This window comes from Pristis pectinata, chromosome 11, assembly GCF_009764475.1.
Source record: "Pristis pectinata isolate sPriPec2 chromosome 11, sPriPec2.1.pri, whole genome shotgun sequence".
NCBI lineage: Eukaryota > Metazoa > Chordata > Chondrichthyes > Rhinopristiformes > Pristidae > Pristis > Pristis pectinata.
Genome location: NC_067415.1, coordinates 61,777,154 through 61,921,332, shown reverse-complemented (window position 1 = coordinate 61,921,332; position 144,179 = coordinate 61,777,154). Strand labels below are relative to the sequence as shown.

Below are 144,179 nucleotides of genomic sequence, written 5' to 3'. Positions count from 1 at the left end.
TTTAAAAGACAGGTATGTGGAGAGCAAAAGATTGGAGGTGTATGAACCAAATGTAGGTAAATGGGACTAGCTTCTTGGTTGGCACTGACAAGTTGGGCTGAGGAACCTTTCTCTGTGCTGTATGACTCTGTGAAAATCCCCCAGAGTACAACAACCACTGTTCATAAACAAATACAATTCAAGAATGCAAAGTTTGGAATTTGCCGTAACAATTGGAAATTGATTTATTATTGTCACATGTACTGAGATTCAGTGAAAACCTTTTGTTTGGATGCCATCCAGACAGATTAAACTATACCCAAGTACATTGAGATCCTCCAAAAAGGAAGAAAAAACAGAATGCAGAACATAGTGTTATGGTTACAGAGAAAATGCAGGTAGACAAATAAAGTGCAAGGGCCATGACGAGTTAGATTGTGAGATCAAGAGTTCGTCATACAAGATGTCTATTTAAGAATCTCATAACATTGGGATAGAAGCTGTCCTTGAGCCCGATGGTACATGTTGTCAAGCTTTTGTATCTTCTGCCTGATGGGAGGGAGAAGAAGGAGAATGACCAGGGTGGGAGGGGTTCTTGATGCTTTCCCAAGGCAGCAGGAAGTGTAGACTGAGTCAATGGATGGGAGGCTGGTTTTTGTGATGGACTAGGCTACAATCTGCAATTTCTTGCAGTCTTGGGCAAAGGAGTTGCTATACCAAGCAATGATGCATCCAGATAGGATGCTTTCTGTGGTGCATCTGTAAAAATTGGTGAGAGTCATCAGGGACATGTTGAACTTCCTTAGCCTTCTGAAGAAGCAGAAGTGCTGGTGTGCTTTCTTGGCATTGCATCCATGTGGCTGTACCAGGCCAAATTGTTTGTGATATTTACACTGAGGAACTTGACGTACTCAAAGATCTCCACCTCAGCACCATTGAAGCAGACAGGGGCGTGTACTCCACCCCACTTCCTGAAGTCAATGACCAGTTCTTTTGTTTAACTGACATTGAAGGAAGGGTTGTTGTCTTGATACCTTGCCACTAGGCTCTCTATCTCATTCCTGTACTCCATCCCGTTGTTGTTTGAGATCCGGCCCACCAGGGTGCAAACTTGTAAAATAAATTAAAGCAGAATTTGGTCACACAGTTGTGAATGTATAGGGAATAAAGCAAGGGGCTAATGATACAGCCTTGTGTGGTAATTGTGGAGAAGTCAAGGATCCAGTTGCAGAGGTGGGGGGGGGGTGCCAAGTTTTAGATTCATAAGTTTGGAGGTGAGTTTGTTCAGAATTATGGGATTGAAGGCAGAGCTATAGACAATAAATAGGAGCCTGGTATAGGGGTCTTTGTTATTCAGATGCTCCAGAGATGAGTGCAGGGCCAGGGAGATGGCATGGACCAGGTTCAACAGTAGATGATTTGCAGTGGGTCGAGGTTGTCTGATGTATATCAGAGTCACTGAGCAATAGTCATTAAGGCCCATTACCTTATTTCTGTTTGGCACCAGGATTATAGTGGTCTTAAAGCAGGTGGGAACCTCAGATTAGTGTAGGGAATAGTAAAAGATACTTGCAAATACTCCTGCCAGCTGAACATTTCTGTTGCCAAGATATTATCAAAAGAATAATGCTTACAGATATGTAACATGATTATGACCAGATGGAACATAGAACATAGAACACTACAGCACAGTACAGGCCCTTCGGCCCACAATGTTGTGCTGATGTTTTATCCTGCTCTAAGATCTATCTAACCCTTCCCTCCTACATCGCCCCCTATTTTTCTATCATTCATGTGTCCATCTAAGAGTTTCTTAAATATCCCTAATGTATCTGCCCCCACAACCTCTGTCGGCAGTGCGTTTCACGCACCCACCACTCTCTGTGTAAAAAACTTACCACTGACATCCCCCTTATACCTTCCTCTGATCACCTTAAAATTATGTCCCCTTGTGTTAGCCATTGTCGCACTGGGAAAAAAGTCTCTGACTGTCCACTCGATCTATGCCTCTTATCTTGTACACCTCTATCAAGTCACCTCTGATCCTCCTTCGCTCCAAAGAGAAAAGCCCTAGCTCACTCAACCTATCCTCATAAGACATGCTCTCCAATCCAGGCAACATCCTGGTAAATCTCCTCTGCACCCTCTCTAAAGCTTCCACATCCTTTCTATAATGAGATGACCAGAACTGAACACAATACTCCAAGTGTGGTCTGACCAGATTTCTATGGAGCTGCAACATCACCTTGAGGCTCTTGAACTCAATATCCCGACTAATGAAGGCCAACACTCCATACGTCTTCTTAACAAGCCTATCGACCTGTGTGGCAACCTTGAGGGATCTATGGACGTGGATCTATCAACATCCCTCTGTTCCTCCACACTGCTGAAAGTCCTGCCAGTAACCTTGTATTCTGTCTTCAAATTCGATCTCCCAAATTGCATCACTTCACACTTATCCGGGTTGAACTCCATCTGCCACTTCTCAGCCCAGCTCTGCATTCTATCAATATCCTGTTGTAATCTACTGGAACCTTCTACACTATCCACAATACCACCAACCTTTGTATCATCAGCAAACTTACTAACCCACCCTTCCACATTCTCATCCAAGTCTTTTATAAAAATAACACTGTAGAACACCACTGGTCACTGACCTCCAGGCAAAATACGCTCCATCTGAGGAAGTAAAGGGTTAAAAACTGCAACCATACCTATAGCTGATGGAAAAAGTACCTCGCAAGCAAGAGCATGCAAGCTGCTGACTCAATGGATAAGGTGTTAATTACTGTGTCCAGAACCTTGGTTTCAGACCAGTTATGCTAGAAAATAGTGGTACTGAGTGCAATAAACAACGAGTGGGAAGCTTGTCCTAAACAATGAGGGGTGATACCTGTCTTTGTATCTCTTGATTATAACTCAATTATGCTGGACAATAGGTGCGATGTCTGTCTCGGGATCTCTGTGGCCTGACCGAAACTCGCGATGCCGCATGCATTAAGTGTGCGTGATCTGTATAAATTTCTGTCTGTTCCTTTGTATGGGGAGACCTTGGGAAGCAACTCTTAACGAATGCTGAAGAGATGTCTCCTTAGCGGTGCACTGCTAATAAACGCATTTTATCGAATCAACCTCGTGGCACTGTGTTACTTTACAGCGGACAGAAGTGAGAACTTAATTTCGAAATGAGAATTTGGCGAGCCAGCCAGGGGTACAAGACAAGGTTTCGGAAGCAGTGTGAGCGATCGATGGGGATAACAACTACCTGAGATGGAAGGGCCCACAAGGTACAATTCACCTTGATCCCTCTCAGGGAATCGGACATCTGATCGATCCCTTCGCTTGTCAAATATCCTCTGACGGATTCCTTGCGAACCTGTCCGAATGCCACAGTTAAGAGGGGTTCAAGTCCCCAGTTAAGTTAGTTTCGCGTTTGGGGTTTAAGTCCCCAGGTTTGGGTTTTAAGTTCGTGAATTTTAAGGTTTTGAGCTCTAAGTTTTGAGATCGGTTCTCCGGTACTACCACCCTGCCTTAGACTGGTTCTTAAAAGGGGAAATCCCCCACTTTAAGGTCAGGAACCTGAAGTGGGTGAAGGAATGAGACCAATCTTATAGATAATCACAGCAATTTGTACCGTCCGATCGGGAAAAAAAAATGGGACAAACTCTCGATAAGTCTGGGTCCAATACCCCACTATCTAAGTTATGTAAAGACGATCTGAAAAATGAGAGTAACTTCCATAAATTATCGGCATGCCTCAATAAAACATTGGGAAATTAAATTTGGTCATTGTGGGGGAACTTGGGATGTGGATAAGTGCCTAAAGGCAGAAAGAGCGATTTGGGAACGCAATATAGGGGAAAAATGGAAAATATTAATGTCTACTTGGAGAAAAACGGCTGAAGACCTAACAAATAAATCTAAACAGAATAGTTGGGAACATAATGCGTGCAGAAGGGGAATTAGTGTGTGTGATGAAAGGGGAAATCCTAAGAGCTGGGAAGTCCTGAAGTCTCAGTGTGGAGACCACGATACTGAGAGGAACAGAAGGGAGAGAGAAGGGGTAGATCAGGAGAATAAGAAAAAAAGGTAGGAATAAAAATAAAATAAATAAGGATAAAGTGGAGGTACCTCCCAACATTTCTGGCGTGCCCCTGTTGTTCCAAAATAATGATACGGACGAAAATGAGGAGGATTGGAGGATTGTATGGTCCGACCCACAGCACCTACCTACCCCACCGTTTCACTGTCGCCCCCATAAAATGCGACTAGTCCGCAAACCGTTCCGTTCTCACCACCAACGACTGCTAGCCAAGTCCCGCCCCAAGGACAATTCCATGGCCCTATTGCGTCCCGAACCAGGAATCAGCTTAGATGGAGAGAAAGCCCACATATGAACGGCTCTAAGGCCACAGACAAGCAACAGAACTTTTTGGTAGGGGACAGAGCTTTAGTAGATTCTCAGACAGACACCAATTATGACTCCGATTCTACCCCTGATTATGATGACCCTAAAGATCCCAGCCCACCACCTATGTTGAATAAAGTAAAGGGAGTCAAGGCTAAAAGACAATTCCCCAACAGGAGTATTCTCAATCCCAATCCAACCCAAGCAAGCGCTAATCCTACGATCCAAATCTACACCCCTTGGAAGCCTCAGGAGGTGTGCCTAATCATGACTCAGATGCCCAACCGTAAGACCAACCCAGAGGATTTCATAGATTATGTGATCAGAACAATTCAGATGTACCAGGCCACACCCCAAGACCTTTACAGTCTTTGTTGCATGGCCCTTACAACTAATGAGGCGGAAAGATGGAAAGAACATCTGGGAAACTATGCGGACTGGACAGCCTTTCAGGTGGCCGTCCAGCCTCAGGACCAGGTAACCACCATTAGAACTGCCCTTCGTAAAACTCTCCAACAGCCTATTGACATAACTAAGGTTTTAGAACACCGACTGAAACAGGGTGAGGACGGCCCAGATTTTTGGGACCGTTTCTGTTCACTTTACGGTACCCATGCAGGGGACAGTGCCTACAACAGAGGCAATGCCTTCCCTCAGTTTAACGCGCTCCTATTACAATGTATTCCTGAGGGAGTGGCATCAGCCATCCGCACTAATAACATGAATTGGCCTGACCATACACGACAAGCCATGAGGGCCCTAGTCCACTTCTGGAGTAACGGGTGCAATTCGAAAGCCACAAGGGTAAAACAGGAAATGGTCGAGAGACCCCCTTGGCCTTGACCTCCCTACTCCGACAATACAGGATGTCAAATGGAACGGCAGTTTTGCGCTCCGGGAGGGGTTGACCGGCCTGGTAAAGGGTATCCACTGTACCCCAACGACCCAAGAGCCCCAGCATATGGGCCCCCTTGTGAGCCACCACCGCCCCCTCATAACTACCCAGGACCCAGGGGACGCCAACAACCCACACTGGCGAGCGTCAGGTCGACAGGATGCTACCTTTGCGGGGCACCTGACCATTGATGGCGGGACTGCCCCCACTACCGCCATCGGCAGACTAGACCCCCCGGTAGACGACAACCTTTTTCAACTAGCAACCAGTTTTCTGCCTGACTAGCTGTGGGGAGTAGCCATTCCATGTACCCTACCCTCACCGATAACCCGGATGATGAACGCATCGTCAATTTCTTAGTTGAGGGAAAGCCGATCCCCTTTATGATAGACACGGGGGCAAATACCTCGACCCTCAAAGCTCCTTGTATCACCCAGCATGATTTTAAACTGTCCACTGCCTCAGTTCCATTGAGCGGGCTGGAGGGACAGAAAAGATCCTACCCCTTAACTGAACCTTTACAAGTGGGATTTGGAGATCGGGAATCTCAGATCCAATTCGCAGTAACCCCAGACCTAGGGGTTAAATTGGCCGGGAGGGACCTGCTCTGCTTCCTCCAACTCAAAATACAATGCCTGGATGAAGAAATTACCATTACTGGCCCTCAACACCATAGGATCATCTGGATTCACCAACCTCCTCAGTGGTGGACGGTGGACTTCATGAACGGAGATTTTGACCCACCCTTGAAAACCCTTGGCCCGCATATGATGCTAGCTTATGACCCCACAGGGGTCTCAAGAGAGCTGGAAGGGTTGTATGCTCCCCGCCTTGGTAGCATGGTGACTGTCACTATTTTAGGGGAAGTAGTGGGTAAGGAGGGGCAGCACTTTTAGTTCAAGTACCTAATGAGTTGTGGAATCAGTCAGGCTTGATGTCCCTTCACATTACCCTGTCAGTTAATGAGGGTCATAAACCAAAGGAGCTGGGATTCCTAGCCCACTGACTTGGGGTATAGGCAGACACAGGCCTTTATGGGGTTCCCCAGATACGCCAGAAGGGACCCTGGCTTATTACCTCACCCCTTTCTCGATGACAGGCTGTTTAAATCACCATCAACCCCACCGACTCCCTTTGGATGAGCCAACCCCCGATTTATGGGCTGCGTCGAAAGCTGAGGTCGGATTCACCCCAGTGATCCCAGTCCAAATCCGTGTAAGACCCGGAGCACAACCGCCTTCCGTCCCACAGTACCCCCTTCGGAGAGAGGCAGTTGACGGAATAACTCATTTGATAGATTCATTCTGCAAACAGGGCATTCTGATTCCTTGCCAATCACCTTGCAACACCCCCATTTTACCCGTCCCCAAACCCAGACGGATGGAATAGTGCCTTGTACAAGACCTGCGTAAGGTCAATGATATAGTGGAACCACTGCATCCCGTGGTCCCGAACCCAGCCACCATTCTCAGCAGCATCCCTGCGGACTCCTGTATTTTTACTATTGTGGACCTCCAGCATGCATTTTTTGTAATTTCCCTATCTCCTGACTCACAGTACCTGTTTGCTTTCACCTTCCAAGGTCAGCAATACACCTGGACGCACCTCCCGCAAGGTTTTATACACTCCCCGACTATTTTCTCCCAAGTTTTGCATAAACAACTCCAAGGGTTGCAACTTTCTGACAAATCCACCGTTGTCTAGTATGTCGATGACCTTTTATTGGCAAGCCCCTCGGAGCCCACCAACATCGCAGACACCAATAGACTACTTAACGCACTCCACTCTTGGGGATACGTAATACCTCCACAGAAAGTAAAACGAACCCAGAGTCAGGTGAAATTTCTGGGCACCCTCTTAAGTGCTACTGAGTGGCGGCTCGCTCCTAAACATATTGAACCCATCATTGCTACCTCACTGCCCTCTACCCCGAAGGGTATGAGCGCATTCTTAGGTCTAGTAAATTTCTGTAGATAATGTCTACCTAATGTGGCCCTCCTTACCAAGCACCTCACACTCCTGGCTTCAAGCCAGTCCGTGGGACCTTTTGAACTTACTGAGGAGCAAAAGGAGGCCTTTGAGAAGCTCAAACAGGCCCTTGCCAGCGCCCTGGCCCTGGGACACCCTCTATATGATCGCCCATTTCAGTTTTTTTGTGAATGTTCTGGAGGACTGTGCTACAGTCGTCCTTACTCAAACCCATGGGGATAGAAAAAGACCAGTGGCATATTACTCCACCTGGCTGGACCCATTTGCTAGGGGGCTCCCACTGTGCTCAAAGATGCTTCCAGCGATCTACTTCCTGGTAACAGCAACCTCCAATATAACCCCGCAATAGTCAGTAGTTGTTTATTCCTCCCATACCATAATGTATCCCATACCATAATCCTTAACCTCTCATCAGACGCAACACCTTACCCAGGCCCGCTTAAACAGATATGAGGTAGCGCTTCTGAATAACCCACTCCTCTCCTTTGCCTACTGCACCACCATTAACCTTTTTAGAGGCCCCACCAGTGGATCTTGCAGATCCACCACATGACTGTTTAATGCGTAACCACTTTTTGACTACACCCTGTCTGGACCTTTCAGATAAGTCAGCAGACTTAAACCTAAATGTCGATGGTAGCTCCTCCATTTCTGAAAAGCCTTTGCGGCTTTGCCATAGTAAACCACTCCCATATTGTGGAGTCTGCATCTTTGCAGCCCCCAGTCTCTGCCCAAAAAGCAGAACTCTTTGCCCTGACCAGACCTTGTACTTTAGCCAAGGACAAAGTAGCTAACATACTCACTGATTCCCGCTATGCTTTTGGAGTTGCCCAGGATTTTGGCCAACTCTGGGCGCACAGGGGATTTTCGACCTCTACAGGTAGCCCCATACAGAATGCGGCTTATGTAAAGAACCTCTTCCAGGACATCCTCCTCCCTAACACATTGGCCATCATTAAATGCTCGGCTCACTTTTCAGACGCCTCCCTAGTAACACAGGGCAATAACAGGGCAGACGCAGAGGCTAAATTGGCAGCACATCAGGGGTCTAAAATCGTTTTGAATGTGGAAAAAACAGGCAGTTGCTTGCAAGCCAAAGATAACAACGCAGGGCACCCCAGACATGGTCACTGTGCAGCACTTCCAGGGGGACACCCCTGACTCAGCAAAACAAATGTGGAAGGCGCACGGGTGTAGGCACTCTGCATCACACGGCCTCTGGATTACTCCAGTCAGTCAAGTATATATACCTGATTCTTTGTTACCAATGCCTATTGATTGCCTACATTCTGACACCCACCTTGGCAAGGAGGGAATGAGTAACATTTTACTACGTACCTGGTGGCACCCCAGATTGGAGGAAGCAGCACAAGGCAAAATACGATCGTGTTTGATATGCCAACAAACCAATGTTGGGAAAGGGGTGAGGTGCAACCCAGGCAAAACCCCCTTGCCAGGTGGTCCTTTTGAATGTATACAACTCGACTATATTGAATGTACATTGTTATAAGTACTGTCTAGTTATCATTGATGTATTTAGTAGATGGATTGAAGCTTTCCCAACCACCAACAATAAAGTTATTGCTTACAGAGATTACACCAAGGTTTGGGGTACCCCGACAGATAAGTTCAGACAATGGTCCACACTTCATAGGGTAAATAAATAAGGAATTGTGAGAGGCACTACATATCAAACAGCAGTTCCACTGCACCTATCACCCTCAGGCAGCGGGTATAGTAGAACGAGCTAACAGCACCCTAAAGAATAAACTAACTAAATTAGTATCAGAGACGGGTCTAAATTGGCTGAAGGTTCTCCCCTTAGCATTATACCACATGAGAATTACCCCCCACTCGGCCACTGAGGTGTCAGCTGCCGAAATCGTCTATGGACGTCCGGGAGGAACCCCATGGGACGTTGGCGTCCAGCCCCCCACCCAAGTTGACCTTAATATCATGGGGGATGAACTACAAAGGTATTTCAGATAATTTACATCCTCTCTAAAGTTTCTTCATTCACAGGTAGAGAGTGCCTTTAAACCACTGGAAGGACAGAATGCGGAACAGCCTGACCTGGAAATCGGAGATTCAGTACTGATACGAGATTGGGAGCGCCCTAAACTGGGGCCTCGGTGGAAGGGCCTTTCCAGATACTACTCCAAGCTCCTACAGCCGTGAAAGTACAGGGCCATGAACGCTGGATTCATCTGAGTGACTGTAAACGATGGCTGCCGGAAGAAAGATGATATTTCTTAGATTCAGACTCCTTACCATTACTAGTACTCTTGCGTGGGTATTAGAGGATAATTTGTTTTACAAAGTACATATGCAGCTACATGGGAATCGCACCGTTTGCTACCCCTTGGCAGAATCAGTGGAAGGTCTTTTTGTAGCCACACGAAGCTGGAGCCCCAGGGCCCTCTTAAAGTATGAACACACAAAAACAAAGTGTACTGGGCAGACGGGAACTTATGGGAGGGTGCTGCCGGGTAAATGATTACAAAGAACAGTAACAGGTCCTAGTAACACAACTAACCACCAGTCCTTCAGTGCTTCACCTGTAAAGGATGGGGTTGTGGGTTGTGCCACCACCACTTGTACAGAGAGAAGATGTGGATTGGGGGGGATGGTTTAGGTGTGAGTGCACTGCCACTAGGTGTGTTATGTTACTTGCAGGAGATGGATAGGTTTGTGGGGAAGGGAACGGGACCCATGAGAAATTGTCTAATGTCTCTTTAGAATGGCTAACCAGGGAGAATTACCAAAGAGAGCATGGGAGAAATGTTGTTGGAATCCCTTGGTATTCTCAGATGCCCAGTCCACAGCAATTGGGTAATGTAACCTGTTACCGGGCTAAGGAAGAGTATGTGTTCCTCTTTAATGGTACTTACACTACTGCCACCCCCACACTGCCAGCCTGGTTTGCAATGGGAACGATTGGGCCGGTCACGGTACCCTGCCCCCAGAAGGCTCATGTCTGATGAAGACTTGTGGTGCGGCCAGTTAGTGGGGAGTTCTGTGAGGACTGGAGGAATCCTATTACGTTGGGATCTCTCTTATCGTCGTTAGGCTATGAGTTTCTGAGTACTCTCTCTCTGGAGGGTTCAGCAGGAACTATAGCCGCAAAAACCCGGAACTACCTTATTTGTGGACTGGCCATGTTGGGAAACAGTACTATGAAGGGCCTGGGGGCAGTGAACCAGGAACTGGCGGAGCTTTGACTTTATGCCCAGCACACTGGTATGCTGTGGACTACCAGTTGGTTCAGCAAGGAGGAATATGTGCCATAGTAGGGGACAAATGTGTCACCAATGTGAGAGATGAGTCCTACAACATTTTCCATGCCATTCAGGACACTCAGAAGCAAGTAGATAGCTTTAGGCAGGGACTTACAGGAGGGGCGGGTTAGTTGGGGTGGCTACTAGGAGGATCGTGGGCATCATACCTGCTGCATGGAGAAGTGGGGCTAATCATTATTATAATAGAATGTTGTGTGGTTCTGGCCTGTCTAAATACCTGTTGCAAGGTCCTTATTAATAAACTCTCAGCCCCGTTCTCGGTGCCCCTCTAGGTTATCATGTAATGATAAAAAGGAGGGAATGAGGAAGTAAGGGGTTAGAAACTGTAACCATACCTATAGCTGATGGAAAAAATACCTCGCAAGCAAGAGCACGCAAGCTGCTGACTCAGTGGATAAGGTGTTAATTACTGTGTCTGGAACCTTGGTTTCAGACTAGTTATGCTAGACAATAGGGGTACTGAGTGCAATAAACAATGAGTGGGAAGTTTGTATCTCTTGATTATAACTCAATTATGCCGGACAATAGGTGCGATGTCTGTCTCAGGATCTCTGTGGCCTGACCAAAACTCGCGGCGCCGCATGCATTAAGTGTGTGTGACAATATCTGTGCAAATTTCTGTCTGTTCCTTTGTACGGGGAGACCTCGGTAAGCAACTCTTAACGAGTGCTGAAGAGACCTCTCCTTAGCAGTGCACTGCTAATAAACGTGTTTTATCGAATTGACCTGGTGGTACTGTGTCACTTTACAGCGGACAGAAGTGAGAATTTAATTTCGAGATGACACATCTACCATCACCCTCTGTCTTCTATGGGTGAGCCAATTCTGAATCCACACAGCCAAGTGTCCCTGGATCCCATGCCTCCTGACTTTCCGAATAAGCCTTTGATGAGCAACCTTATCAAACGCCTTGCTAAAATCCATGTACACCACATCCACTGCTCTACCTTCATCAATATGCTTTGTCATATCCTCAAATAATTCAATCAAGCTTGTGAGGCACGACCTGCCCCTCACAAATCCAGGCTGACTGTCCCTAATCAGCCTATTCTTCTCTAAATGCCCATAAATCCTGTCTCTAAGAATCTTCTCCAGTAATTTGCCCACCACTGAAGTAAGACTCACTGGTCTATAATTCCCAGGGTTATCCGTACTTCCTTTCTTAAACAAAGGAACAACATTTGCCACCCTCCAATCATCTGATGCTACTCCTGTGGCCAGTGAGGACACAAAGATCATTGATAAAGGTGCAGCAATCTCTTCCCTAGCTTCCCCTAATAACCTTGGGTATATCCCATCTGGCCCCGTTGACTTATCTATCGGAGAGATAGCCTTATCTCCTGCTATAACTGAGAAAGCTAAGGTGTACATTGCCACTAGGTACCAAATTTAGATCTATTTCAAGATGGCTGGAAAAAAATTTGAAAGAAAGATTAATATCTATTTCGAGTCATGGAGTCATTGAGTTGTACGGCACAGAAATTGTCCCTTTGGCCCAATTCATCTACGCCAACTGTAATGCCAGGATAATTACAATAAATACAGTGACAAGCGCAGAATGGTGCAAAGAATGAAGTGCAATCTGAAGTAGTGCATAAAGAAATGCTGAAGTAACAATAACAGAATTAATAACTGAGGTAGAATTAAGAGTCCCAGAATGTGACAGCACCACCAGGAAGGGGACGTGAAAGAGGTGATTGGTTCAGAAGTCTGGTTATCTGAGCTTTCAAACTCCTGTATCTTCTCTCAAAAGGTAGAAGGGAGAAATGGGAATGGCCAGGGAAGCAGGCATCCTTAACGATATTATCGGCCTTCCTGAAGCAATGCACTGTAAAGATGGTCTGGATGGAAGGGATTGAGCCCATGATGTACTGAGCTCTGCTTACCACTCTCTGGTCCAGAGCAGAGCAGTTGCCATACAAGGTTGTGATGCAACCCATCAGGATCCTTTCTATAGTGCATCTGTAGAAGTTTGAGAGAATCCTCGTTGGCAAGACACATTTTCTTGATGTCTAAGAAAGTACATACACTGATGCTCTTTCTTGATCACCACATCTGTGTGAAGAGAATTGGTGAGGTTCCTGGTGATATGGATGCCAAGGAACTTGAAGCTATCAACCATCTCTACAGCAGCTCCGTTGATGAAGAGAGAGTTGCGTTCATTCTCCTGCTTCCTTTGGTCAACAACCAACTATTTTGATTGCTGACATTAAGAACAAGGTTGTTGTTTTGACACCATGATATAAGGTTCACAATCTCTTTCCTGTACTGTCTCATAATCATTGTTGTTAATCAGGCTGATAACAGTGATATAATCGGTGAACTTTGATCCAGTTGACTGTATCTGGCCACACAGCTACAGGCATACAGGACGTAGAGCTGAGGATTGAGTGCACAACCCTGGGGAGCACCAGTGTTGATGGCCAGGGTGTATGAAATGTTATGACCAATTCTAACCAGCTGATGTCTGCCAGTCAGGAAGTCCAGAAGCTAGTTACAGATGAGGGCACCAAGGCAAAGGTCCAAGAGTTTAGAAATAAGTTTATTTGGTATTATGGTGTTGAAGAATAAGCTGTAGTCAATGAATAACATCCTGCCATAAGTATTCTTATTGTCAAAGTGATCCATAGCTGAAAGCAGTGCAAGGGAGATGGGGTCCTCTGAGGACCTATTGTTCCTGTACACAAATTTCAAGGGGTCTACATTGTCTGGGAGGCTGGTTTTGATGTGGGCCATTACCAATCTCTCAAAGTACTTCATTATGATTGATGTTAGAGACACTGGTGGTAATCATTGAAACAGGACACTATTCTGGGGGGACTGGAATGATGGAGGCTTCCATGATGCAGATTGGGACAGTAGACTGTTGAAATGAAAGGTTGAAGATGTCAGCAAAGACAGTGGCCAGTTGATTTCAGAACCTATCCAGGACCTGCTACATGTCGAGAGTTTACCCTCATGAAAGCTGATCTGACCTGTCACTGAGATGATTGGGACAGAGTCAGTGAGGGATGTGTGGACAACCCTTGGTGGAACTTTGTTTGCCTACTCAAAATGGGTGTAGAAGGCATTGAACTCATCCAGTAGAGATGCATTGTTTAGGCCTGGCGTCCACCTGATTGAATTGAGCCTCTAGTGTGCTCTGTTACTCTCTCTTGGCATTCCTGATAGCTTTATGGAGCTTTCTTGTACAGAGCAAGATCATCCATTCTGAAAGCCTCAGATCTGGACCTTAGAAGAGAGTGTATCTCCCTGTTCATCCAAGGCTTCTGATTAGTTTAGAACCTAACTGTTCATTATTCATATAAATGATTTGGATGTGAATGCACAAGGCATGGTTAGTAAGTTTGTGGATGTTATTAAAATAGTTGGTATTATAGACAGTGAAGAGGGTTATCAAAAATTACCATCAGTTAGGTAAGTGGGCCAAGGGTTAGCAAATTCAGATACAATTTGGATGTCCAAAATGTTGCATTTTGGGAAGTCAAATCTGGGTAGGACCTAGACAGTGAATGGTGAAGTCCTGGGGACCTAGGAGTACAAGCACATAGTTCACTGAAACTGATGGTAGACAGGGTGGTGAAAAAGGCATTCGGCATGCCTTCATCAGTCAGGGCACTGAGAATAGAAGACAGAAGAGACTTCAAGTAGTACAAACTGGACACATATCATCTTCAGCCCTTTGTCACTTCCACTTATCACCTCCCAGCTTCTGATGTTATTCCCACCCATCTGCCTATCAGCCCCCATCCATCACCTGGATCCAACTGTCACTTGCCAGTTCTTACTCCATCCCTTCCCTTCATCTTCTTATACTGGCTATCTCCCTTCCAGCTTTCATTCCAGAAGAAGGGTCTTGACGCAAAACATACACTGTCCATTTCCCTCCCATAGATGCTGCTTGACCCGTAGGGTACCTCCAGCATTTTGTATGTTGCTCATTGAGTATAGGAGTTGGGACGTTATGTTGCAGTTGTACAAGATGTCGGTGAGACCACACTTGAAATACTGTATGCAGTTTTGGTTTCCCTTTTGTAGGAAAGACATCATTAAATTGGGAAGAGTGCAGAGAAGATTTATGAGGATGCTGTCAGGACTCAAGGGCCTGAGTTACAGGGAGAGGTTGAGGAGGCTAAGACTTTATTCCTTGGAATGTAGAGATTAAGGAGTGACCTTATAGATGTGTATAAAATCATGAGGGGCATAAACATACTCTTTTTCTCGGGGAAGGGGAACTAAAAACTAGACAGCATAAGTTTAAGGTGAGTGGTAAAATGATTTAAAAGGGAACTGAGGATCAACTTCTTCATGTGATTGTATGGAGTGAACCGTTGCGAGAGTGGTTGAGGCAGCTCCAATAACAACATTTAAAAGATATCTGGATAACTACATGGAAAGCAGGAGTTTAGAGGGATATGGGCCAAATGTGGGCAAATGGGCAAATGGGACTAGCTTGGAACTAGCAACATGGTCAGCATGGACAAGTTGGGCCAAATGGCCTGCATTACTCTGTGGCTCGATTACTCTATGATTCCAACTGTCTTTGTTGGAATGTAATCCTCAAAAATCTTCTTGATGAATCTAGTGATGACTGAGGTATACTCATTCAGGCTGAGTGAAGTGATCTTGAACATGTTCCAATCCATCCTGAAGTAGACCCTCAACCTCCTCAGACCACTGCTGTTCCTTTTTGGCAGCATGTTTCAAGATAGCAGCCACCTTCTGTGTAAAATCTTGTCCCTCGGATCTCCTTTAAATTTCTCCGCTCTCACTTTAAACCTATGTCCTCTAGCTTTAGACCCTCCTAACCTGGAGAAAGACTGACTATCCACCCTATCCTGCCCCTCATAATTTTATAAACCTTAAGAAGGTCACCTCTCAGCCATACCCCATTCCAGTGAGAATAAACCCACCTATCCAATCTCTCTTCATGCAAAGGAAACATCCAGAATCCATCCCAGGAAACATCCTGGTGAATCTCTTCTGCACTCTTACCAATGCTACCACATCCAGAACTGTGCACAATACTCCAAATAAATTGATTAAATGGTTTATTATTTTCACATGTACCGAGGTAGAGTGAAAAGCTTTGTTTTGCATGCCATCCATACAACTCATTTCATTACAAGTGCATTGAGGTAGCACAAGGGAAAACAATAACAGACTTCAGAATAAAATGTTACGGTTACAGAGAAGGTGCAGTGCAGGCTGACAATAACATGCAAGGCCAGAAAGAAGTCATAGACTCATTGAGTCATAGAGCAATACAGCATGCATACCGGCCCTTCAGCTCAATAAGTCCATGCCAACCATGGTACCCACCCAGCTAGTCCCAATTTCCTGCGTTCAGCCCATGTCCCCCCTCTCCATGTACCTATTCAAGAGCTTTTTCAATGACACTATTGTACCTGCCTCAACCACTTCATTACCCTCAGCATGAAAATGTTGCCCCTTGGCTCGCTTTTAAATCTTTCCCCTCTCACCCTAAATCTATGCCCCTTAGCTCTGGACTCCCCTACCCTGCAGCTAAAATATTGTTATAATGCTGACTCCTCCTAATCAGGTGAGAAGGCTTACAGGAGTGAGGTAGATTGGCTGATTGAGTGGCATTGCTCACACACAATGTCAGCATGACCAAGGAACTGATTATGGACTTCAGGAAGGGGAAGTCGGGAGAACACACACCAGTCCTCATTGGGGGGGTCAGCAGTGGAAAGAGTGAGCAGCTTCAAGTTCTTGGGTGTCAACTTCTCAGGGGATCTATCCTAGGCCCAACACATTGATGTAATCACAAAGAAGGCACACCAGCAGCTCTGCTTCATTTGGAGTTCGAGGAGATTTGGTGTGTCACCAAAGACTCTGATAAATTTCTGTAGATGTATGGTGGAGAGCATCCTGGCAGGTTGCATCACAGTCTGGTATGGACCCTCCAATGCACAGAATCACAAGAGGCTGCAGAGGGTTATAAACTCAACCAGCTCCATCACAGACACAACTCTCCCCACCATCTTCAAGAGGCGTTGCTTCGAGAAAGCATCATCTATCATTATGGACACTTACCATCTGGGTTTCACCATACCCTCTTCTCGTCACCATTCACCATGCCCTCTTCTTGTTACTACCATCAGGGAGGAGGTGCAGGAGCCTGAAAACCCAAGCACAACAATTCAGGAACAGCTTCTTCCCCTCCACTATCACGTTTCTGAATGACCCGTGAATCCATGAACACTACCTCATTATTCCTTTTTTTGCCTATATTTTTGTAACTTATAGGCCTATATGTCTTTGTAATGTACTGCAGCCACAAAACAACAAATTTCATGTCACTGATAATAAATCCGATTCTGATTCTGACTCTGTCTATCCAAATGCTGGTAGATCCTGTCCCTCACAATTCCCTCCAGTAACTTCCCCACTACTGATTCCAGGCTGACTGGCCTCTAGTTCCCTGGCTTGTCCTTGCTACTCTCCTTAAACAACGGAACCAGATTAGCGACCTTCCATTCTTCAGGGACTTCACCAGTGGCTAATGATGACGCAAATATCTCCGCAAGGGCCTCCACAATTAAAAATCCCACCCATGCCCTGCTGCTTGAAACATAGGCAGCCCTGCTGATCTCTAAGGGGACCTACTCTCTCCCGAGACACCCTTTTGCTCTTAATATAGCTAGAGAACCTTGGGATTTTCCTTCACCTTACCTGCTAGATCCATCTCATACCCTATTTTTGCCGTCCTGATTTCCCTCTTGAGAGTATTCTTAATCTTTATCAAGGCATTCACTCGTCCCCGACCTCCTGAACCCAATTCATGCTTCTTTCTTTTTCTTAACCAGAATCCCAATATTTCTCATCAGCCAAGGTTCCCTAAAATTGCTAGGTTTTACCCCTCACCCTAACAGGAACATGCTGCTCCTGGATTCTTGTGAGGCAGTTTGTGAGGTCAGGAGTCCATCTTATTGTACAAGGGGACCATTCAAAGGTCTTATAACAGTGGGATAGAAGCTGTCCTTGAGCCTGGTGGTATGTGCTTTCAGGCTTTTGCATTTTTTGCCTTATGGGAGATGGGAGAAGAGAAAATGTCCAGTCTGATTGGGGTCTTTGATTATGTTGGCTTTACCAAGGCAGCGAGAAGTGTAGACCGAGTGCATGGAGAGGAGACGAGTTTCCATTATGTGCTGAGCTGTTTCCACAACTCTCTGCTCTTTCTTGCAGTCTTGGGCAAAACAGCTACCATATCAAACCATGATGCATCCAGATAGGATGCTTTCTCTGGTGCATCAATAACAATCGATGAGGGTCAAAGGTAACATTCCAAATTTCTTTAGCCTCCAGAGGAAGTAAAGGTGCTGGCGTGCTTTCTTGGTCATTGCATCTATGTGGTTGGACCAGGACAGGCTATTGGTGATGTTCACTCCTAGGAACTTAAAGCTCTCAACCCCATTGCCCTTAGCATCATTAATGTAGACAGGAACATGTGCGCTGCCCCCTTCCTGAAGTCAATGATCAGCTCCTTTGTTGTTTGTCATGACACCATGTCACCAGGCTCTCAGTCACCTTCCTCTACTCTGACTCATTGTTATTTGAGATTCAGCCTGCTATGGTGGTGTCATCTGCAAACTTGTAGATGGAGTTAGAGCAGAATCTGGCCATGCAGTCGTGAATGAATTGGGAGTAAATTAGGGGGCTGAGAACTCAGCTTTGTGGGGCACCAATTCTAGGAATAATCGTGGCAGAGATGTTGCTTCCCACCCTTACTGATTGCAGTCTGTTGGTCAGGAAGTCAAGGATCCAGTTGCAAAGGGAGGTGTTGCGTCCCAGGTCTAAGAGTTTGGAGATGAGTTTGCTTGGTATTATGGTATCGAATGCAGAGCTGTCATCAATGATCAATAGTCTAAAATAGTCTACAAGTTCAATTTTAGACAATACTCTTGACCAATATTTTGCACAGCTGCAACTTGACATCCCAACTCTTTTTCTCAATGCCTTGGCCTATGAAGGCAATCATATGCCAAGGACCTTCTTACCACCCTATCCATCTTGTGTCGCCATTTTCAGGGAGCTGTGAATTGTACTCCAGGGTCCCTCTGTACATCAATGCTCCTGAGGTCCCTAACATTTACTGCATACTATGTCATATTTGATGTCACAAAACGCATTATCTCACACTTGTCTGGATTAGATTCCATCTGCCACTGCTCTGCCTCTTCTTAGTGATCTACTACTCCACTAACATTTGTGTTATCAGCAAACTTACTCATCAGTCTGCATACATTCTCATTCATGTCATTTATATGTCCCAGCACTATCCCTGTTGTACACAGCTGATTGCAGACTTCTTTTCAGAAAATCACCCTTTAACCACTACCTTCTGCCTCTTACCACCAGGTCAATTTTGGATCCAATTTGCCAATACATCTCGGATCCCATTGTTGTGGGAAAAGTCTGGTCTGTTATGGACTCGGTGAAAGTCCCTTTAAGATAGAGAGAGAGAGAGTGTGTGTGTGTGTGTGTGTGTGTGTGTGTGTGTGTGTGTGTGTGTGTGTGTGTGTGTGTGTGTGTGTGTGTGTGTGTGCGTGCGCGCGTGGCGTGCTTACGTCAACAGAAGATAAAGGATGTAATGACATTGTTGAAGAAGGCAGTCGAAGTCGAAGAGAGAGAGAGAGAGAAAAGAGGAGAGAGACACTAGCCTGCTAGTTTCTCTATCGATGGATGAGAAACAATAACTATGTCTGCCATTGAAATCCATGTATGGAAATTGTAAGTAATCCGGTGGAGTTCACTTTGTTGCTGATCTGTAGAAGGAAACAGGTATTTGTGTGGACAACCACGATTCGGATGCTTTTCAGGGTGAGGAAGTCACTACCGAGTAAACACTGAAGTGTCGTTTGGGTTCCATCGTGGAACATTTGGATTTCGTAATTACTCTATGTTCTCTACATCTACGTCTTATCTTCAGACAACGGTGGTTGTTGAAGAAGCCTTTGCTCATGTTTCACCTTATGGCTTGCTGAACTGAACTTTAAGAACCATTCCCGGACTTGGAGTTTGGGACTTTGCCACACACACACACACACGAAGAGTTTAGTTTTTGGGGTTAATGTTCAAGGTTTAACATTTTTAATTCTAACATACTAACATTTTTACTTTTATTTTTCTTACTATCATAAGTAGTGATTAATAAAATAGTTTTTAACACTGAATCATGACTCAGTGTGTTTCTTTTGTTGCTGGTTCGTGACAGGTCTCAAAAGTAGAGGCATCCAGACACAGTCTTTAGATTTTAAAAATAATTTATTTACAAAGACAAACGCAGGAACAGAATGAAGGGAACGGATGCACATTCACACACACGCACTTGGGTAATCGTGAAACGTTAGGGGAGTCGCAAGGGGGGTGAAGTGTATACACACACACACACACACACACACACACACACACACACACACACACACACACACACACACACACACACACACACACACACACACACAGAGTAATCTATTTACATATGGTTAGGGAAAAACGCAATACGGTGCCTGAACCCCTCTCTGCCTCTGAGAGGAGCAAAGGATCTACATTACTGGGAATCTACTTAAAAACGTCCCTAAACCCCTGTGGATGCACACACTCTTACCAGTGGTCCCTCGACATGGTTTTGACCCCGGCAGCAATCAAAGAGAGAGGGTCACACACATGTGGCATCCTTTATTGTGCTGGAGAGCTGGGTGGAGCTAGCTCAGATAATTCAAGAAGTCCAATGGGTCGTGGCCAGGTATGAGAGGTGTGCACAGGGACCAATGTTTAGAGTGTGCTGCTAAATGGCTGGGTGGGGCTAGACCCTGATTGACAATGGTGTTACTTTCAACCAATACTCAGTGGCAGACATGACAGACATGACCTTTCACATTACATTCCACCCCTTGAAAGTTAGACCACTTGTCAATCAGGGGAATAGCTATAACTAAGCTAACAACAACGCGTCAGTATGCGGTACTAATGGAAGGCAGAAGTGGTTCTAATAATCTGACAGGCACTGCACAAAATACAGATAGCTATTACAACTAAAATAAGGGTGGTGGCCCAATGGACGATAGTTGTCCACCATCCCCCCAGGGACCCAAACAGCCACCAGTTTCCCCATGATGTGTCGTGCTGGAGGAGCTGGTCCCTTGCATTCTGAGTTTTAGCCACTGAGTCCTCAATATGAACAGCCAGGTTGGTGATATTGCTGGACTCATCGGGGATAAAGGTTACAGCACTCCTTCCCGACCACTACATAAGTTCCACTTTCTGCAGTGAGTAGGTAGTCCAGGGCCATCCGATTCTGAAGGGCCATCAGCCTGACAGCAGTCAGCTCTGCTGCTGTCTTTGTCAGGGCATACTTGGTATGTTGCAGTGACAGTTTTCTGTCATCAGCCACTGTCTGGAGCACACTGGTCATCTTGATGACTTCTTGGGACAGTTGGGCTGTGCCATACATGGGAAAGGCAATCATCCAGAACCCCTCCGTCTCCGTGATGGCTCTTTTGTTCCGATGGCCGTGACAGCCATGACTTTTCACATTACACCCATATGCCTTATAACGTTCTGGACCAGCCTAACTTGCAGGTTCTTTGTAAAAAGCCTGGCTAAAGTTCATGTAAACCACATCTACCCAGTTGCTTTCAGTAATTTTCTTATTTACCTCCTCAAAAAATTCACTCTGACTTTTTAGACAGGAATTCCACTGCACAAAACCATGACAACTCCTCCTAATCAGTCCCGGTCTTTAGAAGTGATCATAAATCTTTCCCTTAAAATTTTTCCAATAGTCTCCCTTCTATTAATATAAGGTTCAGTGGCTTGCAGTTTCTGAGCTTATCTCTACTACCCTTTTTCAATAAAGGAACAATATTAGCTCTATAGGGTCATAGATTATATATCAGGAAAACTTGTTCCTCATTCATGGAAACCATTGCTGACCGAGGTACCTTTCTGACCTCATCCCATTTGCCTGCATTTGGTTCATATCACTCTCATCCTTTCCTAGACATAAGCCTTTCCAAATGTCTTTTAAACTCTGTAATTGTGCCTGCCTCTACCATTTCTTTGGCAGCTCAATCCACATACCCACCACCCTCAGTGAGGAAAAACTTGCCCCTCAGGTCCCCTTTAAATCTTTCCCATCCCACCTTAAAATTATGCCTTTGATTATGCATCTCTTGCCTCTCTCAATAACCTGGAGTATATCCCATCAGGCCCTGGGGATGCATCCACCTTAACATTCTACAAGAGACCCAACACCACTTCTTTGTTAATCTCAAAATGCCCTAGCATTTTAGCATGCTCCACACTGATTTTACAAGATACCTCCAAGTCCTTTTCCTTGGTGAATATTGAAGCAAAGTATTCATTTAGGACCTCGCCCACATCCTGTGCCTTCAAGCACATGTTCCATCCTTTATCCTTGATTGTGCATATCCTCTCCCTAATTCTCTTGCTCTTGGTGTATGTATAGAATGCTTTCGGATTCTCCTTAAATGGAGTTGACAAGGACTGAGGTGAGTAAATCCCCAGTGTCTAACTGAGTACAACCTCAAACTTTGCAGGAGGCGAGAAAAGAAATTGCAGAGGCCCTTGCAGAGATATTTGCTTCATCGTTAGCCATTGGTGAAGTTCCTGAAGACTGGAAGGTGGCTAATGTTGTTCCGTTGTTTAAGAAGGGTAGCAAGGACAAGCCAGGGAACTACAGGCCACTCAGCTTGCCATCAGTAGTGAGGAAGTTACTTGAGCGAATTCTGAGGGACAGGATCGACTAGCATTTTGGATGGACAAAGTCTGATTAGGAGGAGACACGATGGTTTTGTGCGTGGAAAGTTGTGCTTGATGAATCTTCTGGAGTTCTTTGAAGAGGTAACTAAAAGTTAGATAAGGGTAGAGCAGTGGATGTTGTCCATGTGGACTTTAGCAAGGCCTTCAACAAGGTCCCGCATGGTAGGCTGGTCTGGAAGGTTAGGTGGATTCAAAATTGGCTCGGAGGTAGGAAGCAGAGGGTGGTGGTTGAAGGTTGTTTCTCAGAATGGAGGCCAGTAACGTGTGGTGTGCCATAGGGGTTGGTGTTAGGACCCTTGTTACTTGTTATAAGTTATATAAATGATTTGGATGCAAAAGCACAAGGCTTGATCAGGAGGTTTGCGAATGACACGAAATTAAGAGGAGTCGTTGATAGTAAGGTTACTGTAGATTATAGGGGATCTTGATCAGTTCAGGAAGTGGACTAAGAAGTGGCAAATGGACTTTAATACAGATTAGTGTGAGGTAATGCATTTTGGAAAGTCAATCCAGTGTAGGACTTATATAATGAATGGCAGGGCACTAGGGAGGGTAATGAAACAGAGGGACCTAGAAGTGCATAGTTCGTTGACAGGTTGGTGAAAAAGGCGTTCAGTCAGGGTACTGAGTATAGGAGTTGGGACACTACGTTGCAGTTGTATAAGACATTGGTGAGGCTGCACTTGGAGTACTGAATACAATTTTTGTCACCCTGTTATAGGAAAGACATGATTAAACTGCAAGGAGTGCGGATAAGATTTATGGAGATGTTGCCAGGGTTAGAGGATCTGAATTATTGGGAGAGGTAAGCCAGGCTAGGTCTTGGCACATAATAGAATGAAGGAAACCTTTTAGAAGTGTTTAAAGTTATGAGAGGCATCGATAAGGTGGATGGTAACAGTCCTTTCTGCAGTGTAGAGTGTCTAAAACTATGGGGCATAGACTTAGGGTGAGTAGGGAAAGATTTAAAAGGTACCTGAGTGGCAACTTTCTCAGACGAAGTGGTTCAGGTGGGTACAATAGTATCATTTGGGAAGCACTTGGACAGGTACATGCTGGGACAGGGCTGAGAAGGATATGGGCCAAACACAGGAAATTTTGACTAGTTGGGTGTGCACAGTGGTCGGCATGTACTACTTTGGCCAAGTGGCCTATATCCATGGTGTATTGCTCTTTGACTCTATGACTTTTCATGGCCCCTCCTGGCTCTCCTAATTCCCTTCTTGAGTTCTTTTCTAGCTTCTTCATATCCCTCAAGGATCCTGTTTGATTTTGGCTTCTTAAACCTTGCTTATGCTTCCTTTTCTTCTTGACTGAATTCACAACCTCTCTTGTCATCCAATGTTTTGTTTCCTTTCCATCCTTGTCCTTCCTTCTTACTGGAAAATACCTGTCCTGTACTCTGTGCGGTTGGTCTTTAAAGAACCTCCAATGTCCAATGTGGACTTGCCCCAAAACGCCTGTTCCCAATTAACTCTCCTTAGCTGCTGCCTAATACTTTCATAATTTGCCTTCCCCCAATTTAGTATTTTCCTGCAAGATCCATACATCCTTATTCATAGCTATCTTAAAACTTAAAGACTTATGATCTCTGTTTCCTCAATGTTCCCCCACTGAAAGGTCAGTAACCTGACCAGGCTAATTTCCCAATACAACCTCTTCTGGTTGGACTATGCATATGCTGATTTAAGAAAATCTCTTGGATACACCTTTATAAACCTTACCACTTGATTTCAACCCGGGTTGCTGGCACTGTAAAGCATTATGCTAAGCACTATGCTACCGTCCCTGATTGGAGAGTATAATTTGTATGGAGAAATTGTATGAACTTGGATTGCTTTTGCTGGAGCTTTGGAGGCTGAGGGACGACCTGGTAGAAGTTTATCAAATTATGTGAGGCAGAGATAGTGTAGATGGTCAGATACTTTTCCCCAGGATGAAAATATCAAACACTAGAGGACATGGGTTTCAGGGGAAAGAGAAAGAGTTTAAAGGAGATTTATGAGGCAAGTTTGTTTTTTACAGAGCAGATGGTAGGTGGCCTGAACATGCTGCCACAAGAAGTGCAGAAGCAAATAAAATAGCAACATTTAAGAAACACTTAGATACTCATATGAACAAGAATGGAATAGAGAGATATGGACCTTGTGCAGGCTTGTGGAATTAGTTTAGATTGGCATCGTGGTCGGCACAGACATTGTGCACCAGAGGGCCTATTCCTATGTTGTACTCTTCTATGTTTTCTTTTCTATGTTGAGCTGAAATGTTAACTTTATTTTTCTTTCCAATGATGCTACTTGACAGGCTAAATATTTCCAGCAAATTGTCTTTTTATTTTAGATTTAAATCTTGCATTGTAAAAAAATAAATCTTTAGTCTAATCTTTTATTTCCAAACAAATGTTCAAAAAGACATTTAACATTTAATTAGTTTTACCTCACTTGTGTCCGTGAAAAAATTTCTCTGTTCTATATAAAAAATCAAATTCCTTTGTGAATGTTCTCAGTTTTGATCTTTCAATATAGCTTCAGGGTTTTTCCAGAAGTCCAAAGCGCATGATTGACAATTGGATCAATTTTTACAAAAGGCTGCAGAGCTGCATCTTCATTTAAATGCAGCTTGTTAGTATAGTAAGAGGCAACAGCTCAGCCATACGTGGGACTGTGAATGTAAAAGGATTTTGAACAAAGACATTATGTCATGATCAAGCAACGTGTTTCTATTTAATACGACTGGTCATGCGTAATATGTGATTGGATCATTAAAGCAGAGCACGACCTCTGCTAATCAGGCCACGAACAGCAACGTTATCTTAATCTGCTTGTTTATGGCCCACCACACAATTCTGGGCCTAGGTACTTTTGCTGATGTCAATGGTCAGAAATGTTAAACAATGAAAGATGAAACAATATGAAAACTTGTTGATGCATCATTTTTGCAACACATGCGAGAATTTTATGTCTAAGTATTTATAAATATGACCTATTCTTGAACTCTTCTGGAAAATTTGCTATGCTGTTTTTTTTTTCCCGATTTCAGAATCAAACGGGCTTTGTTTCAAATTTGATTTTCAGACAATCTAAATCTCCAACTATCCTACTTCCTCATATTTACTCTTGGCTCTTTCGCACTCTGAGCAACTTTCAAGCCCTTTTATTTATATTTTTCATTTCTTCAATGCTTTTGTCTATTTCTTGCATGACTTTTCACAATCATGCTGCTTGATTTTTAGATGTTGTTTATTCCTTATTTCCCACATTTTTGCTCCTATTTACAGACTTGTTTATCCCTTGCTTTGCATTTTCAAAATATCAACTTCTTATTCTTTCTACAGCTGTTGTCCTTGCTGCATATTTCTATTATTTTCTGTTTTTGTTTTGATTCCTTGCATATTAATCATTTTTACTCCCCCCCCCCAAGTACCTGGAAGGATGGTGCACTAGATTATATCCACAGATCAATTGTCATTGTCAAAAACCATCTCCATGGATCAGTTAGAAATATATAAGTGATTGTGTTGATAATGAAAAGTCATATTCTCAAGCACCAGACTCTGTCAGACACCACAAATGGTGCTTATGGGAGAATCAGACTGTAGGTCACTTGGTCATGAATACCCTGGACAAGATATTCTTCCATGTTTCTTGTATCTTTAAACATCTAAGCCCTAGAATGATGATACTGGAATTATGGGACTATAGCTTTTAGAACTGTGCATCAAAGTAGTTAATCAGGCAACTGAATACATTAAGGTTGCAAATCTTCCTAGAATTCCTCTTGACCCTACAGGAGGAAGGAAGTTTTCATAAATAGTAGGTGCACTGATAAAAGCTATTCCAAAATGCATTTTTCATCATCAAAAATGTTCAGGAATTTCAGCACCACCCAAGATAAAACACGCTGTTTGATTAATAGCTCAGGCACAGTTTTATTGAGCCATTCTGAATGTACTGCAGCTATTCACCAATGTTTCTTTGACAGAACCACCCAAAGATATGGAGTGCAAAATTTCATCGTGATGCTTGTGTTTCTTTAAATGTTACCTGTGGGAAGCATTTGAATAGAGTTAAAATAGCAAAACAGCATTATCAAATTACATGAAAGTTTCCTGCTGATGCTTGCATGCATATGTCAGTTCAATGGATTAGGCACATAGAATGTGCATAAATGATGTAAGTCCCTGCACAATGCTCATTTGGAAACTTCCCAATGAAATTGTACTTTGTACCTCTGATTATAAAACATAGTGGCCATTCATGAGAAGTGAAATTTTAACAGTATTGTCATACAGAAGACGTGAGTTATTTGAAAGGGTAATCAGCCACTTGTGGCTCTCTTGAGTAGCAAGTTTTATTCAGCTCTGGTCCTAATGCAGGCTTGAACTCCTTTATCAATTCAGCATCTTGAAATAAATACATCTTTAAAAATAATGATACTTCAGCTTTACTTTAAAAATTGGGCCTAATAACAGCCAAGCATATGGCAAAAATCCCTCTTAAATGTGGGGAAAATATCTTAAAATGCTTCACAGAGGCATAAGCGGACAATGCTTGATATGAAGATGCTGGAGTTTATGGTGAAGAATCCCGAAGGTGTCAGATGAAGCAGAAACAGAGGCAGAGCATATTATGGCTGTGAAAGTGATGATGAAGAACATCAGCAGATATTGAAACTACAAATGATATGCTTCATTCTTAGACAGTGGACAGGAAGAGGATAGAAGTGAATGTCATTTTGATTAATTTTGAAAGCAATGGCTACAGCTTTCTGAGAAAGTGAAATGATATCTCCAAGAGCTGGAACTTCATGAAAAAAGTTGCAAATTCAAAGGCAGTGGAGCCGTCAAGGGTTGTGCATGAATAGAACAGAGCATAGAGCCTGATACCATAGATAGAATAAATACTATTTCCCTGTGCATCAGTTGTGGGACATTTGTAGCACTTATTCTTCTGAAATGTTTATTTCCTAACCCAGTGATTGCAGTGCAAATCAAGACTGACATTCCAGTGCAGTTCTGGGGACAAACTTATATTCTTGGAGGGGCTTCTTTCTGATGAGGTGTTAAACCCAGAAAGTTTAAGACTGGCAGGTTGGTAATTAACAGAATAAGTACTTTATTAATGACATGATAATTGCTCAGGGCAATCAATATGGTAAGACTAATCAACTACCTGACCCTAAGGATGAAAACATTTAAACTGTGGAGTCTCATTCTGACAGTAATGTTTTGATAGATTGTAAGAAAATCAAATATAAAATTAATTCATTTTTTCTCTTTTTTGTCTCTTTTTGAAAATAATCTTTTATTCCAGACTTTCTTTGTTTCATTAATGTTTCTTTATTGTATCAATTTGACTCAAATTCATGCTCCTTCTCAGATTTTCCTCTACTTCTTTCTCAGTCTCTAAATCTCATTGATGCCATGCTTGTTAAGATCAATTTTTCTTTGATTGCATTGCTAGACTTGTACCAAAATCTGCAGAAAATCTTTTAAACAATGCCTTATTTCTATAATATTTATCCCAATATTTTGAAAAGCTTAAGGAATCTTTCCTCTGTACATGACAAGAGTTATTTCACACTAACATCACTTAAATAGATTGTCTAGTCGGTACCAGATTGCTATTTGTAATGTTGCAATATTTTCCTATTACACACTTTAAAATTATGTAATTATGTATAGTACCTTTGGACATGTTCTAGTTATGTAATGTGCATAATCTTGATTTTTGGACTTTTTTTCAATGGGGTAGAAATACTATTTGAAAATTCAGTGCAGATTTAGCAGGCAACGATAAACAACCATGGTTTCTGAAGTGAGATTTCCAATGGCATATTTGAGCGTTGGACCTGAGAAGATATTTGCAATGCCAGCCAATCCTGGGATCAGGAAGTTGGCAATTGGTTTGGGCAATGATTGACGGGCATGAATGAGTCAAATTATCTTTTTCCGATGTTATATGTAAATTTACTGCTGTTCTGGTAACTTTGGATGGTCAGCAATTTACCAGGGATAGGGAGACAAGAGAGAAAGTAAAGAAAATCCCAAAGACATGGAGAGAGAAGAATATTAACAAAAGTTTGACTTTGAATTATTTTCAAAATAATGGATGGTGACAATGTTAGAGACAAGGAGGTCCATTGGCCCTTAACATACGAGAGAGTCATACAGCATGGAAGCATTATTGGAGAAGATTCTTGGGGACAGGATTTACTCACACCTGGAAAAACATAGACAATAGGGATAGTCAGCATAGCTTTGCATGGGAGGACAGAGTCATGTCTCAAAACCTTGAAGTCACAGAGCATTACAGCATGGATACAGGCCCTTCTGCCCAACCAGTCCATTCCAACCATGGGGCCCAACCAACCAGTCCCAATTTCCTGCATTTGGTCCATGTCCCTCAAAGCCCCGCCCCTCCAAGTACCTATCCAAGTGCTCCTTAAATGATAGTATTGTACCTGCCTCAACCACTTCCTCTAGCATGAAAAACACTATGGTGCTGGAGGAACTCAACGTCAGACAGCATCCAGGGAAAAAAGCAAGTGGTCAACATTTCGGGTCAGGAAGGGTTAGAATCCAATATCTGCAGTTCTTTGTTTCTCTAGTATTACTACTTCCTCTGGCAGCTCATTCCATATACTCACGACCCTCTGCGTGAAAAGTTTCCCTTCAGGTCCCTTTTAAATCTTTCCCCTATCGCCCTAAATCAATGCCCCCTGGTCTTGGACTCCCCTACCCTGGGGAAGAGACTGTTACTGTCCACCTTATCTATGCCTCTCATAACTTTAGAACCAGCTATAAGTTCACCCCTCATTGTACTATGTTCCAAGACCTAGCCTGGACAACTTCTCCCTATAACTCAGGTCCTCAAGTCCTGGCAATATCCTCGTAAATCTTTTCTGCACTCTTTCCAGTTTAACCATGTCTTTCCTATAACAGGATGACCACAGTATTCCAAGTGTGGCCTCAATAATATCTTATACAACTGCAACATAATGTCCCAACTCCTATACTCAGTACCCTGCCTGATGAAGGTCACCTTTTTCACTACCCTGTCTACCTGTGATGCCACTTTCAATGAACTATGCAAATGTACTCCAAGGTCCCTTTGTTCCATTACACTCCTTAGTGCCCAACCATTCATAGTATAAGTCCTACGCTGGTTTGACTTTGCAAAATGCATCACCTCACACTTATCTGTATTGAAAACCATTTGTCACTCCTCAACCCACTTCCCTAATCACAATCCCCTGTAATCTATGATAACCTTCTTCACTATCAACAACACCTCCTAATTTCATGTCGTCCGCAAACGTACTGATCAAGCCTTGTGCGTTCACATCCAAATCATGTGTATAAATAATGAATAACAAGGGTCCAAACACTGACCTCTGTGACACACCATTAGTCACTAGCCTCCATTCTGAGAAACAACCTTCAACTACCACCCTCTTCCTACCTTTGAGCCAATTTTGATTGCACCTATCTAGCTCTCCCTGGATTTCCTGGGACTTAACTTTCCTGACCAGCCTGCCATGTGGGAACTTGTCAAACGCCTTGCTAAAGTCCAAATAGACAACATCCACTGCCCTACCCTCATCTAGCTTTTTAGTTATCTCTTCAAAAAAACTCTTAAAAAGTTCATCAGACATGACTTTACATGCACAAAGCCAAGCTGATTCCTCGTTGGGAGAAGTTGATTGAATCACTCCCAAGTGATCATACTCCCAAGAATCACTCCTAACCTTGAGTGAAATTTTTGAGGAGGTGACAAGGATGATTGGACAAGGGGTATGGCAGTGGGTGTTGTACACATGGACTTTAGTAAAGCATTTAACAAGATCCCTCAGGTGGACTAATACAGAAAATTAAGATATGTGGGATCCACACAGATTTGGCTTGGCCATAAAAGACAGACGGAAGTGATGAAGGGATGTTACTCTGACTGGATCTCTGTGACCGGTAGTGTTTCGCATGGATCAGTGCAAGGTTCTTTGTTCTTTGAGTTAAATATAATTGACTTGGATGAAAATGTAGGTGGGTTGATTAGTAAATTGCAGACAACGTGAAACTTAGCAGAGTTGTAGATAGTGAGGAAAGTTGTCAAAGGATTTAGCAGGATGCAGATCAGTTTGAAATATGAGTGGACAAATGGCAGATGGAATTTAATCTGGACAAGTGAGAGGTGTTGCATTTTGGGAGGTCAAATGTAAGAGGAAAGCATACAGTAAATGGCAGGACCCTTGGGGGCATTGATGTACAGAGGGATCTTGGGATGCAAGTCATTGCTCCCTGAAAGTAGCAACACAAGTACATTGGTTGGTATAGAGGGTATATGGCATTCTTGCCTTTATCAGTCAGGGCACTGAGTATAATAGTTAGGAAGTCATGTTGCAGCTGTACAAAATTTTGGTTTGGCCACATTTGGAGTATTGTGTATTGTTCTGGTTTGGTCGCCACATTACAGGAAGGTTGTGGAGGCTTCGGAGAAGGTGCAGAAGATGTTCACCAGGATGTTGTCTGGATTAGAAGTATTAGATTTAAGGAGAAATTGGACAAACATGGATTGTTTGCTCTGGAGCACCAGAGGCTAAGGGGCAAACTGATTGAGGTATATAAAATTATGAGAGGCAAAGATAAGATAGATAGTCAGAGCCATGTCCTCAGGTTGGAAATGCCAAATACCAGAGGGCATAGCTTTAAGATGAAAGGGGGAATGTTTAAAGGAGGTGTGTGAGACAAGTTTTTTTACGCAGAGTGGTAGCAGCTAGGAATGCTTTGCCAGGGGAGGTGGTGGAGGCAGATCTGATAGCGATATTTAAGAAGCATTTAGACATGCACATGAACAGGCAGAATGTGATTTAGATTAGCATCATTGTCAGCACAGACATAGGAGGCCAAATGGCCTGTTCCTGTGCTGTATTGTTCTATGTTCTGTGCTCCATGTTAATGGCATTGTTCTTTTTTTTAAATACTTAATCTCTTTTTGAAATACTCTTTCTTCGAAAATAACTGTCAAAATGACCAGGCTGGAAATGAGTCCAGGAAAGAGACAAGAGTGGAGATTGCTGGCACCTTGACGAAGATCTTTGTATCCTCACTAGCAACTGGCAAGGACCTGGACGACCAGAGAGTAGTCAATGCTGTTCCTTTGTTTAAGAAGGGAAATAGGGAGAATTCAGCAAATTATGGACCAGTGAGCTTCTCATTTGTAGTAGGGAAGCAATTGGAGATGATTCTTAGGAATAGGATTTATGCACATCTGGAAAAGCATGACAATCAATGTGGCTTTGTGTGGGGCAGGTCATATCTTACAAACTTGATTGAGTTTTCTGAGGAGGTGACAAGGTGATTGATGAGGGTAGGGCAGTGGATATTGTCTATATGGACTTTAGTAAGGCATTTGACAAAGTTCCTCATGGCAGACTGATCCAGAAGATTAAGATAGTTTGCATTTGGAATTGGATTGCCCATAGAAGACAGAGGGAGTGGCAGAAGAGTGTCATTCTGGCTGTTCTATGAGTCAAAGGTTTCCGGAGGATGGAGGCAATGAGTATGGTATTAATTGAGCAGATTGACAGTTGTAGAGGATTGACAGAGCAGATTGTTAACGGTTCGGGAATTGGCAATTAGAGAGTACAGTACAGGAACAGGTCTTTCAGCCCACGAGGACTGTGCTGAACATGATGCCAAATGAAATTTATTCCATGTACCTGCACATGATCCATATCCCCCAATTGACTTCATGTTCATATGTCTGTCTAAATGCCTCTTAAATGCCACTATCATGTCTGCTTCCAGGACCACCCCTGGCAGTGTGTCCTACCACTCTCTGTGTTAAAAAACACTTGCCCTACACATCTTCCTTAAACATTCCCCTCTCAGCTTAAACCTACGCCATGTGGTATTTGACATTTCCACCCGGGGAAAAGACTCTGAGTACCCTATCTATGCCTCTCATAATTTAATAAACTTCTGTCAGGGAAGCTATTGGAGGGGATTCTGAGGGATAGAATTTGTGCAGTTCTGGAATAGACAGCACAGGAACAGGCCCTTCTGCCCACAATGTTGTGCTGAATTAATTAAATTAGTCATGAAATGCAAAACTAAACTAATCCCTTCTGCCTACACAATGTCCATATCCCTCTATTTCCTGCACATTCATGTACCTATCTAAGAGCCTCTTGAACACCCCTATTTGCCTCCACCACCGACCCTGGCAGCACATTCCAGGCACCCACCACTCCCAGTGTAAAAAAACTTGTTCTGCACATCTCCTTTTAACTTACACCCTCTTTCACCTGAAATGCATGCCCTCTGGTATTGGACATTTCAACACTGGGAAAAAGATACCCACTGTCTACTCTATATATACCTCTCATAACCTTAAAAACCTCTATCAGATCTTCCCTCAGCCTCCACCACCCCAGAGAAAACAACCCAAGTTTGTCCAACCTCTCCTCTAATCCAGGCAGCATCCTGGTAAACATCTTCTGCACCGTCTCCAAAGCTCCCACATCCTTCCTATAATGGGGCGAACAGAACTGAATGCAATACTTCAGATGCGACCAGAGTTTTATAAAGCTGCAGCATAACTTCCTGACTCTTGAACTCAATGCCTTGACTAGTAAAGTCATATGCCTTCTTTACCACCCTGTCAACCTCTGTAGCCACTTTCAGGGAGCTATGAACTTTCTATCCAGGACATCTGAGATATTCAACTTCTTTTCGAACCGTGGCTTCTCCCCGACTGTGGTCAACAGAGCTCTCACCCATATCTCTGCCATTTCCCCCACCTCTGCCCTCACCCCCACCCCTCCCAGACCCAACAGGGAAAGGGTACCCCTTGCCCTCACATTTCATCTTCCCCCCGCCCCACCCATCCTGCTCCCACCCCGGGAACTTTCCACTGCCCCCATTATAGGTGCAATACCTGCCCCTACACCATTTGCATCACCTCCATCCAGGGACCCAAACAGTCTTTTCAGGTGAGACAGAGTTTCACTTGCACCTCCCTTAATATCCATTTGGTGTTCCAAGTGTGGCGTCCTCTACATCGGTGAGAGCAAACGCAGACTAGGTGACCGTTTTGGGGAACACCTGCCCTCCCTCTTTTGTCTACCTATCACTGCTCTGCTTTTCCCTCCTATATATTGGGCTTCCCCTTTTCCTATCTTCAGTCCTGAAGAAAGGTCCTGACCTAAAACATTGACTGCCTGCTTTTCTCCACAAATGCTGCCTGGCCTGCTGAGTTTCAGCAGCTTCATCGTGTTTCTCATCTTGATTCAAGCATCTGCAGTCCTCTGTTTCTCTCACTATGAACTTAGACCCTGAGATCCCTCTGCTCATCAACAAGGGGTCTTGCCATGAACAGTGTCTTTACATTTGATCTCCCAAGGTGCAATAGTTCACATTTGGCCAGGTTAATCTCCATCTGCCATTTCTCTGCCCATACCTGCAACTGATCTATATGCCGCTGTATCCTTTGCCAGTCTTCTACACTATCCACAACACCACCAATCTTCGTATCATCTGAAAACTTACTAACCCACCTATTTACATCTTTATCCAGGTCATTTATACATATGTTACAAACAGCAAAGGTCCCAGTACGGATCCCTGCTGAACACCACTAGTCACAGACCTCCAGCCTGAATAAGTCCCATCAACCAGTACCCTCTGTCTTCTGTGGGCAAGCCAATTTTGAATCCAAGTGGCCAATTCACTGGGGATGCCATGCATCTTAGTCTTCTGAATGAGCCTCCCATGAGAAACCTTGTCAAACACCTTACTAAAATCCATGTAGACAACATCCACAGCTCTACCTTCATCAATCACCTTCATCACCTCAAAAAAATCAAGTTAGCAAGACATGACTTGCCCTGCACAAAGGTCATGTTAACTGTCCCTAATTAGGCCATGGTTTTCCAAATGCTCATGAATCCTATCCCAAAGAATCCTCTCCAGTAACTTCCCTACCACTGATGTGAGATTCACCAGTCTATAGTTTCCAGGATTATCCCTGCTTCCCTTCTTGAATAGTGGAATAACATTAGCAACTCGCCAGTCCTCCAGGACCTCACCTGTGGCTAGAGAGGACACAAAGATATTGGTCAAGGCCCCTGCAATCTCATCTCTTGCCTCTTTAAATAACTTGGGGTATATCCCATCAGGCCCTGGGGACCTGCCCACCATAATGTTCCTTAACAGACCCAACACTACCTTCTTCTTTATCTCAAAATGCCCTCACAAATTACTATGCTCCGCACTGATCTCACTATCCTCCACGTCCTTCTCCTTGGTAAATACTGATGCAAAGTACTCACTTAGGATCTCACCCACATCCTCTGCCTCTAAGCAATTTCCCTCCTTTATCCTTGAGTGGTCCTACTTGCTCCCTAGTTGTACTCTTGCTCTTGATGTATGTATGGAATACCTCAGGATTCTCTTTAATCCTACTTGCCAAGGAATTTTCATGACCCCTCCTGGCTTTCCTAATTCCTTTCTTGAGTTCTTTTCTGGCTTCTTTATAATCCTCATGGGCTCTCTTAGATCTTAGCTTCCTAAGCCTTACATATGTTTCCTTTCATGACATCCAAGGTTCCTTGACCTTCCTTCTTACTGGAACATACCTGTCCTGTACTCTGTGCAGTTGGTCTTTAAACACCTTCCACATGTCAGATGTGGACTTGCCCAAAAACAGCTGTTCCCAATTAACTCTTCCTCATTCCTGCCTAATGCTCTCGTAATTTGCCCTGCTCTAATTTAATACTCCTCCACAAGGTCCATACCTATCTTTATCTAAAGCTATCTTAAAAAGTCAGGAGTTTTGATTAGGGGCAGTCCATGTGGCTTTGTGCAGAGCCTTTCAAATGACTGAGTTTTCTGAGGAGGTGACAAAAGTGTTTGATGACGTTAGGGCAGTGGATATAGTCTACATGGACTTTAGTAAGGCATTTGACAAGGTCCCTCAGCCTCCAACACATCAGAGAAAACAATCCCAATCTGTCCAACCTCTCCTTCTAGCTAATACTCTCCTTTCCATGCAGCATCCTGGTAAACATTCTCTGCATCCTCTCTGAAGCATGCACATCCTTCCTGTAATGGGCCGACCAGAACTGAACACAATACTCTGAGTTCAGCCCAACCAAACTCTTATACAGTAGTTAGCAAAGATGGTAGGGGATATAATTGGAAAAAGGTTGCAAGATGTTATTTCCCTTTTTGTTCATATGCAGGTTGTGGGCATCCCTGTGTTTTCATCTCACACAGGTAATTGGTCCTTGAAAAATTTGCTGCAGTCCTTGTGGTGATGGTATCCATGCAGTACTATTGGACAGGATATTCTGGGATTTTTGCCTTCTCTGCATTATTTAAAGATGATTATGATGAATGTCATATTCCCATGCACTTTCCTTGTCCATCTATCATGTAGACTTGGAATGTGTTGAAGTCTTAGGAGTATCAGCAAAGGCACAAAGGTTGGTACTCAGACTTGGCAGGACACATGGTCAATAATTGGAATTGGGTGGAGGTGGGCAATCAGGCTGGGAAAAGTGATTGGAACTTACATATTCATCAACCTATGTTTATATAAAGCACAAGCAACAGAGCTCAGAGCACTGATCCCTGTTGAACAACACCAGTCACAGACCTCCAGTCAGAATAACACCCCTGCACCATTACTCTGTGTTATCTCTGGATCCAATCTCCCTGCACCATTACTCTGTGTCATCTCTGGATCCAATCTACCAAGTCACCGTGGATCCCATGTACCATAATCTCCTAGATCAGCCTACCATGAGAGACCTTGTCAAATGTTTTATTAAAGTCCATGTGTACAACATCCAAAACCCTACCATCATCAATCATCTGTCACCTCCTCAAAAATTTCTATCAAGTTTGTAAGACATGACCTCTCCCACAAAAGCCATGATGACAATCCCTAATAAATCTATACTTCTCCAGATGTGAGTAAATCCTATCCCTAAGAATCCTCTCCAACAATATCCCTGCCACTGATGTACGGCTCACTGGCCCATAATTTGCTGGATTTTCCTTGTTGCCCTTCTTCTTTTGACAAGAGACTGGATGAGCTGGGACTGTTTTTCCTGAGGAGGCAGCAGGGTGAACTTACAGAGGTTTGTAAAATCATAAGGGGCATAGATAAGATGAATGGTCACAATCTCTTTACCAGGGTAGGGGAGTCTAAAACTGGGGTTAAAGCGAGAGGGGAAAGATTTAAGTGGAACCTGAAGGGCAAGTTTTTCATACAGAGGGTAATAGGTATGTGGAATGAGATGCCAGAGGAAGTGGTAGAAGCAGATCCAGTTATAACATCTAAGACACTTTACGGGCTAATGGATAGTAAGGGTTTAAAGGGATATTGGCCAAATGCAGGCAAATGGGACTACCTCAGGAAAGCATGTTGGTCAGAATGGACGAGTTGGGCTGAACACCCTGGTTCCCTGCTATATCACTCTATGACTCTAAACAAAGGAACAACATTGGCTATTCTCCAGCCCTCTGGGGCATTACCTATAGTAAAAGAGTAATCAACTTCCTCCTTCTCACCTTAAACCTAAGCCCTCCAGTTTTAAAAAAAACACCTTACCATGGGAAACAGGCTCTGGCATTCTCTGCTATCTATGCCTCTCATAATTTTATATGTCTCTATCATGTCAGCTTTCATTGTTCCATTGGAAAACAAACCCAGCCTATCCAATCTCTCCTTGTAACTCAAGCCCTCCAATTCAGGCAACATCCTTGCGAATCTCATTTGCACCCTCTCAAGCTTAATCACATCTTTCTGTAGTGTGGCAACTAGAACTGCACACAATACTCCAACCGTGGCCTAATCAACATTTTGTATAACCATAACATGACATCCCAACTCTTGGACTCAATGCCTTGGCTTTTTCGCCATCTTAACTCCTGTGTTGCTATTTTCAGGGAATCATGTACTTGTACACAAAGTTTTCTCTTTTCAACAACGTTCCTCAGGACTCTACCATTCACTGGGTATGACCTAGCCTGGTTTGCCTTCCCAAAATGCAGCACTTCACACTTGTCTGAGTTAAATTCCATCTGCCATTCCCTTGCCCATTTTAACAGTTCATCTATATCCTTTTGTAACCTTAGACAACTGTCTTCACTGTCCACTATACCAGCAATATTGATGTCATCGTCATGGAATTATACAGCATGGAAACAGGAATTTTATCCCAACACATCCATGCCGACCAGTGGGCATGATTCATTTGCAAACTTACTCGCGAACATTCTCATCCCAATCGTGAATAGGTATGACAAATAACAGGGGACCCAGTACAGATTACTGCACCACACAGCTGGTCACAGGCCTCCAAACTTAAAAACAAGTCTCAAATCCTACCCTCTGCCTCCTACCACCAAACTAATTTTGCATCCAATTGGCTACCTCACACTGGATCCCATGTCCAAACTTTCTGGACCAGCCTACCATGTGAGATCTTGTCAAAGTTCTTAGCAATGTCTACTGTCCAGTCTTCTTGGTCATCTCTTCAAAAAACTTGATCAAATTTGTGAGACATGATTTCCCACGCACAAATCCATGCTGACTCTTTCTAATCAGTCTTTGCCTTTCCAAATGCAAATACATCCTGTGTCTCAGAATCCCCTCCAATAATTTTCCCATCACTGTGGTGATGCTCACTGGCCTGCCCTTCTGAAATAAATGCACAACATTATCTATCCTCCAGTTTTCCAGTACCTCACCTGCAGCTAATGAAGATTCAAAAATCTCTGCCAGGGCCCCAACAATCTCCCCTTTTGCTTCCTACAACATCCTAAGACACACTTGATTAGGCCCTGGTGATTTATCCACCTTAGTACATTTCAAGATTTCCATCACCTTTGTTACCATCATAACATTGATACCACTGTTCCCTCCCCTGAACTCACCAACTTCCATGTCATTATCCACAGTAAATACAGAAGAGAAACATACATTTAAGCTCTTGCCTGTTTCCCACAGCTCCACACATTGATCCTTAAAGGGACTTACTCTCTCCTTAGCTGCCCTTTTACTCTTAATATACTTATAGATACTCATAGGATTCTCCTTTATCTTATCTGCCAGGGATATCTCATGGCCCCTTTTTGCCCTCCTAATTTCCTTCTTTCTTTTTTCCTTTGTTTTCCTTTTCCAAAGGTGGTTTATTCAGTGATTACAGGATCACATTAATATAGCATTACAGTACTTCATGATACACACTATTTACAGTTTCAAATTATAACACAGTCATTGCTATCCAGAATGCACTCAAGCCTTTGTGGCACCTACCAGACCTGGAAATCTCCCATTGTACCTGTGGATACCACGTACTCCTTCTCCAGGGACACATGGGCATGGATGTAACCCAGGAAGAGGACAGGTAATTGGCTTGGGCAGAACTCTTGACTGCCTGGTGCCTAGACCTGTGAATGGCTACCCTGGCCAGGCCCAGGAGCAAACCGACCAGGAGATCTCCCGAGTGACTCGCCCCCTCTGCATTGGGTGACCAAGGGTCAGGATCATGCAGCTGAAGTACAGCCAAAACTTGAGGAACAGCCCCTTCAGATACTCAAATGAAGGCTGCAACCTCTTACACTCCATATATACATGATACACTGTCTTCTCCTGGCTGCAGAAATGACAGGCAGCTGGGGAGTCCACAAACCAACTTAAAAATCTGTTACACGGTACTGCTCTATGCAACACTTTCCACCCAGGTTCCCATTATAAAGGGGGAGGACTATCACATAAAGAGACCTCCACTGGGGACCTCGCTCATTGTCAGATGGCAAAACAGACTGCCATAGCATGTCTGGACAGCAGACAAGGGCAAGGAAGTATACAGTGTGCAGGAGCAGCCCGTACAAGAACCTCTGCACCTCTGTAAAGGTGGCTCATGCTGTGTGGGACCAGCTCTCAAGAGATATTTTGGCCCTTCGGTCTGATGAGTAACTCCAGCTGATCAGGGGTTAGCACTGCCAGGATCTCTCCATATTCACAAGCCTCCTCAACACCTACCACAACAGGATGGGGACCCGTTGCTCCCACAGCTAAAGCACCACTCTCTGCTGGCAGAGGAGCATTCTGACTGGAGGCGACCATGTCCCAGACTCTTAATAGCTCCCGATAAAAGCTGGGCAGCTCCCACAGAGCGGCATGTAATTTCCTTCTTAACTGTGGTCCTATGTCCCTTATACTCTTCAAGAGACTCACTTGCCTGATGTATACCTCCTCCTTTATCCTGCCCAAACCGTCAAGATCCCTTGTCAAACAAGGTTCCCTAATCTTCCCAGCCTTTCCCTTCACTCTAACAGGAATACGCTGGTTCTGAACTCCTCCTCCATCACTTTCAAAAACCTCCCACTTGCCAGATATCCCCTTAACTACAAAAAGACCCTCCCAGTCAACTTTTGACAGTTCCTGTCTGATGCCATCGAAATTAGCCTTCTCCCATTTTATCTTTTTCCATGACTATTTTAAAACTGAGAGATTTACGGTCACTGGTCCCAAAATTTCAAAGTGTTCTCTCACTGACACATCAACCACTTACGCAGCGTCATTTCTGAAGAGAAGGTCGAGTGTGGCCCCTTCTCCAGTAGGGCCTCAGAAAACCTTCCTGCACACACTAAAAAGTTTTGCCCCATCTAGCCCCTTCGCACTGACACAGTCCTAATCAATATTGGGAAAGTTAAAATCACCAACCATTACAACCTACTATGATTTCCCTACATCTATGCTCCTCTAATTCCTGCTAACTATTGGGGGGCGGGGGGTGTCAAGAGTATAATCTGATCAAAATCATATTCTCTGTAGAAGCACTGTCTGGATGATGCCCTAGAATATCCCCTCTCAGAACTGCCAGGATGTTCTCCTTAATCAATAGCGCAACTTCCCCTCTGTCCTTACCTCACCACCTTGGCATGCCAGGAGAATTGGTACCCCGTAACATTAAGCTGCCAATTCTGCACATCCCTCAACCATATTTCTGTAATAGGTATAATATTCACAATCCCAAGTACCGATCCCCACTCTGAGTTTATCTGTCTTACCTGTGAGCTTTCTTGCATTATAGCAAATGTAGTAAACTACACAGACCTTCCAATCTCTCTACCTGGCCATTTACTGTATGGTATCCCCTTACATTTGACCTCCCAAAGTGCAACAACTCACACTTGTCCAGATTAAATGCCGCCTGCCATTTCTTCACCCATATCTGCAACCAAAATCATAGACTCATACAGCATGGAAATAGGTCCTTCAGCCCAACTGGCCCATGCCGACCAAAATTCCCATATAAGCTAGTCCCATTTGTCCATGTTTAGTCCATATTCCTCTGAAACTTTCCTATCCATATACCTGTCCAAGTGTCTTTCAAATGTTGTTAATGTACCTGCCTCAACCACTTCCTCTGGCAGTTCCTTTCACATACAGACCACCCTCTGGGCGAAAATGTTGACTCTCAGGATCCGTTTAAATCTTTCCCCTGTCACGTTAAACCTGAGCCCTCCAGTTCTTGATTCCCCAATGCTGGGAAATAGACTGTGCATTCAACCTATCAATGCCCCTCATGGTTGCCATTCTTTCATCTGTGATTATAGCAAGGTCATTAACCCACATCAACAAAATGACAAAACAAAATAATACCAGTGTTAAACCAGTGGACAGAGGAACATTGTGTCAACACATCAGGATGAGACTAGCATGGAAGGGAGCTGAGGCAGGCAGCCAACAGTCTTCAACTCTACAGTATGGTAATTTGTTGATTCTGGGCTGCTTTTGCAAAGGGCCCCATGAATCATCTGCCTGAATCTCATGGGAATAAATTGCTCAGATGTGGTCAGGAGTGAGATACTGAGCAGCACTAACAACCTGAAAGATGAGTTCTAAGATCAATCTGCTAAGTAAAGGGCTAATTTTGGAGGAATTAGGCAAGATCAAGCAGAGGTCGATTGGGTGAGCCTGTTTGAAGGGAATGAATGGAAAGTGGGAGACTTTTAAAAGTGTGATATCAAGAGCCCCAGGACAGCATTTTCCCGTTGGGGTGAAGGGTAAAACCGGCAAGTTTAGGGAACCCTGGCTGACGTGAGATATTGAGGCTCTGGTCAGGAAAAAGAAGGAAGGTTTAGGAGGTCGGGGATGACTGAATCCCTTGATGACTATAAAAAGTTTAAGAATACACTTAAGAGGGAAACCAGGAAGGTAAAGAGAGGGTATGAGATGGATCTGGCAGGTAAGTTTAAGGAAAATCCCAAAAGCTATATTAAGAGTAAAATGGTGGCACGGGAGAGAGTTGGTCCCCTGAAAGCTTAGCAGGGCTGCCTATGTCTCGAGCCACAGGAGATGGGTGGGATTTTTAATGAATATTTCTCCTTGGTGTTTACCAAGGAGAAAATCATGGTGCTCAAGAGATAATGGAAACTAGTGGAGATGTTTTGGAGGACATTCATATTGCCAGGGAGGAGGTACTTGCAGCCTTACAGCACATGAAAGTGAATTAATTCACAGGGCCTTACCGAGTGCATCCTTGGAATTAGTAGGAAGCTAGAGAAGAAATTGCGGAGTTGGGGGTTGGGACCTTATGTTGCAGTTGTGTAAGTCATTGGTGAGGCTGCACTTGGAGTACTGTGTACAGTTTTTGTCACCTTGTTATATGAAAGACGTGGTTAAACTGGAAAGAGTGCAGAAGAGATTTACGAGGATGTTGCCAGGTCTAGAGGGACTGAGTTATAGGGAGAGGTTGGCCAGGCAAGGTCTTTATTCCTTATAGAAGTGCAATTGTACAGAATGGTGAGCAGGCATGAAGAGCAGAACTCTTGCTCTTATTTTCTGCCTTTGCCTTTCTTGGTTTCTTCTGAAAGTTTTTCACTGTCAGGTTGGAATGATGGGAAAGTCACAGCAGCAGAAATTTGATTAAAATTGTAATTTGGCCCCAATGACATAATCGGAGCCCAATCTACATCTTTAAAGGACCATGGTGTAGGTAATAAATGAAACTCCAAACCACTCTGATCAAAATGCTATCAGAGTGGGTTAAATCGCAGATATACTGACTGCCCAAATGGTTAAAAGATGCTGGATCTGTATCCTTTGGAGTTTAAAAGAATGAAGGGCGAAATTGAAGGGAAGAATAAGCCGAAACATTTAAGATCCTAAGGGGGGCATGACGCTAGATGTTGAGACGTTTCCATTAGTGGGACAGACTCAAATGATACTTACAAGATAAGGTCCTACCTATATCATTGGTACGAGTCTGGACCATGACTTCCGGCTGCTCACCCTCCCATTTAAGAATTTCCTCCACCTACTTAGAGACATCCTTGATCCTTGACATCCTCCAGGGAGGCAACACACCATAGAGTTATACAGCATGCTAACAGGCCCTTTAGCCCAAATCATCCATGCCAATCAAGGTGCCTTCCAGACCTAGTTGTATTTCCCTGCAGGTGGCCCATATCCCTCAAAATCTTTCTGACCCATGCATCTGTCGGAATCAGAATCAGAACCAAATGTCTTTTAAACATTGTAATTGTTCCTGCCTCTACCACCTTCTTTGGCAGCTCATTCCACATGCCCACCAGCCTCTGCGTGAAAAACTTACCCCTCACTAATTATTACCTTGTCACTGCTCAGCCTCCTTGCTAAAGACTCACTAAGTCTCTGTACTTCAACCTCAAAACAGTCTTTTTCAAAACGGCTGCTCAAAAATGGCTACTCCACTAGAACTTGACTTCCTTTTATATGCTGGACCTTGCTTTCTGGGTAAGAAAAAGCAGTTAATTGTAGCTTTTTAAAGTTCCTTCCTGAATCCACTTGCCACGTCTGTCAGAATGAAAAAGCAGTTAATTTTACCTTGCTTAGCCTTTAAAAAGGCTGTTCCCTTCTCAATCAGCTCACTTGGCCTGTCAGCAGGAAAAGATGACTGCTACCTTAAGCTAAAGCTGAACTTCAATCCACTTCCCCATACATTACAAATGACCCCTGTGTACTGAGACTGACCTCAGAAGATAATTCGTTGACAATCTGAGAAGGAACGATTTTCAATGACTGACCAAGTCGACTTCCCTGACTAAATAGCATAGAGTTCTTACCTCAACACTTACTTTTCTTTACCTTCCCTTTTCATCTTTCAGCTCTCACTAAGGTTTGGCCTGAGCACACAGGATTCAGCCTGAGCCACCCCACCCCACCCCACTTTTACAAGCTGGCATCTGGTATCATTTTCACATTTAGATTTTTCAAATCATTGAGTCATACAGCACAGAAACGTGTCCTTGCTGACCTATCGATACCAACCCCACTTACCAGCACTTGCCCCGTAACTAACTACACCTTGGCAATTCAAGTACTTTTCCAGATGCTTCTTAAATGTTTTGAGAGTACCTGCTTTCACCACCTTCTAAAGCAGTACATTCTGTATTGCAACCACCCTCTTGGTGAAAAAGTTCATCCTCAGATCCTCTTAAGTCTCTTACTCCTCACTTTAAACCTGTGCCTCTGGTCTTAGGCATCTCTATCATAGGGAAATGTTTCTTACTATCTATCTATTCCTCTCATAATTCTGTTTACTTCTGTCAAGCACTCCCTCAGTCTCCTCTGCTCCAAGGAAAATAAACCCAGTCTCTCCTCATAACTGAAATATTCCAATCCTGGCAACTGTCTTTGGTACAACTACACTGCATTATACAGTCATAATGAGGTACTTTTCATGTTGGAAAATGTAATTATAATATATTAAACAACCACAGTTGAGGTGCATTTATATAGGAAATACCAATTTCTATACTTGCCTCCCATGATTGATTTTGTTGTCTCTATTTTGTTCATTTGTTGTAGTTCCCTCATTTTAATGATTCCATTGTCACCAAGGAAATTTCATGCTATTGGAAACCAATCCTGGATGCACAATACCATTTTGAAGGAAATAGTTCTGTGTTTGTCTGCTTTTCTAAAGAAGTGACTTTAATGCAAAAATATTTGATGAACCAAACTGAAGGAGTATTTTTTTGGGGAAGTAACAGGACATATGATGAGGAAAGTGTAGTTGACATGGTATATTTACAATTCCACAAGGCATTTAAAATGTAACATAACCATCTTGTCATCAGATTTGAAGCCAGAAGAATAACAGCACTGGTAGAAAATTGGCTAGGCAACAGGAACTAAATTGTGATAAGGCCCTTTTTCGAACTGGAGTGAAGCATACAATGGAGTTTCCCAAATACCCATGACTCAGTGAGTAAATTAATTCTTCTCAACTGCCCTCTAAACCTTCTACCAATTAACTTCAACCAATACCACCTAGATATTGATCATTCTGATAAGGGAAGTGGGCCCTTTTTATCAAATCTGACTAAATTTCTCATAATTTTATAAACCTTAATTAAATATCTCTCAGACCAAAGAACACCAGTTTAAATAATATCTCCTCATTGCTATAATTCTTCAGCCCTGGCAAATATGCCCCTAAATCTCTTCTTCACCCTATCTAGTCATACCATCTCCTTCTTGTTATTTTGAAGCCAGAACTCTCGTTCTAGCTTAATTGATATGCAACACATCCCAAGCTTGATCCTTCTGCTCATTTTCTATGCCTCAGCTAAAAATGTAAGTAAATTATATTGTTATGATATTATTTATACCATTAGTTACACTATCATTAAAATCTTCCCTAATTGATATAGAAATACCATCCAATAATTTCTTTCTTAGTTCTGCTCAAACCTGTAACTCAGCAAATCAAAACAATCTTAGCAACTGTGTTGTCATGTTATGTGACTAGCAATTAAGAGACTGTCAAAGCATGTGAATTTGTGTTAATCCTTGATCTTGGCAAATCAATGGTGCTGTATGAAGTTTTATGATGGAAATGTGTTATAAAGAGCAGCTGCAAAAATCTTGGCTTCACTGATCTTTTTCTTTCATTTTATAGACAATAAGACCGTTACCCTAATTAACTTGAAATGCCTTTTTTAAACCAGAGAAGTTCTTCTGATGAAGTTATTTTAGTTGGATGGTGGGGAGGGGGCATTTGTCCTAAGATTTAGATGCAGCAACAATGAAGGATATTTCAGGCAATTGGAAGCTCACAGTCACCCTTGTGGAGATGTTTTACTCAGCAATCACCAATCTATGCATGGTTCCTCAACTTAATCTATGTGGAGTCCAGTTGAAGTTCCTGAGCTTCCAGTCACCTGGCATCTTAATTCTTCCAGTAAATGAAAATTGAAAGAAACTGCACCAAAACAGACAGTACTGGAAAAATTTAGAAGGTCAGGCAGCATCTGTGGAAAGAGAAACAGTCAATGTTTCAGAGAGAGAAACACATTAGTTTTCAATAGGAAATGGGATATGTATTCTGAGCAGCAGGTCAAACAAGTGCTGGGTGATACAGTAGTTCAGCTAGAAGACCTGCTGCCACACGGCTCCAGTTACCTGGGTTCAATCCTGACCTCTGGTGTTGTCTGGAGTTTGCATGTTCCCCCTGTGACTGCATGGGTTTCCTTTGGGTGCTCCCATTTCTTCCCACATCCCAAAGACAAGCAGGTGGGAAAGTTAAATGGCCACTGTGAATTGTCTACTCTCTAGCTGAGTGTAGAATTTGGGGGGAATTTATGGGACCATGGAGAGAATAAAATAGGATTAGTATAAATTGGTGTTTGTTGGTCAGCATGGACAGTGGGCTGAAGGGCCTGTCTCTGTGCCACATGACTATGATTTGAAGTACAATCAGCCTTCTGTGTCTGCTTTCAAATGCCTTCATGAAAATAACAAACAATAAAGATTACACAAAGACCATTGCAGCTTGCAGTGCTTCTTCTTTCCAAAGCTTCTCTTGTCATTCTTTCCGCTCATGTCATGGAATGTTTTTCACTAGAAAGAACAAAAGATTTTAATAATCTTAAATGCCAGAGCATTAACAACAAAGTAACCACACAATATAAACTATTCCCCCTTGTGTGCCATTCCCTTTGTATGGATTTCCACTTGCTTTGCTGGCCTTAATTTTGACATACCATACGAGTACAGAACTGCCAGCTACCCCTGTCCCCGCTAACCAATCTCTTCCACTGTAGGTGCAGCCAGGCAAGCAGCTGTTGAACAATTGTGGACAGCCATGAGCAGTTTGAAACTTGTTGCAGATGACATTATCTTGGGTTGAGGAATAGCAGGGCCTAGGATATTTTGCTGTGGTGAAGATAATGGTATGGTCTGAGAACGAGAGCTGGAAAGAGAAATAGTAATATCCTGAGGAGTAAGTTAGTGGAATTCTCAAAGGACTAGTATATATTCTGAGACAAGTTACACGGTTGACATCTGTAGTACCTGCAGGAAGAATGGCTAACTCTGTCCATATTCATGCAACTGGATTGCTGCAAAGAGGTGTTGTACACTCAGAGAAAGTTTATCATCCACAAACCCAGAAACTGGCAAAGGTGCAGTGTCCAGCATGCCCTGAGATAATCAAGACTGTGAAATGTACAAGTGTCAGAGAGAGAAGGAGATATGTTTGTGAACTCCTTTGGTTTTTGACTCTCCATATAATATCCACAATATTGCTAGAAAATAGAGGCACATTGTCTGAAGTCTTTCATTAGAAGTTTTTAGAAATGCTAACATGTAGGAACTGTTTGAATATGGCATTTCATGTCAATTTATGGTTAGCTTTGGGTGAATAGAGAATGGGTGCTGGGAAGATATTAAAGTTTTCATTTCCCCCACCTGGTTACCATTGAACATGCAATTCTGCTGAATGTGGTTACCATTGAACATGCAATTCTGCTGAATGTGCTTTTCCCCTGTTGGAGTAAAACATTTAACAATTGAAGTTGTGTTTGACCATCTGGAGAGTAATTCAGAATTACTTTGGTATTTGTGCCAACTGTTTGATACACAATTAAGTACATTGTAGGCAAAAGAAGAGGGAGAAGTTGGAAGGTCAGGTTGGGTGGGGTGTTTGGGAGGAGCATGAAACTTAATGTTACATTAAAGGAGAAGCTACAATTTCAGCTGTTAAAGGTAACCAGGTTTTTTTCTTAAAAGTTAGACCTCTAAGCTATAAAAATACCACAGTCAAGAAACACAGCCTTGTTGGTCACCAGAAATTGTGCTTCATTAGATCATCAGAAGAAAATGACTCTCAGGACAGTCAATGGTATATGCAAAATTGCATTCATAGGACTAAAGAGAAAATGTCAGGTTTTACATAAAGGTTACTCTAATCTCTCAATCTCAAATCAGTGTATTTTGCCTCAGAATAAGTCTCTGATTCCTAAACAGGATTTTTAGCTGGTGGTAATTTAGCTGCTGCAGATGATGGTAAGAAAGGGAAGGCACTAGTGCTTCACATCATTTCCTCCAGAATTTTGCAAACAAATGATCAAGTTGCACATGTCAGCTGTCTTCTCTCTGATGGAAACAAAGTGCTTCCACTTATCAGTGCCCTGTACTTGATGAACACCAAACTACTCCCAAGTGGTAAGAACAAAACCTTTCAGTGGTCTTATGAGAATGAAGTTGATACTGTTTTGTGGAGAGTCCTAGCCCAGACTAATCACAGAAGGAATTCGTTAAATTAGAGTCTATGACCCAATCATTGGCATGTGTTTCAACAATGATTGAAACAGGTGTCAAAAGGACACCTGTCTAAAGGTGGTCAATTCAATTCGCAATTAATGACTGATGTAACTGATGAAGGATCCGGTCTATTAGGCTAATATGTTGAAGGTAATGTTTACAATTACAGGTGCGGTAGACAAGGAGCTTAGTTGTAAGGAAATACCACAATCTCTAAAGTTCATTTTGAAGTCATTGTAATGATGGAAAGATCGACATCTAATTTAAGGAAGCAAATTTCCACACACAAGAAAAAGATAATCTGGATCAGTGATGATAGATTAGGAGTAAATATTAGCTAGCTATCAATGAGAAACTTAATAGAAGTAAAACAAAACATATGCTAGATATCCTAGACACAGAACACCAGCATTCAACAGGTCAGGTAGCACTGGCAGAAAAAGAAACAGAGTCAAACTTTCAGGTCAATGACCTTCTATCAGAATAAATTCCTCTCAATGAATGCTGCCTAATCTACCATGCTTCTGGAATGTTTGGTTTTTGCATCAAGAATTTTCCTGCTTTCCTTCAATCACTATCATGGGATGTTTTAGGTCCACCCAAAAGTTCAACATTTTATCTGAAAGATGCCATGGACCCAGCACCTAATAAGGCTAATGGCAAGTTGGGCATTATTGCTAGAGTTTAAAAATAGAGAAGTACTGAGAAGTACTGTTAAAACGGTGCTTGGGACAGGCTGCCAGGTGTAGTGATGGAAACAGATATGATAGTGGCACTTACAAGCTGTTAGATAGATACACGGATATGCAGGGAATGAGAGGATATGGATCATGTACAGGCAGAAGAGACTTAGTTTAATTCCACATTGTATATGGACAGACATTGCAGGCCAAAGGGCTTGTTCCTGTGCTTTACTGTTCTATGGTCTATGGACTGGTTTTCGGTGTTTTAAGAGGGATAGGGAGGGGGGAGAAGAGGAGGAGGGGTGGCGATACTGGTCAGGGACACTGTTACGGCTGTGGAAAAGATGGATGTTGTAGAAGGATCATCTCTAGAGTCTGTTTGGGTGGAATTAAGGAACAAGAAAGGAGCTGTTACTCTACTAGGAGTATTTTATAGGCCCCCCGGTAGCAGTAGAGATATAGAGGAGCAGATTGGCAGGCAGTGTTTGGAGAGAAGCAGAAATAACAGGGTTGTTATAATGGGAGACTTCAACTTCCCAAATATAGACTGGAACCTGCTTAGTGCCAAAGGTTTAGATGGGACGGAATTTGTTAAATGTGTCCAGGAGGGATTCCTGACGCAGTATGTTGACAGGCCGACTAGAGGGAATGCCATGTTAGATCTAGTTTTAGGAAATGAACCGGGACAGGTGAAGGATCTATTGGTGGGTGAGCATTTGGGGGACAGTGACCATTGCTCCATAACCTTTAAAATTGTCATGGACAGGGACAGGTGCAGAGAAGATAAGAGGAGTTTTAATTGGGGAAGGGCGAACTATGAGGCTATAAGGAGAGAACTTGGGAGTGTAAATTGGGATGTCCTTTTTGAAGGAAAATGTACCATGGAGATGTGGTCGATGTTCAGGGATCTTATGCAGGATGTTAGGGATAAATATGTCCCTGTGAGGCAGAGAAGGAATGGCAGGGTGAAGGAACCGTGGGTGACGAGAGAGGTGGAACGACTTGTTAGGGAGAAGAAGGTAGCATACATGAGGTACAAGCAGCAAGGTTCAGACAGGGCCCGTGAGGAATATAGGGTAGCAAGGAAGGAACTTAAGAAAGGGCTGAGGAGAGCTAGAAGGGGACATGAAAAGGCATTGGCTAGTAGGGTTAAGGAAAATCCCAAGGCCTTTTTCAAGTACGTGAAGGGTAGGAGGATGGCTAGGGTAAAGGTAGGTCCAATTAAGGACAAAGGTGGGAGAATTTGCCTGGAGGTGGCGGAAGTGGGAGAAGTTCTCAATGAGTACTTCTCTTCGGTATTCACCAGGGAGAGGGGTCTTGATGAAGCGGAAGGGAGTGCTGGTAGGGGTAATGTTCTCGAGGTTGTAGATATCAAGAGAGAGGATGTGTTGAAGTTGTTAAATAATATTAAGACAGATAAATCTCTGGGGTCTGACGGGATTTTCCCCAGGCTGCTTCGAGAGGCTAGGGAGGAGATCGTTGAACCGCTGGTAAGGATCTTTGAGTCCTCGTTGTCCACGGGGATGGTGCCAGAGGATTGGAGGGTTGCGAATGTTGTCCCCTTGTTCAAAAAAGGTAATAGGGATAGGCCAGGGAATTATAGACCGGTGAGTCTCACGTCTGTGGTGGGTAAGCTGTTAGAAAGGATTCTAAGGGATAGGATTTATGAACACCTAGAGAATCATGGACTGATTAGGGACAGCCAGCATGGCTTTGTGAAGGAAAGATCTTGCCTCGCAAGCCTGATAGAGTTCTTTGAGGAGGTGACCAGGAAGATTGATGAGGGCAGTGCGGTGGATGTGGTTTACATGGATTTTAGTAAGGTGTTTGATAAGGTTCCTTATGGTAGGCTTCTTTAGAAGGTCAGAGGCCAAGGGATCCAAGGAAGCTTGGCTGTGTGGATTAGGAATTGGCTTGCATGTAGAAGGCAGAGGGTTGTGGTGGAAGGAGTGCCCTCGGATTGGAAGGCAGTGACTGGTGATGTCCCACAGGGATTGGTTCTGGGACCTCTACTTTTTGTGATATTTATAGATGATTTAGATGAGGGGGTGGAGGGCTGGGTTAGTAAGTTTGTGGATGACACTAAGATCGGCGGTGTTGTGGATAGTGTGGAGGGCTGTCGGAGCTTACAGAGGGATATTGATAGGATGCAGAGCTGGGCTGACAAGTGGCAGATGGAGTTCAATCCGGAGAAGTGTGAGGTGGTACACTTTGGAAGGACAAACTGCAGGGCAGAGTACAGGGTAAATGGCAAGGTACTTGGCAGTGTGGAGGAGCAGAGGGATCTGGGGGTTCATATTCACAGTTCATTGAAAGTTGCCTCACAGGTGGAAAGAGCAATGGGATGTTGGCTTTCATAAATCGCGGGATTGAGTTTAAGAGCCGCGAGGTGATGATGCAGCTTTACAAAACTCTAGTTAGGCCACACTTAGAGTACTGTGTTCAGTTCTGGTCGCCTCATTATAGGAAGGATGTGGAGGCATTGGAGAGGGTGCAGAGGAGATTTACCAGGATGCTGCCTGGATTAGAGAGTATTGAATATGAGGAGAGGCTTAAGGTGCTCGGGCTTTATTCACTGGAAAGGAGGAGGATGAGAGGAGACATGATAGAGGTATATAAAATATTGAGAGGAATAGATAGAGTAGACAATCAGCGCCTCCTTCCCAGGGCACCAATGCTCAAGACAAGAGAGCATGGCTTTAAAGTTATGGGTGGGAGGTTCAGGGGAGATGTCAGGGGGAGGTTTTTCACCCAGAGAGTGGTTGGTGCATGGAATGCACTGCCTGGGGTGGTGGTGGAGGCAGATACATTGGACAGGTTCAAGAGCTTGTTGGATAGGCATATGGAGGAGTGTGGGATGGGGGGATATGCGGGAGGAAGGGGTTTGATGGACGGCACAACATGGTGGGCCGAAGGGCCTGTTTTGTTCTGTATGGTTCTATGGTTCAATTGTAAGGGAGTTGATGAGGCTGCACGTGGAATATGGTGCAGTTTTGGTCCCCGTATATAAGAAAGGATGTACTAGAATTGGATGCAATACATAAAAGATTCTTTAGGCTAATTCTTGAGATGAAAGAGTAGTCCTATTATGAATGGCCAAAAACAATACATCAGTATTCTGTAGCGTTTGGAAGAATGATGCAGAATGTTTGGAAGAATTTTGTAACATTTAAGACAGTGGGATGGTGGAGGGGGCACTTGCATGATGGAACAGATGTTGAGATATTTCCACTAGTGGAAGAGTCTCAAATTAGGTAACATCATTGCTAGATAAGGGGGACATCATTTTAAACTTAGAAGCTTGGGAATTTCTTCTCCCAGAGCTTGGTGAATCGTTGGAATTCTCTACCCAACATGATTGTGGAAGTACTTAAAAAGGGGTTAGATACATTCTTGTAAGAATTGGGATTTGAGGGCCAAGTGGAACTGGCACAGGAGTTGAGGCCTGCGGCAGATCAGCCATGATCATATTGAATGGGTGGGGGAGGGGAGGGCAGGGCAGGGCACATTGCCTACTCCTGCTCCTATTTACTTGTGTTCTCACATAATTACCAGACTAAATAGACAATTAAAAAAAGATGCTGATATTCCACTCAAATGCAGGCAAGGTACTGCCTGTGGCAGTCAAGAACACCCTAACAGATGTGTCATTTTGCTTTGCAGTGTGATTAGTGACTGTTAGAACCCAATTATTACAGGAGGAATTGGCATTATTAATCCATGACCATGCATCATGTGTGGAACTGATTGCACATACAAATATTTCTGGCAAATAAATAACTGGTTTTGTCTGTTTTCCTTTCATGTTAATTAATGGCTTAATTGCCTTATAATAAAAGTTTATAGTAATTCTGCAATTGAATCCACTTTACTTATGAACTTGAAACTACGTTTAATGTGAGAGCTAGAAGGTTACTTCTCTGATTCCTGGGTTAGATACTTGATTAAAAGAGTGAGCAAATGAGAGAATATGGATGATGTAATACCGCAATAATCTGTAGTATGGAACAATAAGCCAAATATGTGAGGCTGCTTCCGAATAACATTTTGATAAAAATTACAGAAGAAAAAATTCAGAAAATTCGCATGTTTTGTGGATAGTTAACATATTGTAAAATTAATTATATTCACGTTTGAATAAAATGTCTATCCGAGTATATTTACCTCAGGACATATTGTACATTATTTGATAAATCGATGTTGGTCATTAATCACCCGAGTTTTTTAAACGCGCCATTATTGTGTAGCTGTGCATACATGCTGTAATTGTGTTGAAATTTGCCTCCCGTCAATCATGTGCACTGGCGTCACAGTACGACATCTCTTCACTGGATACCAGCTTAAATATTGCCGCAAACTAAAAAACCAATGCTCGTACTCTTATTGTTTCCCCTCTGTTCAGCCGTGGTACAGCATTAGGTATCAACGTGTCCACCCAAACTAGTTCGCAGGGTGCCAAAAGGGAGTGAGCTGAATAAACGTGGCTTTGTCTCGGCAAGTTGCCAAGTTAATTATGTTAAAATTAGGTTTTAATAGATGTTTGAGCGTGAGGTTGCCGTTATTTTTTTGGGGGGGGGGCGGAATAGGGGGATTTCTTGGAATTGTTTCGTGGTTTTCTTTGGTTAACGGGAATACTGGAATTCTGGTAATAGTTTATCTTGTTTAGAAGATAAGCTAACCCAAATGGTCACGGCACAGAAGTACAGAAGGAAAAAGTCGCTTGATTTTCAAAGTTGGAAATAACTTTTTTTTCCCGAGATCAACCGATGGCTACATTCTTTGGGGGCGCATTTTATTGAGGGGGAAAACAGACCAAAGTTCGTACCAGTTCAAACCAAATGTGTTTACTTTCCCTTCTAAGCAGGTAAATCCGCGAAAAAATGGGTGATTGGAGTTTCCTGGGAAACATTTTGGAAGAAGTTAACGAACATTCCACTGTAATAGGAAGAGTGTGGTTGACAGTGCTGTTTATTTTTCGAATCCTAATTCTTGGCACGGCTGCCGAGTTCGTCTGGGGAGACGAACAATCAGATTTTGTTTGCAATACTCAACAGCCAGGTTGCGAGAATGTCTGCTATGACGAAGCCTTTCCCATCTCCCATATAAGATTGTGGGTTCTCCAGATAATCTTCGTCTCCACACCATCCTTGGTCTATGTTGGCCATGCAGTTCATCACGTAAGGATGGAGGACAAGAGAAAAGAAAGGGAAGAAGACGTGAATAGAGAAGAAGCGAACGAGGAGAAACTACCTTTAGCTCCAGATGAAGGCATTAAGGAGTCCACCAAAACGAACAAGAAGTTCCGCTTGGAAGGCACGTTACTTAGAACATACATCTGCCATATAATTTTCAAAACAATTTTTGAAGTTGGTTTTGTAGTTGGCCAGTATTTCCTCTACGGATTCCGCATTCTACCACTCTATCGCTGCAGTAGGTGGCCTTGTCCCAACATAGTTGATTGTTTCGTCTCAAGGCCAACTGAGAAGACAGTTTTTGTTATTTTCATGCTGGCCGTGGCTTCAGTATCTCTTTTCCTAAATGTTATCGAAATAAGCCACCTGGGCTGGAAGAAGATCAGGTTTGCTTTTCGGAAGACTGTCCAACAGCCTGCAGATTATCCTTCACAGAAACTTTTCCATTCCATTAGTGTGTCTTCCGTGCAGAAAGCTAAAGGTTACAAACTCCTCGAAGAAGATAAACCAATGCCCCATTTTTTCCCGATGTCAGAGGCTGGGGTAGATGTCACTCCAGCTCCCTTAATCGGTTATCAAGAAAAAGTCAAGAGTGTTGGTCCGGTGGAGGATATGATTAAGGTCTACAATGAGACGTTGCTGACCTATGAGCAGCAAGACGATGCCGAACCAGAACTACAGGCAGGTCCAGAACCACAAGCAGAAGCAGAATTTGTGGCAGAATCAGAACCTGCACCACTGGCAGAACCAGAAGAAAATGGCGGAACAACAGAGCCGGATCCACCAGCGGGAACTAGCGAAAGCCTACCGGACACAAGACCATTGAGCAGATTAAGCAAAGCGAGTAGCCGAGCTCGGTCAGATGATTTAACAGTTTGAGATAATATTGGGTCAAATATTGGTGAAATATAAGTGTAGAAGCATGTGAGTACCAAAAATTAAGCTTGAAAACTAAGTATAAAAAATTACTGGTTATGGGGTACTTCGGAAAGTTTTGGTAGCAGATAACATTGGTATTTACATATTCAATGAACTTTAAAATAATTTTTTATTCAATCTTCCACTATCCTAACTTGGTTGAGCCAAAACAACAGTTAAGGGACATTTAAAGCATCCGTGCACAGATATTGGATTCCAATATTTTCAAGATTCTTAATTAGTTAATATAAAAATCTAAAACCCTTGTGAATTAACCATGCCTTAATCTCCCCTGCACTTATGCCCAAAGAGATGCATACGCAGAATTAATTGGCTTAAACAATTATGAAATATTTGGAATAATTGTATGTTTCCAATGTCCAGGTCTCTTCAGTCTCTTAAGTCTTTCTCTCAAATCTTTCTAATAAATTCCCACCTCTCACAAATCAAGAGGGTGTTTGGGGAGGTGGAGTGGGTGGTGAGGAGGTGGTAGATGATATCTTAACATTAAGAGAATGTTTTTAGGTGCAAAATAGTTCTTCTGGTGTTCAGTTTTGTTCCACTTTAAAGTAAATGTGGTTGCCTTTTACTCTGATTGGGACATTGTGTCACAAGTGTGCCATCTTAAAAATTCACTGTAGGTTCCTAAATGTAGTGCCTAACACGCATGGATGGTTACTAAATAAATTGAAGTTTACATTTTCAGCTTGTCCTCAAGGATGAAACACAAAGTCAGAAGTATTTGAAGGGCATTAATCATGGGCAATAATCTAGGAAGAACACAGGAACCAAAATACCTAATATGCCACTGGCCAGTCACTTCAACGAGATATACTTATGTGACTGCCTTTATTTGGTTCCTAATCTGTAAAATGTTTTAAAAGTTGTAAACCTAACACTTTGAATTGGGTTGTGTTGATTTTAAAAAGTGAGTTAATTTGAAAAGTTTTCCTGTATCAAATTATGGCTTTGTTTGAATGTAATGTTTAAACATAAATAGTCAATTGTTGATTATTCAGCTTAAATATATCATTTATTTTACTTATGGTACCACAACTTCAAAGTAATAACAAAATGGTACATTAGGGTATCAAACACTGAGATAAAATCATTCAAACTTCATTGCCCTATGGACTATGAGAATATTGTTAAAGTATTTCACTGACATCAAAATCCCAAATGTAGTTTATTTGCAGGTATGTGAACTTTCTGGAGATAATATTCCACCTTTATCAAATGGCATAGATCAGGAATTCCACTGAGAAAATTCGGCAAATCAATTAAAAAAACTCTGTGCAGCACCATTTTAACATGCAAGCCACTTGAAAATACATTACAAATATGTGGTGCAAACAAAACCAAATGCAGGCAGTAGAATAAATGTAAAATTATAAAGATTGAGGCCAGGGTCAAGTAACTGTAATAGGTCTGCTCTCCTTTGTGCCGTAGATTAATCAAAGAAAGAGCAAGGTTTAGATAAGTAGAATATTGAAACCTCTGGTTTTTCAAGATGTGAATAAGAGCTTAAGAGAAATCACAATTTTGATTGTTAATGCAGCATTGAGTAAACTACATTATAATTGTATCTCACTTAGAAATTAAATACATGTCTGTTGCTTACTAATTCTGCAATATAGAAGAAAGAACATGGAAGATTCACTAAATTCACTGCATTAATAACAGTAATAAAAATGCAAAGAATAAAATTCTTATTAGAATTTTGAGGTTAAAATTGTTTTTTCTACTAACAACTGATCTTCAAAACCAGCAACTTGAATGTTTAGCTTATTAAAGAAAACATCATAAGGTAGAGTGCACCATGCAATTCATTTATACAATAAATATTGCATTGCATTACATAAGTTTATACTCCAAATAACTGACATCATTAAAAAAAGAAAGTTTTACAACTTATCTACTGATTACAAAAGACTCACAAATTAGCTCTCACATGTGATTTTTGGACATGTTATTGCATAGAATTTTAGTCAATGAATGAATAATTTTCCAAATAAAATATACTTATTTTGCAATAATTGTGGTGAATTTCATTTACAGATCTTTATCACTTTGTTCTGCTCATCACTTCACAAAAGTTGTGCTTGTCAAGCACAGGAGTTTACACTAACGAAAGGCTTAACATGTCCAGTGAAATATGCCAGTAAATATAATCCAATTTAATCAACATAAAGAAGGCAAGTACATGGTTAACTAAACCAAACATAGTCTGCCAAAATTCAGAGTGTCTATAGACAATTGTTTCATGTAAAATGCTTGCTGGTATCTTTTACAAACTACGGATAGGACAACCAATTTGAATTTTGTGATAATGATCTAACCAGACAAAATGAAATGATCAAGTTGGGCATCCTCATCACTGTAAGGGAATGAGATTTTGTGCAAATATTATATGTAATTATCCACCATCTTCTACATTATTTTCTGGACAAATTATTCTGATTTTATTGGAAGAAGTTGCTGTGATGTCTCGCTCTTCTGGTATTTAAATGGATATTCAGGAGTAAACATGGAGCAGAATAAACAAATTCAAATCTCTGATCAGGGATGAAACAAAGATAGTGTGGGAAACTCTGAAATAATAGAATGAAAAATTGTGTTTTCATAGTGGGTGTTGTCCTGGTGTTGGTACTAGACACCATTGCTCTTTAATATATAAATGACTTGGACTTGTGTAATATATAATGCTCAACAATTTTGCAGAGTGGTTCACCTCGACAATTCTTGAGGGCACAGAAGTTCTAAACATTCTAAGACTCATCACTGTCATATTTAACGTGATACAAAATTGGATGTCCCATGGAAGGCAAGGACAGAAAATCAACTTCCTGCAGTCTTTCAGCAGTTATGCAGGGAAATCTAGGGGCTTAACCTGCTCTAATTTGGATGGTGTATTCATATCAAAGGAGAAAAAATGCAAGGGAGAGAGATGGTTAGTTATTATTTTTTAATTTGACGAATTTATTTTAATGTATCTCCTTGTTTTACGTGTTTTCCAATGTTAAAGTGTATTTTTTAAAAAGTTTAAATCTTTTAATAGTATTCAAATATTTTTTTTCAATGATTGTGAATGTCAGCCAGTAAGTTTGGGGCATGGCTTAAGTAACTTTCAATGTAGTTCTTGGAGCAAGACTCATCATTTGGAGTACATTGCACTAGGTATTGCCAACCAGGACTGGACTTGGGGACGAGGGTGAAATTCCAGACAGATGTGAGGTAGTCAGAATAGGTAGCAACCATGAGTAGTTCACAACTCACTAGGGCAGGAATGAAAGAATCTTATTGTGGCCAGGGACTATATCTTTTGCACCACTGATGCAGGAAGTATAATTTCAATTTACAGATGACAGAAATTTAAGAAATATGGTAGCAGCAAGAAGAAATGGAATAGGTTTAAGAAAAGTGAACAGACGGGTAAAATTGGTAGGTACAAATAAATTCAATTAGGAGATAAATATTTTTAAAAAAGAGCACTTTGGAAGAAAAGATGTCAGAGATGCACTTGATTTCATTGTAGCATATTTTACTGTAACTGGGATTGTTGATAAGGATGCCAATATTGCATGGGTTGATGTACAGTGGGATCTTGGGGTCCAAGTCCATAGCTCCCTAAAAGTGGCTGCACAAGTTGATAGGGTGGTAATGAAGGCATGCTTGCCTTTATTAGTTGAGGCATTGAGTTCAAGAGACAGGAAGTTATGTTACAGCTTTAGAAAACTCTGGTTTGGCTGCACCTGGAGTATTGCATTCAATATTGGTCGGCCCATTATCGGAAGGAGGTGGAGGTTATGGAGAGGGTGCAGAAGAGGCTTACCAGAATGCTGCCTGGATTAGAGGGCATGAGCTAAAAGTAGAGGTTGGATAAACTAGGGCTGTTTTCTCTGGAGTGTCAGAGGCTGAGGGGAGACCTGATAGAAGTACATTTTTTTTGTTCCAAAATAAACTTTATTCATCATAAAAGACAAACTATATACAACAATAAAACAGTGCAAACCTTTACATTCATGTACGGATCCATCATTAGTGTTACCTTTTTATATAAAAAAACACAGCACCGATGCCACTCGTGTGGCTCCCTGGGGGCTACCCAATCCCATATTTACAATATTTAAGGGGCTTTCTTGCCTGACCCCACCCCTCCCTCTCCAGTGGCAGAAGAACCCTAAACTGTAGTCCTTCCTCACAGAGCCCTTGCGTTGGCTGCACCCAGCTTCAGTGCGTCCCTCAGCACATACTCCTGTAGCCTGAAATGTGCTAGTCGCCAGCATTCCCCTATGGACATCTCGCAGTGGTGGGAGACCAACAAATTTTGAGCAGACCAAAGGGCATCTTTCGCTGAGTTGATGACCTTCCAGCAGCAGCTGATGTCTGTCTCTGTGTGTGTCCCTGGGAAGAGCCCGTAGATCAGAGAATCGTCTGTTACGCAGCTGCTGGGGATGAACCGTGACAAGGACCCTTGCATCTTTCACCACACCCTCCTCGCAAACCCACAGCCTGCAAAGAGGTGGGCGACTGTCTCATCCCCAGCGCAGTCCTTCCAGGGGCAGCATGCGTTGGGAGTGATGTTCCGACCATGCAGGAAGGATCTGACTGGGAGGGCCCCTCTCACCGCCAGCTAATTGAGGTCTTGGTGATTGTTGGTGAGTTCTGGTGATGAGGCGTTCTGCCAGATGGTCTGGACAGTCTGCTCAGGGAACCACCCCACAGTATCCAAGTACATAAAGTTATGAGAGGCATAGGGAGAGTAGACAACTGGAATCTATTTCCCAGAGCTGAAGTGTCTAATACTAGAGGGCATCTATTTAAGGTGAGGGGGTAAATTCAAAGGAGATGTGTAGGGCGTATTTTTTACACAGAGTGTGGTGTTTGCCTGGAATGCACTACCAGGGGTTGTAGTGAAGGCAGATACAATAGAGGCATTTAAGAATCTCTTAGAAAGGCACGTGAATATGCATAGAATGGAAGAATACGGACCATGTGCAGGCAAATGGGATTAGACATCATTAGTTTAATTAGTTCAGCACATCATCATGGATCGAAGGACCATGATGCTGTACTGTTCTATGTTCTTGGTTTAGCAAATGGAAACAAAGAGTATAATAAAAACATTTATAAGCAGATTTGTAAATCACTAGTTAGATTTGATTAATATTTTGTGTCTGGCCCTAGCCACCACACTTTGCATAGGATTTTAAGGTTTTGGAAGGGGAATAAAATATGGAAAGACTGGATAAGCTGAGATCATTCTATTTAGAATTAAGGCAGTTATAGAGTCAAAGAGTACTGCAGCACAGAAACAGGCTCTTTGGTCCATCCAGTCCATGCTGACCTGATCTTCTGCCTAATCCCATCTACCTGCACCCAGACCATATCCCTCAAACCCCTCCCATCCATGTATCTTTCGAAACCTCTCTTAAATGTTGCAATTGAACCTGCATCTACCACTTAGCTGGCAGCTCATTCCACACTCGCACCACCCTCTGAGTGAAGAAGTTCCCCTCAGATATTTTACCTTTCACCCTAAACCTATGTCCTCTCGTTCTAATCTCACCCAACTTTAGGGGAAAAGGTCTGTATGCATTCACTCTATCTATACCCTTCATAATTTTGTTTACCTTCGATAAAATCTACCCTCATTCTCTTGCATTCTAGGGAACAGTTCATAGAGTTTCAAAAGTTATGATGAATTTTAATTGCGTAGAGGGTAAAATGGCCCTTGTGTAGGGTCACTTACCAAAGACATGTTGAAGGTTTGTTAAACCTGTACCCTAAATCTGGCTTTCACTGGGAGCCCAGAGCCTCTTAATTACAGCTCAGATTAGGACAGCACACAAAGAAAATCTCTCAAACAGCATGGTGAGTTTCTCAAACTAGTCATTTTATTCAGGCCTGTTACAGTGCACACTGGGGAGCACTTGAGTGACAGCTCAAAGGTACTCCACTGATCCAAAAAAAGTTCCAGCAATTTATAGCATTCGTGTTACAATAGTTATATGTAAATTTCACAATTTCATTTAACCTGTATTTTCTTTGTAGTATTTGATTTTTGTTTTATCTCTGTAAGGGTTATCTCATGATCAGTTATCCTACACTTAAACTATATTCCAACCTACATTTGTTTATCTTTTATCCAGCCAGCTATGGCTTGTAATCTGAACACTTCGCTGCTCTTGGTGGTGGCCCGCTTCTTCTAAGCGACCTTTAAGCCATCTCCACTACTGACCTATTTTCCCATCATCCTTTCTAATTTGTAGGACACTCAAGGTGACCATATTACAAACTTTCCCAATTTTCTTATAATTCCTTCATCAGACGTAAAATTGTCAGCTTGAAAAGTAAAGCACATTACAGTTTCTTTTGTCTCCAGGTTTTTATTATCTGGACTGCATAACCAGAAAATGTGGTGGAAAAGATTTAATTATTACTTTCATGTGGGGATATCCGTGAAATAAGTCACTATTCAAATTCTGGATGGTTAATTTAAGATGGGATGTTGAGGAGGATGCAAAAATCTAAAAGGGAATCTTATCTCTTAGAACATAGAGAACATAGAGAATCTACAGCACAATTCAGGCCGTTCGGCCCACAAAGCTGTGCCGAACATGTCCCTACCCTAGAAATTACTAGGCTTACCCATAGCCCTCTATTTTTCTCAGCTCCATGTACCTATCCAACAATCTCTTAAAAGACCCTATCGCATCTGCCTCCACCAGCGTTGCCAGCAGCACATTCCACGCACTCACCACTCTCTGAGTAAAAAACTTACCCCTGACATCTCCTCTATACCTACTCCCCAGCACCTTAAACCTATGTCCTCTTGTGGCCACCATTTCAGCCCTGGGGAAAAGCCTCTGACTATCTACCCAATCAATATCTCTCATCATCTTATAGAACTCTATCAGGTCCCCCCTCATCCTCTGTTGCTCCAAGGAGAAAAGGCCGAGTTCCCTCAACCTGCTTTCATAAGGCATGCTCCGCATTCCAGGCAGCATCCTTGTAAATCTCCTCTGCACCCTTTCTATGGCTTCCACATCCTTCCTGTAGTGAGGTGACCAGAACTGAGCACAATACTCCAAGTGGGGTCTGACCAGGGACCTATACAGCTGCAACAATACCTCTTGGCTCCTAAATTCAATTCCATGATTGATGAAGGACAATACACCATATGCCTTCTTAACCACAGAGTCAACCTGCACAGCTGCTTTGATTGTCCTACGGACTCAGACCCCAAGATCCCTCTGATCCTCCACACTGCCAAGAGTCCTACCATATTTGACCTACCAAAATGAACCACTTCACACTTATCTGGGTTGAACTGCATGTGCCACTTCTCAGCCCAACTTTGCATCCTATCTATGTCCCTCTGGCAGCCCTCCAAACTATCCACAACACCCCCAACCTCCGTGTCATCCGCAAACTTACTAACCCACCCCTCCACTTCCTCATCCAGGTCGTTTATAAAAATCACAAAGAGCTAGGGTCTCAGGACAGATTCCTGAGGTACACCACTAGTCACCGACCTCCACGCAGAATATGACCCTTCAACAACCACTCTTTGCCTTCTGTGGGCCAGCCAGTTCTGAATCCACACTGCAATGCCCCCTTGGATCCCATGCCTCCTTACTTTCTCAATAAGCCTTACATGGGGTACCTTATCAAACGCTTTGCTGAAATCCATATACACTACACTTACTGCTCTCCCTTCATCGATGTGTTTAGTCACATCCTCAAAAAATTCAATCAGGCTCGTAAGGCAGGACCTGCCCTTGACAAAGCCATGCTGACTATTCCTATTCATATTATACCTGTCCAAATGTTCATAAATCCTGCCTCTCAGGATCTTTTCCATTAGCTTACCAACCACTGAGGTGAGACTCACCAGTCGATAATTCCCTGGGCTATCCCTACTCCCTTTCTTGAATAAGGGAACAACGTCTGCAACCCTCCAATCTTCTGGAACCTCTCCCGTCTCCATTGACGATGCAAAGATCATCATCAGAGGCTCTGCAATCTCTTCCCTCGCCTCCCACAGCAGCCTGGGGTACATCTTATCTGGTCCCGGCGACTTATCCAACTTGATGCTTTCCAAAAGTTTCAGCACCTCCTCTTTCCTAATATCTACATGCTCAAGCTTTTCAGCCCGCTGCAAGTCCCCACTACAATCCCCCAGATCTTTTTCCATAGTGAATACTGACATAAAATATTCATTAAGTACCTCTGCCATTTCTTCCAGATCCATACACACTTTCCCACTGCTGCACTTGATAGGCCCTATTCTTTCGCATCTTAGCCTCTTGCTCTTCACATACCTATAGAATGCCTTGGGGTTTTCCTTAATCCTGCCCGCCAAGGCCTTCTCATGCCCCCTTCTGGCTCTCCTAATCTCCTTCTTAAACTCCTTCCTATTAGGCTTATACTCTTCCAGATCTAGCTCTCTGTACCTTTTGTAAGCTTTTCTTTCCTTTTCACTAGATTTATTATAGCCTTTGTACACCACGGTTCCTGTATCCTCTCGTGACTCCCCTGTCTCATTGGAACATGCCTATGCAGAACTCCACACAAATATCCCCTGAATATTTGCCATATTTCTTCCGTAATTTTCCCTGAGAACATCTGTTCCCAATCTAATCTTCCAATTTTCTGCCTGAGAGCCTCATAATTCCCTTTACTCCAAGTAAACGCCTTTCTAGTCTGTCTGTTCCTATCTCTCTCCAGTGCAAACGTAAAGGAGATAGAATTATGATCACTATCACCAAAGTGTTCACCCACTGAGAGATCTGACACCTGACCAGGTTCATTTCCCAATACCAAATCAAGCACAGCCTCTCCTCTTGTTGGCCTATCTACATATTGTGTCAAGAATCCTTCCCGAGCACACTTAACAAACTCCTCCCCATCTAAACCCCTCACTGTCTGGAGATGCCAATCTATGTTTGGGAAATTAAAATCCCCCATCACAACAACTCTGTTATTCTCACACCTTTCTAGGATCTGCTTCCCTATCTGCTCCTTGATATCCCTGTTACTATTAGGCGGCCTATAAAAAACACCCAGTAAAGTTATTGACCCCTTCCTGTTCCTAATCTCCACCCACTGAGACTCCATAGACAGTCCCTCCATGAAGTCCACCTTTTCCGCAGCTGTGAAACTATCTCTGATCAACAGTGCCACTCCCCCACCTCTTTTACCTCCCTCCTTGTCCTTTCTGAAACATCTAAAACCCGGCACTTGAAGTAATCATTCCAGTCCCTGAGCCATCCAAGTCTCCGTAATGGCCACCACACCATAGCTCCAGGTATTGATCCAAGCTCTAAGCTCATCTTCCTTGTTCACAATAGTCCTTGCATTAAAATAGACACATCTCAAACCGGTCTGAACACGTCCCTTCTCTATCACCTGCCTATCATACCTACTACTAGCTTTCTCTATTTGAGAGCCAAACACCTCTTCCTCAGACTCTCCAGTTCGGATCCCACCCCCAAACAATTCTAGTTTAAACCCTCCCCAGTAGCCTTAGCAAACCTCCCCGCCAGGATATTGGTCCCCCTGGGAGTCAAGTGCAACCTGTCCTCTTTGAACAGGTCATACCTGCCCCAAAAGAGTCTCCAATGATCCAGAAATCTGAATCCCTGCTCCTTACTCCAATCCCTCAGCCACGCATTTAACATCATCCTCATTCTGTTCCTATACCCACTGTCACTTAGCACAGGCAGTAACCCGGAAATTACTACCTTTAAGGTCCTGCTTCTCAACTTCCTTCCTAATTCTCTGTAGTCTTTTTTCAGGACCTCATTCCTTTCCCTACCTATGTCGTTGGTACCAATATGTACCACGACCTCTGGCTGTTCTCCCTCCCCCTTCAGGATATCTTGAAACATCCCGGACCCTGGCACCTGGGAAGCAAACTACCTTCCGAGTTTCTTTCCTGCGTCCACAGAATCGCTTGTCTGCCCACCTAACTATAGAGTCCCCCATCAATAGTGCCCTCCTCTCTCCTTCCCTACCCTCCTGAGCCACAGGGCCGGACTCTGTGCCAGAGACACTGCCACTGTTGCTTCCCCCAGGTAGGCTGTCTCCCCCAACAGCACTCAAGCAGGAGTACTTATTGTCAAGGGGTACAGCCACAGGGGTACTCTCTAGTACCTGACTCTTCCCCTTCCCCTTCCCCTTCCCCTTCCCCTTCCCCATCCTGACTGTGACCCACTTGCCTGACTCCCGTGACCCCCGTGTGACCACCTGCCTATAACTCCTTTCTATCACCTCCTCATTCTCCCTGACCAGACATAGGTCATCGAGCTGCATCTCCAGTTCCCTAACACGGTCCCTCAGGAGCTGCAGCTCGACACACCGGGTGCAGACGTAGCCTTCCCGGAGGCAGGGAGACTCCGGGAACTCCCACATCTGACACTGAGTACAGGAAACAGCACTCATACCCTTTCCTTTCCTCAAGTCACCTACATTTCTTCGCCCCTTTACGCTGAAGCCCCTTAAGCCAAAGCCCTTAAATCCATACCACCAAATTTCCAGCAGTCTCAATTCATTTCATACTAGTCACAAAAAGCAATTCTGTGTAATAGCAAGAAGGATAGAAAAAAAGAGAAAGAATGAAAGTGAGAAGCAAAGGTAGAAAGAGAGAATGAATAAGAAAGAATAAGAAAGGAAAGAATAAGTAAAACAGGCATTAAATTAATAAAGAAGGAAAGGGAAAATATGACATGATGGTAAAAAGAAAGAAAAAAAGAAAAACAGGAAGAAAAGGAAAGAAGCATAGATAACAAAAAATGGTTAGAAGAGGGAAAGAGATATTGAAAGAAAGAATGAAAGAAGAAATAGAAAGTAAAAAGAAAAATAAGAAAGTAAAAAAGGATCAGTAAAAGAGAGAATGATTTGAATAAAGGAGTAAAACAAAGAAAAATATGAAAAATGTAGAAATGAACAAGCATGCAAACAAAAAGTTAAAAGGAAAGAAAGATTGGAAAGAATGAAACATAGAAGGAAAGAAAGGTTGATGGAATGAAAAAAAAGCTAGTATAGAACAGAACAGATAAAGGAATTAAGAAAGTGAAGAAAAAGAATTATTGAAAGAAAACAAGAACAAAAACTTAAGGAAAGACAGAGGGAAACAAGTTAAGTATAATGAAAGAAGAAAGGATGAAGCAGAGGAAAGGAAGATTGAATGATGGACAATAAAAAATGATAGCAAGAAAGCAAAGACAGAAGAAATGAAGCATACTTCAGGTTTAGGAAGCAAAATTCGGGCAGGGCTCATGAGAATTATAAGGTCGCCAGGAAGGAGCTAAAAGGGGACATGAGTAGGCCTTGGTGAGTAGAATTAAGGAAAACCACAAGGTCAACAAGTACGTGAAGAACAGGAGGATGACTAGAGTGAGGGCAGCACCGCTCTGGGATAAAGGGGGAAACATGTGCCTGAGGCAGAGGAGGTAGGGGAGGTCTTTAATGAATACTTTGCTTCAGTGTTCACTAGGGAGAGGGATTTGATGAATGTGAGGTCAGCATTGAACAGGCTAATTTGCTGGAGCATATTGAGGTTAAAAAAGAGGTAGTGTTGGAGCTTCTGAAAAACATTAGGATAGATCACTCCAAGGGGCCAGACGGTATATACCCCAGGTTACTACAGGAAACAAGGGAAGAGATTGCTGGGATGTTGATGATGATCTTTGCGTCCTCCTGGCCACAGAAGTGGTACCAGAGGATTGGAGGATGGCAAATGTTGTTCTCCTTGTTCAAGACAGGGAATAGGGATAATCCTGGGAATTATAGACCAGTGAGTCTTACATCAGTGATGGGCAAGCTAGCGACAGAGGTAGGTTTTGTTTTTACACGAAGAGTGGTGGGTGCCTGGAATGCACTGCCGGGGGTGGTAGTAGAGGCTGATACAATAAGGAAATTTAAAAGACTCTTAGATAGGCACATGGATGTAAGAAAAATAGAGGGTTATGGGCTGTGTCCACAACATCGTGGACCGAGGAGCCCATACTGTGCTGTACTGTTCTATGTTCTATTTTATTAAAGAAACAGGAAAGAAAAAAATAAAAGAAAGAATTAAATAAAAATGAGAAAAGAAAAAAAAATACAGTAGTGTAGCGGTTAGCGCGACGCTATTACAGCGCCAGCAATCGGGGTTCGATTCCTGTCGCTGTCTGTAAGGAGTTTGTACGTTCTCCCGTGTCTGCGTGAGTTTCTGTTGGGTGCTCCGGTTTCCTCCCACATTCTAAAGACGTACGGGTAGGTTAATTTGGGGTTTAAAATGGGCAGCGCGGACTCGTTGGGCCGGAAGGGCCTGTTACCACGCTGTAAATAAAACTTTAAAAATTAAAAAAAAATTTTAAATTAAACTGGTAATATGAAAGCAAGAATGGTTGGCATAGATGAGTTGGACCGAAGGGCCCATTTCCATTCCATATAATTCTATGCCTCTAAAACGTTAAAAAAGAAAAAGAAAAACTGAATCTAATAATGGATTTATAGGTCATGGTATTGAGTGTAAGAGTTGGAGATAATATTGCAGCTGTAGAAAACAATAGTTTTTTACATGGGAAAGCATGGGATCCATGGAGAGCTAGCTAATTGAATACACAATTGGCTTGATGGTAAGATGCTGAGGGTGATGTTGGAAGGTTGTTTCTCAGATTGGAGGACCGTGGCAAGTGGTGTTCCCCAGGTGTTGGTGCTAGGCCCATTGCTATTTGCCATCAATGATTTGGATGAGAATGTAGAAGGCATGGTTAGTAAGTTTGCAGATGACACTAAAATAGGTGCTGTCATAGATAATGAAAATGTTTATGACGGGTTATACAGGGATCTTGATCAGCTGGGTAAGTGGGCTAAGCAATGGCAAAAGGAGTGTAATTCAGATAAGTGCAAGCTGTCGCATTTTGGGAAGACAACTGAGGGTAGGACTTTCACAGAGAATGATAGGGCCCTGAGGAGTGTTGTAGAACAGAAGGACCCTGCAAGTGGCGTTACAGGTTGACAGGGTGGTGAAGTAGGCTTTTGGCATACTGGCCTTCATCACTCATGGCACTGAGTATTGAAGTTGGGATGTTCTGTTCCAGTTGTACAAGACATTGGTGAGGCTGCATTTGGAATATTTTGTTCAGTTTTGGTAATCCTGCAAAAAGGCAGATGCCCTTAAGTTGAAAAGAGTGCAGAGGAGATTCATGAGGATGTTGCCAGGACTGAGATGTGGAGAGAGTTTGAGCAGGCTGGGACTTTATTCACTGGAGCATAGGATAATAAAGGGTGATCTTACAGAGATGTACAAAACCCAGAGGAGCATAGGTAGGGTGAATGCACACAGTCTTTTTCCCACAATTGGGGAATAAAGGGCTTAGGTTTCGGGTGAGACGGGAGATATTTATTAAGAACCTGAGGGGCAACTTTTACACCCAGAGGGTGGTCCATATATGGATTGAGCTGCCAGAGGAAGTTGTTGAGGCAGGTACATAAACAACATTTAAAAGACACTGGACAGGTGCACGGACAGGAAAGGTTCAGAGGGATATGGGCCAAATGCGGGCAGCTTAAATGGGCACCTTGGTTGGCAAGGACCAGTTGGGCCAAAGGGCCTGTTTCCGTGCTGTATTGCTCTATGACTCTAAAACAAAAGAGTAGTGGTGGAGGAAGGGTTATTGTCACTGGAGATCTGTGACCAGTGGTATTTGGCAGGGATCAGTGCTGGGACCTCTGTTGCTTATGATCTGGACAAAAATCTAAGTGGCTGAACTAGTAAGTTTGCAAATGACACAAAAATTTGGGGAGTTGTGGATACTGAGGAAGCTTGTCATTGGGTACAGCAGAATACAGTTCAGTTGAAAATATGGGTGGAGAAATGGTAGATGGAATTTAATTCAAACAAGTGTGAGCTTTGAATCAGAATCAGGTTTATTATCACTGACATATGTTGTGAAGTGTGTTGTTTTGTGGCAGCAGTATAGTGCAAGTCAGTGAAAGACAAAGACACAAAAAATTACTACAAGTTACAAAAATAAATAAATAGTGCAAAAGAGGAATAATGAGGTAGTGTTCATGGGTTCATCGACTGTTCAGAAATCTGATGGTGGAAGGGAAGAAGCTCTTCCTGAAATATTGAGTGTGGATCTTCAGGCTCCTGTACCTCCTCCCCGATGGTAGTAAAACAAAGAGGGCATGTCCCGGGTGGTGAGGGTCCTTAATGATGGATGCTGCCTTCCTGAGGCACCGCCTCTTCAAGATGTCCTTGATAGCAGGGGAGGTGGTGCCCGTGATGGAGCTGGCTGAGTCTGCAACCCTCTGCAGCCTCTTTCGATCCTGCACATTGGAACCTCCATGATGCAACCAGTCAGAATGTTCTCCACCATACATCTGTAGAAATTTGCAAGAGTCTTTGATGACATACCAAATCTCCTCAAACTCTGAATGAAGTAGAAACACTGGCATGCCTTCTTCATAATTGCATCAATACGTTGGACCCAAGATAGATCCTCTAAGATGTTGATGCCCAAGAACTTGAAGCTGCTCACCCTTTCCACTGCTGACCCCTCAATGAGGACTGGTGTGTGTTCTCCTGACTTCCCCTTCCTGAAGTTCACAATCATTTCTTTGGTCTTGCTGACGATGACTGCGAGGTTGTTGTTGCGACACCACTCATCCAACTGATCTATCTCATTCCTGTACACCTCCTCATTGCCATCTGAGATTCTACCAACAACAGTGGTGTCATCAGCGAACTTATAGATAGCATTTGAGCTGTGCCTAGCCACACAATCATGAGTGTAGTAAGAGTAGAGCAGTGGGCTAAGCACACATCCTTGAGGAGCGGCTGTGTTGCTTGTCAGCAAGGAAGAGATGTTACAACCGATATGCACTGACTGTGGTCTCCCGATAAGGAAGTTAAGGATCCAGTTGCAGAGGGAGGTTCAGAGGCCCAGGTTTTGAAGCTTGTTGATTAGTACTGAGGTGATGATGGTGTTGAATGCTGAGCTGTGATCAATAAACAGCAGTCTGACATATATCTTGCTGTTGTCTAGGTGCTCCAAAGCCAAGTGGAGAGCCAGTGAGATTGCATCCACTGTAGACCTGTTGTGGCAGTAGGCAAATTGCAGTGGGTCCAGATCCTTGCACAGGCAGGAGTTAATTCTAGCCATGACCAATCTCTCAAAGCACTTCATCACAGTAGGTGTGAGTGCTACTGGGTGGTAATCGTTGAGCCCTTTTGAAGCAGGTGGGAACCTCCAACTGCAGCAGTGAGAGGTCACGAAGGTCTTAGAGGACAGCAAGCGGGAGAGTCTGGACCAACCACTGTTCCTGGAGGAGCTGACTGGCTGTATTCATTCCTTTGAGTCGAATAAAACTCCCGGAAGCGACGGCTTACCGGCGGAGTTGTACTCGGTTCAGTGGGACTGGATGGGCCCCGACCTGTTGGAAGTGTACAACGCTATGCTTCAAGCTGGCAGCATGTCAGAGTCCATGAGGAAGGGTACCATTACCCTCATCTACAAGCAGAAGGGGGAGAGGGAGGACATCAGGAATTGGAGACCCATCTCACTGTTGAATGTGGATTATAAGATCCTGTCCAAGGCCATCACCAACAGGGTCAAGTCTGCTCTGGGACAGGTGATCCACCCGGACCAAACCTGTGCTGAAGATGTCCTTGAACACTCCAGCCAGTTGGTTGGCACAGATATTTGGTACCCTGCCAGGTACACCGTCGGGGCCTGATGCCTTGTGAGGGTTCACCCTCTTCAAGGATGTTCTGACATCGGCCTCCAAGACAGAGATCACAAGGTCACCAGATGCTGTGGGGATTCACACAAGTGTAGTGTTATTCTCCCTTTCAAAGCATGCATAAAAGGTGTTGAGCTCATCAGGGAGTGAACCATCACTGCCATTTATGCTGTTAGGTTTCGCCTTATAGGAAGTAATGGCATGCAAACCCTGCTGCAGTTGTCATGCATCTGATTGTGTCTCTAACTTCACATGGAATTGCCTTTTCGGTCTCACAATGGCCTTCCGCAGGTTCTTGTAGGGTTCTGGGTTGCCGGTCTTGAACGGCATAGACCTAGCCTTCAGCATACTGCAAATCTCCTGGTTCATCCAGGGCTTCTGGTTTGGGAAAACTCAGTATGTTCTCGACGACACACACTCATCCATGCAGGTCTTGATGAAGTCGGTGATGGCCGTGGCATATTTATTCAGATCCGAAGATGAATCCCCGAATATGGTTCAGTCCACCAATTCAAAGCAGTCCTGTAAACACTTCTCTGCCTCCCTTGACCATACCTTCACAGTCCTCACCATTGGTGCTGAGGTTTTCAGTTTCTGCCTATATGTCGGGAGTAGAAGTACAGCCAGGTGATCGGACTTGCCAAAGTGTGGACACAGGATGGCACAGCATTCTTGATAATGATGTAGCAGTGATAGAGTGTGTTGACTTCTCTGGTTGTGCAGGTGACATGTTGGTGGTAGTTTGTCAGAGACTTCTTCAAGCTGGCCTGGTTGAAGTCCCACTCGATGATCGGGAAGACACCGGGGTGCTCTGTCTCATGACTGTTGATCATGGTGCTCAGCTCCTCCAGTGCCAGCTTGACATCTGCCGGGGTGGAATGTACACCGCTACCAGGATGACGGTAGAAAACTCCCTAGGGAGGTAGAACAGACAACACTTGACCACCAGATGTTCCAATCAGGGGAGCAGGACTGAGACAGAACCGTCATGTATGTGCACCATGATGAGTTAATCATGAAACAGATGCCGCCACCTCTGCCTTTACCTGATGCCGCCATCCGGTCCATGCGGTGGATGATGAAGCCCTCAGGCTGAAGCACTGTGTCTGGAGTGCTGGGATTGAGCCTACTGCCGTCTTGCTCTGAGGTCTTCAATTTTATTTCCCAGAGATTGTACATTAGCCAGGAGGATGGGAGAATGGGGGGGCCTTAGGACCCTGCGTTTCAGTTTTACCTGCAGCCCTGCCCTGCAGACATGTTTCCGGAGGCAATGGAGAAGTTCCCTGAGCTTCTAGCTGCTGCACCTACTCCCTGGGTGGTCTGGAGTCCTGTGTCTGTCAGGTATGAAGATCACTATTTTTTTTAAATGACTTGAAACGTTACTTACTGCAGTCTCTGTGGCTGCAGATTGCAGCTATAGTAGTTGTAAATGGGAGTATTTTATAATTCTCTTGGTAGCTGCACACAAAAAGTCGCCCCTCTCCGGTGCTGTCTTTGAAAGCATTTTGCATTTTGGAAGGTCAAATTCAAGTGGAAAGTATACATTACATGGCAGGACCCTTAGGAGCATTGATGTGAAGAGGGATCTTGGGTCCATAGCTCACTAAAAGAGGCAATACAACTTTGAAATCTACTTTAAGGTCTGGTGATCTTCTGATCTGGAGCAAATGTACTACCGACCCGACTCCCAGACCCACATGGAACCAATCAGTGAGGCCTAGGACAGGCCTGTCCACGTGGAAGCCTGCACAGAGTGAAGATCTGACCCCACAGAGCCCCCACTGCTGAGACCTGACTCCTGGACCCCAGTGGAGCACATGATGCAGATACCCAGCACCAAGGACCGACCATAGTGAAGACCCATCCAGCAGGAGCACCCAACTCTAACCCCTGAGGCCCAATCCATGGGAGCAGCGGGGGCTGTTCCGAGGCCTGACCCACCTGGAGGCCTGACCATCAGAAGCAACAGGATCTGAGTCTTGAGGCCTGACCCAATGGGAGGCCCAATCCACGGGAGCAGCAAGGACCAAGGCCCGAGACCCGATCTACCCAGAGGCCTGATCCACAGGAGCACTGGTGGCCCAACCCAACCAAAGGCTCGACCTGCAGGGTGCCTGACGTCAACACTCCTCTTGATCATTCAAATCGGATAACCCTGACCTATACAAGAAATTGAGATACGACTTTCGTAAAGCTACCATGGATGCCAAGAGACAATACCAGTCTCAAGTCGAGTCCCTGACCACCATCAGTTGTGGCAGGGCTTACATGCTATAATGGGCTACAAAGTGAAGTCGGGCAACATCAGCACATCCCTTCCTGATGAGCTTAACGCATGCTATGCACGTTTTGAGCAGAAGGGGAATGGAATGTCACCACCCACCCCACAGCCTCCAATGCACCTAAACCCACAGTCACCGTTGTAGGTGTCAGATGTCAGAGAGTGAACCAACGGAAAGCACCTGGCCTAGATGCAGTCCCTGGCCATGTCCTTAGAGCCAGCACAGATCAGCTGTTGAGGTTATTTGTAGGCATTTTTCACCTCTCTCTGCTTCAACCTCAGGTTCCCACCTGCTTTAAGAAGACCATTATCAACCTAGAACCGAAGAAAAACAAGGTAACATGCCTTAATGACTACCACCCGGTGGCTCTGACATCCACCATCATGAAGTGCTTCGAGACGCTGGTCATGGCACACATCAGCTCCAGCCTCCCAGACAACTTCGACCCACTGTAGTTCACCTATCACCGAAACAGGCCTATGGCAGATGCCATCTCCCTGGCCCTACACTCATCTCGGGAGCATTTGGACAATATGGACTATTACACTATTATTTATTACACATTAACCTATTATTTATTGACTACAACTCTGCCTTCAATACTATAATTCCAAGCAAACTCATCTCCAAACTCCTAGACCTGGGATTCGACACCTCCCTTTGCAACTGGATCTTTGACTTCCTGACCAACAGACCACAATCAGTAAGGATAGGCAGCAACACCTCCACAACAATTATCCTCAGCACTGATGCCCCACAAGGTTGCATCCTCAGCCCCCTGCTTTACTCCCTATACACTTTAGACTGCATGGCCAGATTCTGCTCTAACTCCATCTACAAATTTGCAGATAACCCTACTGTAGTGGACCAAATCTCAAATAACGATGAATCAAAGTACAGGAATGAGATAGCATAGTGGCATGGTGTCATGACAACAGCCTTTCCCTCAATGTCAGCAAAACAAAGAAGCTGATCATTGACTTCAGGAAGGGGGGCAATGTACACGCTCCTATTTACAACATTGCTAAAGTGGAGATGGTTGAGAGCTTCAAGGAGTGAATATCACCAATAGCCTGTCCTGGTCCAACCACATTGACGCCATGGCCAAGAAAGTGCACCAGCGCCTCTACTTTCTCAGGAGGCTGAAGAAATTCGGCATGTCCCCTTTGACCCTCACCGATTTTTATTGGTGCACCATAGAAAGCATCCTATCCAGATGCATCATGGCTTGGTATGGCAACTGTTCTTTCCTCTACTGCAGGAAACTACAGAGAATTGCGGACACAGCTCAGTACATCACCAAAACCAGTCTTCCCTCCATGGACTCTGTATACACTTCTCACTGCCTCGGTAATTCAGCCAACATAATCAAAGGCCCCACCCACCTCTGACATTCTCTCCTCTCCCCCCTCCCATCGGGCAGAAGATACAAAAGCCTGAAAGCACGTACCATCAGACTTCTGTCTTCTTCGGACAGCTTCTATCCCACTGGTCTTGCAGATATTCACCCTCAAGAACAATTAATTGATTTGGCACAAAGAGAATCTATATTAACTGACAATTTCAGTTTCAGAATCTATATTAATTGACAATGATAGTTGAAAATAAACATGCAAGTCATACAAAACTAAATATCTGTGCACATACCCACTAGGTTTCTCTGACCCTCCATGAACAGTCAAAGAATAGAAAAGTAATACCTGAGAATAGAATTCACGCTGGCCAGGCATTCCTCTTGATCCCAATATAATCTTCATGTTTCCGATGTGGGGTCATCCACTTCTGTAATGGTTGGTCTCCAGAGTTTTCACTGCTTCTGCACCCAAAACCCTCGATTCTTATCCTCTTTCTTACCAGATTAAACTGTTGTGTTTTGATTTCATTGGCTCTGGCTCTTCTGGCTAGCCTGTGTTAGCTTCTCATTGGATCTGGCCCAAGGGTGAGAGGCAGCATTACTTTATTGCTCTTCCACTAGATAAGGACTTGTGCCCATGATATTATTTTTGTTCTCCCTGAGTCAGGGCAGTTCAAACCAGTTTAGCCAGATCAGCCAAACACTGGCCTTAGGTTATTTCAGGTCACAGGCTGTTCTTTCCGTAAGCCTGCCATTTCTACCTAACCAAATAAACAGTTCATAAACAGCTTCTTATTTGGAAATGATTTCTGGTGTAGCAGATTATCAGTAGGGACCTCATTGTGTCCATTTTCAATTACGCTGATCAAGCCATCGCTGAGCAAGAACTAGTTCACAAAACAGTTCACAAAATTGTGACCACATGAATGGTCTCACAAAATGGCAGCTTCCATTCCTTCGACCTCATGGCAAGAACAAAGACATTTGGTTTGTCCACCTCCACTGTTCTTGACTCATTCCAGTTGGATGTTTTGCAGATTTTAATTCCTTTATGGCCAACACTGATATATGACTATTGAACAGTCCCCTTGTAGAAAAAAATGACACTTCACAGTCCACCTTGTTATGGCTTTGCACCTTAGTGTCTACCTGCACTGCACTTACTCTGTAACTGTTACACTTTATTCAGCATTCTGTTATTGTTTTCCCTTGTACTACCTCAATGCACTGATGTGATGAAATTATCTGTATGGATGGCATGCAAAACAAAGTTTTTCACTGTACCTTGGTACGTGACAATAATTAACTAATTTAAGTAGTTGGGTGGCAAAGAAAGCATATGGCATGCTTGCCTTAATGGTCAGGGCATCGAATATAAAGTTGGGAAGTCATGCTGCAGCTGTATAAAATTTTGATTGGGCCACATCAGGAGTGTTGTGTGCACTTTTGTTCGCAGAGAAGGTAAAGAAGAGGTTCACCAGGATTTTGCCTGGATTAGAGAGTATTAGCTAGAAGGCGAGGTTGGACAAACTTGGATTGTTTTCCCTGCAGCATCAGAAACTGAGGAGCAAATTAATTGAAGTATATAAAATTATGACAGGCATAGAGAAGGTAAATAGAGTCTTTTTTCCAAGGGTGGAAGTGTCAAATACTCAAATTGTAAAGAGAGACTGGATAGGCTAGGACCTTTCTCCTGGAGCATAGGAGGCTGAGGAGTGACCTATAGAGATTTATCAAATCATGAGAGGCATAAGTAAGGTGATGGTCACAGTCCTTTTCCAGAATAGGGAAGTCTAAAACTCGAGTGGATAAGTTTGTGAGAGGGGAAAGATTTAAAAGGGATCTGAGGGGCAACTTTTTCACACAGAGGGTGGAAGGTATATGGAACGAGCTGCTAGAGGAAGTGGTAGATGCAGGTACAATTACAACATTTAAAAGATATTTAGACAGGTGCATGGATAGGAAAGCTTTAGAGGGATATGGGTCAAACGCAGGGAAATGCTCGAGTGGACAACTTGGTTGGCATAGACGAGTTGGGCCGAAGGTCTACTTCGACTCACAGAAGGCATATGTTTAAGGTGAGAGAGGAAAAGTTTAATGGAGATTTGCAAGGCATTTTTTTAACAGAATGCAAGGTTCCTGGAACAAGCTGCTAGGGGACATGGTAGATGCAGATATGATAGCAACATTTAAGAGGCATTTAGACGGGTGCATGAAGAGGCAGGCAACAGAGGGATATGGGCCATGTGCAGGCAGATGGGATTAGTTCAGATTGGCATCCTGGTCAGCGCAGCCATATTGGGCCAAAGGGCCTATTCCTATTCCCTACTCTTCTATAGAGTTTCCTTTTGTCTTTCTCTCTGCACTTCTTCTTTCTTTTCATATGTCTGTTATCTTCCTTTCACACTTCGTATGTTTTCACTGAATCACAGAATTGTACAGCACAGAAATGGGTCCTTTCAGTCCACCCATCCATACTGACTATGTTACTCCCATTTGCCTGCATTAATCCCATATTGCTCCAGGTCTTTCCCATCTAAGTGCCTGTCCAAATGCCTATTACATGTTGTAATTGTATCTGACTCCACTACTTTCTACAGTACCTTGTTCCAGATTTACCCCTCAGATCTCCTTTAAATGTCTCCTATTGTACCTTAAACTTGTGTCTTATTGTTCTAGACTATTGTTCTAAAAAAGATTCTGATTATCTATCCTAACTTTCCATAGCGGCCTACCACGCTGAACCTCATCAAAGGCCTTACTGAAATCCATATAGACTACGCCTACCACCCTGCCCTCATCGACCTTCTTGGTTACTTCTTCAAAAAACTCAATCGAATTCGTGAGACATGATCTCCCATACACAAAGCCATGCTGACTACCTCTAATCAGCCCCCATCTTTCTAAATGCATATATATCTTATACCCCAGAATCCCCTCCAGTAATTTATCTACCACAGGCTGGAGAAAGGCTTACTGGTCTATAGATCCCAGGTTTTTCTTTGCAGTCCTTCTCCAGTCTTTTATCAGCAAGCCAATTTTTAATCCAGTCTACCAAGTCTTCATGGATCCCATGTTCGTTAATCTTCTGGATCAACCTACCATGAGGATCCTTGTCAAGTGACTTACTAAAATCCATGCTGACATCATCCACTGCCCTACCCACACCCATCATCTTCGTAGTTCCTCAAAAACCTCAATCAAATTCGTGAGACAGGACCTCCCCCATATAAAACCATGCTATCCCTAATAAGTCCAAGATTTTCCAAATGCAAGTAAAGCCTAAGAATCTTCTCCAATAATTTTTCTTCCAGTAATATAAGAATCAACAGCCTATAATGATTTCAGATTTGAGTCCAGATGAAGGGTCTCAACCCCAAGCATTGACTGTCCATTTCCCTCCATAGATGCTGCTCGACCCACTGAGTTCCTCCAGTACTTCTTGTGGTGCTCCAGATTCCAGCATCAGCAATCTCTTGTGTCTCCATCAGCCAATAATTTCCTGTTTTATTCCTCTTGCCATCCTTAAACAAATGAACAACTTTGGCTATTCTCCAGCCTTCTGTCACCTCACCCATGGCTAAAGAGAAGCCCGTGCGCAGGCAGTGGAAGCGGCAGCAACAGGAAGAGAGTGGAGAGTCACCTGACCCGGTGAGTTTTTGTTTCCCTCTCCTTGCTTGGTGTCTTTAACCATAAAAATGATGTAGGGTCTAGCGGAGAGGCCAGTGTTGGAGCGGCTATCGTTGAAGCGGATATTGCTGGAGTGGGCTGAAGTCAGAATGGGAAATTAGAGGCTTTGACTCAAGAGGTTTCATTGTGAAGAGGCTGAGGCAAAAGAACAGGTCAGGAGGGTAAGCTTGTCCTTTTATTATTGCTGCTTTGGTCTTAGATTCCCTTAGTACGGTGTAGGCATGATGGCAGATATGGTAATGGAATGCTCCTCCTGTGGGATGTGGGAATTCATGGAACTTGATGGTCTCCCTGATGACTACACCTGCAGGCAGTGCAGCCAACTTCAGCTCCTGGAATTCCGGATTAAGGAGCTAGAGCTGGAGTTGGATGAACTGAAGAGCATCAGGGAGGCTAAGTGAATCATAGCAGGTGGTTACACCCAGAGGGCAGGATTCAGATAGTGGATGGGTGAGCACCGAGAGAGGTAGGGGGAAAAGAAGTCAGTGCAGGGTGCCCCTGTGGCCATACCTCTCAGCAACAAGAATACCACTTTGGATACTGCTGAGGGGGATGGCCTACCTGGGCAAGGCAGCAGCAGCCAGGCCAATAGCAGTTGGCTCTGAGGCTCACAAGGGAAGGGTGAAATCAGGCAGAGCGATAGTCATAGGGGACTCAATAGTTAGGGAGACAGACAGGAGATTCTGCCACCACAAAAGAGATGCCAGGATAGTGTGTTGCCTCCCAGGTGCTAGGGTCCTGAATGTCTTGGAGCAGTTGCAGAATATTCTTAAGGGTGAGGGTGAGCAGCCAGAGGTCATGGTGCATATTGGTACCAATGACACAGGCAGGAGAGGGGTCAAGGTCCTGCGCAATGAGTGTAGGGAGTTAGGAAGGAGGCTGAGGAGCAGGACCTCCAAGGTAGTAATCTCCGGATTACTCCCGGTGCCATGAGCTAATGAAGGAAAGAACAGGTTGAGAGCACAGACAAATGAGTGGCTGGAGAGATGGTGCAGGGGGCAGGGTTTCAAGTTCTTGGATCACTGGAAGCTTTTCTGGGGAAGGAGTGACCTATACAAGAGGGACGGGTTGCACCTGAACTGGAGGGGAACCAATATCCTGGCAGGGAGGTTTGCTAATGCTACTGGGGAAGGTTTAAACTAGTTTTGCAGGGGGATGGGAACTGGAACAACAGGTCAGTAAGTGAGGGAATAGGCAGAAGCACTGATGTCAGGAAATGTAGTATTAGGCAGATTCCTAATAACAGATGTGATGGGATGAATGGTTTGAAGTGCTTGTACTTTAATGTTAGGAGTATTATGGGCAAGAGTGATAAACTTAGAGCATGGATCAGTACATGGAACTATGATATTGTGGCCATTACAGAGACTTGGTTGAGGGAGGGACAGGAATGGGTGATCGATGTATCAGGGTTTTGAAGTTTTAGGAAGAATAGACAGGGGGGTAAAAGAGGGGGAAGAGTTGCAATACTAATTAGAGATCAGCTGCACTCCGAGGAGTAGAACTCAGGAATAGGAAGGGTGCAATCACTCTCTTGGGGGTGCACTATAGACCTCCCAATAGCCACAGGGATATTGACGAATGGATATGCAAACAGATTACAGAAATTGTAAAAATTACAGGGTTGTTGTTATTCAACTTCCCTAATATAAACTGCGACCTTTTTAGTGCAAGGAGGTTACATGGGACAGAATTTGTTAGGTGTATCCAGGAGGGGCTCTTAAATCAATATGTTGACAGTCCAACAAGGGGAGAGGCTATTCTGGACCTGGTGTTGGGTAATCAGCCTGGCCAGGTAACTCACCTATCAGTGGGTGAGCAACTGGGGAACAGTGACCACAGCTCATTAACTTTCAGGATAGCTATAGATAAGGATAGGTATGGGGCTAGCAGGAGGGTTTTAAATTGGAGCAGGGCTAATTATGAAGGCATAAGGCAGGAACTAGGTAGAGTAAACCAGGAACACTTTTTTACTGGCAAGTCCATGTCGAATATGTGGAAACTGTTTAAGGATCAAATATATAGAGTACAGGATAGGTATGTCCCAATTAGAAGGAAGGACATAAATGCAAAATAAGGGAACCTTGGATGTCCAGAGAAGTGATGAGCTTAGTCAAGAAGATAAAGGACAAGTAAAGGAAAGGGTAGGACCACTTAAGGATAAAGAAGGGAATCTATGTTTGGGTGGCACGATAGCGTAGGAGCAGCATGGTAGCATAGCAATTAGAGCGATGCTATTACAACGCCAGCGATCGGGGTTCGATTCCCGTCGCTGTCTGTAAGGATTTTGTACGTTCTCCCTTGTCTGCGTGGGTTTCCTCCGGGTGCTCCGGTTTCTTCCCACATTGCAAAGACGTACGGGTAGGTTAATTTGGGTTTAAAATGGGCAGCGCGGACTCGTTGGGCCGGAAGGGCCTGTGACCACGCTGTAAATAAAATTAAAAAAAAATATGTAGAGCTTCCGAAGTTAGGATCAGATAGAGCACCTGTGGACTATAAAGAAGCTAGAAATGAACTCAAGAAAGGAATTAGGAAAGCTAGGAGGGACCATGAAAAGTCCTTAGCAAGTAGGATTAGGGAGAATCCAAAGGCATTCCATACCTACGTCAGGAATAAGAGGGTAACAAGGGAAAGGGTAGGACCACTTAAGGATAAAGAGGGGAATCTATGCTTGGATGCAAAGGATGTGGGTGAGGTTCTGAATGAGTATTTCTCTTCAGAATTTACCCCGGAAAGGGACATGCATGATGCAGAAATTGGAACTGAGGGTGTAAACATGTTAGGGCATTTAGAGGTCAAGGAGGAGGTAAGTGTTAGGTCTCCTAAACAGTATTAAGGTGGATATCCCTAGGAGCCTGATGGGATACACCCCACGTTACTGAGGGAGGTGAGAGTGGAAATTGCTGGGGCCTTGACCAGTATCTTTGTGTCCTCTTTGACCATGGGTAAGGTCCCGGATGACTGGCGAGCGGCTAATGTTGTTCCTCTACTTAAGAAAGGAACAAGGGAAAATCCGGGAACTATAGACTGGTGAGTCTCACGTCAGTTGTACAGAAATTGCTGGAGAAAATTCTTAGAGATAGGATATACGAGCATCTGAAATCGAATGGCTTGATTAGGGAAAGCCAGCATGGCTTTGTGCAGGGCAAGTCATGTCTTACTAAACTGGTTGAGTTTTTTGACAGGGTGACGAGAGAGATTGATGAAAATAGAGCTGTGGATGTCATCTATGTGGACTTCAGTAAGGCATTTGACAAGGTCCCACATAATTGGTTAATCAAGAAAGTTCAGATGCATGGGGTCAGTGGAGAATTGGCTGTGTGGATCCAGAAATAGCTTGCCCATACAAGACAGAGAGTGGTGGTTGAAGGGATTTATTCGGGCTGGAGGTCTGTGAGTAGTGGTGTTCCTCAGGAATCTGCTGTTTGTGATGTACATAAATGACCTGGATGAGTATGTTCATGGGTGGGTTAGGAAGTTTGCATATGATACCAAAATTGGTGGAGTTGTGAATTGTGTGGAAGATTGGCGATGGATACAGCGTGATATAGATCAGTTGCAGGTGTGGGCAGAGAAATGGCAGATGGAGTTTAACCCGGATAAATGTGAGGTGTTGCACCTTGGTAGGACTAATGTCAAGAGGCAGTACACTCTTAAGGGAAAGGCCCTTAACAGTGCAAGGGCAAAGAGACCTTGGGGTGCTAGTCCATGGCTCATTGAAAGTGGCTGCACAGGTAGATAGGGTGGTTAAGGCGGCTTATGGAATGCTTGCTTTCATTAATCAAGGTATTAAGTATAGGAGTCAACAAGTTATGGTGCATCTCTATAGAACTCTGGTTAGGCCGCATTTAGAATATTCTGTGCAATTCTGGTCACCTCATCTATAGGAAGGATGTTGAGGCTTTAGAGAGGGTGCAAAGGAGGTTTAATGGGATGCTGCCTGGATTAGAGGGCATGTGCTATCAGGAGAGGTTGGACAAGCTTGGGCTCTTTTCTCTGGAGCGGCGGAGGCTGATGGGTGATCTGTTGGAAGTGCATAAAATTATGAGAGGCATAGATAGGGTTGACAACCAATATCCTTTTCCCATTATTGGGCGATCCAATACCAGAGAGCATGCATTTAAGGTGAGAGGGGGTATGTTCAAAAGAGACGTGAAGGCTAAGAGAGTGGTGGATGCCTGAAACACGTTGCCTGACAGGGTGGGGGAGGCAAATTCTTTGGGGGCTTTAAGAGGGGCTTGGATGGGCACATGAATGAGAGGAAAATGGAGAGATATGGGCATTCTGTAGGTAGGAAGGAGTAGCTATGTCGGCACAACATTGTGGGCCGAAGGGCCTGTTTTGTGCTCTACTGTTCTATGTTCTAAAGAGGATACAATAAGCTCCATCAAGGCGCCAGAAATCTTTTCCATTGCTTCCCTCAATATCCTGGGATAGATGTCATCAGGTCTTAATATTTTTCAAGACACCAAACACCTTGATATCCACATGTTCTGGAATATCAACATACCCCTCCTTAATCTCACCACCATCTGTGTCCTTGGTGAAAACTGATCCAAAGTACTGATTAAGGACCTCACCCACTTCCTCTGGCTCCATGCATAAATTCCCCCCTTTGTCCTTGAGTTAACCTGCCAGAGCTACTTCCTTTCTCCTAATATACTTATAAAATGCTTTGAGATTCTTCCTAATCTTACTTGTTCAGGACACTTTGTGCCCCCTTTTAGCCCTCCTAATTTCTTATTCCTTACTGTTTCTTTACTTACCTCATGGGCCCTGTCTGGTCTCAGCTTCCTAAACCTTACATGTGCTTCCTTTCTCTTTTTGACTAAACTTATAATATTTTTGTCATCCAAGGTTCCTAAAACTTGTCATCCATATCTTTTATCCTCACTGGAACATGCTGGTCCTGAACTCTAATCAACTGGCCTTTAAAATACTCCCACATGTCAGATGTGAATTTTCTCTCAAAGAGCCACTCCTACTCTCTTTCTTGCAGAATTATGACCACTGTTCCCAAAATGTTCCTTTGATCACCTGGCCAGGTTCATTCCCCAGGTATGGTATGGCCCCATCGTTATTTGGACTTTCTGCATATTATTTCAGGAAACACTCCTGGGTACACCTACCAAATTCTGCCCCAACTAAGCCACTAGCACTAAGGGAGTCACAGTCAATATTGGGGAAGTTAAAATAAAATTTTTGTGCAGTTCTGGTCGCCTCATTACAGGAAGGATGTGGAAGCTTTAGAAAAGGTACAAAAGAGGCTTACCAGGATATTGCCTGGGTTAGAGGGTATGAGCTATAAGGAGAGACTGGACAAACTTAGGTCATTTTCTCTGGAGTTTCGGAGGCTGAGGAAGTTTATGAAATTATGAGAGGCATTGATAGGGTAGACAGTCAGAATTTTTTTCCCAGGGTAGAACAAAAATAAATACAATATAAATTACAAATTTATATACAAATTTGCCAACGACACCACTTTTGGTAGATGAATCACAGGTGGCATACAGCATACAGGGAGCGAGTTAGGACACCTGGTTGAGTAGTGCCGTAACAATAACCTCTCGCTCAACGTCAGTAAAACTAAGGAGCTGATTGTTGACTTCAGGAAGGGGAAGGAGGGTGAACATGCGCCTGTCTACATTGGTGGATTGGAATTGGAGAGGGTCAGCAGCTTTCAATTCCTGTGCATTAACATATCGGTTGACCTGTCCTGGGCGCAGCATAGAGATACAATCACAAGGAAGATACGCCAATGTCTTTACTTTTTTGGAAGGTTAAGGAGGTTTGGCATGTCACTGAACATTCTAACAAACTTCAACAGACATACTGTTGAAACTATCCTGACTGGTCTGGTATGGCAATTCAAATGCTCAGCAATGTAAGTGTGGACTCAGCCCAATACATCACAGACACATCCCTCCCCACCATCAGTAGTGTCTACATGAGGCACTGCCTTAAGAAGGCAACATCTAGCATCAAAGATCCCCACCATCCGGGCTATGCATCTTCTTGCAGCTACCATTGGGCAGGAGATACAGAAGCCTGAAGTCCCACACCACCAAGTTCATAAACAGCTACTTTACTTCAACCATTTGGTTCTTGAACCAACTTTCAGAAATCTCATCACTACCTCAGTACAGCAACACTTTGACCACTTTGCACAACAATGAACTTTGTTTTTGTTCTAATTGTATTCTTTCTTGTATAATTTTGTATAATTTATGTGTAATTTATGTTTTTCTTGTGAATGTTGTGTATCTGATGCTATGTGCCTGTGAAGCTGCTGCAAGTTTTTCATTGCAGATATACAGTACTTGTGGATATGACAATAAACTCAACTTTGACTTTGAGGAATGTCAAGTACTAGAGGACATGCATTTAATGTGGGGGGGAATGTTTAAAGGAGGTGTGTGGGGCAGGTTTTTTTTTCACACAGAGAATGATAGGTACCTGGAACAGGCTGCTAGGGGTAGTGGTGGAGGCAGATATGATAGTGGTGGTTAAGAGACACAAGAATATGCAAGGAATGGAGGGATATGGATCATGTTCAAGCGGAGAGATTTAGTTTAATTTGGCATCGTGTTCAGCATAGACATCGTAGGCCAAAGGGCCTGTTCCTGTGTTGTACTGTTCTATGTATCCACTACAAAAACCCTGTTGGTTTTACAACTTTCCATGATTTGTCTGCATATCTGTTTGTCTTGCTCCCCCAGGCTATTGGGAGGACTATAGAATAATTTTTTGTGATATTTATTAATGACTTAGATGAGGGGGTGGAAGGGTGGGTTAGCAAGTTTGCAGATGACACAAAGATTGGTGGTGTTGTGGATAGTGTGGAGGGCTGTCGAAGCTTACAGAGGATGCAGAGCTGGGCTGACAAGTGGCAGATGGAGTTCAATCCAGAGAAGTGTGAGGTGGTACACTTTGGAAGGACAAACTCCAAGGCGGAATACAAGGTAAATGGCAGGATTCTGGGGAGTGTGGAGGAGCATAGGGATCTGGGGGTTCATATCCACAGATCACTGAAAGTTGCCACACAGGTGGATAGGGTAGTTAAGAAAGCTTATGGGATGTTAGCTTTCATAAATCGTGGGATAGAGTTTAAGAGCCACAAAATAATGATGCAGCTTTACAAAACTCTGGTTAGACCACACTTAGAGTACTGTGTCCATTTCTGGAAGGATGTGGAGGCGTTGGAAAGGGTGCAGATGAGATTTACCAGGATGCTGCCTGGATTAGAGAGTATGGATTATGAGGAGAGACTAAAGGAGCTAGGGCTTTACTCTTTGGAGAGGAGGAGGATGAGGGGAGACATGATAGAGGTATACAAAATATTCAGAGGAATAGATAGAGTGGACAGCCAGCGCCTCTTTCCCAAGGCACCAATGCTCAATACAAGAGGGCATGGCTTTAAAGTAATGGGTGGGAAGTTCAAGGAAGACGTCAGAGGGAGGTTTTTCACCCAGAGAGTGGTTGGTGCGTGGAATGCGCTGCCTGGGGTGGTGGTGGAGGCTGATACATTGGGCAAGTTCTAGAGACTGTTAGATAAGCATATGGGGGAATTTAAGATAGAGGGATATGTGGAATGAAGGGGTTAGGTAGTCTTAGGGGTGGTTTGAAGGTCGGCACAACATGGTGAGCTGAAGGGCCTGTATTGTGCTGTATTGTTCTATGGTTCTATAACCCCATCACAGTGATTGCACTTTTCTTATTCCTGAGTTCTAACCATATCACCTTGCTGGATGAGCCCTTCTATTGTGAGAAATCCACATGGCTGTCACGTGACAGTAATGACAATGACCCCCGCTGACCGCAGGACAGCATTGCTCCTCTGATCGGGAGTGATACTACTGTCAATCAAGGTGCGGCTCCACCCATCCCTCAGGTGTGAGAGTATCTTTTGCCTCTGAACTTGCCTGACCAGTACCCTTTGTCTTTGAACCTGCATGACTGTTGGCTGTGGCAGGAACCTTTGTCTTTGACTCCCACACCATTGGCTCGTTTAAATCACAACAGTGAGGCTCCTCCCAGCCTCCTAGTGCCATAAAAAGGGCTGCATCCCCTAGCCCTTCATCTTTTGACGACCCCAGGTGTAGTGAGACAATGCTGCAGAGATCATTGGTAAGAGTGCATCACCACATGGTCAGGGAGCATTTCACTCAGACTCAGGGAGCGTTAAGGGCCAATGCTAGTGTGGGACAGGCATTGAAGTGTTATATCCTGAAGTTGTACATTGTTATTGTGTGCTTGTTTGTATCAGTGTGTGTGTGTGTGTGTGTGTGTGTGTGTGTGTGTGTGTGTGTGTGTGTGTGTGTGTGTGTGTGTGTGTGAGTGAGTGTGTGAGAGTGTATTTTACCCCATTTGCGATTCCCCTCTCGTGTTTGTGTGTGTTTGTTCCCATCCATTCTGTCCCGCGTTTGTCTTTGTGATTAAACTAGTTTTGGTCTACAAAGCTCGTGTCCAGAGTTCTTGACCCTTAAGATAGTTAAGAACAATTTCACACAACATTTGGCGCTGCGAGCAGGGTCTTGAGGATTTTGGCTGGACACAAACGCGGGGAGAATGTTTTGGAACTGAGGATAATACAAAGCTAGCGCAGATACAGAGGAGAGGATCCTGGTGTGGACATATGAGGGTGAGGGATTCGGGAGCTTGGCCAGCATGCTGGCAGACCATGGTAAGCCAGTGGACTGGGCCGAGCAGTTAGATCCACGTGGTGAAAAACTGGGACACCATGTGGTGGCCCTCCTCCAGCAGTCAGGGTTCCCCAGTGCCAAGGGGAGCCAAAGGGGTGCCCTCTGGCTCCTGGTATCCCTCCTGAGGCGCCAGGTCGAGATTATGCACCAGTTGCAGGATACCTGCCTGCAGAGGGAAAGAGAGATAGAGACCCTCCGACAATGGTGTTGCACCCTCCAGGAGGCAGTCCAAACTGCCCAGACCTGGGCCAACAACCTTGAGGTCCGGGGTACCGAGGTCGCCTGCCAGCTGGTCCAGGGGCAGCAGGCACAAGCCGCCCGCAGAGCTGGCTGGCAGCCAGATCCCTTTAAAATCCGAGCCCTGGTCTGGCACAGCGACCGGCTAGACATGGCTTGGGGACGGGGATATATGGATGGACATGGATGAGGAATGGGCGCTCGACGAGAAGGGGCTCCCTCGCGCCCGCCTTCCCCCCTACCCACCCGAACCCCTTCATACTCGACCCATCACCATGCGGTCCCAGGTCCACCACAGAGGGGAGGGGAGTCAGGGTGAGGCCCCTGCAGGGGGAAGTGCCCGTGATCCCTCTGAGACTACTTGAGGCCCGGGATTTCTCCATCAAGGAGTTAACGCAGCTGGCGGACCGGTACCGCCAGCAGCCGGGCGAGCACCTGGCTGCGTGGTTGCTCCGGCTGTGGGATGGGGGGGCCTCCAACGTGAGCCTCTCCCACCAGGAGGTGTGTGCCCTGGGGAGCCTGTCTGCCCAACAGAGCATTAACAATGCCCTGCGGGCGCCACATGGAGAGACTGGGAACAGCACTACCCTGTGGGATTGGGTAGTGACCACAGTGAGGGTCTGGTACCCTACCCTCCTCGAATGGGACTTATATGGGTGACCGCAGTGGAGCACGGTCAGTGAGAGCACTGGGGTCGTCAGGGAATGGGCGCTGGTGACTGGCATCTATGAGAGGCCTGGCGATCACCAGGGTGACCAATGTGCTAACGGGATACCTAGTCACCACCGCATGCCCCGAGTTGAGACCAGTGGTCCTGCCCCTCATGGGACCGGCTAACGAGAAGACCGTGCGGGATGCCATCACCCTCCTGAAAGGGCTGGAGTTCTTGCAGCGGGGGAAGCCCACCCATATCTGCAGAGAGGAGACGAGGGCTGGGGATACGACCCCCCCCCCCCCGTTCCACGCGCAAGCAGCTATACCTAGACCTGTTGCGCACAGGGGTGGACCACACCAGCATGGACGGGGTCCCAACCTCCACTCTCCACGTGCAGTGGAAAGAGCTCTGTGGACAGGGGAAGCCCAGCCACGGGAAGATCCACGGCCACCCCAGGTCCAAGCCAGACACAGGGGGCGCCCCCAACCGCCAGACCACGTGGGCTGCCCCTGCAAATATTGATATTGCCTCCGCCCCTCCCCCACCTGAAACAGTCTCCCCTGCACTCAAGGCTCAGCTCCGGGACCTGCTGAGACAAGAAATAGGCCATCTCCGCTAGCAGGAACCTTCACCCGCAGGGTGGCAGGCCCCCGCCCCCACCCCCACCCCCCTGCCACAGGATGAAGGCCAGGGGTCCTGGCGCATTTGTTCCACTGCCCTCTCCTGCCTGGGAGACCTGAGGCCACATATACCTGTAGCAATACACTGGGGAAAAAGGAACATACAGAGGTGGATGGCACTCATTGACACAGGTGCCCAACACACCATCATCCTGGGTAACCCCGCTGTGTGGAAGGGGCCACAGATGCAGATAGAGGGGTTGGGGGGCTCCCTTTTGTCCACGAGGGAAGTCAAGGTCTGCATGGCTGTTGGGAACCAACCTCCTGGGACTGTAGCTGTCTTAATTGCAGATTTACCTGAATGTATACTGGGGATGAATGTCTTAAAGGGACAGTCCCTACACACCAACCAAGGCAAGTTCACAATTGGAGTTGCCTGTGCCACGGTGGTGGTCGGGGCGGCCAAATGGGAACAGGTTGTCGTCCCCCCTTTCCTCCAAGATTGTCTGCAGTTGGCAGTATAGGGTGCCTGGGGGACATCAAGATCGTACAGAGGCCGTTCAAGCCTTGCTGCAGGAGGGAGTCATTGGGCACGCAGTCTCCCCTTTTAATAGCCCCATCTGGCCCGTCTGCAAAAAGAACGGGATGCAGCACATGACGGTGGACTACAGACACTTGAACAAGGCTCCCCCCCTCACTTCAGCTCCCCCTAGGGGTGGCAGCCACCCATTACATTGGACCCCTCACAAGGGAGAAGTCATTGCGCGCGGTCCCGGGGACACTCGGTGGGTCGTGATTCGGGGTCGAACTAACCTGTCCTGTCTCCATACCCGACACCTGACCCACCGGGAATGAGTTTGTTTCCCCCGCTACAGGACGATGGTACTGCTTCCTCCACCCTCCATCTCTTTCTGCTGACTGTGATGATTGACGAGATGTCTGCTCAACCTTCCCTTGAAGTTACTCACGGATCCACCAGCACCTCCAAAGACGGAACCGTAGAGCATGTGGAACGGTTGAATCTACCCCTGAATCCCAGCACATGTCGTTGAAGCCTTGCCATCGATGATGATTCCTTTGGCTACTTGTCAGAATGTTTACATGGACTCTCTTGTTTTTATTACTTTTCCTTTTATCTCTGTTGCGCCTGTCGGGCTCGTTATATCCGTGGTCTTGGGGGGGCTGGATGGCAGTTCCTCATCATTTCCACCACCACTGCACATTCCTTCCAGAGATTCCGAATGGGGTGGGTGTTTTAGGAGCTGGTATTTCCCTTCATACAATTTGACCTCCACGCGAGTCCTGACCCTCAGAGTATTACTGAGCATGCCAAAGGAATGCTGGTGTAGACTCCAGGATGAGTACAGTTCCACCTTTTCAGTTGGCCGTTGTGAGTTTGAGCAAGACTGGTGTCCAGGTGCCCCATGACCACTGATGATGGTGCCACTAAGCTGGGGCTCCCTAAACTCTGAACGTGACCCACTGGATCTCCGGCTCCAGTACCTACCTGTGGCTCCCCAAGGGCCGGTACAGTTGCTGTCTTCCAGTGTTTGATGGTGCCCTGAATCCACACTTAATGAACAGCGGGTACAGGGACAGCAGGGCTATCGCGGAGGTGGAGAGGCTCGAGAGGATAGCCTGCCCCCCGTATTTCACGTCCCATGAGAAACGACGATGCAGCGGAGCTGGCTGCAGTCAGGCTGGTAACCTGGTGGAACCAGGTGGCCCTAGATGGTCCACTCGCTGCGAATGGTGGTACATGTGCGGTGATTACACAGGAGTGCTGCACCTTTATCTCTGATAAACCCAGCAACCCCTCCAACCTGGCTGCTCACTTTGGGGACTCAGTGGCTAAAACTCAGAACCAAGGGACCAGCTCCTCCAGCATGACACCTTATGGGAAACAAGTGGCCGTTTGGGTCACTGGGGTATGTTGGGTTACTGTCACCCACTGGCCATTGCCCTCCTTTTGTTGATTATGGTTTCTGTGTACCCTGATAGCTCCTCCCTTGATTGGCAAGTTGTCTAACTTCCGAGGGGTGGAACGTTGTGAGAAATCCACATGGCTGTCACGTGACAGTAATGACAATGACCCCCGCTGACCGGAGGACAGCATTGCTCCTCTGAGCAGAAGTGATACTATTGTCAATCAAGGTGCGGCTCCACCCACCCCTCAGGTGTGAGAGTACCTTTTGCCTCTGAACTTGCCTGACCATTGGCTGTGGCAGGAACCTTTGTCTTTGACTCCCACACCATTGGCTCGTTTAAATCACAACAGTGAGGCTCCTCCCAGCCTCCTAGTGCCATAAAAAGGGCTGCATCCCCTAGCCCTTCATCTTTTGACGACCCCAGGTGTAGTGAGACAATGCTGCAGAGATCATTGGTAAGAGTGCATCACCACATGGTCAGGGAGCATTTCACTCGGACTCAGGGAGCATTAAGGGCCAATGCAAGTGTGGGACAGGCATTGAAGTGTTATATCCTGAAGCTGTACATTGTTATTGTGTGCTTGTTTGTATCAATGTGTGTGTGAGAGTGTATTTTACCCGAGTTGCGATTTCCCTCTCGTGTTTGTGGTATCCTGGGCGTGAGTGAGCGTGTGTCTGTTCCCATCCATTCTGTCCCGCATTTGTCTACAAAGCTCGTGTCCAGAGTCCTTGATCCTTAAGACAGTAAAGAACAATTTCACACACCTTCAAGATATCCTCTCTTAAGTGTAGTCATGACATCCTCCCTAATCAATAATGCAACTCCCCACCTCTTTTACATCCTTCTCTATCACATCTGAGACATCTATACCCTTGAATGTTAAGCAGCAAATCCTACCCTTCTCTCCACCAAGTTTCAATAATAGCTACAGTATTGTAGTTCCATGTACTAATGCGGGCTCTGTGCTCATCTGCCTTACCCGTAATATGCCTTGCATTGAAGTAGACTATAGACCAAAATTCCTGCCCTGCTCATTATCATGGCTCTGCCTGGTTTTCCTATCAGACATACTTGATTTAACCTCAACCTTCTCCCACCTCACTCCACCTGCTGACCTACTGATCAGGCTCCCATTCCCCCTTCACACTAGTTTAAACTCTCCAGAGAAGCACTAGCAAACCTCCCTACAAGGGTATTGGTGCCTCTCCAGTTTAGGTGCAACCCATCCTTCTTGTACAGGTCCCACCTGGCATGGAGGAGACTGATATGGAGGAGCTCCAGATATGTGAAGCTCTCCCGCCTACACTAGCTCTTTAGCCATGCATTCATACAGAACATAAAACATAAACAGTACAGCACAGGAACAGGCCATTTGGCCCACAATGGCTGTGCCAACAATACCAATTTTAACTAATGCCATCTACCTGCACATGGTCTATATTCCTCCTTTCTCTACCTGTTCATGTACCTGTCTAAATGCCTCTTAAACATTGCTATTGTATTCTGCTTCCACCACTTTGCCTTGGCAGTGCATTCCAGGCACCTACCACACTGTGTGAAAATCTTGCCTCTTAAATCTCCTTTAACTTTGCTTCTGTCACTTTAAAGCCATTCCTGCTGGTATTTGACATTTCCACCCTGGGAAAAGACTGACTATCTACTTTATCTAAACCCCTCATAATTTTATATCTTTTTATTAGGTCGTCCTCAGCCTTCGATGCTTTAGAGAAAACAGTCCAAGTTTGCCTAACTTTCCCTTATAGCACATGCTCTCTAAATCCAGGCAACAAGCTTTGTGAACCTCTTCTGCACTCTTTTCCCAAAACCTCCACATCCTTCCTGTAATGCAGTGACCAGAACGGCACACAATACTCCAAATGTAGCTTAACCAAACTTTTATAAAGCTGCAAAATGACCTACTGACTTTTGTACTGAACACCCCAACCGATGAAGGCACTTTCAAGGAGTTATGGACTTGCAGTGCAAGATCCCTCTGTATACTCCAAAGGGGCCTGCCATTCAACTGAAATATTTTCCTATTTCTGGCCTCACTAGCATGTGGCACAAGGAGTAATTCCCAGAGATCCTTTTTTTTAAAAAAACTTTCTACCTAACTCCCTAAATTCTCTATGCAGGACTTCATCCCTCTTTCTGACTACATCATTGGGAAAATATGGACCAGAACCTCTGGATGCTCACCCTCCCTTTCAGAATGTCCTATGCCCATTCAGACATCCTTGAACCCAGCCACCAGTGAGGCAACACACCATCCTGGCATCTTGGTTGCAGCCACAGAAATGCCTGCTGCTTTCATAGACTGCCCTAACCTACCATAGAACCAGGTGTGGTGCCATTGATCTGGCTGCTGCTGTTTCTTTCCCTTGAGAGTCCATTCCCCCACCGCCCCCCCCCCATTACCTTTCTGCCCCTCCTGATTAGCCACACATCAATCTGGGTGAAACTTAGGCGTGACCACCTCCCTGAAACTTAAATCTATAGCACTCTCTATAACATTCCTTGATGAATGCAGCTGTTGCTTCAACCAATCCATGAGGTCTGAAAGGAGTTGAAGTTGGACACACTTCCTGCAAAGGTGGTTGTCAGGAACATTTGACTTCTCCCTGACCTCCCACATTTCACAGGAGGAGCATACCACTCTGCTGACTGCCATTTCTACACCTCCAATTACAACTGGCTTACAAGAAAGAAATGGAAATACCTTACCTTTAATTACCTTGTCATTGCTCAATCATCTTGATGAAGCCTCACTCACAAAGCCTCTGCACTTAGACCTCAAGCACAGCACTTCAACCTCAAAACAGCCCTTCTCAAAATATCTACCTCACCATAGGTCACAGCATTTTTAAAGTCACTCTTTTCCCTCCATGCAAGTACTGCCAGTCTGAAAGAGAGAAAGAAAGACAGAATAGAAGGTGCAAAAGGTAGAAAGGAACAGGAAAGAAAGATAAATTGAAAGAAAGAAAGGAACAGTGATACAAAGAAGGAAAGATTTCTTTGGCATCTCCCCATATTCAGATAAAATTGGAAGAATGTGGCAAGCACTTCTTCACATTATATCTTCACTCAGACTTTGCCATGGATGCAAGCCACGAGGGCTAGATTGATTGTTTTTTTTTAAAAAGCCTAAGGAAACTGCTGTATATTTTGTGGATAGGATCATTCCAGTGGCCTCTATCACCTTTTAAAAAATTTGTGTGAGATCTGGATGAGTATGTCCCATTCATTACCATAGTACTCCCAATGGCTGCTGGCAACAGTGACCACCCAAGCTTCTAATTCACAAAATGTATTTTCAAGTTAGAGGCAAGTGGGCCAACTTTCACATCAATGATAGTATAGAGTCATACAGCATGGAAACAGGCCCTTCGGCCTAACTCGTCTATCCCGACTGTGTTGCCCAGCGAGCTAGTCTGCGTTTGGCCCATAGCCCTCTAAACCTCTCCTATCCATGTACATCCATGCCATGCTAATTTTTATGGTCATTCTTCCCAACTCTGGATCATTTGAACTGTTGACACAAAGCAGCCGAAATGACTGAAATTGTCCTTTAGAGTACATTGGGACATGATATTTCATAATTTTCAGGCACAGAGTGTTTGCATAATGGAAGCAGCCATTTGGACTGTCAATTCAATATATAAGAGCAATCAAGATTTTCTCAATCCCCTGCTCTCATTCTGAGGCAAAATCTTTCAGATATTTGACCAGCCTCTTGTCTTGATTTGTTACAATTAGGGGACTTTGAGACTGTGAAAACGTTTGAAGGAACAAACACAATATAATCTAATTATGCTTTAATACTTTGATTGTTGATCTAAATTCTGATTATGACAATGTTATCATTGAACTCAAAAATACTTAAACTAAATGTTAACATATACAAGCATGTTGTCATAAACTGCATACAAACCCAATGTGTGTGAAAACTTTCTAAATTGCAGAATATTAACAATAGATATTTGCTATTCTAACAACATTTAAAATAATTTGAGTTGAAACTGTAGAAAGCAAGGAGAAAGTCTGTAGAGGGGAAATCTGGAGATACATACAGAGAAGAGCGAACTTTAATGGGATGAGGAGTGACCTGTGTGGGATAATGTAGAACCAAATTTTGGTAGGTTACACTCCGAGGAACAATCGATTATCTTTAAAGAGTAGATTTTTTTTTAGCAAGGTGAACATCCTGGATGAATAAGAGGGAGAAAAGATAATGAAATAAAAATGTAAGGTGCATTATGCATGTCAGGTAAATAACTCCAGTGAGAACCAGGCTAAATATAGTAAGCTGGGAGAGGAAGTGAAGTGGAACAAGAGATTATGGGAAGAGAATCACTCTTAACATAAAAGGAAATCTAAAAGCCTTCTTTTGGCATGTAATGTTACATAGGGAGGGATAAGACCAATTAGTGACACAGAGTGTAATCCGCCCATAGCAGCAGAAGACATAGCTGAAGTCCCTAAAGAGCTCTTCATATTTGTCTTAAACAAAATGTTGCCAAAATCTCAGTAGAAAGACAGGTCGTGGAGGTAATGAATGAGATGAAAGTTGGTACTAGGAAGTTGAAAAGCAAAAGAATTGCAAATGCTGAAAATTTGAAAAAAAAACAGAAAACACTGGTATACTCAACAGACTCAGACTGCATCTACAGAAAGGGAAAAAGAGTTAAAGTTTCAAGTCAATGACACTTCATCAGATTTCAGGTTTCATCAGAAGGGTCATTCACCTGAATCTTTAACTCTGTTTTCATCTACGTAGATGCAGCCTGATTTGCTGAGTATCCCTGGCATTTTCTGTTTTTGTTTTAATTTACTGGCTATGTTGAAAATAAACAAAGGGTGCATCCAAGGTTGCATAGGGAAATAGAGGTGGAGTTTGCAGAAGGACTTGTCATAATCTTTCAATTTTTCCAAGATAAAGGGGAGCTGCCGGAGTTCTGGGAAGTGGAAACTGGAAACTTGCATAAAAAAGTGCAAGAATATGCCAGGAAACAGGCCAGCCCTTTGGTGGTAGGGAAGCTTTGATTCAGCAGCGGCATATTCAATAATGCTTTCAGCCTGTTGCCTCTGTTCAAGAGTTGAGTCTTCCTTGCTGGTCACCTCTGCTGTTCCAGCAATAGCATTATTCTCCCTCTGCAATTAGGCTTTGGTGCAGAAGTACCAGTCATGATTAAGCGATATATAGGATCCTGGGGGCTTATAAATGGTGGTGGGAATGGAGCCAAATGATGGAGAATGGTGGGGAAGACAACTGGCTCCAGGATTTGCAGTTCTGTACTGTAGAGCTCTTCGTTTAAATTCAGTATTCCAGCCCCACATGAGGGGCACAGCATGAGAAGAGACAGTGTGGGGACAAATGGGAGGATGAGGAAAAGCAGAGTGGGGGGAATGGAAAGAGTGAGGGGATGGGGAAGCATAGATTGATGGGGAGGGATGGAGCAGTGAATTTTGCACAATGGACGAATGTAGAGAGGCAGAGTAGGGAAATGGTGGACAGGCAGAATGGTGGAATGTAGTTAAATGAAAATAAATTAATTCTTAAATGTTCAAATTTGTGTTAGTCCTTTCAAAATCCTATGTGGCATCATTTTTTTTCTCAGCTTTGGCAGTCAGACAAGCTTGTATTTACACAGCTTCCTAGGAAGTCATTGGCCAGCTCTTATTTATATTGCTGATTACCAAAATTTGACTAGAAACTATAGTGCTGAAATTTACAGCAAAGCTAGCCATGGCTATAATTGCACTAAGCAAGCAGTCTAGCCATCTCTTTTCTCTGTGCAGCTGACTCAAAGGCTCATGCCTGTATTGGGCAAGGGCGAAATGAAGAGGAAGCACAAAGTTATGCTGGAGAAGAGTCAACTAGCATTAGACTAACATTGTGGCATTTAAAGGGTTCATTGAAATATCACTGAAGATTTAGGCCATAGATTTCAAACATGGGGAAGTTACATTGCATTTAAAAACAAAAAAATTACTGAAAGCATTTAGCAGGTCAGGCACTATGTGGAAAAATAGAAGCAGAATTAATATTTCAGTTTGAATACCTTTCAGACCTCCAGCAGCTGCAGCTTTTTAAAAAAAATTTAAATGATGTTGCTTCTGTATAAAATACTGACTTAATCGTAACTAAAATATTGCCTACAATCCTGGTTGCCATAATTTAACATGGAAGTGAAGGTATGAAGGAGGGTGCAACAGAAATTCACAAAAATGTTTGCAGGGATGAGGGATTTTAGTAGCAAGACTAGATTGGAGAAGCTGGACTATCCTCCTTGGAACAAGATTAAGAAGAAATTTGCTAGAGCTGTACAAGATCATGATCTATGGATGGTTCAAGGAACAAGAGGTGGAGGTATAAAATTTAGAGCAAAAGGTACAAGGGGTATCTGAGGAAAAATCTTTTATCCAGACAATAGTTAAGATCTGGAATTCTCCATCTGTAGGAATGGTGGAAATAGCATCAATTAGGACAATCAAAAGAGAAGTGGATAGGCATGATGCACAATAATTAGCAGGACTCTGCCTGGGAAAGTTATGAGGGTATTGAGACAGCATAAACTCAATAGGATCAAATAGTTGCCTTCTGATCTTCATCCATTCTATGATTCTCTGTTCATATGACTTCACATTCTGCTCAACAGTTGACTTCACCCTGCGATGATACCTGAATTGCTGCATATTTTATTGGTGGAGGAGGTGGTTTGAATGGAGGTGGTGCATTTCTATTGAGGAAAATAAGTTAGGTTATTTATAATCAAATTTCATCACATCATTTTATAGTGTAAACAGAATGCCATTGACAAAGCTAAACAATTCCATAGCTAAAGGATCAGTTCAAATCTCTACAGTTATGTCACATCTCGTCATGAGAAGTTATAGTCATACAGCACAGAAGCTCTTCATCCACCATGTCTCCAATGTACCCATCTAAACTAATCACATTTTCCAACATTCAGCCAATAATCATCCATGCTACAGCATGTCAAGTACTGATCGAAATACATAAAAGTCATGAGATTACCTGCCTCCAGAAGTGCATCAGATCCTATCCAAATCTCTTGCTCCATATCATAAGCCTATGCTCTCATGTACTAGGAAACCATTTTTCATTATCTACCCAATGCCAATGAGTTTTAAATACATCGGGTCTGCCTTCCACCTTCTCTGCTCAGAAGAAAACAAATCAACCTCTCCAGTTGTCTCCTCATAAATGAAATCTATCCCAGGCAACACCTTGATGAATCTCCTCTGCACCCACTCCCATACAATAATGTGGGAGCCCAGAAGAGCATATTGTACCTTGGATGTGGCTTATTCATACAGTCATAGAATTACAGTATACAGAATGGAAACAGGCCCTTTGGTCCAACTTGTCCATGGCAACAAGTTGCCAACCTAACCTAGCCCTATTTTCCTGCATTTTGGCCCATATCTCTCTAAACCTTTCATATCCGTACATGTCCATCCAAATACCTTTTAAACTTTGTAATTGTATGTAGCTCTACACTTCCTCTGGCAACTCGTTCCATATAACCACAACCCTTTACATGAAAAACTTGTCTGTCAGGTCCCCTTTAAATCATTCCCTTCTCAGTTTAAACCTTTGCCTTCCAGCCTTACGCTCCCCTACCACGGGAAAAGGATTGTGACCTTATAAAGGTTTGTAAAATCATGACAGGCTTAGATAAGGTGACCTCTCAGCTTCCTACACTTCAAGGAAAATAGTCCCAGCCTATCCAGTCTGTCCTTATAACTCAAGCTGTCCAGTCCCAGCAACATCCTTAAACTGGTGTTTCCAGTCATTCAGCTGCACTACTGTGTGGTACTAAATGGCGTTATATCTTGCATATGTCATGTTGCCTATATGTCATCACTGGCACCCTGGTTTCATAGGTGAATCCAAAATCTATCTCTATCAGGCTTCACTCATATATTTTATTCCTACATTTTTAAATTAGTTTTAAATACTTAAGTTGATATATGTCATGGGATCGGGTTTAAGAACCGCAAGGTAATGATGCAGCTCTAAAAAAACTCTGGTTAGACCACAAGAGTACTGCATCCAGTTCTGGTCGCCTCATTATAGGAAGGATGTGGAAGCATTGGAAAGGGTTCAGGGAAGATTTACCAGGATGCTGCATGGTTTGGAGAGTATGGATTATGTGGAGAGACTAAGGGAGCTAGGGTTTTACTCTTTGGAGAGGAGGAGGATGAGGGGAGACATGAGAGAGGGATACAAAATATTAAGAGGAATACATAGAGTGGACAGCCAGCACCTCTTTCTCAGGGCACCAATGCTCAATACAAGAGGGCATGGCTTTAAAGTAATGGGTGGGAAGTTCAAGGAAGATATCAGAGGGAGGTTTTTTTACCCAGAGAGTGGTTGGGGCATGGAATGCGCTGCCTGGGGTGGTGGGTGGAGGCAGGTACATTGGTCAAATTCAAGAGATTATTAGATAAGCATATGGAGGAATTTAAAATAGGGGGATATGTGGGAGGGTTAGGGTTAGATAGCCTTCGACGTGGTTTAAAGGTCAGCACAACATGGTGGGCCGGAGGGCCTGTATTGTGCTGTACTGTTCTATGGTTCTATATATCATGCTCAAGTGGCTGCTTAACTTGTGGTATGCTGTTATCAGGAGCTTGCTCTTACTACTATTAATGTATAACTTGTTAGGTTTTGTGGATTTTTAGTGAGTCATGTTATGTCTTTGAGCCATGTATTAGGCAGTAGTATGGTTGTCCTCCATTTGAGGATGCATTCTGACCTCTGGCCACAAAATATTTGATGCTTATAATTAATATATTGCCATGGGTTGGCACTACATCACAGAAGCATGAAGGCTAAGCATATAAGCCATAAAATAGATTCTTAATTTCTGGTTCACCTATACTGTGCATCCATCACAAAACCTATCAAACAATCAACAACTCTCAAATAATTATTTGACCAATTGTCTGTGTACAGATTGCTTGTCAAATGTATCCACATTTTCAAGTAACCATATTTCAAAAATACTTCACTGATTGCAATGTTATTTATACTTCCTGAAGGCATGAAGAGCATTTTGTATGTACTTTTATGTGTCAAGAGCTCATTTTGCTCTCATATATAATCCTCCATTTGCCAGTTTCATAACTGCAAACTGTAATGAGAAATTTCTTATTGTTTTGGTACAAAAATATATAAATCAACGATTCTGTGCAATAAAATTATGGAAAAATATATTAAATGGCATTTATATTATAATGTATTAAATTAGTACAAATCGTGTTGAGACTTGAGCGAAGGATGTATTGGCATTTATGTCATGTGACCAGCTCCATAGTCTAGAATAAAAATAGAATATCCCAGTTACACAAGTAGTATGATGGATATCCTTTCTTGGTTGAAATCCTTTCCTCTTGTTGTAGGAAATGGTGAGCATTTTAATCCAGCTCCTTTCATAACTTCTTCCTGGGCATATCCTGAATTTTTGCTTCTAACCTCAAACCTTCCCTTAGCATTAAATGGTGCATCCCCAACTTGTTTTATCTTACTTTTTTATCTCTGGAACCTGACAAATGCCTACTATAATCCTTCCAACTTCCAGATCTGTTAGGTTCTTACAACCAGCAACCTGAGAAGTTAACTCTGCTTTTCTGTCAAATGCCACCTGAACTGTTGAGTATTTTCAGTACTTTTTGTGTTTAATTCAAATTTAGCACAGTGTTTATGCCTGCTGCTAATAGATTGTGAATATTTTCATTAAATTTTAAATTGTGATTGTATGAGATTGATAAAACAATACTTACAGTTTCTTCCTGACCTGCCAGTATCTGATAAGATAAGATAACACAGCAGTACAGATCACCAAGATTAGGATCACAGTTACCACCACTGCCAGTGAAACAGAGTCTTCAGCATCTACAAATGCACAGCAGCAAAATGATAAATAAAGTTTCAGATGTAAGTTAATTTTACAGTCCACAATCCAAAGTAAAATTTCATCAGCATTAGCACAGGTTGAAAATTCATGCAAGTTCTATCCATAATTTGAAAAATTATGCTTTGATATCAAATCAAACAATGGTGAACTTCAGGGCTACAAATGGATTACAGTGGAAAATCAGGTGTCTCTTATGGAAATGTGAATTTGTGGTAAGTAAATAAAAGGGAATTAATTGTGATGGAATAATCCTTAAATGGTATTTTCTTTCCCAAACTGTAGTTTTTCAGTATTTTCATTTTCATTATCTATCAAGCCCATGGAGTAGATTATATTTTTTTTACTTCCCAAGTAGTACTTCACATAACAGAAGTGCATTTTAATCATTTGGACTCAAGGACTGCCACAGCTGTACAGAAAACTTGACAAAAACTTGCATTTATAAAATACACTTAATAGAGCAAAATTTTCCAAGGTGTTTCACAAGAAAGTTTTTAAATAACATTTAGAACCATAGAACAATACAGCACAGGAAACAGGCCATTTGACCCTTCTAGTCTGTGCCAAAACGTTATTCCACTAGTCCCACTTCCCTGCACCCAGTCCATAACCCTCCAGACCTCTCCCGTCCATATATCTATCCAATTTATTCTTAAAGCTTAAGAGTGAGCCTGCATTTACTACATCAGATGGTAGCCCGTTCCACACTCCCACCACTCTCTGAGTAAAGAAGTTCCCCCTAAACCTTTCCCCTTTCACCCTAAAGCCATGTCCTCTTATACTTATCTCTTCTAATCTAGTGGAAAGAGCCTACTTGCATTAACTCTCTATGCCCTTCATAATTTTGTAAACCTCTATCAAATCTCCCCTCATTCTTCTATGCTCCAAGGAATAAAGTCCTAACCTGTTCAATCTTTCCCTGTAATTCAACTCCTGAAGACCTGGCAACATTCTAGTAAATCTCCTCTGCACTCTTTCAATATTACAAATATCCTTCCTATAGTTAGGCGACCAGAACTGCACACAATACTCCAAATTTGGCCTCACCAGTGACTTATACAACCTTACCATAACATACCAACTCCTATACTCAATACTTTGATTTATGAATGCCAGGATGCCAAAAGCCTTCTTTACAACCCTGTCTACCTGTGACGCCACTTTCAGGGAATTATGTATCTGAACTCCCAGATCCCTTTGTTCCTCTGCACTCCCCAGTGCCCTACCATTTATTGTGTATGTCCTACCTTGACTTGTCCTTCCAAAATGCAACACCTCACACTTGTCTGCATTAAATTCCATCTGCCATTTTCTGGCCCATTCTTCCAGTTGGTTCAGATCCCTCTGCAAGCTTTGAAATCCTTCCTCGCTGTCCACAACACCTCCAATCTTAGTGTCATCAACAAACTTGCTGATCCAATTTACCACATTATCATCTAGATCATTGATATAGACAACAAACAACAATGGACACAGCACAGATCCCTGCGGTACACCACTAGTCACGGGCCTCCAGTCTGAGAAACAATCATCCACTACCACTTTGTCTTCTCCCACACAGAGAATTTTGAATCCAGTTTACAACCTTTCCATGGATACCTAGTGACTGAACCTTATGAACTAACCTCCCAGGTGGGACCTTGTCAAAGGCCTTACTAAAGTCCAGGTAGACAACATCCACTGCCTTTCCTTCATCTACTTTCTTGGTAACCTCCTCAAAAAACTCTACAAGATTCACTAAACACGATCTACCACGCACAAAGCCATGCTGACTATCCTTAATCAGCCCTTGGCTGTCCAAATACTTGTATATCTGATCTCTCAGAACACCTTCCAGTAATTTACCTACTACTGATGTCAGGCTCAGCAGCCTGTAATTACCTGTTTTACTTTTAGAGCCTTTTTTAAACAATGGAACAACATGAGCTACCCTCCAGTCCTCTGGCACTGCACCCGTGGCTAAGGACATTTTAAGTATGTCTGCCAGGGCCCCTGCAATTTCTACACCAGTCTCTCTCAAGGTCCGAGGAAATATCTTGTCAGGCCTGGGGGATTTATCTACCTTTATTCGCTGTAAAGCAGCAAGCACCTCCTCCTTTTTAATCTCTATATGTTCCATGACCCTACTGCTTGTTTCCCTTCCTACCATATTTTCTATGCCCGTTTCTTGAGTAAATACTGATGTAGAAAAACTGTTTAAGATCTCCATCTCCTGAGGCTCCACACATAGACGTCCACTCTGATCTTCTAGGGGACCAATTTTGTCCCTTACTATCCTTTTACTCTTCATATACTTGTAGAAACCCTTTGGGTTTACCTTCACATTATCTGCCAAAGCAGCCTCATGTCATCTTTTTGCCTTCCTGATTTCCTTTTTTAGTATTTTCTTACATTTACTATACTCTTCAAGTACCTCATTTGTTACTCGTTGCCTGTACCTCATTTGTTACTCGTTGCCTATACTCTCTTTTTCTTAACCAGAGCACCAATATCTTTTGAAAACTAATGTTCCCTATGCTTGTTAACTTTGCCATTAATCCTGGCAGGAACATGCAAACTCTGCACTCTCAAAATTTCGCCTTCCACTTACTGAACACATCCTTGCCAGAAAACAACTTATCCCAATCCAGTTTTCCTAGATCCTTTCTCATTTCCACAAAATAGGCCTTTCTCAAACTTAGAACCACAACCCGAGGACCAGACCTGTCCTTATCCATAATTAAGTTGAAACTAATGACATTATGGTCACTGGACCCAAAATGCTCACCTACGCATACTTCTGTCACCTGACCTGTCTGCTTCCCTAATTGGAGATCAAGTATTGCATTCTCTCTCGTTGGTACCTCTATATATTGATTTACAAAACTTTCCTGAACACATTTGACAAATTCCAAGCCATCCAGCCCTTTCACAGTGTGGGAGTCCCAGTCAATATGTGGAAAGTTAAAATCCCCTACTATTACAACTTTCTGTTTCTTACATCAGTCTGCTATCTCTCTACAGATTTGTTCCTCCAATTCTCTTTGACTATTGGGCAGTCTATAATACAACCCTATTAGTGTGGCCACACCTTTCCTGTTCCTCAGCTCCACCCATATGGCCTCTGTAGACGAGCCCTCCGGGCTGTCCTGTCTCCGCACAGCTGTGATATTTTCCCTGACTAGTAATGCCACTCCTCCCCTTTCATCCTTCCCCCTCTATCATGTCTGAAACAACAGAATCCTGGAACATTAAGCTGCCAGTCCTGCCCCTCCTGCAACCAGGTCTCACTAATAGCAATAATGTCGTAATCCCACGTGCCAATCCACGCCCTAAGAACATCTGCCTTACCTACAATACTCCTTGCATTGAAATAGATGCACCTTAGAACATTTCTATCACATACAAACCTTTTGTTTCTGTCTATACCTACAGTCCTCGCATGTCCATTATCTTCCCCCATCTCACTATCTGCTCTAACACTGAGTCACAAGGAAATATTGGGGCAGATGAATAGAACTTTAATCTAATAGCTAGATTATAAGGAACATCTTAAAAGTGGAATAAGAAAAACTGAACATGTTTGGGGAAGGAATCCATGGTATATCCAGGAAAGGTGGAGCAACTATAAGGGCAATCAGAGATAATAATTGGAGGTACACAAAGCTCTCAGAGGGTTGCAGGCCTGCAACTGATTACAAAGATAAGGGTGAAGCCACAGTGGGATTTGAAAACAAGGGTCAGAATTTTAAAACTGAGCGAATATCAAATAAGATTAGAACAGCATACACAGGGACAATAGATAAACTGGATTTGGTACTTATACATAATAATCCAGAAAGGACTGCAAAACTTCCAGTCAGATTTGATCTATTCTTTGGGATTTAATTGAGGAAAGTCATAATCTGGGTAATTCTTATTCTTGTCTTTGAGAGGTGGGAAATTGGTGCAAGCTATTGGGTTAATTTTCAAAAAAGAACCTCAAGGTAGCCAAATAAGCCAAACTATTGCATCCATGCACTCATTCATTCACTAACCACATGGCTCATGTTTTCGCAATCCACAATGACATAATAGCTTTTGTTGTTCCTTTAACTCAGAGCTACCCACTTTATTATTTTTGCTTTTTTTTATACAGGCTTTGATCTGCTGTCAGATCTGGCACAGTGTCCTCCATAGGACATCCGTGGTGTCTGTAAGCAACACTAACCTCAAGGCTCTTTGCAAACTAGATGAAGCCTCATTGAGACATGCAATATCCAAGCCAGATTAGAAAAAGTGAAGTAAAGATTGGGAGAAATGGGTTTGGACAGGCACATGGATAGGTAACATTTAAAGTAATATGGGTCAAAAGGGATTAGCTTAGAATGACATCTTGGTCAGCATGACATCAGACATCTTGGCTGAAGGGCCTGTTTCCATGCTGTATAACTATGACTCTAATCCCAAGAAAGCATATATTGGAGATGAACAGAAAGTGAAAGCATATAGTGTTTTATGTTAATTGTTCATAACCAGAAACTGATATTTTTTGTATATTTAAAGACATAAATGCCATTTCTCTTGTTGCTCCAGCCACTCCCTTGTCGCTGCTCCATTGCTGCTCTCTTAAAGTCCAGAAATCTATCAATCTTTGCTTTGAATGAACACAATGACTGAGTCTCCACAGCCCCTCTGGAATAGAGAATTTTAAAGGTTCATCATCCCCTGAGTGAAAAACATCTCAGTCTTCAGTGGTATACCTTTTATTCTGAAGTTGATCCCCCTGTTCTGAGTCTCCTCAGTCAGGAGAAATATGAAGACAGTGCAGTTGATGAAGTCTGCATAGATTTCAGTAAGACCTTTGACAAGGTCCCTAATGGCAGAGTGTTCCAAAAGGTTAAAGCCTATGTGATTCAAAGTAAGTATGGTGGTACTAAGGGAGGATATTCTTATTAGAAATAAGAAGGGGATAATCACTTTGATGGGAATGCAATCCAATAGTCCATGGGAATCCATGAAGCAAATATGCAGGGAGATCGCAGATAGCTGTAAGAATAATAGGACAGTAATAGTGGATAATTTCAACTTCCCTCCTATTGACCGGGACTGCCATAGAGCAAAAGGCCTGAATAAGGTGGGGTTCGTTATGTGCGTCCAGGCAAGCTTTCTCAAATACTATATAGATGATCCTACTAGAGAGGGGGCAACACTAGGAAATGAAGCAGGGCTAGTGGCTGAAGTGTCAGTGGGGGAGCACTTTGTCATCAGTCACCATAATCCTATCAGTTTCATATAGGACTGGTCCACAAGTTAAAGTCCTAATTTGGGGCAAGGCACATTTTGAAGCCATTAGACAGGAACTTGCAAAGGTTGATTGGGAGAGGCTGTTTGCAGATGAAGGGATGTCTTGCAAATGAGAGGGTTTTAAAGGTGAGATAGGGAAAGTTCAGGCTCCTGCTGGAGTGAAGGGCAAAGTTGTAAGGATTAGGAAACCCTGGCTGACAAGGGATATTGAGGTATTGGTCAGGAAAAAGAAGGAGGCATATGTCAGGTATAGGCAGCTGGGTTGAAGCAAATCCAGAGATGTAGAATTACACTTAAGAGGGGATCCAGGAGGGCAAACAAAAAAGGACATGAAATAGCTTTGTTGAATAAGAAATTCTACAAGTATAGTAAGAGCAAAAGGGTAATGACGGAGAAAATAGGTCAGTTTGAAGATCAATGTGGGTGCCTGTGTGGAGCCAGAGGAGATGGGTGAGATGTTAAATGAACTAAGGATGTAAGGGAAATGAATAGTGAGGTATTGTAAAGTATCCACATTACAAATTAAGGCAAATAAAGGTGGATAAATCCCCAGGGCCTGATGAAGTGCATCCAAGGATATTGTAGGAAGCTAGGGAAGAAATTGCAGGGGACTTGGCAGAGATATTTGCATCATCATTATCCATGGGTAAGGTACTAGAGAACTGGAGGATGGCTAATGTTTTGCCTTTATTTAAGAAGGGCTACAAGAACAAGCCATGGAACTGCAGGCCTGTTACCATCTGTGGTGGGAAAGTTACTGGAGGTGATTCTGAAGGACAGGATTTAGCAGCATTTGGAAAGGCAAGGAATGATTAATAATCCGCATTGTTTGACACTATTGATTCTAAAATTCTTTCATATATTTGGCAGAGTAAAAACCCAAGGTTAAGAAAGAAATATTTACAAAAACTAAAAAAGGATGGTGGTTTGGCCTTGCCTAACTTTAGATTATATTGTTGGGCAATTAATATCAGATATTTAATTTTTTGGATACAAGATTTTGATGTAATTCAATGCCCCAAATGGGTATGCCTTAGCACCAATCAGTTCTTGAATTTTCATTAGTTTCTATTTTAGGTGCTTCACTCCCTTTTGCACTTACCAAATTCAGTAAACATACGACTAACCCAATTGTTAAACATACAATACGAATATGGTTTCAATTTCGTAAATTTTTTGGATTGAATAAATTTAATTTGCCAAGTCCCATTCAATCTAATTTTTTCTTTCATCCATCCAGAGCTGACTCAGCTTTTTCCATATGGAAAAGGAAGGGAATAGTATGTTTTCGTGATCTATTCATTGATAACTGTTTTTCATCTTTTGAACAATTGTCTAATAAATATAATTTGCCTAGATCACACTTTTTTTGATATTTGCAGATTAGAAATTTTTTAAAAACTACTATACCCTCTTTTCCGACACCTTACAAAATTGAAACTACGGAAAAAAATTTGGGTCTTAATCCTTATCAGAAGGGCTTGATAGCAATAATTTATGATTTAATTATTGAAAATACATCTAGAATCATAGACAAAATTGGAATGAATTCCCAGAATGAATGGGAAAGTGAACTCCAGACATCTATACCTATAGAGACTTGGAAGAAAATTCTTCATTTAGTTAATACATCTTCAATGTGTGCCAGACACTCGTTGATACAGTTTAAGGTAGTTCACAGACCCATATGTCCAAAGATAAGTTAGCTCGTTTTTATAACCATATAAATCCTATAGATGTAATCGAATGTGGCTTCTTTGACACGTTTTGGTCCTGTCCCTCTTTTGGAAAAATATTGGAAGGACATTTTTAACATTATTTCAAATGTATTGAAGATTGATTTACAACCTCACCGTATCACTGCAATTTTTGGATTACCAAGGATAGAATCTGGCCATTTATCTGCTTCCACTAAACGATCCATTTTGCTTAAATGGAAGGATCCAATACCCCCTACTACTTTTCAATGGTTTTCTCAAATTATATCATGTTTAAGCTTGGAAAAAATTAGGAGTGGTACTGTTGATCCTTCGCTTAAATTTGAAGATATTTGGAGTCCATTTATTCAATATTTTCTCATGATGTAGATCCCCTTTCAATAACTTTCCAACTTGGAGAAATGGAGTTGACGACATAATATTGCTCTGTTTCTACTGAGAAATTTTAGCCCAGTTTTTTTTTCCTTTTATTGTTGTTTGTTTTTTTGAAATTTTTTGTTTAATATTGTTTACAATTTTTCTTATTGATTTGGGTTTTTTTTAAACTTATATAATAAATCTTTTTCTTTCCTTTCTTTTATATTATATTCATTTACTAAGAGATCGTTGGATCTACAGATTTTTTTATATTTTATTTTTCTTTATGATTATCTACGCTATGATTGTTATCCTGATCTCTTTGTATTACCTGTATAAATATTGATGTTATATATCAATCTGAATTAATTTGAAAACTAATAAAGAGATTGAAAAAGAAAGAATAATCAGCATAGTTTTCTGCATTCTAAATCATGTCTCGGAATTTTATTGAGTTTTTTTGAAGAGGTGACAAAGAGGATTGAATACAGCAGCATAGTAGATGTCATTTATATAGATTTAGCAAGGCCTTTGACAAGGTCCCACATGGTAGGCTAGTCTGGAAGGTTAGATGACATGAGATCCAGGGTGAGCTAGCTAATTGGATGCAAAATTGGCTTGGTGGAAGGAGCCCAGAGGGTGGTAGTGGAGGGCAGTTATTCAGATTGGATGCTGGTGACCCGTGGTGTGCCACAGTGATTAGCCACAGTGATTAGTGCTTGGTCCATTGTGGTTTGTCATCTATATTAATGAGTTGGATGAGAATGTTGTTAACATGGTTAGTAAGATTACAGATGACATCAAAATTTGTGGTGCAGTGGACAGTGAAGAAGAGTTCTTTGAAGAGGTAACCAAAAGGGTAGGACAGCGGATGATGCCTATTTGGACTTAGCAAGTCTTTGACAAAATCCCACATGGTAGGCTGGTCTGGAAGGTTAGGTCCAATGGAACCCAGGTAGAGATATTTAGGTGGATTCAAAATTGACAGGAAGGAAAGGGTGGTCGTTGAAAGCTGTTTTTGAATGGAGTCCAGTAACTACTGGTGTGTTGCAGGGGTTGGTTTTGAGACCATTGTTATTTATATATATGATTTGGATGTGAATACACAAGGCTTGATCAATAAGTTTATGGATGACATGAAATTAGGAGGTGTTGTTGATCGTGAAGGTGGTTATCATAGATTACAGGGGGATCTTGATCAGTTAGGGAAATGGGCCAAGGAGTGGCACATTGATTTCAATACAGATCAGTGTGAGATGATGTAGTTTGGAAAGTCAAACCAGAGTAGGGCTTATACTATGAGTGGTAGGGCACTGGGGAGTGTAATGGAACAGAGGGACCTTGGAGTACAAGCTCATAGTTCGTTGAAAGTGGTGTCACAGGTAGACAGGGTGGTGAAAAGGGCATTTAGCACACTGGCCTTCATCAGTCAGGGCACTGAGTATGGGAATTGGGACATTATGTTGCAGCTGCGTAAGTCATTGGTGAGGCCACACTTGGAGCACTGAGTACAGTTTTGGTCACTCTGTTATAGGAAAGATGTGGTTAAACTTGTAAGAGTGCAGAAAATATTTATGAAGATGTTATCAGGACTAGAGGGCCTGAGTAACAGGGAGAGTTTGGCCAGGCTAGGTCTTTACTCCCTGGGAACATAGAAGAATGAGGGGCAACCTTATAGAAGTGTTTAAAATTATGAAAGGCACAGGTAAGGTGGATGGTAACAGTCTTTGCCCCAGGGTAGGGGAGTCCAAAACTAGGGGGCATAGATTTAGGGTGAGAGGGGAAAGATTTAAAAGGGGCCTGAGGGGTAACTTTTTCCACACAGAGGGTGGTGAGTATATGGAATGAACTGTCAGAGGAAGTGGTTGAGGCAGGTACAACAGTATTATTAAAGAAGCACTTAGATAGATACATGAAAAGAGGGGCCTGGAGGGATATGGGCCAAACACAGGAAATTGGGAGGAGCTGGGACTTATTGAGCTGAAAGACCTGCATCCATGCTATATTGTTCTATGACTCCAAGGTTATTTCAAATTACCTCAGGAGCTAGATGAACTGGGCCAAGGAATGGCTTAACGTTGAGAAAGGCATGGTGTTGCATTTTAGTCAGTTAAACCAGTGCAGGACTTACATTAAATAGGAGCACCTTGGAGGTACACAGTTCCCTGAATATTGTGACACATATAGACAGGATGATGAAGGGATTTTGGATCACTTGCCATCATCAGTCAATACCAAGTCCTATTATCAAACCAATTTTGGATCCAATTTGCCAACTTAAGAGTCAGAGTTATACTGCACCGAAAAAGGCCCTTAAGCTCAACTCATCCATGCCAACCAAGATGTCTATCTCATCTAGTAACATTTGCCTGTGTTTGGCCCACATCCCTCCAAGCCTCTTCTATCCATGCATCTGTCAAAATATCATTTAAATGTTGTAATTGTACCTGCCTCTGCAGTTTCCTCTGGCAGCCTGTTCCATATATCAGCAACCCTCTGGTTAAGCTGGGTTTGTTTTCCTTGAAGGAGAGGAGGCTGAGTATGGACCTAATGTATGTTTACAAAATTATAAAGAGCATAGATAGCATAACAGCAGAAAACTTTTCCCCATAACAAAGGTGCCTAAAACTCAAGTGCATAGGTCAGGACAAAGGGATAAGAGGTTCAGAAAAGATCTGAGGAGGATTACTTTTCATCAAGAGGGTGATTGGAATCTGGAATGCACTGTCTGAATGGGTGTTAGATGCAGCTACTGTCACTTTAAGCAGAATCTATAACAACCACAGAGAAGGCTACAGACCCAGTGCTGGTAAAACGGGATTAATGTAGAATGATATTTGAAGGTCTGCATGGACGTGGTGGGCTGAAGGTCTTGTTTATGTCCTACATGATTCCATGAATTACCAGGGGATACATTCAGAAAAAAACTTGGGCACTTCTGAGGACCTGTCTGGAATGACTATGAAACCAGAGCACCCAGAGGAAATCCACAGAGAATGAGTGTTCCCTGGAGGCAGCAGCACTAACTGCTGTGTAACCATGCCACCATTGTTGCTTGTCTATAAAAATAACCTAGCTTGATAAAAATTCTATAATGGCATTTTGTTTATATTATTCCAAACCCAACAGAAATGAACTCACACCTAATTGAGTGCTTGGACAGCAAAACTGATATTTGGTGCTGGAAGAAACAGATCATAGTGAATTGGCAAAATTTTTTACATCTTATTTTCCATTGAATTTGATAGTGAAGAAAATCGTTCCATGTGTACTTCAGTCTGCAAGTGTGGAATGTGGTGTTCAGGTAATGCAGGACTGCTTTCTAATTGCACTGAACATTTTCAGGGACAGGTGCAGAGAGGACAAGAAGATATTTAATTGAGGAAGGGTGAACTATGAGGCTATAAGGAGGGGAGTGTAAAGTGGGATGTCCTTTTTGAAGGGAAATGTACCATGGAGATGTGGTCGATGTTCAGGGATCTTATGCAGGATGTTAGGGATAAATATGTCCCGGTGAGGCAGAAAAGGAACGGCAGGGTGAAGGAACCGTGGGTGACGAGAGAGGTGGAACGACTTGTTAGGGAGAAGGAGGTAGCGTACATGAGGTATAAGCAGCAAGGTTCAGACAGGGCCCGTGAGGAATATAGAGTAGCAAGGAAGGAACAAGAAAGGGCTGAGGAGAGCTAGAAGGGGATATGAAAAGGCATTGGCTAGTAGGGTTAAGGAAAATCCCAAGGCCTTTTTCACGTACATGAAGGGTAGGAGGATGGCTAGGGTAAAGGTAGGTCTGATTAAAGACAATGTGCCTGGAGGCGGCGGAAGTGGGAGAAGTTCTCAATGAATACTTCTCCTTGGTATTCACCAAGGAGAGGGGTCTTGATGACGTGGAAGGGAGTGCTGGTAAGGGTAATGTTCTCGAGGTTGTAGATATCAAGAGAGAGGATGTGTTGAAGTTGTTAAATAATAGTAAGACAGCTAGATCTCTGGGGCCTGACGGGATTTTCCCCAGGCTGCTTCAGGAGGCGAGGGAGGAGATTGTTGAACCACTGGTAAGGATCTTTGAGTCCTCATTGTCCACGGGGATGGTGCCGGAGGATTGGAGGGTGGCGAATATTGTCCCCTCGTTCAAAAAAAATAGTAGGGATAGTCCAGGGAATTACAGACCGGTGAGCCTTACGTCTGTGGTGGGTAAGCTGTTAGAAGGGATTCTAAGGGATAGGATCTATGAACACCTAGAGAATCATGGACTGATTAGGGACAGCCAGCATGGCTTTGTGAAGGGAAGATCTTGCCTCACAAGCCTGATAGAGTTCTTTGAGTAGGTGACGAGGAAGATTGATGAGAGTAGTGCGGTGGATGTGGTCTATATGGATTTTAGTAAGGCGTTTGATAAGGTTCCTCATGGTAGGTTTCTTCAGAAGGTCAGAGGCCAAGGGATCCAGGGAAGCTTGGCTGTGTGGATTAGGAATTGTCTTGCCTGTAGAAAGCATAGGGTTGTGGTGGAAGGAGTGCCCTCGGATTGGAGGGCAGTGGCTAGTGGTGTCCCGCAGGGATTGGTTCTGGGACCTCTACTTTTTGTGATATTTATAGATGACTTAGATAAGGGGGTGGAAGGCTGGGTTAGTAAGTTTGCGGATGACACTAAGATCGGCGGTGTTGTGGATAGTGTGGAGGGCTGTTGGAACTTACAGAGGGATATTGATAGGATGCAGAGCTGGGCTGACAAGTGGCAGATGGAGTTCAATCTGGAGAAGTGTGAGGTGGTACACTTTGGAAGGACAAACTCCAGGGCAGAGTACAAGGTAAATGGCAAGGTACTTGGCAGTGTAGAGGAGCAGAGGGATCTGGGGGGTTCATATTCACAGTTCACTGAAAGTTGCCTCACAGGTGGATAGAGCAGTTAAGAAGGCCTATGGGATGTTAGCTTTCATAAGTCGAGGGATTGAGTTTAAGAGCCGCGAAGTGATGATGCAGCTTTACAAAACTCTAGTTAGACCACACTGTGTTCAGTTTTGGTCGCCGCATTATAGGAAGGATGTGGAGGTGTTGGAGAGGGTGCAGAGGAGATTTACCAGGATGCTGCCTGGATTAGAGCGTATGGAATATGAGCACAGGCTTAAGATGCTGGGGCTTTATTCACTGGAAAGGAGGAGGATGAGAGGAGACATGATAGAGGTATATAAAATATTGAGAGGAATAGATAGAGTAGACAGCCAGCGCCTCCTTTCCAGGGCACCAATGCTCAAGACAAGAGGGCATGGCTTTAAGGTTATGGGTGGGAGGTTCAGGGGAGATATCAGGGGGAGATTTTTCACCCAGAGAGTGGTTGGTGCATGGAATGCACAGCCTGGGGTGGTGGTGGAGGCAGATACATTGGACAAGTTCAAGAGTTTGTTGGATAGGCACATGGAGGAATGTCTGATAGAGGGATATGTGGGAGGAAAGGGTTAGATAGTGTCAGGGTGGTTTGATGGACGGCACAACATGGTGGGCCGAAGGGCCTGTTTTGTGCTGTATGGTTCTATGGTTTTGTCAGAGTAGACAAATTTGAAGGGATTGAAAAGTGTAAAAGTGGGTTACAGGGGTGTGAAGCTGTTACTGTTTTTTTTCTGGTGAGATTAAGGGAAAATAAAGACAGGAAGTCAGCCAATCATAAAACAAGCTACCTATTCATTTTGTGTTGTTGCCAGAGTCAAATTTTACTAAGTTTATGCACCCAAGACAAAAAACAATAAAGGAAGTGGGAAAACTGGTGCAAAGAGTCATTAGATTTCATTGTCAGTGCACATGATGATTAAAAAACTGTACTACAGCTAAAAAAATCCACTCAAACTTGTCAGATAAGTATGGACTCTGTATGGAATCTAATATACATGGTGAGCTACTTGTACACCCTACTAGAATTAATACAAAACATTTACAATAAAACTCTGATAATCTGCTATCCAACTAATCAGAAATCTCAATGGTTTGGCATCTGGATCACTGGGTACTGACTCCTGTGCTCATTTTCACACAATGGAGCCCTTGTTCCCCTGTTCCCTTTCACACACTGGGGTCCTGGTTCCCAAGCTCCCTTTCACATCCTGAGGGTGCAGTTCCTACTCTCCCTTTCACACTCCAGGCCTCACTTCTTGCACTGCCTTGAAACTCACCTGGCTCTATTTCCCACTGTCCACTAAAACTCACCTGTTGTTTCCTGCGATCCCTTGAAACTCACCTGTTTGTTTCCAACACACCCTTTAAACTTACTGGTTTGACTGGAAAATTTATTATCCTACTCTAACATCTAAAGAAGTAAATTAAAAGTATGTTGGAGTATTATTAGAATAGGATCCAACAGTCCAGAATATCTGCTAGTCCAGCACCAAAGTTCCAAGTATATTAGGTTAACTTAAAAAGTTATGTGAACTTAAAATGATCTCTCTCATGTAAACTAGCACTATTTTTCAGCTCCAGGAATGAAAATGAGCACTAAGGGTTGTTAAGGCACAAAAGTTGGTCCATCACAAAAATAATTTGTCTGTTACAAACCTAGAAAGACAATATTTTTACTAATTATTTTAACACATGCTTCTGTTAACCCACTCAATGAAAATTGCTATCTGTGCAAAATAAAGCTTTTCTCCATGATCTTCAATGTGATTCTACTGTCTGAGTTACTAGATTTGAAAATATTGACAATAAATAATTGAACTCTAAGGGAAGCCCATCTTTTACTAGAAAGAACCTGCACTTAAGGTCAGTATGTCCGAAGTTTGAAGTATTGTCAAGCAAAAACTATATGAAGTTAAAAGTCACATAATTACAAAGGAATATTTACCTTTATCATCTTTGGTGATGTCAATGTTAATTGTTCTGTTCCAGCTCATTGTTATGTGCCACCTGGTTTTATTGATTGGTATTTCAGTATTTTTCACAGAGCCTGTGGATGACCCAAAGCTAATTAGTGGCTGAAGAGTGTTCGCCTGTCCTTCTGTGGTCAATAGTCCATTGGTAAATGATGGTCCAGGACTGTTTGAAAGTGCAATATTGATGGTTGGTGCAAAGGTAGTGGAAGATTCAGATACTTGAAAGATGGTAGACAATCCAGCACTGGTGAATGACCTCGTGCTGGTAGATGCTTCTGGTGTAGTGGATGAACCAGTAGCAAATGGAAGCCCAGTGCTTGTCATCAATTCAGTGCTTGAATAAGACTCTGTGTCTAAAAAAACAATTATTTAATATTAATAATAATAAACTTTAGCAAATGATTGATACATAAATTAAGAAAAATACAACATATAGAGGAGGTTTGGAAAAAGTAAAGAAAGTGAAATACTGAATAAGGACTTGAAAGGAAAAAAATAGCAGTACCAATGGGGGAGGGGGATAGCGGGACTAAATAAATAGCTCTTGCTTAGAACCTGCAGCAATTTAATGGGCCAATTAACTCCTTACTTACTATAATACATAAGAAGGTCATTCAGGTCATCAGATCCATGCGTGGCTCCCGGCAAAGCATTTCCTTCAATCCCATTGCCATTCTTCTAAGTTTCCTGTGGCCCTGAATCTTATTCTTTCTTACATACCCATCATCTCCCTTCTGATTTTCTTTCCCACTTACCTCCATTATTTTGGCCAATTAACCAAACAGTGTATCTAGGAGAAGTGGGAGAACCACAGAGCACCTGGCAAAAATACACACAGTCGCAGTCACATTGAGGACATGCATTCTCCAGACAGACCAGACCTTAGGTCAGGATCAAATCCAAGTCACTGGAGCTGTGAAGTAGAAGCATCCATTGCTGTGCCATCATGCTATTCCTTCCACATAATCTGTCTATGACTCTATGAATGATCAGTCTGCAGGACATCTGTTTTCTACCAACATGCACCATTGACCAAAGGGTGGGAGTGATGCAGAGTGGCACATTGGGGTAAAAAAAACATTCACAGGAAGTGTCAGTGTTCACTTACTTCATTTCACCAGCACTAACTAAATTTCTTGCAGGAGCACACACTCATGAGGTAATATTGCAGGGGAAACTAACACCACAGGGACGAAATGAAGTGATAACTGAAATTCTTAATGAGAAGATATTACTTGTCTGTACCCAGTGGAGGAAGTAATTTCTCAGACACTTGGAGGAAGACATGGCAGAGCAGAAATAACAGCAGGCATAACAATTTTCTGAGAGGTCCCTGGGTGATGTTGAATAGGGAGTACTTAATCCATTTGGGCCCAGGAATCCATTAAGATTCACTTTGAATGATCACTGGCAGGAAGTAGCTAATATTGTTTATGTCAGGAGAGAAGAACCAAGGGCATCTGAGTGACTATGAAAAGGATCTATTGATTTCACGTGTCCAATGTCAGTGGTTATCAAAATTTGCCATCTCCTGACACATGCACCACCAGCTTCACACACTTCCATGCAATTCAACCCCATCACACATAGAATCATAGAGTCATAGAGTCACACAGCATGAAACAGGCCCTTCGGACCAACTGGTCCATTCCCATCAAAACTGGTCCCGTTTGCTCGCATTTGGTCCATGTCCCTCTAAACCTTTCCTATCAATGTACCTGTCCAAGTACCTTTTAAATGTTGTTAAAGTACCTGCCTCAACCACTAGCTCTGGCAGCTCATTCCATGTACCGACCACTCTCTGGGTGAAAAAATTGCCCCTCAGGTTCCTATTGAATCTCTCCCCTTAAACCTATGCCCTCTAGTTCTTGATTCCCCAACCCTGTGAAAAAGACTGTGGGCATTCACCCTATATATACACCTCTCATGATTTTATACACCTCTATAAGATCACACCTCATTCTCTTATACTCCAATGAATACAGTCCCAACCTGCTCATCCTCTCTCCATAACTCAGTCTCGAGTCCCTGCAGCATCCTTGTAAATCTTTTCTGCACTCTTTCCATTTTAATAACATCTTTCCTATCGCAGAGTGACCAAAACTGAACGCAATATTCCAAGTGCAGCCTCACCAGCATCCTGTACAACCACACCATAACCTCCCAACTTTTGTACTCAATGCCCTGACTGATGAAGACCAGCGTGCCAAAAGTCTTCTTCAACACTGTGTCTGTGAATCAATTTTCAGTAAACCATGTACTTGTACTCCTAGATCCCTCTGTTCTACAACAGTCCCCAGGGCCCTACCATTGACTGTGAATGTTCTACCTTCATTTGTCTTCCCAAAATGCAACACCTCACACTTATCCAAATTAAACTCCATTTGCCATTCCTCAGCCCACTTAACCATCTGATCAAGATTCCTCTGTAGATCCTGGTAACTATCTTCACTGTCAACGACACCACCTTAAGATCTTCAATCTTACTAACCATGCCTTGTACATGCTGATCCAAATCATTGATATAGATGCCAAATAACAATGGGCCTAGCACCTACTAACAATCTATACCAATCATAATTCTTGCCTAACCTACATATCTCACATTAAGCTTTCACATGCACATTGTTTCTCCAACATTTGCACCCATACCTCACAGATTACATACAGAACCATGGCAGGCACATTACTCACACATTGCAATTCATCTACTGATAAACATCCATATCTTGCAGAAATAAGGGGCATACCATCACCACCAACATCAGATTAGAAGTAATCAATGCTATTTCAATCAAGTAAGTGCCTTGGGATAGAGAGTGCTGGTCATTATTAGAGCAGCCATGGTCATTATTAGAGCAGCCACCAAACAGTCTATGCCCAGCAGCAGCTCAGAACTCATTGAGCATGACTGTAAACTCATGCCTAACACTAATTATCAAAGTGGATTTTTCTGTCATCTCTCAATCTCTTCTAATTTACTTGCTGAGCATGCACCTCTTAAATGATCCCCTCCCCCACCCCTCCACACCAACCTTCTTACCATGAATGTACTTCAGATGTATACCAGGGTCCTTCTTCAGTCATGTAGCCAAGAATATAGATATATCTTGGTGCAACTGAACCACAGAAAGCAAGGAAAACATTGCCTCACTTTACTTCACACTTAGTCACCATCTCAAAAATAGGTTTTTTTCAGATGATCAAGAATAATCTGTGAATGCACGAATCCCCAGATTTGAGTGGACTGAACCAGGTTGGAAGTGCAAGGATTCAGATGAAGATTTTAATGGTGAATTCTAAAGTCAAAAGTCATGCCAAACCAGTTGCTCAGAGCACTGAAAGGACTATGTGAAAGTCTGCTTAATTGTCAAGGAGCGTGGAGGTGTCCAGTTTTTACATTCTGTAATGCTCTGCTTGAAGCCTGGAGCTCATCCTTTCCAACATAACAGTGCTTTCCAGCTATATTTCTACTTCTGTGGACCCAACATCATGCAACATTTGATCCCCAAGGTCTCACCTTTCAATAGCAGCACAGACAAAAGAATCACAAAGCCTAAATGCTGCCCTGGAGCTTCAGACCTGTGATGCAAGCTCAAAGAACTACCAATATGGATCTGGATACCAGTTCCTGGGGGCTTAGTCAGTGTCAAGGCACTCCATCAGTCTGTCCTCCAGCAGGAAAGGGTTGGTGGGGGAAAGTGTCAGATGCCTTGTGAAGCACAAATCTGCTATCTTTTATTTAAGGTAAGCATTTTTCAGCCACACATTCATTAACCATATCCTCCTATTCTTACCCTCATTAGCACATGGCACTGCAAGTAATCCAGAGATTACTATCCTCGAGGTCCTGCTTTTTAACTTCTTCCCTAGCTCCCTATATTCACTCCTCAGGACCTCATTTCTTTCTCTACCTATATCATTTCTGGCAATGTGCACAATGATTTCTGGCTGCTCCCCCTCGAGATTGTTCCGTGACATCCAGGACCGTGACACCCAGGAGGGAACACACTATTTTGGAGTCCTTTTTGCGGCCACAGAATCTCCTGTCCGTCCTGCTAACCATCAAGTCCCCTATCACTATAGTCTTGCCTGCCTTCAGCCTGCCCCACTGAGCCTCAGAGCCAACCTTGGTGCCACAGACGTAGGTACTACTGCCTTCTCCTAAACAGTCATTCCCCCCACCCCCCCCCCCCCACCACCATCATATCCAAAATGGTATACTTGTTTTTGAGGGGAATTACTACAGGGGAATCCTGCACTCTGTACCTACTCCCCTTTTCCTTTCCTGATGGTCACCCAACTACTTTTTGCCTGTACCTTAGGTGTTACCAACATTGCTAAAACTCCTATCTATGGTACTCTCAGCATCTGGGATGATCCTAAGTGCATCCAGCTCCAACTCCAGTTCCAGCTCTTTCATGCTGTCAGTCAGGAGCTGTACCTGGACATTTTTCCCACAGATGTAGACCTCAAATACATTGGAAGTCACCATGATCTCCCACATCCTGCAGGAGGAACATGCCATAGTCCTAACTTCCATTCTGACTGCTTTGAGACTAAAAGGGATAATTTAAAGAACCTTCCCTGTGCCTCTGCTCAGCATCACCTTGCTGAAGCCTCATGAGCCAAAGCCTCTTTACTTAGCACTCAACCACTGGTCCATTCTCACAATGGCTGCTCTAATAGGCTTTTATTGGCTGATATATCTCACACTTATCCGATCAGTAATGCGTTTCTGAAAAGCTCTTTTAACCAATCAGAATGGCTTTTTTTATGCTTCCCTCTGCTGTTCTACCTCCTGGCTCTCAGGCCCTTGAAATAAGATCACTAATGGCTTTTTTTTAAGCTTCCTGCTGTTGCTTCACCTCCTGGCTCTCAGACCCTTGAAATGATCACACTAATGGCTCTTTTTTAAGCTTCCTGCAGCTGCTCCACCTCGTGGCTCTCAGACCCTTGAAATGAACACACTATTATATACTATATGTTGCAAGATGGAGAATAGGTTCTCCTGGCTCTCGGGCCCTCAAAATGAGTACGCTAGTATATCTGTTACAAGATGGAGAATAGTCACTTGCCATGTTACAAAATGAAGAACTGACTGCGTACTATGGGACTCGACCACATTCCATTTCTGTGGTCTCATCTCAATGTATGTTAATATTGTTGGTCTTGATGCCAGCTGGGGATGAACTGGAAAAAGATACAACAACAGATATCTTCCTTTGTTCTGTGGAGATTTTCCTGAGATTTTCAGCAGCTTTCTCCCCACTGGTGATAAACAACAAACAAATGATGTTTGTAATAAACCTGGGTCTCGAGTGATTCTACTGTCATTCAATTTCTTTTAACACCATTGCTGACCTCTTGCAGGTGCTTCTGTGACTATTGCTGTGGGAGCACTCATACAATAATAGAGATGTACAGCACAGAAATGAGTCTTTCAGCCCATGTCCACTCTGATCTACACCAATCCCATTTGCCTGCACCAGGTCTTTATCCTTCTATACCTGGCCTATTTAAATTACTTGTCTCTTAAATATAGTGATTGTTTCTGACTCCACTACCTCCAGATTATGAGACAGGCCAGCAAGTCAATGTCTTATTTCTATGTAGGGGTACTAAAAACAAGAAGGCATTGTTTTAAGGTGAGAGTAAAGAGGTTTAAAGGTGATCTGAGTATTTTTTTAATTTTACACAGAGAGTGGCATTTAGACTGGCACTTAAATAGTCAAGGCATAGAAGGATATGATCATGTGGGATTAGTGTAGATGGGAAAAACGTTGGTTTGGTGGTGGGCCAAAGGGCCTGATTCCATGCTGTACAACTCTATGACTCTGTCTCTGTGACTCTGGCAGCGAGTTCCAGATATCAACCACTGTGTAAAAATACTTACCCCTCAAATCCTCTTTACAACTCCTTCCTCACACCTTAAACCTAACCCCTTGTGTTTTTGATATCTCTACCATGGGAAAAAGTTTCTGACTATCTACCCTACCCATGCCTCTTGGCCTCATAGATACCTCTATCAGGTCACGAGCCCACCTAGCCAATCTCTCCCCATAAGTAAGTCCTCCAATCCAGGAAACATCCTGGTGAATTCTGCACTCTTTCCAGTGCAATCACATCTGTGATTGTGCAATCACATTTAGACCAGAAATGCACACTATACTCCAACTGTAGTGTTTTGTAAAATTGCAACATCCCAGTTTTTATATCCTAAGTGTCAACTTATGCCATATGACTTCTTCACCATCCTCTCTGTGTTGCCATTTTCAGGGAACAATGAACTTGAACCCAATGCCCTCTGTTCATCAACATTTGTTAGCTCATTGTATATGTCTGATCCGTGTTTGACTTCTCAAAATGCATTGTCTTATATTTATCAGGATTAGATTCCATCTGCCAATGCTGCACCTAGTTTTCCATCTGATCTATATCCTGCTGTATCTTCATTATTCATAATATCACCAATTTTCAGGTAATCTGCAAACTTACCAATCATACCTCCTAATGATTAATATATATCACAAACGATGAGGTTCCCAGCACTGATCCCTGCAGTGCACACACATACAGCACAGGACAACACAGCACAGTAACAGGCCCTTCAGCACAAGATGTCTGTGCCAACCAAGGTGTCCATGTAAACTGCAAATCTGCCTGCGCATTCCTCCAATCCCTGCCTGTTCAAGTGCCTGCTAAATGCCTCTTAAACGTTGCCATTATATCCGCTTCCACCTCTGCGACTGGCAGTGTGTTCCAGGCACGTACCATGCTTTGGGTAAAAACTTGCCACATAAATCACCTTTAAACTTTCCACTGCTCACCTTAAAGCTATGCCCTCTAGTATTTGACATTTAGAGTCATAGAGTTACACACTGCAGAAACAGGCCCTTCATTCCAACTCATCCATGCCAGAGTGCCTACCGAAGCTAGTCTCATTTTCCTGCATTTGGCCCATATCCCTCTAAACCTATCCTATCCAGGTACCTGTCCAAATTTCTTTTAAACATTGTAATTCTAACCATGTCTACCACTTACTCTGGCAGCTCATTCCATATACCCACCACCATCTTTGTGCAAAAAGTTGCCCCTCAGGTCCCTTTTAAAGTGTTCCCCTCTCATATTCAATTTATGCCCTCTAATTTTAGAACTCCCCTACTGTGGGAAAAAGACTGTAACCATTCAACTTGTCGATGTCCCTCATGGTTTTATATACCTCTATCAGGTATCAGGTACCTCCTTCTGTATTCTTCTGCCTCTTCTCTCAAGTTGACACTTCAAGCAAGTTCTTCCTCAGTCACACTGGGCCCCATTAAGACTATAACAAAAGCCCCCATTACTTTTGACAGAAAGGGCCTCATTTTCTTCCATTCAGACATATTGTTTTTCTTAAAAACTGCAAAGTGGCATTGTTTGAAATGCCATCAGCTTTTCAATATCTAACAAACCTGCAAATACTTGAGAATCCCTATAGATAATGCATATGGGGAGATTATTACATCTATCAACACCAGGTTCTATTGCATTTTTCAGAGTGGTAACTGGATGGATGTGGCCCAAATCAGCATTTCTCAAAGATTGATATAATTTAGTGCTTATTCTGCAAACATCAGCTGCACATGAGGTATGTTCAGGACCATGGCATTCAATTTGTCCAATTGCATGATTTTTACTGCAATGTATGCATGTAATATCTGCATGAATTGCAAAAAAAATTTATTGACCTATCCTAGCAACTACATGATGAGCCTTATGGTCAAATTCCTATCTCCACTGACATGTTCCATCAATCAGGACTCATAATATTATTCATATGCCTCACTTCACCTGCAGACATTAAGCATTTTTGAAATTCTCTACTCAAAATTCATGTGATGCAAATTCTGTCAGTTACTTAACTATGGCTGTCACTGCATATCACACAATTGCATATTCTTAGAGGAGAGCATGGTCAACAACTGGAAGCAGCTTGAACTAACCAGAGGAAATGAAGAAAATGGTATTAGATATTACTGGAAGCACTGAGGCTGAAGTCATGTGTCATTGTGAGGATGAATCCAATAGAGATGGCACTATTGTCATATCTAATCCCACAGGAGTAAGCAGCACCACCTGTCCTCCTATTCACCTTCTCATTGTATGCAGACTTTCCTCATGATGATGTTTGTGAATCATGCAGAAGAATGCATTGAATCTTGAGACACATTCAGTTGAGGACTGCAGAACTCTTTCAAAGCAATTAAGATTACAGAGTAATAGGATGGCACAGTGACACAGCTGGTAGAGCTGATGCCTCATAACTCCTGTGACTTGGGTTCAATCTTGACCTCCAGTGCTGTCTCCATGGAGTTTGCACATTCTCTCTGTAACTCCATGGTTTACACCAGGTGCTCCAGTTTCCTCCCACATTCCAAAGAAGCAATAACTGGGTCATTTAGTGCAGGTAAATGACAGAAGAATCAAGGGGGAATTGATGGACATGAGAGAGGGAATAAGAAAAGGGAGAATGAAAGTTATGGGATTAATCTGCAGTGAGCTGGCATGGATACAATGGGCCATATAGTTTTCTTCTGCTTCATAGTAAGTAAATCACAAATATTTCAAATATTCCAACACATGAAAGCGCCAGGTGCAATTTCAGAAGCTAGCCATTTCTGTGATTTATAAATAAACATACCAGAGTTTACCCAATAGCATATTGCACTACCTGAGTGACTTCCTAGGCCAACAAATTTCCAATACTTTTCAATGTAAATCACACTCTCTTACTTACCAGTGAAAATGGAAGGGGAAAACAACAGAATAGGTCCCCCAGCATTTTCCTGTCCCATGTCTTGAAATGTTCTTAAAATTGTCACTAGGAATTCTGAATTATTATCACTTGTCTTGACAAACACACAGAACTGTGAAATACTACTTTCAGAGGAAGGAAATTTAAGGTTAACGATAAAATATGTATCCCTACCTTGCCAGCTTGTTGTGTGTTGAGAGTTGAATATATTCAGCTTTACTGATGCTGTGGATAAATCTAACCAAAACAAAAAAAATCTAAATTATTGAATTAAATCAATACTTGTTAAAAAGTGTCCAAGTAAAAGGAGTTATTACAATTGTATTCTACTTTTACCTTACAACATTAGTTCAGCTGCTTTTTTAGTTCATACATCAATTACAAAACTCTTATTTCATATGGAAATTCATAGCCCCTATAAACCAAACCATGGCTGGTTCAGAATACATGGACTAAAGAGTGATTATTTTAATATGACAAGTTATCTATAGGGATTTCAAACACCAGAAGATAGCAATATCAGTAAAATAAGCAACTAAGTATTAATAAATAAAATTTCTTACCACTTTGATTTTTCCATAGTGTATACTGTTTTCAGATTTCAATACATCAGATTGAAATTTAAAACTAGATTTGCTTAAAGAAATAAACAGTCTTTATTCTGGCAGCACATCATTCTTAGTGATGAGTTCACCTATATCTAAAATTTATTTTGTTTGAAAGCATCTGTAAACGTTCAGATGGTTTCCATTCAGCTTCATTCAATGAATGGCATGTTAAGGCAATTAGAATTTACTGATGGATAATAAATTAATTTGAGTTATTAGATAGACACTGCTGACCATGATATGGGGGAATTCCCTGGGATTGTAGACATTCAGAGTCAAGTCAAGGCAAAATTTCATCTATCCTAATCCCATTTACCAGCACTTGGTCTTTCGTCTTCTATGTCTTTGCAATTCAATGTTCATCCAGAGACTTTTTTAAATGATTCGAGAGTGCGTGTCTCCACCATCTACTCTGGCAGTGTATTCCAGAGTGCAGCCATCCTCTGGATGAAAATTTTTATCCTCTGTTCCCATCTAACACTCTTAATCCTTGCCTTAACCCTAAACCCTCTGGTTTTACGCGTCTACTTTATATGGAAAAGTTTCTCATCATCAATCCTATCCATGCCCCTCATAGTTTTGCATATACTTAGCAGGTCCCGTCTTCCCTGCACCCCCCCCCCCCCCCGCCACCACTGGCCTCCTACCCTTCAAGGAAAACAACCTCATCTATCCAATCACTTCTCATAACTGAATTGTTCCATTCCAGGCAACATCCTGGTAAATCTCCTGTTCACCCTCTCCAGAACAATCACATGCTTCCTATAGTGTGGCAAACAGAACTGCACACAACACTGCAGCTGTGGCCTAACAAAGTTTTATAAATTTGTACCAGGACCTCCAAGTTCATATATTCTATGCCCCCTCTAATGAAGGCCAGCATTTTGTATGTCTTCTTCACCACCTTGTACACCAGTGCTGCCACTTTTAAGGACCTATGGACTTGTACATCAAGGTCCTCCATTCCTCATTACTCCCTAGGGCCCTGCCATCTCCTTATTAGGCATCCCAAAATGCATTATCTTTTAAATTTCATCTGCCATTGCTCTGCCCAATTTACCGGCTGATCAATATCATTCTGTAACATAGTACCATCAGCAACACCACCAATTTTCATGTCATCCGCAAACTTACTAATTATACTTTCTAAGTTCATATCTAAATCATTAATGAAACAGCCCAGGTCTGAGCACCAATCCCTGTAATTATACCACTGGTCACAGGCTTCCCATCACTAAAACAACCATTGACCATCACATTCTTATTACCAAGTAAACTTCAGTTCCAATTTTCTAACTTGCCTTGGATTACATGGGCCCTAACCTTTTGCACCAGCTTCCATTTGCGACCTTGCCAAAGGCCTTACTGAAGTGCCTGTAGACTATATCAACTGTAGTGCCTTCATCAATATATTTTGTTACTTCTTCAATCAAATTAGTTGACCATCAAAGTTGTGATGACTATTGTTAATAAACGTGTCTTTCCAAGTGTAGATGAATCTTGTCCCTCAGAATTTTTGCTAATAACTTCCCTACTACTGATGCCAGATTCACTAACCTGTAATCTAGTGGATTACATTAGTACTATCTAACACAGAATTAGATACGTCTATCTGCTCCTTTAGTCATAAAGTCAGAGTGTTATATATCACGCAAACACACCCTAGGCCAAACTGACCAAGCTGACCAAGATGCCTTACTGAGCCCGTCCCATTTAGTCTTACAATCAAATCCCCTATCACAATAGCTTTCCTTCTCTTCCCCTGACCCACCCCCCCCCCTTCCCCTCCACTCCACACCCTCTTGTGCAGCAGAGCCAATGAACATGGCCCTTGCTTTTCCAGAGGAGGTCATCCCACATAAATGTATCCAACATGAATATATCTGTTTGGGAAGGGGAAGGCCATCGGAACACCTGCCCGACCTGCTGCATCTACTGCTCTGCCTGGTGATCACCCATCACCTTCAACCTGTACAACCAATAACTTTTTGTAAGCATCGTTAAATCATTTGAAAGCACCTGAGGTAGAATTCAGTGTTACTCTGAAGATGGATTATTGGAAACCAAAGCGTCTGTGTAAGTACAAAGTCAAAGGCAATGGGATGGACAGTTTACTTAAATCTTTCTGTTTTTGTGCAGAGTCCAAGAGTGAAGATCAGAGTCCAGTGATATTCGATCAGATACACAAAGAACAATTCAGCACATCTATGATTTCCCAGGATGTCAGCAAGTCATGGAATCCTGATAGCTTCATTTACTTGGGAAATGGGCAACAAAATTGAATTACTGTCAAACATTCAAAGACGAACAGTTGTACCTTAACTGACTTTAAATTGTTATGAACTTTAGGGAGTATGAAATTTAGGCCAATAGAGATCAAGTTTAAGTTGAGAAAGCACAATCTGTGCAGTGTTAGAAAATTAGAAAATCAATTTCATTGCTCATACACATTTGCTTCAAATATTTCAACCTGTGGAACATTAAAAATGAACAATTACTGATAGTAAGGGAAGTTACTGTATAACACTGTAAATGGACTCTAGAAAATGGGGATAAAATAAAATCTGCATGACGTTCTACAACCAATCGCTTGATATTTCAGGTGCACTCAGAAGACTTTACCTTTCACATCATTTATTATTTATTAAGACAGTACTGTTTTTTTCCAACTCTAGTTGCCCAGAGGATATTTAAGTGACATCCATATTAATTTCCCAACAGAGTCTCATGAATTGCCAAATTGGGAAAAGGAGGCAGATTCCTTTCCTGGAAAGATACGAGTGGATAAATTAATTTACTTTGCTCAGTTTAAAGTTAAAACCAAGCTTGAGTGAATTTATGTTCACTGAAAACCATAACTCAGGTCACCTCAAATATGTAATTGAACAACATAAAAATAATGAAAAAGGCTGCAACTTCTGTTCAATTACAAGCACTGTGTGCAAAGATATAATAGGAAATACACAGAAGCAGAAATCAAAATATAATTGTTGCCCAATAACCAAAATACTTACAATTACTCAGATATATCTTTTTAGATTGCATAACTCTGCTAGTATTTCCAGGCAGTGAGAACACAGCATCGCACCACATAAGGTTCCATTGGCCTATAGTTATCTCCATGGACAATCTTTTTTTCACTTCATACAAGCCATCTGAGTCGACAGAGACTGTAGATGTGATAATAGTACCTATAAAACATTTGAAGCCCAACTTTACCATTCCCATACACTCAAAACAGACCATACTTAACATCAAAAGAAGAAAAAAATTAACCTCCCATTTATGTCCCACCTTTATAACTTTAGAATCTCACAAAGAATTGATATTGATCTTGAAAGTATCCTGACTGGTTGCAGAATGGTCTTGTACGGCAATTTGAATGTGCAGGAGCGTAAGAAGCTGCAGAGAGTAGTGGACTCTGCTCAATATATCACAGGCACATCCCTCCCCACCATTAGTAGTATCTACAGAGGCCTCAAGAAGGCAACATCCAAAGACCCCCACCATCCAGGCAATGCCACATTTTCTCAGCTACCATCAACCAGGATGTACAGAAGCCTCCCACACCACCAAGTTCAACAACAGCTACTTCCCTTCAACCATTCGGTTCTTGAATCAACTGACAAAACCCTAATCACTACAGTTTAGCAGCACCATGACCACATTGTTCACTTTGCACTTGTTGTTTCTATTCTAATTGTGTTCTTTGTTGTAAAAGTTGTGTATAATTTATGTTTAATTTATGTTAAAATATGCTTTTGTGAATGCTGCTTATATAATGCTATGTGCCTGTGATGCTGCTGCAAGTAAGTTTTTCATTGCATCTGTACTATGCATATGATAAATAACTCAACTTTGACTTCAGAATTATTGCCTCATTTGTTTTGAAATTCAGTCTGTACATTAATGTAGCAAATAGGACAGCCAGTTCATAAACAGAAATGTTCTACAATAGCAGTGATCAGATGACCACTGTTGATTCAGAGTAAGCATTAGCTAACAGAGCACACCCAAAAGAGCTTTTCTACAATTAGCATCAATTAAAAACTCTCTTTTGTGAGATTACTTTACCTTATTGTTTGGAAAAATTCTGTATCGGAGCACCTAGAACTTTTACGATCAATAGCAAAAAGATATATGCCATAACTCTCTTGAGCACAGAGCTATAAAACCTATGAAGGCAAAACACTTAAAAACTAGGTAAAAATAAATAAGCAAAACAAAGTTCAAAAAAAGATGGATGTTGCAAGCTAATAGCTTCTTCAATTCATTGGATAAGGATATGAAATACAGAAGGATATTTTCCGACTTAGGATTATTTTAGTACTTTCAAATTATTTTATGACATAGGAGGCCAGTTGGCCCATTAAATCTATGCTGACTCTCAGAGCAGTCCTATCAGTCCCATTCACCCATTTCATATGTTCACAAACTCCACCCTTATCCTCCTACTACTAAGGTTAATTTTTACAGGTAGCCAATTAACCTACCAAACAGCACATCTTTGGGATGTGGGAAGAAACTGGAGCAACCAGGAGAAACCCCAAGGTTACAGGGAAAAACTGCACAAAAACACCACGAGAGATCAGGACCAAACCCAAGTCATTGAAGCTGTGCGTTTAATGAAGAATCACGGTAGTTCAGGAGAATGTGACTGTGCCCAGTGAATGGAGCAGATGAAGTAGGCTCATAGTACCACAGGGACAAGCTACTACAATCTTTCGCATATTCTTTGTCCATTAAATTGGTGACATTGGACAATAGCTAATAATTATACCTATTGTAAAATGGAAAATTTCCATACCATTTTCCCCATCTTGAAGAGCAATTCCATCCAAGTACAGTATGATATTTGGCTCTGGATATGCTTTTCGTGAGATACAAGTAGAATTCTGAATCAAAGAAGAATTGTTTCAATTATGACTTCTTGGGGAAAAGAAATCATTCAAATGATTAATTGGCAATTCACTGTGCTTTACTGGTTTAAATGACTCTAACAAAGTGTTGAACTTTTAAGACTTGTTAGAATTGCATAAAATTCTGGCACTCTAATTTAATGTGATGTTTCATTTCCACTATTGGACTAATAAATATATAATTGAACAGAACATTTCAAACGGCAATATTAAATATCAGGACTATATTATTATTACCAAAAGAGGTCAGTGTTTTCAAATGTATTCAGCATAAAACAGTGGATTCTGTGGGTTGGAAAATTGTCTGAGATCGTGCATGCTGACCATGCAAAATAGTATTGCATGAGAGACATAAGAGACTGCAGATTCTGGAATCTGGAGGAACTCAGCAGGTCAAACAGCATCTGCTGGGGGTGGGGGGGGGGGGGGGGGAGTTGTCCATGTTTCATGTTGAAACCCTGCTTTCAGGACTGAGAGTGGAAAGGGAAGATAGCCAGTATAAAGAGGTGAGGAGGGGGGATGAGTCAATGATAGGTGGACCAAGGACGGATGAAGGATGATGGGCAGATGGACCCAAGTAGGAAAGGGGGAGGGGTGGAGTTGGGAGACAGAAGCAGGCAGGTGATAAATGGCAGCAAACAAAGGAAAAGAAAAAAAAGAGCAGATGGATGTAGGTGGGAGGAAGGGAGGGTAAAGGTGGATACAGTTGCTGGAAGGTGATGAGCAGGAACACAAAGGCTACCAGTGCAGAATCTAGTAGAGGAGGAAGGCTATAGAGGGAAATATTAGGGAAGTGGTATAAGGATGAGATGGGACCAGTTGGGGAAGGAGATCCGGTGGGTAGTAGGTGGATGGTACCAGGAGGGGGAGTGGGAATAAAATGGGTGATGTAGGGCTGGAGGGGGGTATGGGAATGGGGACAAAAATGAGAGGGCCAGAGGTGAATCAAAAAGGAGAGAGAGGGGGAACACATGAGTTAAGGGTTACCTGAAACTGGAAAATTCAATATTCATACCATTGGGTTGTAGACTACCCAGGCAGAATATGAGGTGTTGTTCTTTTAGTTTGCGTTCAGTCTTACCCTGGCAGTAGAGAAGGCCAAGGATGGACAGGTCAGTGTGGGGGTGGGAAGTGGAGTTGAAATGGTATGCAGCTGGATGACCATTGCAGACAGAGAACAGGTACTCTGCAACTCGGTTACGTAGTCTGCGTTTGATCTCACCAATACACAGGAGGGCATATCAAGAGCACCAAATGCTGTAGATGAGGTTTGAAGAGGTTTACCTGAATCTTTGCCTGACCTGGAATGGCTGTTTACATTCCTGAATGGTGGTGAGGAAGGAGGTGCGAGAACAAATCTTGCTCCTCCTGCAGTTGAAGGGAGCACCAGGGCTCAGAGAGTAGTGGGTAGGGAGGAAGCAATGGACCAGGGAATCATGTTGGGAGTGGTCCCTCTAGAAGGAGGAATGGGATTGGGTGGGAAAGATGTGGCTAGTGGTGGGATCCCATTCCAGCTGAGGAAATGACAAAGGATGATGTGCTGGATGCGGAGCGTAGTAGGGGTGAAAGGTGAGGACGAGGGGAACTCTACATTTTGTTCTGTTTGGAGGGAGGGGCTTGAGAGCAGTCCAAGAAATGAAGGAAATGTGAGATAGGTCTCCATCACCACAGTGGAAGGAGAGCCACATTTTCTGAAACAGGATACCATTTCAGATGTCCTGGGATGGAAGTCCTCAGCTTGAGAGCAGATGCAGTGGATACATAGAAAGTGGGTGAAATGGATAACATCCTTACAAGAGATAGTGTGGGAAGAGAAGTGGGAAGACACTCCTTGAAAGTGGTTATGCAGATTTTATTGGGTGGTAAAGAAGGCATATGGCATGCTTGCCTTTATTAGTTGAGGTATTAAGTTCAAGCGTCAGGAAGTTATGTTGCAGCTTTATAAAACTCTAGTTAGACCACATCTGGAGTATACAATAGAACCATAGAACAATACGGCTCAATACAGGCCCTTCGGCCCACCATGTTGTGCCATCCTTCAAACCACTCCTAAGACCATCTAACTCCTTCCTCCCACATATCCCTCTAACTTAAATTCCTCCATACACTTATCTAACAATCTCTTGAACTTGTCCAATGTATCAGCCTCCACCACCACCCCAGGCAGTGCATTCCATTCACCAACCACTCTCTGGGTGAAAAACCTCCCTCTGACATCACCCTTGAACTTCCCACCCAATACCTTAAAGCTATGTCCTCTTGTTTTGAGCATTGGCGCCCAGGGAAAGAGGTGCTGGCTGTACACTCTATCTACTCCTCTCAATATCTTGTATACCCCTATCATGTCTCCCCTCATCCTCCTCCTCTCCAATGAGAACAGCCCTAGCTCCTTTAGTCTCTCCTCATAATCCATACTCTCTAATCCAGGTAGCATCCTGGTAAATCTCATCTGCACCATTTCCAATGCCTCCACATCCTTCCTATAATGAGGTGACCAGAACTGGACACAGTACTCTAAGTGTGGCCTAACCAGAGTTTTGTAAAGCTGCATCATCACTTTGCAGCTCTTAAACTTGATCCCCCGACTTATGAAAGCTAACATCCCATAAGCTTTCTTAACTACCCTATCCACCTGCGAGGCAACTTTCAGTGATCTGTGGAGATGAACCCCCAGATCCCTCTGCTCCTCTACACTGTCCAGAATCCTGCCATTTACTTTGTACTCCACCTTGGAATTTGTCCTTCCAAAGTGTACTACCTTACACTTCTCTGGATTGAACTCCCTCTGCAACTTGTCAGCCCAGCTCTGCATCCTATCAATATCCCTCTGCAAGCTTCGACAGCCCTCCACACTATCCACAACATCACCGATCTTTGTGTCATCTGCAAACTTGTTAGCCCAGCCTTTCACCCCCTCATCTAAGTCGTTGATAAATATCACAAAAAGTAGAGGTCCCAGAACCGATCCCCGTGGGACACCACTAATCACAGCCCTCCAATCTGAATGCACTCCCTCCACCACAACCATCTGCTTTCTACAGGCAAGCCAATTTTGAATCCACATGGCCAAGCTTCCCCAGATCCCTTGGCCTCTGACCTTCTGAAGAAGCCTACCATGCTGAACCTTGTCAAACACCTTACTAAAATCCATATAGACCACGTCCACTGCACTACCCTCATCAATCTTCCTGATCACCTCCTCAAAGAACCCCATCAGGCTTGTGAGGCAAGATCTTGCCTTCACAAATCCATGCTGGCTGTCCCTAATCAGTCCATGTTTCTCCAAATGCTCATAGATCCTATCTCTTAGAATCCTTTCTAACAGCTTACCCACCACAGATGGAAGGCTCACCAGTCTGTAATTCCTTGGACTATCCCTACTACCTTTTTTGAATAAGGGGACAACATTCGCCACCCTCCAATCCTCCGGTACCATCCCCATTGACAATGAGGACTCAAAGATCCTAACCAATGGTTCAGCAATCTCCTCCCTCACCTCACAAAGCAGCCTGGGGAATATTCCGTCAGGCTCCGAGGACTTATCTGTCCTAATATTTTCTAACAACTCCAACACATCCTCTCTCTTAATGTCTACATACTCTAGAACATTACCCTCACCTACACTGTCCTCAGCATCATCAAGACCCCTCTCCTTGGTGAATACTGAAGAGAAGTATTCATTGAGAACCTCACCCACTTCCACAGCTTCCAGGCACATCCTCCCACCTTTGTCTTTAATCGGATCTACGTTTACCCTAGCCATCCTTCTGCTCTTTACGTACGAGAAAAAAGCCTGGGATTCTCCTTAACCCTACTCACCAAAGCCTTTTCATCTCCCCTTCTCACTCTCCTCAGCGCTTTCTTAAGCTCCTTCCTTCCTACTCTATATTCCTCACAAACCCTGTCCGATCCTTGCTGCTTACACCTATGTATGCTGCCCTCTTCTTCCTAACTAGTTTCCTAACTAACACCTAACATAAGGTGTAAGCATGAAAAGGCTTTAACGAGTAGGTTGGTGCATGGAATGCGCTGCCTGGGGTGGTGGTGGAGGCTGATACATTGGACAAGTTCAAGATATTGTTACATAAGCATATGGAGGAATTTAAGTTAGAGGGATATGTGGGAGGAAGGGGTTAGATAGTCTTAGGTGTGGTTTGAAGGGCGACACAACATGGTGGGCCGAAGGGCCTGTATTGAGCCGTATTGTTCTATGGTTCAAAGGACTTGTCTTGGCTTATTTTGGAAGATCTTAAAATTTTTTCCAGAATTGTCTTATGGTCCAGGGATTCTCAATTCTTGAGGAGACGACGTGAGCTATGCGCCAATCAGAAAGTCAGAAAAAGATATATATTAGGAACAGGTTCTTTGGCCCACCAAGTCTGCCCAGACCATCAACCACCCATTTACACTCATTGTAAATTAATCACATTCTCCCTGTGTTCTATCAACTCTCCCCAGATCCCTGGTTTCACTAGTCACCTATACCCAAGCAGCAATTTACTGTGGTCAATTAAACCTCCAAACCACTCGTCTTTAGAATGTAGGAGGAAACCGGAGCACCCAGAGGAAATTCATAGTCACAGCGAGAATGTGCAAACTCCAGGCTTCAACCTAGGTTACTGGAGCCATGAGCCAATGGCTCTACTAGCTGTGCCATTGTTCTACCCTCAGTCCTGTATGTGTTGATGTTGTCTGTTTGCCGAGGGGAGTGCAAGGTAGAAAGACTTGATTGATAGTAGAAAGCAGAGGGTGATTGTGGATCATTATTTTTCAGACTAGAGACCTGTAACTTGTGGTGTTCCCTTGGGATCAGTACTAGGCCTACTGCTATTTGTCATCTCTGTCAATGATTTGGATGAGAATGCACAAAGCATGATGAGTAAATTTTGTAGACTGACAGTGAAGATGGTTATCAGGATTTACAGTGGGATCTTTATCAGCAGGGTAAGTGGGCCGAGGAATGGCAAATGGAGTTTAATTCTGATAGGTTTGAGGTGTTGTATTTTGGGAAGATAAATGAGGGTAGGACTTTCACAGTGAACAGTAGGGCCTGGGTAGTGTTGTAGAACAGAGGGACCTAGAAGTACAAGTACATGATTCCCTGAAAGTGGTGTCACAGATACACAGGGTGGTGAAGACAGCTTTTGACATGCTGGCCTTCAGTCAAGGAACTGAGTATAGAAGTTGGGATGTTATGTTGCAGTTGTACAAGAAGTTGGTGAGGCCCCATTTGGAATATTATATTCAGCTTTGGTCACCCTGCTACAGGAAAGATGCCATTCAACTGGAAAGAATGCAGAGGAGATTTACAAGAATGTTGCCAGGACTTCAGGGATTGTGTTATGGAGGGAGGTTGAGCAGGATGGGATTTTTCTTAATTGGAGTGTAAGAGAATAACGAGTGGTTTTATGGAGGGTATAAAATCATGAGGGGCTTGGATAGGGTGAATGGGCACAGTCTCTTTCCAAGGGCTGGTGAATCAAGAACTAGAAGGTATAGGTTTAAGGTGAGAGGGGAGAGATTTAATAGGAACCTGAGGAGCAACTTTTTCACCCAGAGGGTTGTCAGTATATGGAAAGTACTGTCAGAGGAAGTGTTTGAGGCAGGTACATTAACAACATTTGGACAGGTACATAGATAGGAAAGTTTAGCTGGATATGAGGTAAACTTAAAAAAGGGGACTAGCTTAGATAGGAATCTTGGTCGGAATGGACCAGTTGAGCCAAAGGGCCCACTTCTATGCTCAATGATGCTATGACTCTTTGGGGATTGGTGTACAACAAAGTTGTAATTACCATAAAATATTTTAGGATGTTAAGTTGCAGCTGTATAAAGCTAGGCCATTTTAAGTATTGTGTCGAGTTCTGATCATCCCAATTCAGAAAGGATGTGGAGGCTTAGGAGGGGGTACAAAAGAGGTTCACCATCATGTTGCCTGGATTACAGAGTGTTGGCTATAAGGTGAGGTTGAACAAACCTATATTGTTTTCTCTGGAGTGATGGAGGCTGAGGGGCGACCTGAGAGAAGTATATAAAATTATGAGAAGCATAGATAAGGTAAATAGTCAAAAGTTTCTTTTCCCCAGGGTGGAAATGTCAAATACTAGAGGTTATAGCTTTATTGGTGGTGGTGGGGGGAGTTTAAACTGTAGTGTGAGGCTGGTTTCTCTTTTACACAGTTTCTCTTTTACACTTTCAAAGTTGCATTTCTAGGCCACTTGTTATAAAGCACAAGCCTCTGCAATAGGGAGTAGATATCAAAGCAAATTTTGATAGTATGGTTAAAAATCATTTTACATTATTAAATAGCATGATTTAATTGGTGAAAAAAAAAATACTTGCCAGGTGTAGTTTGTTTGGCGCAAAATACCTTAATTCCTCATAAATTTGTGGAATTGTTGGTTCTGCTGAAATATAAGAATCCCAAGTTAATATTTTCAATTTGTTGCTATTTCACACCCATAGAAGTCACCTGGAATTAGAGGTCAAATATATTTTTTTCCATTGCAATAGACAATGCCAAATGGCAATCTGTTCTTAAACAAGAATAAAATGAGGAAAAAGAAGACATTTAACATTTCAGACTTTTACAACAAACTGACAAAGGATCTTCAACTTGAAACATTAACTCTAATTCTCTTTCCACAGTGCTGCCTGACCTGTTGAGTGTTTTCAACAATTTCTGTCTTATTTCAGATTTCTAGTATCTGTATTTTTTTTTTATTTTTAATCTATTCTCTGTTCTTTTAAAACAATCTACAGCATTCAAGGTATTTGGATCTGCTTTGTTCTGCAGTTTCAAGAAATATCTTGTTAAAACTCCATTCTATGGCCTCGACTCTGGGGTTATTTGCAATTCCTTCCATTTCCTACTTGCTCAAATGTGATTTGAATAGGGTTGAATGAATAGGACTGGAAGCATGAATTTCATGTCTAAAATTGAACAATATGCCATGTGTGAGAATTAAATTCAGTTAGTATGCTGTTAATTGCTCTGAAATTGATGAACACAAGCAAAATAGGGAGTTACATTTTTTATATTTTAATGCTCCAGGATGTGGTCATAGCTGCAATAGTCAATGCTTATTTCTCATCCCTAAGTTTGATACACCTGTTAGCTCACTTCATAGAGCAGGTAAGATTTGAATCTTTTGCCATTATGAAGCATTTAAAGCTTCTGATGAGATTAATTCAAGAGCGAGCAGATTTTTGGCATAAGATGTAAAGGCTGTGTATGGATTATGAAGCACATTGAAAGATTCAGGCTGCTGTTTTTGGAAAAGGCTGAGTCCATTTTATGTTGAATAACTTCCTCAAAATCACTTATACTGCAACCATTTTGTTACTATAACTGTGGCAGTTACTTTTTGTATCACAATGATTGAAGCTGTTTGCTAAACTATGCTGTGGTTTAAATGACCAATTAGGGTTCTTGCATTGAGTGTGTTCTTGCCTTCATCTTCCTTCCCCTGCTCAAATTTTTTGTGAGCATCTTAATGTGACTCTTCACTCTGCTATTACTGTCTTGTCTGTAGCTTCTTTCTTCCCCCATCTTGGCAGCCAGCTGCATAGGTGCAAGAGTGAGGTGCTTAGATTTCTGAGATATTGGAATCATTTCTGAGGCAGGTGGGTTGGGTTCCACCTCAACAGGACTGGGACCCATATTCTAGCAGAGGAATTTACCAGTGCTTGCAAGGAATGGCTTAAACTACCTTGAGAAAGGGATGGGAATCTGAGAGCAAGATTAGGAGAAAAAGAAAAAACTGGAAGTGAAAGAGTAAGCAAAATAAGTAGTCCTAGAAACAAAGGTAAATGGGATATTGGTCCGAGTGTAGTAATATGGAGACAAAAGAGACTGAAGCTGTTGGAATCTAGAGCAAAAAAAACAAGTAGCTAGAAACACTCAGCAGGTTCAGCAACATTTGTTGGGGGAAAGGAATTGTCAATGTTTCAGGTTGAGACCCTGCATTGGGACAGAATGGAGACGGATGATAGTTGGTAAAATGAGGACAGGGGAGTGGTGAGACATGGGTGATAGGTGGACCAAGGAGGGGAGAAGGATGGATTCAGGAGGGGGAAGGGGATGAAAATGGGTGATGGGGTCTGGAGTGGGGGGATGGTGTTGGTTGACTAGGAAAGGGAATAAAAATGGGAGGACAAAAGGTGGATTGAAATGGTGAGGGGGTGAACACAGGAGGTGAGCGTCATCTGAAACTGGAAAATTCATTGTTCATACCATTGGGTTGTAGACTTCCTAGGTGAACTACCCAGCTGTTCTTCTAGTTTGCTTTAGGCAGTGGACATGGCTGAGGATGGACAGATTGTTGTGCAAGTGAGAAGGGAAGCTGAAATGGCATGCAACTAGGAGCTCATGATGGCCATTACAGGTAGCGTGCAGGTCTCACTGATGTAGCTGAGGCAAAATAAGGAGCACCAAATGCAGTAGACGAAGCTGAAGGAGGTATACATGAATCTTTGCCTCACCTAGAAGGGCTGTTTAGGTCCCTGGATGATAATCAGAGAGGTGGTGTAGGATCAAGCATTGCACCTCTGACAGTTGCAGGGGAATGTGCCAAGAGTCAGGGAGCGGTGCATGGGGAGGGATGAGCAGACTAGGGATTGGAGAGTGTCATCCCTGTGGAAGGGAGAAGCAGGTGGAGAGGGGAAGATGTGGCTAGTGTCAGGATCCCATGGCAGCTGGAGAAATGACAAAGGATGATGTGCTGGATAAGGAGGCTGGTAGGGTGAAAGGTGTGGACTAGGGGAACTCCAGCTCTGTTCTCTTTGGAGGGAGGGGGTTGAGAGCAGGTCTGAGAAATGGAGGAAATGCAAAGGGGGGCTCCGTCAACCACAGCTGAAAGAAAGTCACGTTTCCTGAAACAGAATGACATTACAGATGTTCTGATGGAGAAAGGGATAGCTTTGTTACAAGAGACAGGGTGGGAAGAGATATAGTCCAGGTAGCTGTGGGAGTCAGTGAGTTTATAGTAAAAGTCAGTGGATGGTCTGTCTTCTGCGATGGAGACAGATCTAGAAAATGAAGAGAAAAGGAGAAGCAGAAATGGTTTAATTGAAATTTCAGAGTGGGATGGAAGTTAATAGCAAAGTTGATAATATTGATGTGTTCCACAGAGGTGCAGGAAGCAGCATCAATGCAGTCATCAATGTAAGGTGTTGAGGTTTAGAACAAGGACTGCTTAATATAGCCAATGAAATTTCAGGCATAGATGGGGCCCACACACCTTTGATCTGTAGGAAGTGGGAGAGTCAAAATAGAAGTTGTTCAGGGCAAGAATAAGTTCTGGCAGGCAGATGAGAATGTTCGTGGTGAGGAACTGGTTGGATCTTTGTTGCAGAAAGAAGTGGAGGGCTAAATGCTGTAAATGCAACAAGATGAATGAACAAGGGGACATATGGGTATGATTTAATTGCCATTGGGAAACATGGCTTCAGGGAGATTGAAGTCAGGAATTAACTATTCTGGTGTATTCAACATTCAGAAAGGATGGGTAAAAAGGGAAAGGAGTTGAGCTAAATAGGGAGGACAACAGTAGTTTGTAGGGATCTTGGCTCAGCAGCTTTAGGTGTGGAATTAGAATTAGATCTGGTGCTGTGTAACAAAGTTGTAATTAATAATCTTGTTAAATAAAAAGTGTAGTCGATACAAAGAATATGTCCCAATAAAGAGTGACTGTAATGTAGCAGAATTTTACATTAAATTTGAAAGAGATATGGGTAAGCCTAGTAATTTCTAAGGTAGGGACATGTTCAGCACAGCTTTGTGGCTGAAGGGCCTGAATTGTGCTGTAGGTCTTCCATGTTCTATGTTCAATTGGAAACCATGATTCTAAGTGAAAGAAACTATGAAGGCATGAGGGATCATTGACTATGAAAGATTGCGAATAGACAATAGACAATAGGAGCAGAAGTAGACCATTCGGCCCTTCGAGTCTGCACCGCCATTTTGAGATCATGGCTGATCCTCAACAATCAATATCCTGTTCCTGCCTTGTCCCCATATCCCTTGATTCACCTATCTATAAGAAACCTATCTAGCTCCTTCTTGAAAGTCCCCAGAGAATTGGCCTCCACTGCCCTCTGAGGCAGTGCATTCCACAAATTCACAACCCTCTGGGAAAAGAAGTTTTTCCTCACCTCTGTCCTAAATGGCCTAGCCCTTATTCTTAAATCATGCCCCCTGGTCCTGGACTTCCCCAACATCTGGAACATATTTCCTGTCTCTATCTTGTCCAATCCCTTAATAATCCTGTATGTTTCAATCAGATCTCCTCTCAATCTTCTCAATTCCAGCGTGTACAATCCCAGTCTCTCCAACCTCTCAGCATAAGACAGTCCCGACATTCCCGGAATTAACCTCGTAAACCTACGCTGCACACCCTCTATAGCCAGGATATCCTTCCTTAACCCTCGAGACCAAAACTGTACACAGTACTCCAGGAGTGGTCTCACCAGGGCCCTGTATAAATGCAAAAGAATCTCTTTGCTTTTGTACTCAATTCCCCTTGTAACACAGGCCAACATTCCATTAGCCTTCATCACTGCCTGCTGCACTTGCTCATTCACTTTCAGTGACTGATGAACAAGGACTCCTAGATCCCTTTGTATTTCCCCCTTACCTAACTCCACACCATTCAAATAATAATCCACCTTCCTGTTCCTGCTCCCAAAGTGGATAACCTCACACTTATCCACATTAAACTTCATCTGCCAAGTATCTGCCCACTTACCCAACCTATCCAAATCACCTTGAATTCTCCTAACTTCCTCTACACATGTCGCACTGCCACCCAACTTTGTATCATCAGCAAACTTGCTAATGTTATTCACAATGCTTTCATCTAAATCATCAACATAGATTGTAAACAGCTGCGGTCCCAGCACCGAGCCCTGTGGCACCCCACTAGTCACGGCCTGCCATTCTGAGAAACATCCATTCACCCCTACCCTTTGTTTCCTATCCGCCAACCAGTTTTCTATCCATGTTAATACCCGCCCCCCAATTCCATGAGCCCTAATTTTACCCACCAATCTCCTGTGCGGCACTTTATCAAATGCCTTCTGAAAGTCGAGGTATACAACATCCACTGAATCTCCCTCGTCTATTTTCCTGGTTACATCCTCAAAAAAACAACATTAAAGTGCACAATAGTGGACAGACAATGGCTACCATTTCAAGAAATAGGACATGATATACAATAGTTAAACAGATGGTCCAAATGGTCCAACCACACAAGAAATTAAAGATAATATTAAATCAATGAAAAATGTTTACAAATCTGCCAGATTAAGCAGTAAACCTGAGGATTGGAAGAGGTTATGAACTCATCAACGAATAACCAAGAAATTGATCAAGAAAGAGTAGATTGCAAGAGTATAACTAGTGAGAAAAAATAAAATAAAATGGATAAAGATTTGGAGCAGGAGCTTTGAAAAGAGGCGAGTGTGCTTGAGTTCCACCTTGCAAGAGTTGAAGCGAGGCACATTTGCAAATTGTTACCAGTTGATTGGCTGATTAACAGCAGCAAATAAAAGTAAGGTAGGTATCAGTAGAATGCCCATTGTTAGAGTGGAGGACTGAGGTTTTGGCTTGAGGAGTCAGTGAGAAGTGGTGGAGGCAAAGGTAAGTCTCTGCTAAATTTCTTTTTTTATTATTATTCCTTGAGTGCCATGCCAGAGTAGTTAGCATGGCTCTGGGGTCAGTGGTGTGTTCATCTTGTGAGATGTGGGAGTTCTGGGAGACCTCCAGTCTCCTTGATAACTACGTCTGCATGAGGTGCATCCAGCAGCAGCTCCTTACAGACCATGTTAGGGAACTGGAGCTGCAGCTGGATGACCTTCAGCTCCTATGGGAGAATGAGGAGTTCATAGATAAGAGCTACAGGGAGGCAGTCACTCCTAAGCTGTAGGAGGCAGGTGGCTGAGTGACAGTCAGGAGAAGGAAGGAGAATAGGCAGGTAGTGCAGAATACCCTGTGGCTATTCCCCTCAATGACAGGGATACCACTTTGAATACTGTTGGGGGGACAATCTACTGGGGAAAGCTGCAGTGACCAGGTCTCTGGCACTGAGCCTGGTTGTGTGGTGCAGAAGGGAAGGGGGAAGAAGAGGAGAGCAGTAGTGATAGGAGATTCCATAGTAAGGGGGGCAGACAGGAGATTCTGTGGATGTAAAAGAGAGTCCCAGATGGTATGTTGCCTCCTAGGTGCCAGGGTCAGGGATGTTTCGGATCAGGTCCTCAGCATTCTGAAGGGAAGGGCAAACAATCAGAGGTCTTGGTACATATTGGTACCAATGACATAGGTAGGAAAAGAGATGAGGCCCTGAAGAGGGAATATAGAGCACTTGGTAGGAACCTGAAAAGCAGGACTTCAAGGGTAGTAATCTTTGGATTACTGCCTGTGCCACATGCCAGTAAGGGTAAGAATAGGTTGATTTGGCAGATAAATGTGTGGCTGAGGAGTTGGTGCAGGGGACAGCATTTCAGATATGTTGATCTTTGGAATCTCTTCTGGGGAAGGTACAACTTGTTCTTTTAAAAAAAAATGGGTTACACCTGAACCGGAGGGGGACCAATATTCTTGTGGGTAGGTTTTCTAAAACTGTTAGGGAGGGTTTAAACTAGTTTGGTAGGGGGATGGAGCCAGAGTGATAGATCAGAGGTTGGTGCATTTAGTGTACAAGTAAATGCAGTGTGTATAGGCATTTGGAAGGGCAAAATTGCAGTCAGTTTAATGCGAGAAGTATCAGGAACAAGGGTAATGAACCTAAAGCATAGAAAAGTACATGGAACTATGACGTTGTGGCCATTACAGAGACTTGACTGTCACAAGGGCAGGAATGGCTGCTGGATATTCCAGGGTTTGGGTTTCAAAAGGGATAGGGACAAGTAAGAGGTGGGGGAGTGGTTTTGCTGATCAGGGACAGTGTCACAGCTGTAGAAAGGGAGGACATCCTGGAAGGGTCATCTACTGAGTCAGTGTGGGTGGAAGTCAGAAACAGAAAGGGAGTGATCACACCACTGGGAGTATTCTACAGAACCCCCACCCCCCCCCCCCCCCCCAATAGCAGCAGAAACAGTGAGGAGTAGATCAGGAGGCAGATTTGAGAGGTGCAAAAATAAGTTGTTGTCATGGATGATTTCAACTTCCCTAATATGGATTGGCACCTCCTTAGGATAAAGGGGCTAGATGGCACAGAGCTTGTTAGGTGTATCCAGAAGGATTCTAGACACAGTAATATGGACTGGCCAACTAGATGAGGCCATAGTGGACCTGGTACTACTCAATGAGCCTGATCAAGTTTCAATTCTCTTGGTGGGAGAGCATTTTGGGGACAGTGACCATAATGCCTTAACCTTTACCATAGCCTTGGTGAGGGATAGGAGCAGACTATGTGGAAGTATTTAATTGTGGGAGCAGGAATTATGATGCCATTTGGAAGGAACTTGGAGTGTAAATTGGAAACAGCTGTTCTTTGGGAAGAGCACAATAGAAATGTGGAGGTTGTTTAGGGAGTACTTGCATGGAGTTTTGAATCAGTTTGTCTCATTGAGGCAGGGTAAGGATGGCAGAGTGAAGGAACAATGGTTGACAAGAGACACAGAATATCTTGTCAAGAGAAAAGAAGCTTTCTTAAGGTTTAGAAAGCAAAGATCAGACAGGGCCCTGGAGAGTTATAAGATAGCCAGGAGGGACCTTAAGAATGGACATAGAAGAGGACATGAGAAATCCTTGGTGAGTAGGATCAAGGAAAACATGTATGTGAAGAATAGGAGGATGACCAATGTGAGGGTAGGACTGATCAGGCATAAGAGAAAACATCTTCCTGGAGTTGAAGAGGTAGGGTCCTTAATTTGCTTCAGTATTCACCAGTGAGAGACCTTTACGATTGTGAGGATGGCATACAACAGGCTGATATGGAAGGGCATGTCAACATGAGGAAAGAGGATGTGCTGGAACCTTTGGGAAAACATTAGACAGAATTTATGTGCATTTGGAGAAGCATAGGCTGATTAGGGACAGTCAGCATAGCTTTGTGAAGGGCAGGTTGTTCCTCACGAGCCTGATTGAATTCCTTGATGCGACAAAGCTCATCGATGGAAGAACAGTGGATGTGGTGTACATGGATTTTAGTAAGGTGTTTGATAAGATTCAGAATTAGCTCACCCATAGAAGACAGATGGTGGTTATAGAGGCAACATATTCTGACTGGAGGTCAGTGACCATTGGTGTTCTGCAGGGATCTGTTCTGGGACCCCCTGCTCTGATTTTTATAAATGACTTGGATGAGAATGTGGAAAGGTAGGTTAGTAAATTTGCAGATGACAAAGGTCTGTGGTATTGTGGATAGTGTACAAGGTTGTCATTATTTATAATGGGATATAGACAGGATGCAGAGCTGGGCTGAGAAGTGGCAGATGGTGTTCAACCTGGAAAAGTGAAGTGATACACTTTGGAAGATTGAATTTGAAGGCAGAATACCAGGTTAATAGTAGGACTTTTAACAGTGTGGAGGAACAGAGGGATCTTGGGGTCCATGTCCATAGATCCCTGAAGGTTGCCATGCAGGTTGCTAGTGTTAAGAAGGCATCTGATGTGTTTGCCTTCAGTAGTTGGGGTATTGAGTTCAAGAGCTGCAAGGTAATGTTGCAGCACTATAAAACTCTGGTTGGACCACACTTGGAGTATTGAGTTCAGTTCTGGTCACCTCATTATGGGAAAGATGTGGAAGCTTTAGAGAGGGTGCAGAGGAGAATTACCAGGATGCTGCCTGGATTGGAGAGCACATCTTATGAGGATTGATTGAGTGAGCTTGGACTATTCTCTTTGGAGCAAAGGAGAATCAGAGGTGACTTGGAGGTGCAGAAAATAAGAGGTGTCTATTGAGTGGACAGAAAGTATGAAACTTCTGATGTAGTAGCCTGTCAATGGTAATAGGGAATTGCTGGAATCTGTAATGAAGTATGTGATATGAATACATTAAAACAAGTACTATAATTAGATTCAACATTGATTTATGAAAAAATAATGTTTGGTAAATCCATTGGAGTTCTTTGAGGATATGATAGTAGAGTAGATGAAGGGCAATTAATGTATTTATTTTTGGAAGCCTTTCAGTAAGGTCCCATGCAGGAGATTATAGCACATGGAATTGGGGGTAACTTGGAGTAACATGACTCATAAGAACAGGCAGGACACAATGTGATGGGCGGGTTCAAGTGTATGTATATTAATGCTAAGAGTTTTATGGGTAAGGGTGATGAACTTAGAGCATAGATCAGTACTTGGAACTATGATGTTGTGGCCATAACAGACTTGGTTGAGAGGGACAGGAATGGGTGTTTAATGTTCGATGCTTTTAGATATTTTGGAAAAGATAGGAGGTAAGGGGGAGGGGGTTGTGCTATTAATCAGGGATGATATCACAGCTGCACAAAGAGGGGACATAATGAATGGCTCATCCACTGAGACTCTATGGGTAGAACTCAAAAATAAGAAAGTTGGAATCACTGAGGTTATACTACACACACTCCCAATAGCCACCTGGACATTGAGTAAAAGGTATTCAGGCAGATTAGGGAAAAGTGTAAAAACACCAGGGTTGTTGTCATGGGTGACTTCAACTTCCCCAATAGAGATTGGGACCTCCTTAGTGCAAGAGGTTTATATGGGGAAGAATATGTTAGGTGCATCCAGGA

The 144,179-nt window shown here is 43.1% G+C and overlaps 2 protein-coding genes across 3 annotated transcripts; one reads left to right on the top strand and one right to left on the bottom strand.

Moving 5' to 3' along the window:
- The first annotated feature begins 53,557 nt into the window (after positions 1–53,557).
- Positions 53,558–54,748, top strand: gja8b (gap junction protein alpha 8 paralog b). 2 transcript variants are annotated; one of them, XM_052025933.1, is made up of 2 exons: positions 53,558–54,554; positions 54,642–54,748. In XM_052025933.1, the coding sequence occupies exons 1-2, from the start codon at positions 53,558–53,560 to the stop codon at positions 54,746–54,748; spliced, it is 1,104 nt and encodes a 367-aa protein (XP_051881893.1). The 2 variants fall into 2 exon arrangements, with proteins under 2 accessions (XP_051881893.1, XP_051881892.1); XM_052025932.1 differs by having other exon boundaries at positions 53,558–54,748.
- A 39,053-nt stretch (positions 54,749–93,801) lies between these two features.
- On the bottom strand, positions 93,802–134,863 carry si:ch1073-15f19.2 (T-cell surface protein tactile). Its single transcript, XM_052025938.1, has 7 exons — positions 134,805–134,863; positions 128,351–128,438; positions 126,558–126,734; positions 123,110–123,172; positions 114,111–114,491; positions 99,814–99,925; positions 93,802–96,740 (listed from the first exon to the last, which is right to left on the bottom strand). Exons 3-7 carry the CDS (start codon positions 126,664–126,666, stop codon positions 96,653–96,655), a joined length of 753 nt encoding a protein of 250 aa, XP_051881898.1. The 5' UTR covers positions 126,667–126,734; positions 128,351–128,438; positions 134,805–134,863; the 3' UTR covers positions 93,802–96,652.
- Positions 134,864–144,179: the final 9,316 nt, after the last annotated feature.

Coding starts and splice junctions, on each gene's coding strand:
- si:ch1073-15f19.2 (XM_052025938.1), bottom strand. CDS start 126,666: ATGGAGATAACTATAGGCCAATGGAACCTTATGTGGTGCGATGCTGTG. Junction 123,173..126,557: donor AAAGATATATCTGAGTAATT/GTAAGTATTTTG, acceptor TGTTTTGGTTAG/ATTTATCCACAGCATCAGTA. Junction 99,926..114,110: donor CATCACCAAAGATGATAAAG/GTAAATATTCCT, acceptor GTGCATTTGTAG/ATGCTGAAGACTCTGTTTCA.
- gja8b (XM_052025932.1), top strand. CDS start 53,558: ATGGGTGATTGGAGTTTCCTGGGAAACATTTTGGAAGAAGTTAACGAA.